This window comes from Taudactylus pleione, unplaced genomic scaffold (genome assembly GCF_031769625.1).
Source record: "Taudactylus pleione unplaced genomic scaffold, aTauple2 ptg000182l, whole genome shotgun sequence".
NCBI lineage: Eukaryota > Metazoa > Chordata > Amphibia > Anura > Myobatrachidae > Taudactylus > Taudactylus pleione.
The window spans coordinates 1,570,734-1,714,912 of NW_028284584.1; the positions used below are offsets into that span (position 1 = coordinate 1,570,734).

Here is a 144,179-nt window from a genome sequence, read left to right on the forward strand (position 1 = left end):
TATGACGATGACGTGTGTTCCTTATCCCTGACCGGGAATGTATGCAATCGAAAAATCCCGCTGTCTCTTATGGAGAAGGATCTTTTGATAGTCCCAAGGAATACGTGGCACCCAAAGAATTATAGTCCGTGATGTCTGTAGGATGGGTGTTCTTATATGTACTTGATATTACCATAAGTCTCCTTGCTCACATTCCACCTCAAATAAAATATATTGGCACAGTATCAGGGATCATGGTGAACACCATGGTGCAGGTAGGTAAGAAATGGTTTGTACTTACCAATATGATGTATCAATCCTGCTGGTTCTCCTTATCTCTGGTGCTCTTGTTGCTGCTTATGAGGGTACTGAATGTGTGGAATGTGCTGTTGAACTCTTAGTAATGAAGTATGGAATATACTACAGACTCCAGTCTGGTTAAAACTAATTTATTTTAATATGACTTATGACTCAGGGGAGTCTGGAATCAGCACACTGTACACAGGAGTCATAGACTGTGAGAAAAGTCTCTAAATTGCATAAAATATAACAAAAGTTCTCTCATGAAAAAAATCTTTGTAAGTAGGGGGTGATGCCCAACGCGTTTCATCCGTTAAACGGACTTTTTAAAGGTACCCACCCTTCTCTTTACTGACTATATAGAGTGTATGATTAATTCGTCTGAAGCTCCGGTGATTGCTTCTCGCACTTCCGGGTTGCGTGCACAAGTGCGTCATAGCGCATCACAACCAATGAATGTGGACGATGTTTCTAATACTAGAGTGTGCTCCGGAGTCCCCGTTTTGGTTCTGCGCATGCGCTGCCTATAGCGGCCATTTTGTAATAGGTTTTTATAGCAATAATGTTCCAGCCTGCTCTAGCTGTTGTTAATGCTTGCACTAGAGTGTATGTTAGATGCCACCCTCCTCCGGTGGCCATTTTGTCTCTGATCGATTGTGTTATTTGACTGTATTCATCATAGGGGGCCATTTTGTTGATTATTACCAAACCCTTTCTGTCAATATATTCATACTGCGACTGTCATCATGGGGCTCAACCCTGCTCCAACCTCACCGCATCACAGGGCTCAACCCTGCTCCGACCTCATCGCATCACAGGGCTCAACCCTGCTCCGACCTCATTGCATCACAGGGCTCAACCCTGCTCTGACCTCATCGCATCACAGGGCTCAACCTTGCTCCATCTTTCACTGCATCACAGGGCTCAACCCTGCTCCGACCTCAAGCTCCTCTATACCATCCTGAGGTGTTAGCCTCATACTGGACTCGGGGTTCCCCTACCTTATTACTTTTCTGTGTTAAAGACTATATGGGAGGTTTTCTCCTATACTCATTATTGCTTATGTGAACCTCAGTGTTGTTGAGACTTTATGTTAGACATTGCTATTATATTTCTCCTGTGAATAAATTCTATTTACTTTTACTCCGTGCTATCGAGATTTCATGAAAAGGTCATTCCTAAAGCCACCCCAGTTTATTGTGCCTAGTAGGCTGCCTTCTCCCAGGAGTCTCAAGTGTCAGCAGCCGTGGCACTATCACAGTGAGGCGGATGCTGCAACTCCTCGGTGATCTTAAGAAAGATATCACAGTTGAATTATCTTCTACTGTTGGGGAGCTGACACATGAAGTCACTGAATTAGGTGGTTGCACGGACCTTCTTGAGAATAAGAGGGAGAGGTGGTTGCTTCTCAAAGTGACCTAATATCCGCCCATGAAACTACCCAAGCAGAACTTTGTGCACTTCGGGATAAACTAGCTGATCTTGAAGACAGGGCACACAGGAACAACCTTAAAATCCGTGGAATTCCAGAATCGGTACAGTGTTCTGAACTTTCTGAGTTTCCTATGGCTCTATTTCAGAAATTACTTCCGGACTTGCCTCCCACAGACACAATTCCTTTTAGACCGCATTCACCATCTTCCTAAAGCTTGCAATGCCCCTGAAGCCTCTCCGAGAGACAGTATCATGAGGATGCACTACTTCCATGTGAAGGAGCACCTACTTCCAGCATCTAGAGATGCTGGACCCTCCTCCACTGCACTGGGCAACTTACAAATATTTGGAGATCTTTCCCCAGCCACATTAAACAAAAGAAGATCCTTCTTCAGCATCACATCAGTTTTACGTTAAGCTCAATTCCATATAGATGGGGGTTCCCGAAGAAACTTATTGTTACTCATGATGGTTCTACAAAAATGCTAAGCTCCTTGGAAGTCAGCATGAAAGCACTGGACCTTTGGCGGATCCCGTATGCTACCAAATCTGCTGAACATATTCCTACAATTAGTTCAGATTGGTCCACAGTGGGCAATAACGGTTGACTGTTCTACTGCCTGTACTTCCTAACTTCAACCTACTTTTTGTTTATATATTTGCGGTGTTTCACCTTTAGTGGTCATTGGACTTTTCTTTGAATCCTTATAGATCTTATAGTACCTCACAGTTCCAATTGTTTTTCATACAAGTCGCGAAGATCTGGATTGTCATAACTATATTTATAATTATATTCATTTTCAATGTTGAAATTGCCGCAATGTATTTTCATATTGCCATTTACTTATGCTCATTTTTTATGATATTTCCTCAATATTTTTTTTTTATGTTCACTAGTGCCATAAAAGGCTTCATTTTTTTTCATTTCAAGTGATATACGCCATTTTAGCTACATATGGTGTGCCTTATACTATTGTTAAGTGTTATTTGTTATTTTGTTCCCAGGTGGTGGGAACCGTGTCACTACCCCCATTATTCTACCATTCTCACCACTGTGTTTCGTGGCCCCTCTAACTCCCACCGTGGAGCCATTTATGTTTATGTCCCCTTTCATCCTTTTTTCCCACCCCCCATTATGTCTACAGCCTATATGATGTTTATCTTTTTTGCATTTCTCTATGTCAGTGTTGATCGACCCAGTATAGATTGGTTATTTTTGTTTTGCCTTCTAGATTTATTTAGATGGTGAATTTCATGTCTATTAATGCTAAGGGTCTAAACTCTCCTCAGAAATGTAGGATTGCTCTCCGTTATTTTAGAACCCACAAAATGGATGTCATAGCGATTCAAGAAACCCATTTTGCTAAAGATGCCTCTCCTACCTTCTCTGACCCTTATTACCCATCTGGTTATTTTGCTTCTGGCCATACTAAAAAAAGAGAAGTAGCAATCCTTTTTCATCGCCACTGTAACTTTGTTTTAAAATCCCAAGTAGCCAATCCCCTAGGTAGATATCTTATTTTGATAGGGGAGTTAGAAGGGAAAGCTGTTACTATAGCATTGGTATATGCCCCAAATACTGGTCAATGTCTTTTATTAGAAAATTCTTCAGGGTTACCCAGAAAGTGTGCTCCGGTCAGATTATTCTACTTGGTGATTTTAATCTAGTCAGATCCTCGGTTGGATAAATCTAATAGTGCAGGTGGTGGTGCTTTTGCTGATCCTACTGGCGCTTCGGGTGTCCTTAGTCAGTTGGTCCTGGAGTATGGTCTGTATGATGTATGGCGGGCTACGCACCCCACGACCCATGATTACACTTTTCTCTCTCATGCGCATGGATCATATTCCAGGATCGATCTTGCCCTTATGGATAAATGGACACTGCAACAGGTCCGAGGTTCAAGCATCCTCCCTATCACATGATCTGACCATGCCCCTTTGACACTTCAATGGGACTGTAGTAGGTCTTTCCTCTCCACCAGACCATGGAGATTCAATAACTTTCTTCTATCCTCTGTAGAGGCAAAACAGGCCATCCAGTCCGCTCATTCAGATTATCTCCAATATAATAAGTCCATAGATACTACACCCTTTAATTTTTGGTGTGCCCTTAAGGCGGTTCTTAGAGGATCGGTAATTCAGGTAGCATCTAGAATCAACATAAATCAGACCCTTCCAATTCCATTCTCTTACAAGAAATTTTAAAGTTAGGGAAGAGCTAGAGGTCTATACTTTGAAAAAGATCAAGTCCACTATTGATAGGCTGAACCAAAAATTTTATGTGGATGGCAATAGGGCATCCCGCCTCTTAGCCCGAAAGCTGAGATAAAAAGTGGCACGCGCTTCAGTTCAGGCCTTGTACAATTGTTCTGGAGCCAAACTGACCAATCCACTAGACATTTCTAACGCTTTTGTAGAATATTATTCTCGCCTTTACAATTTGAAAGATGATGTAAACATAGCTCAAACCACATCAGAGACTATATCTGCTTTTCTTTCAGACCTTTCCCTTACCAACCAGTCTTTAGACTCCTTAAACACTCCCTGGACAGAGGGAGAAGTGAGAGATGCCATCAAATCCTTGAAATGTGATAAAGCGCCTGGACCTGATGGCTTCTCTAACAACTTTTATATGGAGTTTCAGTCAGACCTCATTTCAGCGCTGGTGCAGGTGTTTGAAGCGAGGACCAACTCAGGCTCATTCCCACCTGAGATCCTTGAGGCTCGTATTATTACCGTCCTCAAACCAGGCAAGGACCCCACACGCCCAAAATTATAGGCCCATAGCCCTACTGAACACTGATATTAAATTATATGCAAAAATGGTAGCCAATAGATTGAATCCGTTGCTCCCTAATTTAATCAACCCGGATCAGGTGGGCTTCGTTTTGGGCCGACAAGCTCCAGACAACACATGAAGAGCCCTGAATATTATTGAGCATTTCACACAGGTAAGGGATTAGCTCCTTGTACTTTCATTAGATGCCGAGAAGACCTTCGATAGGTTACATTGGGGATATATGAAGGCTGTACTCTCCAAATTTGTTTTTTCAGGACGGTTCCTAGATGATATTCTATACACTCTATAGTTCCCCTGGAGCACGTGTATGTTGTATTGGTTTCCTGTCTTCTTTGTTCCCTATAAGCAATGGCACCAGACGGGGATGCCCCATATCTCCCTTAATTTTAATTTTAGCAATAGAACCTTTAGCAGAACATATCCATATCAGCCCCTCCTTAATGGTCCTCTCATAAATGGGTCACAACATAGAATTTGCCTTTCTGCGGACGAAGTCCTTCTGTTTGTTGCGCTTCTGGAAACCTCTCTCCCAAATTTACAACAGTTGCTTCATGATTATTCTGCGGCCTCATATTATAAATTAAACACATCTAAAACGGAAGTATTAGCATTAAATGTTCCATCCCAGCTCCTGTATTCCCTTAAATATTATATGCACACATACATATGAATACATAAATATGCCCTCCAAACCCCACATATTGTAATTATAAGCACATGACTAGAATTCAGATTATCTACCTCACTCTCAACTCTCTTAGGTGACGGGTCTCTGTCAGTCACAAGGAGGCCAGCTGCTCTGTAGTGCCGGATTAACGGCAGGCGAAGTGGGTGTTTATCTCGGAGCCCATACACATTACACATGGAGGGCCCCTACACATAGGGCCTGATTCAGACCCAATCGCTAAGCAACGGCATCTCACTTGCAAACGGGGCCGGGTATGCAAATCCCGCGATCGCACTGTGTGGTGTAAGGACGCTCTCTATAGAGAGCGATGACAGTGAGCGTATGCAGGACTATAAATTTCCCACCTGTCACTTGCTGCACACGTCATCTCCAGGAAGTGTGTGTTTAATTGGGATCATCGAGGAACATCGGTGCTGCTCGCAGCGCGTGTGGTAGACCTTAATCTCCCGCAAGCACTGTGATCGGTTCAGGCTAAAATACAACCAAGTAACGTGTTCAATGACGCTACTTTGCTAATTATGCACACCCATTAAACTCCGTTTTGACGGCCTGACACGCCTGCGTTCGCACATCCTCCGTTCACAAGCACCTTCCCGTTACCACCCACAAACGGTGAAATCTGTCACTCAAAATAGCGCTCAGTCTGTGTACAGCGAGCGCACGATTCCCGATCGCTAAGACTGGCTTGCGCAGGCGCACTGCAAACCATACGTATGCGCAAACATGTGATTATTGGCAAGAGCGTGCGAGCGCAGCTTAGCGACCGGGTCTGAATCAGGCCCATAGCCCTTACATCGCGACTGTGCAGTGCAGCTGGAACTTGGAGGCGCAGCATTTCTGTGCTGTGACACCTGTACAGGATGCAGCAAAGGGGATGGAGAGCACGGGGGGGATCATAGAGGGCCCCTAATAACCTTAATCAAGACTCTGCCTGTGTGTGTTGACACTGTCCCTTTGGGAGTGGTGGGGTGGTACTCAATACCAATACCGGGTCCAGGCACTCTCCGTTCGTGCGGCCACCCAAGGGCTTCAGGGTCCAGGTATGAAAAAAAAAACGCCCTCCATCCGCTCGCTGGCGTTATTAGTATAAGCTCGGGGAGGGAAGGGGCGGAGGGGGAGCACGGGACAGCGCTGGGTGCGAGTAACCTAGTGCCGGCCCCGCTCTATACAATGCGGGGAGGGCTTGTGAAGTCTTCCATATTATGCGTCCCCTCTTACACTCCCAGCTGTGGTGCCCTCAATGAAAATAATTGGTCCCTTATGTGCGCCTCAAGCTCCTAGACCCTCCCCATCTCCCCATTTACCACAGTGTGTGGTATATATACACACACACATACATACGCATACATATTAACACATATATATATATTCACATTAGGGGTGAGCGGGTTCGGATTTCTGAAATCCGAACCCCCCCGAGCCCCCCCGATCCGAGTCCGATCCGAGTCAGGCTCGACTTTTCCCGCCTGACTCGGATCTGAAATCGAGGCAAAACGTCATCATCCCGCCTTCCGAGTCTCGCGGGTTTTGGATCCTATATAAGGTACCCGCGTCGGCGCCATTTTCTCACTCGGCTGTGGACAGTGAAGAGGGAGGGTGGGAGTTAGGGCTGTGTAGTGTAGTGTAGTGTAGTGCTGCTGTTGTCCACTACTTCAAAGTCCATAGGGGCTGGCTGTGTTGTGCTGTGCTGCTGTTGTTAATAGGGGCTGTGTCCACTACCTCAAAGTCCATAGGGGCTGGCTGGACTGTGTTGTGCAGTCAGTTCTCCATAGGGGCTGTGTCCACTCCAAAGTCCTGTGCAGTGTCCCAGTCCTAAAGGGGTGCTGTAGTGTTGTCCAGGGGGTGCTCTGTCCATCAGGGGTGCTCCCCCAAGTGCTAAAAAAATTATATATTTTCTGTGTTTGTGAATTGTGTGCGCAGTAGCCGCACGTGCATCAACAAAGTAGTGCCAAGCGTGCGCCTGTGTCATAAGTAAAGGGCCGGCTGGCTTGACCGTTAAAGGGTGCTGTAACCCCCAAAGTACACTCCAGTCCAAACTAAAAAAAAAAATATTTTCTGTGTTTGTGAATTGTGTGCGCAGTAGCCGCACGTGCATCAACAAAGTAGTGCCAAGCGTGCGCCTGTGTCATAAGTAAAGGGCCGGCTGGCATGACCGTTAAGGGTGCTGTAACCCCCGAAAGTACACTCCAGTCCAAATCAAAAAAAAATAATTTTCTGTGTTTGTGAATTGTGTGCGCAGTAGCCGCACGTGCATCAACAAAGTAGTGCCAAGCGTGCGCCTGTGTCATAAGTAAAGGGCCGGCTGGCTTGACCGTTAAAGGGTGCTGTAACCCCCGAAAGTACACTCCAGTCCAAACAAAAAAAAAAATTATTTTCTGTGTTTGTGAATTGTATGCGCAGTAGCCGCACGTGCATCAAGAAAGTAGTGCCAAGCGTGCGCCTGTGTCATAAGTAAAGGGCCGGCTGGCTTGACCGTTAAAGGGTGCTTTAACCCCCAAAGTACACTCCAGTCCAAACCAAAAAAAAAATTATTTTCTGTGTTTGTGAATTGTGTGCGCAGTAGCCGCACGTGCATCAACAAAGTAGTGCCAAGCGTGCGCCTGTGTCATAAGTAAAGGGCCAGATGGCTTGACCGTTAAAGGGTGCTGTAACCCCCAAAGTACACTCCAGTCCAAACCCAAAAAAAAAATATTTTCTGTATTTGTGAATTGTGTGCGCAGTAGCCGCACGTGCATCAACAAAGTAGTGCCAAGCGTGCGCCTGTGTCATAAGTAAAGGGCCGGCTGGCTTGACCATTAAAGGGTGCTGTAACCCCCAAAGTACACTCCAGTTCAAACCAAAAAAATTATATTTTTTGTGTGTTTGTGAATTGTGTGCGCAGTAGCCGCACATGCATCAACAAAGTAGTGCCAAGCGTGCGCCTGTGTCATAAGTAAAGGGCCGGCTGGCTTGACCGTTAAAGGGTGCTGTAACCCCCAAAGTACACTCCAGTCCAAACCAAAAAAAAAATAATTTTCTGTGTTTGTGAATTGTGTGCGCAGTAGCCGCACGTGCATCAACAAAGTAGTGCCAAGCGTGCGCCTGTGTCATAAGCAAAGGGCCGGCTGGCTTGACCGTTAAAGGGTGCTGTAACCCCCAAAGTACACTCCAGTCCAAACCCAAAAAAAAATAATTTTCTGTGTTTGTGAATTGTGTGCGCAGTAGCCGCATGTGCATCAACAAAGTAGTGCCAAGCGTGCGCCTGTGTCATAAGTAAAGGGCCGGCTGGCTTGACCGTTAAAGGGTGCTGTAACCCCCAAAGTACACTCCAGTTCAAACCAAAAAAATTATATTTTTTGTGTGTTTGTGAATTGTGTGCGCAGTAGCCGCACGTGCATCAACAAAGTAGTGCCAAGCGTGCGCCTGTGTCATAAGTAAAGGGCCGGCTGGCTTGACCGTTAAAGGGTGCTGTAAACCCCAAAGTACACTCCAGTCCAAACCAAAAAAATATATATTTTCTGTGTTTGTGAATTGTGTGCGCAGTAGCCGCACGTGCATCAACAAAGTAGTGCCAAGCGTGCGCCTGTGTCATAAGTAAAGGGCCGGCTGGCTTGACCGTTAAAGGGTGCTGTAACCCCCAAAGTACACTCCAGTTCAAACCAAAAAAATTATATTTTTTGTGTGTTTGTGAATTGTGTGCGCAGTAGCCGCACGTGCATCAACAAAGTAGTGCCAAGCGTGCGCCTGTGTCATAAGTAAAGGGCCGGCTGGCTTGACCGTTAAAGGGTGCTGTAAACCCCAAAGTACACTCCAGTCCAAACCAAAAAAATATATATTTTCTGTGTTTGTGAATTGTGTGCGCAGTAGCCGCACGTGCATCAACAAAGGAGCAGCGCCAAGCGTGCGCCTGTGTCCCATAAGTAAAGAGCCGGCTGGCTCATTTCTTAAAGGCTGGTGTAACCCACAAAGTGCACTACTCTCCAGCAAAAATAAAGAAATATTTTCTGTGTTTAGCCGCACGTATATATCAAATCGATATAACATAAATGGAGGACCAAACTTTCTCCGATAAAAATAAAATAGAGAAAGATCAAGAACCACTTCCTCCTAGTGCTGAAGCTGCTGCCACTAGTCATGACATAGACGATAACATGCCATCAACGTCGTCTGCCAAGGCCGATGCCCAATGTCATAATAGAGGGCACATACAATCCCAAATGACAAAGTTCAGGAAAATTACCTTGAAAAAAACATTTAAATCAGCTGAAGAGAAACGTAAACTTGCCAATATGCCATTTACGACTCGGAGTGGCAAGGAACGGCTAAGGTCGATCCCTAGTATGTTCATGACTAGTGGTTCAGCTTCACATGACGATGGAAGCCCTCCTCCCACTAAAAAAATCAAAAGAGTTAAGCTGGCAAAAGCACAGCGAAGAACTGTGCTTTCTAAGAAGATATCACAAATCCCCAAGGAGAGTCCAAGTGTGGTGGTGGTTGCGATGCCTGACCTTCCCAGCACTGGACGGGAAGAGGTGGCTCTTTCCACCATTTGCATGCCCCCTGCAAGTGCTGAAAGGAGCACCCACAGTCCACTTGCTGATATGCAAATTGAAGATGTCACTGTTGAAGTACAACAGGATGAGGATACTGGTGCAGCTGGCGCTGAGGAGGAAGTTGGCGAGGAGGATTCTGATGGTGATGTGGTTTGTTTAAATCAGGCTCCGGGGGAGACAGTTGTTGTCCGTGGGATGAAAAAGCCCATCACGGTCATGCCTGGGCAGAAGACCAAACATTCCACCTCTTTGGTCTGGCAATATTTCTATCCAAATCCGGACAACAACTGTCTTGCCATATGTACCATATGTAAAGGTGAAATAAGTAGGGGAAGGGACGTCAACCACATAGGAACATCCTCCCTTATACGGCACCTGCAGCGCGTTCATAAAAAGTTACTGTCAAGTTCAGAAACTTTGGCTAAGACCGTAAGCAGTCCAGGGACACCTAAATCCCGTTGTCCTGTTGTATCCAAGCGCCTGCAAACCACACCGTCAACTCCCTCCTCGTCAATTTCCTCCTTAGTCAGGATCGGAAGTAGTCCTGCAGGCCATGTCACTGGCATGATTGACTCTCCTATCTGGGATTCCTCCGGAGGATCCTGCATTGCTACACCTACTGCTGCCACTGCTGCTGTTGCTGCTGCTGGGAGTCGTTCATCATCCCAGAGAGGAAGTAGGAACACCACTACTTTTACTAAACAATTAACCCTCCAACAGTCCTTAGCGAGGAGGATGAAGTACGACAGCAGTCATCCTGAAGGAAAACGTATAACTGAGGCCTTGACTGCTATGTTGGTGTTAGACGTGCATCCGGTATCCGCCATTAGTGCAGTGGGATTTAGACAATTGATGGAGGTAGTGTGTCCCCGGTTCCAAATCCCGTCTAGATTCCACTTCACTAGGCAGGCGATACCGAGACTGTACAGAAACGTCAGAAAAAGTGTCCTCAGTGTCCTGAAAAATGCCGTTGTACCCAATGTCCACTTAACCACGGACATGTGGACAAGTGGAACAGGGCAGACTAAGGACTATATGACTGTGACAGCCCACTGGGTAGATGTATCACCTTACGCAGCAACAGCAGCAGCGTCACCAGTAGCAGCATCTCAGAAACGCCAGCTCATTACAAGGCAGGCTACGCTGTGTATCACCGGTTTCAGTAAGCGGCACACCAACGACAACCTCTTAGAGAAACTGAGGGAAATCATCGCCCAGTGGCTTACCCCACTTAGACTCTCCTGGGGATTTGTGATATCTGACAACGCCACCAATATTGTGCGGGCATTACATCTGGGCAAATTCCAGCACGTCCCATGTTTTGCTCACACAATAAACTTGGTGGTGCAGAATTTTCTGAAAAGTGACAGGGGCGTGCAGGAGACGCTTTGGGTGGCCCGAAAAATTTCTGGCCACTTTCGCCATTCAGCGACTGCGTGCCGAAGACTGGAGCGCCAGCAAACACTCTTGAACCTGCCCCGCCATCACCTGAAGCAAGAGGTTGTGACGCGGTGGAACTCAACCCTCTATATGCTTCAGAGGATGGAGGAGCAGCAAAAGGCCATACAAGCCTATACATCCACCTATGACATAGGCAAAGGAGGGGGTATGCACCTGACTCAAGCGCAGTGGAGAATGATTTCCGTGTTGTGCAAGGTTCTCCAGCCCTTCGAACTTGCCACACGTGAAGTCAGTTCAGACACTGCCAGCTTGAGTCAGGTCATTCCCCTCATCAGGCTTTTGCAGAAGCAGCTGGAGAAAGTGAAGGAGGAGCTAAGACGGAGCGATTCCGCTCGGCATGTGGGACTTGTGGATGAAGCCCTTCATTCGCTTTGCCAGGATTCCAGGGTGGTCAATCTGTTGAAATCAGACCACTACATTTTGGCCACCGTGCTCGATCCTAGGTTTAAAGCCTATGTGGTGTCTCTCTTTCCGGCCGACACAAGCCTGCAGAGGTGCAAAGACCTGCTGGTGAACACACTGTCAGCTGAAGCGGAACGTGACACGTCAACGGCTCCTTCTTCATTTTCTCCCGCAACTGGGGCTGCCAGGAAAAAACTTAGGTATCCTAAGCAACCCGCTGGCGGTGATGAAGGGAGGCAGGACCAAGTTTGGACATCTGGTCCGGACTGAAGGACCTGGCAACAATTTCTGACATGTCTACTGTCACTGCATATGATACTGTCACCATTGACAGAATGGTGGAGGATTACATCGGTGACAGCATCCAAGTAGGCATGTCAGACAGTCCATACCTGTACTGGCAGGAAAAAGAGGCAATTTGGAGGCCCCTGTACAAACTGGCTCTATTTTACCTGAGTTGCCCCCCCTCCAGTGTGTACTCCGAAAGAGTGTTTAGTGCAGCCGGGAACCTTGTCAGCGAAAGGCGTAGGAGGTTGCTTCCACAGAATGTGGAGAAGATGATGTTCATCAAAATGAATTATCAGCTCTTCCAGGGAGACCAGCCTCCAGAAGGTACAGAGGGACCTGTGGTGATGGATTCAAGTGGGGACGAGTTAATACTTTGTGAGGATGAGGATGTACACACTGAAGAGGGTGAGGAATCGGTGGATGAGGAGGATGAGGATGACATCTTGCCTCCGTAGAGCCAGTTTGTGCAGGGACACATTAATTGCCAGCTTGTTTTGTGGGGGCCCAAACGAACCAATCATTTCAGCCACAGTTGTGTGGCAGACCCTGGCGCTGAAATGATTGGTTTGTTAAAGTGTGCATGTCCTGTTTATACAACATAAGGGTGGGTGGGAGGGCCCAAGGACAATTCCATCTTGCACCTCTTTTTTTTCTTTGCATTATGTACAGTTTGGGGCCTAGTTTTTCTAACTGCCATCCTGTCTGCCACTGCAGTGTCACTCCTAGATGGGCCACGTGTTTGTGCCGCCCACTCGTGTCGCTTAGCATAGTCATCCAGCTACCTCGGTGCAACCTTTTGGACATAAAAACACTATTGTGAGGTGAGAGGTGTTCAGAATAGACTGGAAATTAGTGGAAATTAAGGTTATTGAGGTTAATAATAGCATAGGAGCAGAAAAACCTACAAATTCTGTGATTTTAGCTGTTTTTATGCTTTGTTTAAAAAAAATACAGATCCAAAACACAAAACCCAGAACCCAAAACACGGAAGGGTGGTTTTGGCAAAACCAATCCAGATCCAAAACACGAAGAAAGATCCAGATCCAAAACCAAAACACAAAACACGAAAAGTGGCCGGTGCACACCCCTAATTCACATACATATATACACATTCCCAAGTTACAAACTTATTAAACTTAATTTCCATAGAGGTTTAAATTAACTTATTACACACACATAAAGGCTTAAAGCAGTTTAATAGCAGTATTATATATATAATCTCTATATCAAACTGTTTTAAACCTTTGTGTGTTTTATATATATATTTATGCTGCTGTTAAACCTTACTGTGATCAGATATTATATATAATATACTACACACACACAATGTATATACTGGTGCCAGACATCACACCCACCTGAGTTTTCTGTCACAGCTAGTGCCCGGCTGCAGTTGCCTAGGGAGGAGGGGGAGGGGTCAATGGGCGGAGCCTCAGAAGACACAGGGGCGGAGCCTCGGAATACACGGGGCAGAGCTACGGGCAACTCAGAGTATGCAGTACACAGCTGCAGTTGCCTAGGGAGGAAGGGGAGGGGTCAATGGGCGGAGCCTCGGAAGACATGGGGCGGAGCCTCAGAAGACACGGGGTGGAGCTATGGGCAACTCAGAGTATGCAGTACACAGCTGCAGTTGCCTAGGGAGGAGGGGGAGGGGTCAATGGGCAGAGCCTCGGAAGACATGGGGCGGAGCCTCAGAAGACACAGGGTGGAGCTATGGGCAACTCAGAGTATGCAGTACACAGCTGCAGTTGCCTAGGGAGGAGGGGGAGGGGTCAATGGGCGGAGCCTCGGAAGACATGGGGCGGAGCCTCAGAAGACACGGGTGGAGCTATGGGCAACTCAGAGTATGCAGTACACAGCTGCAGAGAGTTTAGCATGAATCAGAGGCGGAGTTTAGCGCAACTCACAGTTGGCCTGGGGACTGAGTTTCGGACAGCCCAGGGCAAAGCTTCACGCAAGCCCGAGGGTAGGAGGGGGTGGAATAGGCAAGAATTCTGGCTGCCAGTATAATGGATAGGCTTCAGAATGCTGTGGTGGTGACAGGAAAATAGTTTTTTCCTGTCTGCATTGCAGCAGTGAGTCTTGTGGGCCTATTTTCATGGGGAGGCCTGGAGCTGTAGCTCCACCCGCCCCATTGTTAATCCGGCCCTACCCCCCTGACCTGCCTACCAAATGGGGCGAGCTGTCGATCAACATCGACAGCCGCCCCTTTTGGATGCGAGTGCCGGAGCGAGTGATTTCTTGCTCGCTCCGGGGCTCGCGCTCGCACAGTGTGCATGCCGTGCACACTGCCCGGCCATCGACCCACTTGCGAGCGCTATGCTCTTGTGAGCGGGTCTGAATCAAGCCCAAAATTTGGCCTTTCCAATCTAATTTGTGTTGGCGTGCATGTGGTCAAATTGGTGAGATTTTTCCTATTTTCTGGAATTGCCCAACTATACGCCCCCTTTGCTGGAGGTAGAGGATTTGATGCTAAAGGTTACCGGTCTGCGGCTGTCTCTGCCCCCACCACTGCTCTCTAACATATATTCCAGGATGATGTCCCAGTTCACCACAGATATTTTATGTCATGTACTTATTGCTACCAGGGCAGCTATTGCACAGTTCTGGAAGCAGGATAAACCTCCCCCCTTTCTTTCATTAAGTCCAAAATAAATGATAGTTTCCGCATGGAAACTTTGCACTGCCCCTATTCGTCTTCCGCTAACTCACCAATGATAAAGTGGTTCAGCTGGCATGAATTTATCATGGTAGGTCCATGCCTTCCAATAACCACACATTGATACTTCAAGGTTTTGATATGTTCTGTATTTTGGTTTGTCTATTGCAGTTGTGGAGTGTTCTCTACTATGTGTGTATGTCATACACTGATTTTGATTTGTTTTCTGGTTTAATGTGATATTTTGTTTTTGGCGACTGATATTTGCCTGTATCCCCCCCATGTTTTTTCTTTCCATTCTCTTTTTTCTGTACCCCTTCTTTTTGTTTGAAAAAAAAGGGTATCTCCTGTTTTGCACCAAGCCAATGAGTGCCTTCAAAATAAAGAGTACTCAGATCAGGACAACAAGGCACATCAGCTTTTGGTGATGTATTGTAGGGACTCAGAGGAAAATGCAGACATGACTGGTTAATGTGGAAAATACAACGAGTCCGGCGTGCACATGCGCAAGCCCCGCCAAGTGACTGACTTTCAGTCGCTACGGGTCTGCCTACAAGACGGGGCAGCTGTCGATGGTGAGTGAAAGCTCACCCCGTTTTGTAGGTGGGTAGGAGGGGTGGTTGGCCAAACGCAGGTGTTCCCTTAGGAAAGCCTGGCATTTGAGGGAGGACCTACGGGCATCACAACTGATGTCAGTAGTGGACTTCCTGCTCTATTAGAGCAGGAAGTCCACTCAGCCTTGCGGAAGCTGAGACCCTACCACAGGGTCCCGTCACAAGGCCGATGGTCGCGATTATCGCGAATGGCTCATTGCCGCTCGCACAAGCTGTGGGTGGGAGAGGCAGGAGATGAAAATAAAAATGCCCACATTACCTGCGAGTGGCTGCCCCTTATGAGCGGGTTTCAATAAGGCCCAGTGTCTGCGGAAGTCACAACAAATATGGAATGCCAAACATTCAAAAACAGGGGCAATTGAGGTGGAGAAAGTCCAATGTTTATGGTACTAATAACAACTGAATCTCATCCTAAAGAAAGAGCAGGAGAAATCGGACAGAAACTATTTTAAAACATGCTAAAAATAAAAGAAATCTAAAAAAATTAACTAATTAAATTAACAGAGTGGACAGTGCACTCCGCCAAGCTGTGTGCACGCCACTTGAGGAATGCCCAGGGAGGTTGGTTGGTGCCACAGGGGTTCCCGACGCATAATGGAGATAATACTGATGAGGAGGATTTTGGGCATATGACGGTAGGGGATGACAAGCACCCAATTCCGTGGGAACTGTTTGCTTGGAGTGCGCATAGTGGTATCGTCGAATTCATTGACCATAACACGACACACCACCTCATACATGAGCCTCCTGCAAATATACTGGGTTTGGGGCTTCATTTTCCGCCATGTTGATGCCAAAAACTGTCAAATCATCCGAATTTGTCTGCAGGGCCTCCTCGGCACATTTTAAAAAGGTATCTGCCCAAACTGGTCCAGAACTTGAGGCTGGAGATGCTTTGGCTGCCAACCTTTGCTTCTTGGCGGCAGGTTGGGAAGGTGGTGGTGGTGCCTCTACGATGGTCTCCTCAAGTTCCAATAGCTCACTGGCCGGAGTGCCAGGATCCACTTCCTCCATAGGAAAGAAATAGGAGAGAAACAAATGTTAATTATCCAATAAAATACAGAGCTAAAATGGTCACAATGTACAACAAAACAATATTCAGTATGTGATTCCGCAACACCTAAGGCCGGAGGATGAAAAACCAATGCTGGAAGGGCACCAGCAGAAGATCCAGACAGAGGTGAGTAAGGCCCCTAGGCCTTACAACTCCACCATCTAACTACCCTACTTAGGGGTACCTGACATTAACCCCCCTTTCCCTAGTCCCCACGGGAGACGCTAATTCAAACACACCACCCTCCTAATAAGTCCAAACCGCTGGCTTACATACGTTTGGTATGCTGGCGTCTGTATTTCCACGTGTGGCTGATGATAGGAGCTGGTATTTAGACGCCAATCATTAGTCCCATGCTAGATTTTCACCATTGAGAAGCCAATGATTGTCATTTCAACTGGTGGCTTCATGACTACATACCATGAGGAAATTCAAAAACTACAAAAAAAGCAGTTTTTTACCAAATGGTTGATGTACTTACGGTATCCTGGATCTCCGGTACAACCACAGGACAGTCCTCCTCCACGTCCTCATCCAGTGAGCTAGTTGACTGTTTCTCTGGGAAGAAGGACAGTATGTCATAGTACCATAACATTGGTTTCTTCACCGCATCTACACCCTTATGCACATCACCTTTATGCTGTGCCCCAATTTATGCAGATCCCCCATATATGCTGTGCCCCCTTATGCAGAGCCCCCAATTATGCAGATCCCCCAGATATGCTGTGCCCCCTTATGCAGAGAGGTAAGCAGGAGATATCTGTGATACTAGTGTATGGGGACAATGGCCATTCCGGGACAGGAAGGTAAGCAGGAGATATCTGTGATTCTAGTGTATGGGGACAGCTGGCCATTCCGGGAGAGGAAGGTAAGCAAGAGATATCTGTGATACTAGTGTATGGGGACAGCTGGCCATTCCGGGAGAGTAAGGTAAGTAGGAGATATCTGTGATACTAGTGTATGTGGACAGAGGGCCATTCCAGGAGAGGAAGGTAAGTAGGAGATATCTGTGATACTAGTGTATGGGGACAGCGGGCCATTCCGGGAGAGAGAGATAAGCAGGAGATATCTGTGATACTAGTGTATGGGGACAGCGGGCCATTCAGGGAGATGAAGGTAAGTAGGAGATATCTGTGATACTAGTGTATGGGGACAGCGGGCCATTCAGGGAGAGAGAGGTAAGTAGGAGATATCTGTGATACTAGTGTATGGGGACAGCTGGCCATTCCAGGAGAGGAAGGTAAGTAGGAGATATCTGTGATTCTAGTGTATGGCGACAGCTGGCCATTCCGGGAAAGGAAGGTAAGCAGGAGATATCTGTGATACTAGTGTATGGGGACAGCTGGCCATTCCGGAAGAGGAAGGTAAGCAGGAGATATCTGTGATACTAGTGTATGGGGAGGTATCTGTGATACTAGTGTATGGGGACAGCGGCCATTTTGGGAGAGGAAGGTAAGCAAGAGATATCTGTGATACTAGTGTATGGGGACAGCTGGCCATTCCAGGAGAGGAAGATAAGCAGGAGTTATCTGTGATACTAGTGTATGGAGACAGTGGGCTATTCCAGGAGAGAAGGGTAAGTAGGAGATATCTGTGATACTAGTGTATGGGGACAGCGGCCATTCCGGGAGAGGAAGGTAAGCCGGAGATATCTGTGATACTAGTGTATGGGGACAGTGGCCATTCCGGGAGAGAAAGGTAAGCAGGAGATATCTGTGATACTAGTGTATGGGGACAGCAGCCATTCCGGGAGAGGAAGGTAAGCAGGAGATATCTGTGATACTAGTGTATGGGGACAGCTGGCCATTCCGGGAGAGAAAGGTAAGCAGGAGTTATCTGTGATACTAGTGTCTGGGGACAGCGGGACATTCCAGGAGAGGAAGGTAATTAGGAGATATCTGTGATACTAGTGTATGGGGACAGCTGGCCATTCCGGGAGAGGAAGGTAAGCAGGAGATATCTGTGAAACTAGTGTATGAGGATAGCGGGACATTCCGGGAGAGGAAGGTAAGTAGGAGATACCTGTGGTACTAGTGTATGGGGACAGCTGGCTATTCCGGGAGAGAAAGGAAAGCAGGAGATATCTGTGATATTAGTGTATGGGGACAGCTGGCTATTCCGGGAGAGAAAGGTAAGCAGGAGATATCTGTGATATTAGTGTATGGGGACAGCGGCCATTTTGGGAGAGGAAGGTAAGCAGGAGATATCTGTGATACTAGTGTATGGGGACAGCTGGCCATTCCAGGAGAGGAAGATAAGCAGGAGTTATCTATGATACTAGTGTATGGAGACAGTGGGCTATTCCAGGAGAGAAGGGTAAGTAGGAGATATCTGTGATACTAGTGTATGGGGACAGTGGCCATTCCAGGAGAGAAAGGTAAGCAGGAGATATCTGTGATACTAGTGTATGGGTACAGCAGCCATTCCGGGAGAGGAAGGTAAGCAGGAGATATCTGTGATACTAGTGTATGAGGACAGTGAGCCATTCCGGGAGAGAAAGGTAAGCAGGAGATATCTGTGATACTAGTGTATGAGGACAGCGGGCTATTCCGGGAGAGAAAGGTAAGCAGGAGATATCTGTGATACTAGTGTATGGGGACAGCTGGTCATTCTGGGAGAGGAAGGTAAGCAGGAGATATCTGTGATACTAGTGTATGGGGACAGCGGGCCATTCCGGGAGAGGAAGGTAAGCAGGAGATATCTGTGATACTAGTGTATGGGGACAGCGGCCATTCCGGGAGAGAAAGGTAAGCAGGAGATATCTGTGATACTAGTGTATGGGGACAGCGGGCCATTCCGGGAGAGGAAGGTAAGCAGGAGATATCTGTGATACTAGAGTAAGGGGACAGTGGCCATTCCGGGAGAGAAAGGTAAGCAGGAGAGATATGTGATACTAGTGTATGGGGACAGCGGGCCATTCCGGGAGAGAAAGGTAAGCAGGAGAGATATGTGATACTAGTGTATGGGGACAGCGGGCCATTCCGGGAGAGAAAGGTAAGCAAGAGATATCTGTGATAATAGTGTATGGGGACTGCAGCCATTCCGGGAGAGGAAGGTAAGCAGGAGATATCTGTGATACTAGTGTATGGGGACTGCAGCCATTCCGGGAGAGGAAGGTAAGCAGGAGATATCTGTGATACTAGTGTATGGGGACAGCGGGCATTCCGGGAGAGAAAGGTAAGCAGGAGAGATATGTGATACTAGTGTATGGGGACAGCGGGCAATTCCGGGAGAGAAAGGTAAGCAGGAGATATCTGTGATACTAGTGTATGGGGACAGCGGCCATTCCGGGAGAGAAAGGTAAGCAGGAGATATCTGTGATACTAGTGTATGGGGACAGCGGGCCATTCCCGGAGAGGAAGGTAAGCAGGAGATATCTGTGATACTAGTGTATGGGGACAGTGGCCATTCCGGGAGAGAAAGGTAAGCAGGAGAGATATGTGATACTAGTGTATGGGGACAGCGGGCCATTCCGGGAGAGAAAGGTAAGCAGGAGATATCTGTGATACTAGTGTATGGGGACTGCAGCCATTCCGGGAGAGGAAGGTAAGCAGGAGATATCTGTGATACTAGTGTATGGGGACTGCAGCCTTTCCGGGAGAGGAAGGTAAGCAGGAGATATCTGTGATACTAGTGTATGGGGACAGCGGGCCATTCAGCAGGAGAGATATGTGATACTAGTGTATGGGGACAGCGGGCCATTCCGGGAGAGAAAGGTAAGCAGGAGATATCTGTGATACTAGTGTATGGGGACAGCGGGCCATTCCGGGAGAGGAAGGTAAGCAGGAGATATCTGTGATACTAGTGTATGGGGACAGTGGCCATTCCAGGAGAGAAAGGTAAGTAGGAGAGATATGTGATACTAGTGTATGAGGACAGCGGCCATTCCGGGAGAGGAAGGTAAGCAGGAGATATCTGTGATACTAGTGTATGGGGACAGCGGGATATTCCGAGGGAGAGGAAGGTAAGCAGGAGATATCTGTGATACTAGTGTATGAGGACAGCAGCCATTCCGGGAGAGGAAGGTAAGCAGGAGATATCTGTGATACTAGTGTATGGGGACAGCGGGCCATTCCGGGAGAGGATGGTAAGCAGGAGATATCTGTGATACTAGTGTATGAGGACAGCGGCCATTACGGGAGAGAAAGGTAAGCAGGAGAGATATGTGATACTAGTGTATGGGGACAGCGGCCATTCCGGGAGAGGAAGGTAAGCTGGAGATATCTGTGATACTAGTGTATGAGGACAGCGGCCATTCCTGGAGAGAAAGGTAAGCAGGAGAGATATGTGATACTAGTGTATGGGGTCAGCGGGCCATTCCGGGAGAGAAAGGTAAGCAGGAGATATCTGTGATACTAGTGTATGGGGACTGCAGCCATTCCGGGAGAGGAAGGTAAGCAGGAGATATCTGTGATACAAATGTATGGGGACAGCGGGCCATCCCGGGAGAGAAAGGTAAGCAGGAGAGATATGTGATACTAGTGTATGGGGACAGCGGGCCATTCCGGGAGAGAAAGGTAAGCAGGAGATATCTGTGATACTAGTGTATGGGGACAGCGGCCATTTCGGGAGAGAAAGGTAAGCAGGAGATATCTGTGATACTAGTGTATGGGGACAGCGGGCCATTCCGGGAGAGGAAGGTAAGCAGGAGATATCTGTGATACTAGTGTATCGGGACAGTGGCCATTCCGGGAGAGAAAGGTAAGCAGGAGATATCTGTGATACTAGTGTATGGGGACAGCGGGACATTCCGGGAGAGGAAGGTAAGAAGGAGATATCTGTGATACTAGTGTATGGGGACAGCGGCCATTCCGGGAGAGGAAGGTAAGTAGGAGATATCTGTGATACTAGTGTATGGGGACAGTGAGCCATTCCAGGAGAGGAAGGTAAGCAGGAGATATCTGTGATACTAGTGTATGAGGACAGCGGCCATTCCAGGAGAGGAAGGTAAGCAGGAGATATCTGTGATACTAATGTATGGGGACAGCGGGCCATTCCGGGAGAGGATGGTAAGCAGGAGATATCTGTGATACTAGTGTATGGGGACAGCGGGCCATTCCCGGAGAGGAAGGTAAGCAGGAGATATCTGTGATACTAGTGTAAGAGGACAGCGGTCATTCCGGGAGAGAAAGGTAAGCAGGAGAGATATGTGATACTAGTGTATGGGGACAGCGGGCCATTCCGGGAGAGGAAGGTAAGCTGGAGATATCTGTGATACTAGTGTATGAGGACAGCGGCCATTCCTGGAGAGAAAGGTAAGCAGGAGAGATATGTGATACTAGTGTATGGGGACAGCGGGCCATTCCGGGAGAGAAAGGTAAGCAGGAGAGATATGTGATACTAGTGTATGGGGACAGCGGGCCATTCCGGGAGAGAAAGGTAAGCAGGAGATATCTGTGATACTAGTGTATGGGGACTGCAGCCATTCCGGGAGAAGAAGGTAAGTAGGAGATATCTGTGATACTAGTGTATGGGGACTGCAGCCATTCCGGGAGAGGAAGGTAAGCAGGAGATATCAGTGATACTAGTGTATGGGGACAGCGGGCCATTCCGGGAGAGAAAGGTAAGCAGGAGATATCTGTGATACTAGTGTATGGGGACAGCGGCCATTCCGGGAGAGAAAGGTAAGCAGGAGATATCTGTGATACTAATGTATGGGGACAGCGGGCCATTCCGGGAGAGGAAGGTAAGCAGGAGATATCTGTGATACTAGTGTATGGGGACCGTGGCCATTCCGGGACAGAAAGGTAAGTAGGAGAGATATGTGATACTAGTGTATGAGGACAGCGGCCATTCCGGGAGAGGAAGGTAAGCAGGAGATATCTGTGATACTAGTGTATGGGGACAGCGGGCTATTCCGGGAGAGGAAGGTAAGCAGGAGATATCTGTGATACTAGTGTATGAGGACAGCAGCCATTCCGGGAGAGGAAGGTAAGCAGGAGATATCTTTGATACTAGTGTATGGGGACAGCGGGCCTTTCCGGGAGAGGATGGTAAGCAGGAGATATCTGTGATACTAGTGTATGAGGACAGCGGCCATTCCGGGAGAGAAAGGTAAGCAGGAGAGATATGTGATACTAGTGTATGGGGACAGCGGCCATTCCTCGAGAGAAAGGTAAGCAGGAGAGATATGTGATACTAGTGTATGGGGACAGCGGGCCATTCCGGGAGAGGAAGGTAAGCAGGAGATATCTGTGATACTAGTGTATCGGGACAGCGGCCATTCCTGGAGAGAAAGGTAAGCAGGAGAGATATGTGATACTAGTATATGGGGACAGCGGGCCATTCCGGGAGAGAAAGGAAAGCAGGAGATATCTGTGATACTAGTGTATCGGGACAGCGGCCATTCCTGGAGAGAAAGGTAAGCAGGAGAGATATGTGATACTAGTATATGGGGACAGCGGGCCATTCCGGGAGAGAAAGGAAAGCAGGAGATATCTGTGATACTAGTGTATGAGGACTGCAGCCATTCCGGGAGAGGAAGGTAAGCAGGAGATATCTGTGATACTAGTGTATGGGGACTGCAGCCATTCCGGGAGAGGAAGGTAAGCAGGAGATATCTGTGATACTAGTGTATGGGGACAGCGGGCCATTCCGGGAGAGAAAGGAAAGCAGGAGAGATATGTGATACTAGTGTATGGGGACAGCGGGCCATTCCGGGAGAGAAAGGTAAGCAGGAGATATCTGTGATATTTAGTGTATGGGGACAGCGGGCCATTCCAGGAGAGAAAGGTATCCAGGAGATATCTGTGATACTAGTGTATGGGGACAGCGGGCCATTCCGGGAGAGGAAGGTAAGCAGGAGATATCTGTGATACTAGTGTATGGGGACAGTGGCCATTCCGGGAGAGAAAGGTAAGCAGGAGAGATATGTGATACTAGTGTATGAGGACAGCGGCCATTCCGGGAGAGGAAGGTAAGCAGGAGATATCTATGATACTAGTGTATGGGGACAGTGGGCTATTCCGGGAGAGGAAGGTAAGCAGGAGATATCTGTGATACTAGTGTATGGGGACAGCGGGCCATTCCGGGAGAGAAAGGTAAGCAGGAGATATCTGTGATACTAGTGTATGGGGACTGCAGCCATTCCGGGAGAGGAAGGTAAGTAGGAGACATCTGTGTTACTAGTGTATGAGGACAGCGGCCATTCCGGGAGAGGAAGGTAAGCAGGAGTTATCTGTGATACTAGTGTATGGGGACAATGGCCATTCCGGGAGAGTAAGGTAAGCAGGAGATATCTGTGATACTAGTGTATGGGGACAGTGGCCATTCCAGGAGAGAAAGGTAAGTAGGAGAGATATGTGATACTAGTGTATGAGGACAGCGGCCATTCCGGGAGAGGAAGGTAAGCAGGAGATATCTGTGATACTAGTGTATGGGGACAGCGGGCTATTCCGGGAGAGGAAGGTAAGCAGGAGATATCTGTGATACTAGTGTATGAGGACAGCAGCCATTCCGGGAGAGGAAGGTAAGCAGGAGATATCTGTGATACTAGTGTATGGGGACAGCGGGCCATTCCGGGAGAGGATGGTAAGCAGGAGATATCTGTGATACTAGTGTATGAGGACAGCGGCCATTACGGGAGAGAAAGGTAAGCAGGAGAGATATGTGATACTAGTGTATGGGGACAGCGGCCATTCCGGGAGAGGAAGGTAAGCTGGAGATATCTGTGATACTAGTGTATGAGGACAGCGGCCATTCCTGGAGAGAAAGGTAAGCAGGAGAGATATGTGATACTAGTGTATGGGGTCAGCGGGCCATTCCGGGAGAGAAAGGTAAGCAGGAGATATCTGTGATACTAGTGTATGGGGACTGCAGCCATTCCGGGAGAGGAAGGTAAGCAGGAGATATCTGTGATACAAATGTATGGGGACAGCGGGCCATTCCGGGAGAGAAAGGTAAGCAGGAGAGATATGTGATACTAGTGTATGGGGACAGCGGGCCATTCCGGGAGAGAAAGGTAAGCAGGAGATATCTGTGATACTAGTGTATGGGGACAGCGGCCATTTCGGGAGAGAAAGGTAAGCAGTTGATATCTGTGATACTAGTGTATGGGGACAGCGGGCCATTCCGGGATAGGAAGGTAAGCAGGAGATATCTGTGATACTAGTGTATCGGGACAGTGGCCATTCCGGGAGAGAAAGGTAAGCAGGAGAGATATGTGATACTAGTGTATGAGGACAGCGGCCATTCCGGGAGAGGAAGGTAAGCAGGAGATATCTGTGATGCTAGTGTAAGGGGACAGCGGGCAATTCCGGGAGAGGAAGGTAAGCTGGAGATATCTGTGATACTAGTGTATGGGGACAGCGGGCCCTTCCGGGAGAGGAAGGTAAGCAGGAGATATCTGTGATACTAGTGTATGGGGACAGCGGGCCATTCCGGGAGAGGAAGGTAAGCAGGAGATATCTGTGATACTAGTGTATGGTGACAGCGGGACATTCCGGGAGAGGAAGGTAAGAAGGAGATATCTGTGATACTAGTGTATGGGGACAGCGGCCATTCCGGGAGAGGAAGGTAAGTAGGAGATATCTGTGATACTAGTGTATGGGGACAGTGAGCCATTCCAGGAGAGGAAGGTAAGCAGGAGATTTCTGTGATACTAGTGTATGAGGACAGCGGCCATTCCAGGAGAGGAAGGTAAGCAGGAGATATCTGTGATACTAATGTATGGGGACAGCGGGCCATTCCGGGAGAGGATGGTAAGCAGGAGATATCTGTGATACTAGTGTATGGGGACAGCGGGCCATTCCGGGAGAGGAAGGTAAGCAGGAGATATCTGTGATACTAGTGAAGAGGACAGCGGCCATTCCGGGAGAGAAAGGTAAGCAGGAGAGATATGTGATACTAGTGTATGGGGACAGCGGGCCATTCCAGGAGAGGAAGGTAAGCTGGAGATATCTGTGATACTAGTGTATGGGGACAGTGAGCAATTCCAGGAGAGGAAGGTAAGCAGGAGATATCTGTGATACTAGTGTATGAGGACAGCGGCCATTCCAGGAGAGGAAGGTAAGCAGGAGATATCTGTGATACTAATGTATGGGGACAGCGGGCCATTCCGGGAGAGGATGGTAAGCAGGAGATATCTGTGATACTAGTGTATGGGGACAGCGGGCCACTCCGGGAGAGGAAGGTAAGCAGGAGATATCTGTGATACTAGTGAAGAGGACAGCGGCCATTCCGGGAGAGAAAGGTAAGCAGGAGAGATATGTGATACTAGTGTATGGGGACAGCGGGCCATTCCAGGAGAGGAAGGTAAGCTGGAGATATCTGTGATACTAGTGTATGAGGACAGCGGCCATTCCTGGAGAGAAAGGTAAGCCGGAGAGATATGTGATACTAGTGTATGGGGACAGCGGGCCATTCCGGGAGAGAAAGGTAAGCAGGAGAGATATGTGATACTAGTGTATGGGGACAGCGGGCCATTCCGGGAGAGAAAGGTAAGCAGGAGATATCTGTGATACTAGTGTATGGGGACTGCAGCCATTCCGGGAGAAGAAGGTAAGTAGGAGATATCTGTGATACTAGTGTATGGGGACTGCAGCCATTCTGGGAGAGGAAGGTAAGCAGGAGATATCAGTGATACTAGTGTATGGGGACAGCGGCCATTCCGGGAGAGAAAGGTAAGCAGGAGATATCTGTGATACTAATGTATGGGAACAGCGGGCCATTCCGGGAGAGGAAGGTAAGCAGGAGATATCTGTGATACTAGTGTATGGGGACCGTGGCCATTCCGGGACAGAAAGGTAAGTAGGAGAGATATGTGATACTAGTGTATGAGGACAGCGGCCATTCCGGGAGAGGAAGGTAAGCAGGAGATATCTGTGATACTAGTGTAAGAGGACAGCGGCCATTCCGGTAGAGAAAGGTAAGCAGGAGAGATATGTGATACTAGTGTATGGGGACAGCGGGCCATTCCAGGAGAGGAAGGTAAGCTGGAGATATCTGTGATACTAGTGTATGAGGACAGCGGCCATTCCTGGAGAGAAAGGTAAGCAGGAGAGATATGTGATACTAGTGTATGGGGACAGCGGGCCATTCCGGGAGAGAAAGGTAAGCAGGAGAGATATGTGATACTAGTGTATGGGGACAGCGGGCCATTCCGGGAGAGAAAGGTAAGCAGGAGATATCTGTGATACTAGTGTATGGGGACTGCAGCCATTCCGGGAGAAGAAGGTAAGTAGGAGATATCTGTGATACTAGTGTATGGGGACTGCAGCCATTCCGGGAGAGGAAGGTAAGCAGGAAATATCAGTGATACTAGTGTATGGGGACAGCGGCCATTCCGGGAGAGAAAGGTAAGCAGGAGATATCTGTGATACTAATGTATGGGGACAGCGGGCCATTCCGGGAGAGGAAGGTAAGCAGGAGATATCTGTGATACTAGTGTATGGGGACCGTGGCCATTCCGGGACAGAAAGGTAAGTAGGAGAGATATGTGATACTAGTGTATGAGGACAGCGGCCATTCCGGGAGAGGAAGGTAAGCAGGAGATATCTGTGATACTAGTGTATGGGGACAGCGGGCTATTCCGGGAGAGGAAGGTAAGCAGGAGATATCTGTGATACTAGTGTATGAGGACAGCAGCCATTCCGGGAGAGGAAGTTAAGCAGGAGATATCTTTGATACTAGTGTATGGGGACAGCGGGCCATTCCGGGAGAGGATGGTAAGCAGGAGATATCTGTGATACTAGTGTATGAGGACAGCGGCCATTCCGGGAGAGAAAGGTAAGCAGGAGAGATATGTGATACTAGTGTATGGGGACAGCGGCCATTCCTGGAGAGAAAGGTAAGCAGGAGAGATATGTGATACTAGTGTATGGGGACAGCGGGCCATTCCGGGAGAGGAAGGTAAGCAGGAGATATCTGTGATACTAGTGTATCGGGACAGCGGCCATTCCTGGAGAGAAAGGTAAGCAGGAGAGATATGTGATACTAGTATATGGGGACAGCGGGCCATTCCGGGAGAGAAAGGAAAGCAGGAGATATCTGTGATACTAGTGTATCGGGACAGCGGCCATTCCTGGAGAGAAAGGTAAGCAGGAGAGATATGTGATACTAGTATATGGGGACAGCGGGCCATTCCGGGAGAGAAAGGAAAGCAGGAGATATCTGTGATACTAGTGTATGCGGACTGCAGCCATTCGGGGAGAGGAAGGTAAGCAGGAGATATCTGTGATACTAGTGTATGGGGACTGCAGCCATTCCGGGAGAGGAAGGTAAGCAGGAGATATCTGTGATACTAGTGTATGGGGACAGCGGCCATTCCGGGAGAGAAAGGTAAGCAGGAGATATCTGTGATACTAATGTATGGGGACAGCGGGCCATTCCGGGAGAGGAAGGTAAGCAGGAGATATCTGTGATACTAGTGTATGGGGACCGTGGCCATTCCGGGACAGAAAGGTAAGTAGGAGAGATATGTGATACTAGTGTATGAGGACAGCGGCCATTCCGGGAGAGGAAGGTAAGCAGGAGATATCTGTGATACTAGTGTATGGGGACAGCGGGCTATTCCGGGAGAGGAAGGTAAGCAGGAGATATCTGTGATACTAGTGTATGAGGACAGCAGCCATTCCGGGAGAGGAAGGTAAGCAGGAGATATCTTTGATACTAGTGTATGGGGACAGCGGGCCATTCCGGGAGAGGATGGTAAGCAGGAGATATCTGTGATACTAGTGTATGAGGACAGCGGCCATTCTGGGAGAGAAAGGTAAGCAGGAGAGATATGTGATACTAGTGTATGGGGACAGCGGCCATTCCTGGAGAGAAAGGTAAGCAGGAGAGATATGTGATACTAGTGTATGGGGACAGCGGGCCATTCCGGGAGAGGAAGGTAAGCAGGAGATATCTGTGATACTAGTGTATCGGGACAGCGGCCATTCCTGGAGAGAAAGGTAAGCAGGAGAGATATGTGATACTAGTATATGGGGACAGCGGGCCATTCCGGGAGAGAAAGGAAAGCAGGAGATATCTGTGATACTAGTGTATCGGGACAGCGGCCATTCCTGGAGAGAAAGGTAAGCAGGAGAGATATGTGATACTAGTATATGGGGACAGCGGGCCATTCCGGGAGAGAAAGGAAAGCAGGAGATATCTGTGATACTAGTGTATGAGGACTGCAGCCATTCCGGGAGAGGAAGGTAAGCAGGAGATATCTGTGATACTAGTGTATGGGGACTGCAGCCATTCCGGGAGAGGAAGGTAAGCAGGAGATATCTGTGATACTAGTGTATGGGGACAGCGGGCCATTCCGGGAGAGAAAGGAAAGCAGGAGAGATATGTGATACTAGTGTATGGGGACAGCGGGACATTCCGGGAGAGAAAGGTAAGCAGGAGATATCTGTGATATTTAGTGTATGGGGACAGCGGGCCATTCCGGGAGAGAAAGGTAACCAGGAGATATCTGTGATACTAGTGTATGGGGACAGCGGGCCATTCCGGGAGAGGAAGGTAAGCAGGAGATTTCTGTGATACTAGTGTATGGGGACAGTGGCCATTCCGGGAGAGAAAGGTTAGCAGGAGAGATATGTGATACTAGTGTATGAGGACAGCGGCCATTCCGGGAGAGGAAGGTAAGCAGGAGATATCTGTGATACTAGTGTATGGGGACAGTGGGCTATTCCGGGAGAGGAAGGTAAGCAGGAGATATCTGTGATACTAGTGTATGGGGACAGCGGGCCATTCCGGGAGAGAAAGGTAAGCAGGAGATATCTGTGATACTAGTGTATGGGGACTGCAGCCATTCCGGGAGAGGAAGGTAAGTAGGAGACATCTGTGTTACTAGTGTATGAGGACAGCGGCCATTCCGGGAGAGGAAGGTAAGCAGGAGTTATCTGTGATACTAGTGTATGGGGACAATGGCCATTCCGGGAGAGGAAGGTAAGCAGGAGTTATCTGTGATACTAGTGTATGAGGACAGCGGGCCATTCCGGGAGAGAAAGGTAAGCGGGACATATCTGTGATACTAGTGTATGGGGACAATGGCCATTCCGGGAGAGGAAGGTTAGTAGGAGTTATCTGTGATTCTAGTGTATGGGGACAGCAGGCCACTCCGGGAGAGGAAGGTAAGCAGGAGATATCTGTGATACTAGTGTATGGGGACAGTGGCCATTCCGGGAGAGAAAGGTAAGCAGGAGAGATATGTGATACTAGTGTATGAGGACAGCGGCCTTTCCGGGAGAGGAAGGTAAGCAGGAGATATCTGTGATACTAGTGTATGGGGACAGCGGGCCATTCTGGCAGAGAAAGGTAAGCAGGAGATATCTGTGATACTAGTGTATGGGGACAGCGGGCTATTCCGGGAGAGGAAGGTAAGCAGGAGATATCTGTGATACTAGTGTATGGGGACAGCGGGCCATTCTGGCAGAGAAAGGTAAGCAGGAGATATCTGTGATACTAGTGTATGGGGACAGCGGGCCATTCCGGGAGAGGAAGGTAAGCAGGAGATATCTGTGATACTAGTGTATGGGGACAGTGGCCATTCCAGGAGAGAAAGGTAAGTAGGAGAGATATGTGATACTAGTGTATGGGGACAGCGGGCCATTCCGGGAGAGAAAGGTAAGCAGGAGATATCTGTGATACTAGTGTATGGGGACTGCAGCCATTCCGGGAGAGGAAGGTAAGCAGGAGATATCTGTGATACTAGTGTATGGGGACTGCAGCCTTTCCGGGAGAGGAAGGTAAGCAGGAGATATCTGTGATACTAGTGTATGGGGACAGCGGGCCATTCAGCAGGAGAGATATGTGATACTAGTGTATGGGGACAGCGGGCCATTCCGGGAGAGAAAGGTAAGCAGGAGATATCTGTGATACTAGTGTATGGGGACAGCGGGCCATTCCGGGAGAGAAAGGTAAGCAGGAGATATCTGTGATACTAGTGTATGGGGACTGCAGCCATTCCGGGAGAAGAAGGTAAGTAGGAGATATCTGTGATACTAGTGTATGGGGACTGCAGCCATTCCGGGAGAGGAAGGTAAGCAGGAGATATCAGTGATACTAGTGTATGGGGACAGCGGCCATTCCGGGAGAGAAAGGTAAGCAGGAGATATCTGTGATACTAATGTATGGGGACAGCGGGCCATTCCGGGAGAGGAATGTAAGCAGGAGATATCTGTGATACTAGTGTATGGGGACCGTGGCCATTCCGGGACAGAAAGGTAAGTAGGAGAGATATGTGATACTAGTGTATGAGGACAGCGGCCATTCCGGGAGAGGAAGGTAAGCAGGAGATATCTGTGATACTAGTGTAAGAGGACAGCGGCCATTCCGGGAGAGAAAGGTAAGCAGGAGAGATATGTGATACTAGTGTATGGGGACAGCGGGCCATTCCAGGAGAGGAAGGTAAGCTGGAGATATCTGTGATACTAGTGTATGAGGACAGCGGCCATTCCTGGAGAGAAAGGTAAGCAGGAGAGATATGTGATACTAGTGTATGGGGACAGCGGGCCATTCCGGGAGAGAAAGGTAAGCAGGAGAGATATGTGATACTAGTGTATGGGGACAGCGGGCCATTCCGGGAGAGAAAGGTAAGCAGGAGATATCTGTGATACTAGTGTATGGGGACTGCAGCCATTCCGGGAGAAGAAGTTAAGTAGGAGATATCTGTGATACTAGTGTATGGGGACTGCAGCCATTCCGGGAGAGGAAGGTAAGCAGGAGATATCAGTGATACTAGTGTATGGGGACAGCGGCCATTCCGGGAGAGAAAGGTAAGCAGGAGATATCTGTGATACTAATGTATGGGGACAGCGGGCCATTCCGGGAGAGGAAGGTAAGCAGGAGATATCTGTGATACTAGTGTATGGGGACCGTGGCCATTCCGGGACAGAAAGGTAAGTAGGAGAGATATGTGATACTAGTGTATGAGGACAGCGGCCATTCCGGGAGAGGAAGGTAAGCAGGAGATATCTGTGATACTAGTGTATGGGGACAGCGGGCTATTCCGGGAGAGGAAGGTAAGCAGGAGATATCTGTGATACTAGTGTATGAGGACAGCAGCCATTCCGGGAGAGGAAGGTAAGCAGGAGATATCTTTGATACTAGTGTATGGGGACAGCGGGCCATTCCGGGAGAGGATGGTAAGCAGGAGATATCTGTGATACTAGTGTATGAGGACAGCGGCCATTCCGGGAGAGAAAGGTAAGCAGGAGAGATATGTGATACTAGTGTATGGGGACAGCGGCCATTCCTGGAGAGAAAGGTAAGCAGGAGAGATATGTGATACTAGTGTATGGGGACAGCGGGCCATTCCGGGAGAGGAAGGTAAGCAGGAGATATCTGTGATACTAGTGTATCGGGACAGCGGCCATTCCTGGAGAGAAAGGTAAGCAGGAGAGATATGTGATACTAGTATATGGGGACAGCGGGCCATTCCGGGAGAGAAAGGAAAGCAGGAGATATCTGTGATACTAGTGTATCGGGACAGCGGCCATTCCTGGAGAGAAAGGTAAGCAGGAGAGATATGTGATACTAGTATATGGGGACAGCGGGCCATTCCGGGAGAGAAAGGAAAGAAGGAGATATCTGTGATACTAGTGTATGAGGACTGCAGCCATTCCGGGAGAGGAAGGTAAGCAGGAGATATCTGTGATACTAGTGTATGGGGACTGCAGCCATTCCGGGAGAGGAAGGTAAGCAGGAGATACCTGTGATACTAGTGTATGGGGACAGCGGCCATTCCGGGAGAGAAAGGTAAGCAGGAGATATCTGTGATACTAATGTATGGGGACAGCGGGCCATTCCGGGAGAGGAAGGTAAGCAGGAGATATCTGTGATACTAGTGTATGGGGACCGTGGCCATTCCGGGACAGAAAGGTAAGTAGGAGAGATATGTGATACTAGTGTATGAGGACAGCGGCCATTCCGGGAGAGGAAGGTAAGCAGGAGATATCTGTGATACTAGTGTATGGGGACAGCGGGCTATTCTGGGAGAGGAAGGTAAGCAGGAGATATCTGTGATACTAGTGTATGAGGACAGCAGCCATTCCGGGAGAGGAAGGTAAGCAGGAGATATCTTTGATACTAGTGTATGGGGACAGCGGGCCATTCCGGGAGAGGATGGTAAGCAGGAGATATCTGTGATACTAGTGTATGAGGACAGCGGCCATTCCGGGAGAGAAAGGTAAGCAGGAGAGATATGTGATACTAGTGTATGGGGACAGTGGCCATTCCTGGAGAGAAAGGTAAGCAGGAGAGATATGTGATACTAGTGTATGGGGACAGCGGGCCATTCCGGGAGAGGAAGGTAAGCAGGAGATATCTGTGATACTAGTGTATCGGGACAGCGGCCATTCCTGGAGAGAAAGGTAAGCAGGAGAGATATGTGATACTAGTATATGGGGACAGCGGGCCATTCCGGGAGAGAAAGGAAAGCAGGAGATATCTGTGATACTAGTGTATCGGGACAGCGGCCATTCCTGGAGAGAAAGGTAAGCAGGAGAGATATGTGATACTAGTATATGGGGACAGCGGGCCATTCCGGGAGAGAAAGGAAAGCAGGAGATATCTGTGATACTAGTGTATGAGGACTGCAGCCATTCCGGGAGAGGAAGGTAAGCAGGAGATATCTGTGATACTAGTGTATGGGGACTGCAGCCATTCCGGGAGAGGAAGGTAAGCAGGAGATATCTGTGATACTAGTGTATGGGGACAGCGGGCCATTCCGGGAGAGAAAGGAAAGCAGGAGAGATATGTGATACTAGTGTATGGGGACAGCGGGCCATTCCGGGAGAGAAAGGTAAGCAGGAGATATCTGTGATATTTAGTGTATGGGGACAGCGGGCCATTCCGGGAGAGAAAGGTAACCAGGAGATATCTGTGATACTAGTGTATGGGGACAGCGGGCCATTCCGGGAGAGGAAGGTAAGCAGGAGATATCTGTGATACTAGTGTATGGGGACAGTGGCCATTCCGGGAGAGAAAGGTTAGCAGGAGAGATATGTGATACTAGTGTATGAGGACAGCGGCCATTCCGGGAGAGGAAGGTAAGCAGGAGATATCTGTGATACTAGTGTATGGGGACAGTGGGCTATTCCGGGAGAGGAAGGTAAGCAGGAGATATCTGTGATACTAGTGTATGGGGACAGCGGGCCATTCCGGGAGAGAAAGGTAAGCAGGAGATATCTGTGATACTAGTGTATGGGGACTGCAGCCATTCCGGGAGAGGAAGGTAAGTAGGAGACATCTGTGTTACTAGTGTATGAGGACAGCGGCCATTCCGGGAGAGGAAGGTAAGCAGGAGTTATCTGTGATACTAGTGTATGGGGACAATGGCCATTCCGGGAGAGGAAGGTAAGCAGGAGTTATCTGTGATACTAGTGTATGAGGACAGCGGGCCATTCCGGGAGAGGAAGGTAAGCAGGAGATATCTGTGATACTAGTGTATGGGGACAGTGGCCATTCCGGGAGAGAAAGGTAAGCAGGAGAGATATGTGATACTAGTGTATGAGGACAGCGGCCTTTCCGGGAGAGGAAGGTAAGCAGGAGATATCTGTGATACTAGTGTATGGGGACAGCGGGCCATTCTGGCAGAGAAAGGTAAGCAGGAGATATCTGTGATACTAGTGAATGGGGACAGCGGGCTATTCCGGGAGAGGAAGGTAAGCAGGAGATATCTGTGATACTAGTGTATGGGGACAGCGGGCCATTCTGGCAGAGAAAGGTAAGCAGGAGATATCTGTGATACTAGTGTATGGGGACAGCGGGCCATTCCGGGAGAGGAAGGTAAGCAGGAGATATCTGTGATACTAGTGTATGGGGACAGTGGCCATTCCAGGAGAGAAAGGTAAGTAGGAGAGATATGTGATACTAGTGTATGGGGACAGCGGGCCATTCCGGGAGAGAAAGGTAAGCAGGAGATATCTGTGATACTAGTGTATGGGGACTGCAGCCATTCCGGGAGAGGAAGGTAAGCAGGAGATATCTGTGATACTAGTGTATGGGGACTGCAGCCTTTCCGAGAGAGGAAGGTAAGCAGGAGATATCTGTGATACTAGTGTATGGGGACAGCGGGCCATTCAGCAGGAGAGATATGTGATACTAGTGTATGGGGACAGCGGGCCATTCCGGGAGAGAAAGGTAAGCAGGAGATATCTGTGATACTAGTGTATGGGGACAGCGGGCCATTCCGGGAGAGGAAGGTAAGCAGGAGATATCTGTGATACTAGTGTATGGGGACAGTGGCCATTCCAGGAGAGAAAGGTAAGTAGGAGAGATATGTGGTACTAGTGTATGAGGACAGCGGCCATTCCGGGAGAGGAAGGTAAGCAGGAGATATCTGTGATACTAGTGTATGGGGACAGCGGGCTATTCCGGGAGAGGAAGGTAAGCAGGAGATATCTGTGATACTAGTGTATGAGGACAGCAGCCATTCCGGGAGAGGAAGGTAAGCAGGAGATATCTGTGATACTAGTGTATGGGGACAGCGGGCCATTCCGGGAGAGGATGGTAAGCAGGAGATATCTGTGATACTAGTGTATGAGGACAGCGGCCATTCCTGGAGAGAAAGGTAAGCAGGAGAGATATGTGATACTAGTGTATGGGGACAGCGGCCATTCCGGGAGAGGAAGGTAAGCTGGAGATATCTGTGATACTAGTGTATGAGGACAGCGGCCATTCCTGGAGAGAAAGGTAAGCAGGAGAGAAATGTGATACTAGTGTATGGGGTCAGCGGGCCATTCCGGGAGAGAAAGGTAAGCAGGAGATATCTGTGATACTAGTGTATGGGGACTGCAGCCATTCCGGGAGAGGAAGGTAAGCAGGAGATATCTGTGATACAAATGTATGGGGACAGCGGGCCATTCCGGGAGAGAAAGGTAAGCAGGAGAGATATGTGATACTAGTGTATGGGGACAGCGGGCCCTTCCGGGAGAGAAAGGTAAGCAGGAGATATCTGTGATACTAGTGTATGGGGACAGCGGCCATTTCGGGAGAGAAAGGTAAGCTGGAGATATCTGTGATACTAGTGTATGGGGACAGCGGGCCATTCCGGGAGAGGAAGGTAAGCAGGAGATATCTGTGATACTAGTGTATCGGGACAGTGGCCATTCCGGGAGAGAAAGGTAAGCAGGAGAGATATGTGATACTAGTGTATGAGGACAGCGGCCATTCCAGGAGAGGAAGGTAAGCAGGAGATATCTGTGATACTAGTGTAAGGGGACAGCGGGCAATTCCGGGAGAGGAAGGTAAGCAGGAGATATCTGTGATACTAGTGTATGGGGACAGCGGGCCCTTCCGGGAGAGGAAGGTAAGCAGGAGATATCTGTGATACTAGTGTATGGGGACAGCGGGCCATTCCGGGAGAGGAAGGTAAGCAGGAGATATCTGTGATACTAGTGTATGGGGACAGCGGGACATTCCGGGAGAGGAAGGTAAGAAGGAGATATCTGTGATACTAGTGTATGGGGACAGCGGCCATTCCGGGAGAGGAAGGTAAGTAGGAGATATCTGTGATACTAGTGTATGGGGACAGTGAGCCATTCCAGGAGAGGAAGGTAAGCAGGAGATATCTGTGATACTAGTGTATGAGGACAGCGGCCATTCCAGGAGAGGAAGGTAAGCAGGAGATATCTGTGATACTAATGTATGGGGACAGCGGGCCATTCCGGGAGAGGATGGTAAGCAGGAGATATCTGTGATACTAGTGTATGGGGACAGCGGGCCATTCCGGGAGAGGAAGGTAAGCAGGAGATATCTGTGATACTAGTGTAAGAGGACAGCGGCCATTCCGGGAGAGAAAGGTAAGCAGGAGAGATATGTGATACTAGTGTATGGGGACAGCGGGCCATTCCGGGAGAGGAAGGTAAGCTGGAGATATCTGTGATACTAGTGTATGAGGACAGCGGCCATTCCTGGAGAGAAAGGTAAGCAGGAGAGATATGTGATACTAGTGTATGGGGACAGCGGGCCATTCCGGGAGAGAAAGGTAAGCAGGAGAGATATGTGATACTAGTGTATGGGGACAGCGGGCCATTCCGGGAGAGAAAGGTAAGCAGGAGATATCTGTGATACTAGTGTATGGGGACTGCAGCCATTCCGGGAGAAGAAGGTAAGTAGGAGATATCTGTGATACTAGTGTATGGGGACTGCAGCCATTCCGGGAGAGGAAGGTAAGCAGGAGATATCAGTGATACTAGTGTATGGGGACAGCGGGCCATTCCGGGAGAGAAAGGTAAGCAGGAGATATCTGTGATACTAGTGTATGGGGACAGCGGCCATTCCGGGAGAGAAAGGTAAGCAGGAGATATCTGTGATACTAATGTATGGGGACAGCGGGCCATTCCGGGAGAGAAAGGTAAGCAGGAGATATCTGTGATACTAGTGTATGGGGACAGCGGGCCATTCCGGCAGAGGAAGGTAAGCAGGAGATATCTGTGATACTAGTGTATGGGGACAGTGGCCATTCCAGGAGAGAAAGGTAAGTAGGAGAGATATGTGGTACTAGTGTATGAGGACAGCGGCCATTCCGGGAGAGGAAGGTAAGCAGGAGATATCTGTGATACTAGTGTATGGGGACAGCGGGCTATTCCGGGAGAGGAAGGTAAGCAGGAGATATCTGTGATACTAGTGTATGAGGACAGCAGCCATTCCGGGAGAGGAAGGTAAGCAGGAGATATCTGTGATACTAGTGTATGGGGACAGCGGGCCATTCCGGGAGAGGATGGTAAGCAGGAGATATCTGTGATACTAGTGTATGAGGACAGCGGCCATTCCGGGAGAGAAAGGTAAGCAGGAGAGATATGTGATACTAGTGTATGGGGACAGCGGCCATTCCGGGAGAGGAAGGTAAGCTGGAGATATCTGTGATACTAGTGTATGAGGACAGCGGCCATTCCTGGAGAGAAAGGTAAGCAGGAGAGATATGTGATACTAGTGTATGGGGTCAGCGGGCCATTCCGGGAGAGAAAGGTAAGCAGGAGATATCTGTGATACTAGTGTATGGGGACTGCAGACATTCCGGGAGAGGAAGGTAAGCAGGAGATATCTGTGATACAAATGTATGGGGACAGCGGGCCATTCCGGGAGAGAAAGGTAAGCAGGAGAGATATGTGATACTAGTGTATGGGGACAGCGGGCCCTTCCGGGAGAGAAAGGTAAGCAGGAGATATCTGTGATACTAGTGTATGGGGACAGCGGCCATTTCGGGAGAGAAAGGTAAGCTGGAGATATCTGTGATACTAGTGTATGGGGACAGCGGGCCATTCCGGGAGAGGAAGGTAAGCAGGAGATATCTGTGATACTAGTGTATCGGGACAGTGGCCATTCCGGGAGAGAAAGGTAAGCAGGAGAGATATGTGATACTAGTGTATGAGGACAGCGGCCATTCCAGGAGAGGAAGGTAAGCAGGAGATATCTGTGATACTAGTGTAAGGGGACAGCGGGCAATTCCGGGAGAGGAAGGTAAGCAGGAGATATCTGTGATACTAGTGTATGGGGACAGCGGGCCCTTCCGGGAGAGGAAGGTAAGCAGGAGATATCTGTGATACTAGTGTATGGGGACAGCGGGCCATTCCGGGAGAGGAAGGTAAGCAGGAGATATCTGTGATACTAGTGTATGGGGACAGCGGGACATTCCGGGAGAGGAAGGTAAGAAGGAGATATCTGTGATACTAGTGTATGGGCACAGCGGCCATTCCGGGAGAGGAAGGTAAGTAGGAGATATCTGTGATACTAGTGTATGGGGACAGTGAGCCATTCCAGGAGAGGAAGGTAAGCAGGAGATATCTGTGATACTAGTGTATGAGGACAGCGGCCATTCCAGGAGAGGAAGGTAAGCAGGAGATATCTGTGATACTAATGTATGGGGACAGCGGGCCATTCCGGGAGAGGATGGTAAGCAGGAGATATCTGTGATACTAGTGTATGGGGACAGCGGGCCATTCCGGGAGAGGAAGGTAAGCAGGAGATATCTGTGATACTAGTGTAAGAGGACAGCGGCCATTCCGGGAGAGAAAGGTAAGCAGGAGAGATATGTGATACTAGTGTATGGGGACAGCGGGCCATTCCGGGAGAGGAAGGTAAGCTGGAGATATCTGTGATACTAGTGTATGAGGACAGCGGCCATTCCTGGAGAGAAAGGTAAGCAGGAGAGATATGTGATACTAGTGTATGGGGACAGCGGGCCATTCCGGGAGAGAAAGGTAAGCAGGAGAGATATGTGATACTAGTGTATGGGGACAGCGGGCCATTCCGGGAGAGAAAGGTAAGCAGGAGATATCTGTGATACTAGTGTATGGGGACTGCAGCCATTCCGGGAGAAGAAGGTAAGTAGGAGATATCTGTGATACTAGTGTATGGGGACTGCAGCCATTCCGGGAGAGGAAGGTAAGCAGGAGATATCAGTGATACTAGTGTATGGGGACAGCGGGCCATTCCGGGAGAGAAAGGTAAGCAGGAGATATCTGTGATACTAGTGTATGGGGACAGCGGCCATTCCGGGAGAGAAAGGTAAGCAGGAGATATCTGTGATACTAATGTATGGGGACAGCGGGCCATTCTGGGAGAGGAAGGTAAGCAGGAGATATCTGTGATACTAGTGTATGGGGACCGTGGCCGTTCCGGGACAGAAAGGTAAGTAGGAGAGATATGTGATACTAGTGTATGAGGACAGCGGCCATTCCGGGAGAGGAAGGTAAGCAGGAGATATCTGTGATACTAGTGTATGGGGACAGCGGGCTATTCCGGGAGAGGAAGGTAAGCAGGAGATATCTGTGATACTAGTGTATGAGGACAGCAGCCATTCCGGGAGAGGAAGGTAAGCAGGAGATATCTTTGATACTAGTGTATGGGGACAGCGGGCCATTCCGGGAGAGGATGGTAAGCAGGAGATATCTGTGATACTAGTGTATGAGGACAGCGGCCATTCCGGGAGAGAAAGGTAAGCAGGAGAGATATGTGATACTAGTGTATGGGGACAGCGGCCATTCCTGGAGAGAAAGGTAAGCAGGAGAGATATGTGATACTAGTGTATGGGGACAGCGGGCCATTCCGGGAGAGGAAGGTAAGCAGGAGATATCTGTGATACTAGTGTATCGGGACAGCGGCCATTCCTGGAGAGAAAGGTAAGCAGGAGAGATATGTGATACTAGTATATGGGGACAGCGGGCCATTCCGGGAGAGAAAGGTAAGCAGGAGATATCTGTAATACTAGTGTATGAGGACTGCAGCCATTCCGGGAGAGGAAGGTAAGCAGGAGATATCTGTGATACTAGTGTATGGGGACTGCAGCCATTCCGGGAGAGGAAGGTAAGCAGGAGATATCTGTGATACTAGTGTATGGGGACAGCGGGCCATTCCGGGAGAGAAAGGAAAGCAGGAGAGATATGTGATACTAGTGTATGGGGACAGCGGGCCATTCCGGGAGAGAAAGGTAAGCAGGAGATATCTGTGATATTTCGTGTATGGGGACGGCGGCCATTCCGGGAGAGAAAGGTAACCAGGAGATATCTGTGATACTAGTGTATGGGGACAGCGGGCCATTCCGGGAGAGGAAGGTAAGCAGGAGATATCTGTGATACTAGTGTATGGGGACAGTGGCCATTCCGGGAGAGAAAGGTAAGCAGGAGAGATATGTGATACTAGTGTATGAGGACAGCGGCCATTCCGGGAGAGGAAGGTAAGCAGGAGATATCTGTGATACTAGTGTATGGGGACAGTGGGCTATTCCGGGAGAGGAAGGTAAGCAGGAGATATCTGTGATACTAGTGTATGGGGACAGCGGGCCATTCCGGGAGAGAAAGGTAAGCAGGAGATATCTGTGATACTAGTGTATGGGGACTGCAGCCATTCCGGGAGAGGAAGGTAAGTAGGAGACATCTGTGTTACTAGTGTATGAGGACAGCGGCCATTCCGGGAGAGGAAGGTAAGCAGGAGTTATCTGTGATACTAGTGTATGGGGACAATGGCCATTCCGGGAGAGGAAGGTAAGCAGGAGTTATCTGTGATACTAGTGTATGAGGACAGCGGGCCATTCCGGGAGAGAAAGGTAAGCGGGACATATCTGTGATACTAGTGTATGGGGACAATGGCCATTCCGGGAGAGGAAGGTTAGTAGGAGTTATCTGTGATACTAGTGTATGCGGACAGCAGGCCACTCCGGGAGAGGAAGGTAAGCAGGAGATATCTGTGATACTAGTGTATGGGGACAGTGGCCATTCCGGGAGAGAAAGGTAAGCAGGAGAGATATGTGATACTAGTGTATGAGGACAGCGGCCTTTCCGGGAGAGGAAGGTAAGCAGGAGATATCTGTGATACTAGTGTATGGGGACAGCGGGCCATTCTGGCAAAGAAAGGTAAGCAGGAGATATCTGTGATACTAGTGTATGGGGACAGCGGGCTATTCCGGGAGAGGAAGGTAAGCAGGAGATATCTGTGATACTAGTGTATGGGGACAGCGGGCCATTCTGGCAGAGAAAGGTAAGCAGGAGATATCTGTGATACTAGTGTATGGGGACAGCGGGCCATTCCGGGAGAGGAAGGTAAGCAGGAGATATCTGTGATACTAGTGTATGGGGACAGTGGCCATTCCAGGAGAGAAAGGTAAGTAGGAGAGATATGTGATACTAGTGAATGGGGACAGCGGGCCATTTCGGGAGAGAAAGGTAAGCAGGAGATATCTGTGATACTAGTGTATGGGGACTGCAGCCATTCCGGGAGAGGAAGGTAAGCAGGAGATATCTGTGATACTAGTGTATGGGGACTGCAGCCTTTCCGGGAGAGGAAGGTAAGCAGGAGATATCTGTGATACTAGTGTATGGGGACAGCGGGCCATTCAGCAGGAGAGATATGTGATACTAGTGTATGGGGACAGCGGGCCATTCCGGGAGAGAAAGGTAAGCAGGAGATATCTGTGATACTAGTGTATGGGGACAGCGGGCCATTCCGGGAGAGGAAGGTAAGCAGGAGATATCTGTGATACTAGTGTATGGGGACAGTGGCCATTCCAGGAGAGAAAGGAAAGTAGGAGAGATATGTGATACTAGTGTATGAGGACAGCGGCCATTCCGGGAGAGGAAGGTAAGCAGGAGATATCTGTGATACTAGTGTATGGGGACAGCGGGCTATTCCCGGAGAGGAAGGTAAGCAGGAGATATCTGTGATACTAGTGTATGAGGACAGCAGCCATTCCGGGAGAGGAAGGTAAGCAGGAGATATCTGTGATACTAGTGTATGGGGACAGCGGGCCATTCCGGGAGAGGATGGTAAGCAGGAGATATCTGTGATACTAGTGTATGAGGACAGCGGCCATTCCGGGAGAGAAAGGTAAGCAGGAGAGATATGTGATACTAGTGTATGGGGACAGCGGCCATTCCGGGAGAGGAAGGTAAGCTGGAGATATCTGTGATACTAGTGTATGAGGACAGCGGCCATTCCTGGAGAGAAAGGTAAGCAGGAGAGATATGTGATACTAGTGTATGGGGTCAGCGGGCCATTCCGGGAGAGAAAGGTAAGCAGGAGATATCTGTGATACTAGTGTATGGGGACTGCAGCCATTCCGGGAGAGGAAGGTAAGCAGGAGATATCTGTGATACAAATGTATGGGGACAGCGGGCCATTCCGGGAGAGAAAGGTAAGCAGGAGAGATATGTGATACTAGTGTATGGGGACAGCGGGCCCTTCCGGGAGAGAAAGGTAAGCAGGAGATATCTGTGATACTAGTGTATGGGGACAGCGGCCATTTCGGGAGAGAAAGGTAAGCTGGAGATATCTGTGATACTAGTGTATGGGGACAGCGGGCCATTCCGGGAGAGGAAGATAAGCAGGAGATATCTGTGATACTAGTGTATCGGGACAGTGGCCATTCCGGGAGAGAAAGGTAAGCAGGAGAGATATGTGATACTAGTGTATGAGGACAGCGGACATTCCAGGAGAGGAAGGTAAGCAGGAGATATCTGTGATACTAGTGTAAGGGGACAGCGGGCAATTCCGGGAGAGGAAGGTAAGCAGGAGATATCTGTGATACTAGTGTATGGGGACAGCGGGCCCTTCCAGGAGAGGAAGGTAAGCAGGAGATATCTGTGATACTAGTGTATGGGGACAGCGGGCCATTCCGGGAGAGGAAGGTAAGCAGGAGATATCTGTGATACTAGTGTATGGGGACAGCGGGACATTCCGGGAGAGGAAGGTAAGAAGGAGATATCTGTGATACTAGTGTATGGGGACAGCGGCCATTCCGGGAGAGGAAGGTAAGTAGGAGATATCTGTGATACTAGTGTATGGGGACAGTGAGCCATTCCAGGAGAGGAAGGTAAGCAGGAGATATCTGTGATACTAGTGTATGAGGACAGCGGCCATTCCAGGAGAGGAAGGTAAGCAGGAGATATCTGTGATACTAATGTATGGGGACAGCGGGCCATTCCGGGAGAGGATGGTAAGCAGGAGATATCTGTGATACTAGTGTATGGGGACAGCGGGCCATTCCGGGAGAGGAAGGTAAGCAGGAGATATCTGTGATACTAGTGTAAGAGGACAGCGGCCATTCCGGGAGAGAAAGGTAAGCAGGAGAGATATGTGATACTAGTGTATGGGGACAGCGGGCCATTCCGGGAGAGGAAGGTAAGCTGGAGATATCTGTGATACTAGTGTATGAGGACAGCGGCCATTCCTGGAGAGAAAGGTAAGCAGGAGAGATATGTGATACTAGTGTATGGGAACAGCGGGCCATTCCGGGAGAGAAAGGTAAGCAGGAGAGATATGTGATACTAGTGTATGGGGACAGCGGGCCATTCCGGGAGAGAAAGGTAAGCAGGAGATATCTGTGATACTAGTGTATGGGGACTGCAGCCATTCCGGGAGAAGAAGGTAAGTAGGAGATATCTGTGATACTAGTGTATGGGGACTGCAGCCATTCCGGGAGAGGAAGGTAAGCAGGAGATATCAGTGATACTAGTGTATGGGGACAGCGGGCCATTCCGGGAGAGAAAGGTAAGCAGGAGATATCTGTGATACTAGTGTATGGGGACAGCGGCCATTCCGGGAGAGAAAGGTAAGCAGGAGATATCTGTGATACTAATGTATGGGGACAGCGGGCCATTCCGGGAGAGGAAGGTAAGCAGGAGATATCTGTGATACTAGTGTATGGGGACCGTGGCCATTCCGGGACAGAAAGGTAAGTAGGAGAGATATGTGATACTAGTGTATGAGGACAGCGGCCATTCCGGGAGAGGAAGGTAAGCAGGAGATATCTGTGATACTAGTGTATGGGGACAGCGGGCTATTCCGGGAGAGGAAGGTAAGCAGGAGATATCTGTGATACTAGTGTATGAGGACAGCAGCCATTCCGGGAGAGGAAGGTAAGCAGGAGATATCTTTGATACTAGTGTATGGGGACAGCGGGCCATTCCGGGAGAGGATGGTAAGCAGGAGATATCTGTGATACTAGTGTATGAGGACAGCGGCCATTCCGGGAGAGAAAGGTAAGCAGGAGAGATATGTGATACTAGTGTATGGGGACAGCGGCCATTCCTGGAGAGAAAGGTAAGCAGGAGAGATATGTGATACTAGTGTATGGGGACAGCGGGCCATTCCGGGAGAGGAAGGTAAGCAGGAGATATCTGTGATACTAGTGTATCGGGACAGCGGCCATTCCTGGAGAGAAAGGTAAGCAGGAGAGATATGTGATACTAGTATATGGGGACAGCGGGCCATTCCGGGAGAGAAAGGTAAGCAGGAGATATCTGTAATACTAGTGTATGAGGACTGCAGCCATTCCGGGAGAGGAAGGTAAGCAGGAGATATCTGTGATACTAGTGTATGGGGACTGCAGCCATTCCGGGAGAGGAAGGTAAGCAGGAGATATCTGTGATACTAGTGTATGGGGACAGCGGGCCATTCCGGGAGAGAAAGGAAAGCAGGAGAGATATGTGATACTAGTGTATGGGGACAGCGGGCCATTCCGGGAGAGAAAGGTAAGCAGGAGATATCTGTGATATTTCGTGTATGGGGACGGCGGCCATTCCGGGAGAGAAAGGTAACCAGGAGATATCTGTGATACTAGTGTATGGGGACAGCGGGCCATTCCGGGAGAGGAAGGTAAGCAGGAGATATCTGTGATACTAGTGTATGGGGACAGTGGCCATTCCGGGAGAGAAAGGTAAGCAGGAGAGATATGTAATACTAGTGTATGAGGACAGCGGCCATTCCGGGAGAGGAAGGTAAGCAGGAGATATCTGTGATACTAGTGTATGGGGACAGTGGGCTATTCCGGGAGAGGAAGGTAAGCAGGAGATATCTGTGATACTAGTGTATGGGGACAGCGGGCCATTCCGGGAGAGAAAGGTAAGCAGGAGATATCTGTGATACTAGTGTATGGGGACTGCAGCCATTCCGGGAGAGGAAGGTAAGTAGGAGACATCTGTGTTACTAGTGTATGAGGACAGCGGCCATTCCGGGAGAGGAAGGTAAGCAGGAGTTATCTGTGATACTAGTGTATGGGGATAATGGCCATTCCGGGAGAGGAAGGTAAGCAGGAGTTATCTGTGATACTAGTGTATGAGGACAGCGGGCCATTCCGGGAGAGAAAGGTAAGCTGGACATATCTGTGATACTAGTGTATGGGGACAATGGCCATTCCGGGAGAGGAAGGTTAGTAGGAGTTATCTGTGATACTAGTGTATGGGGACAGCAGGCCATTCCGGGAGAGGAAGGTAAGCAGGAGATATCTGTGATACTAGTGTATGGGGACAGTGGCCATTCCGGGAGAGAAAGGTAAGCAGGAGAGATATGTGATACTAGTGTATGAGGACAGCGGCCTTTCCGGGAGAGGAAGGTAAGCAGGAGATATCTGTGATACTAGTGTATGGGGACAGCGGGCCATTCTGGCAGAGAAAGGTAAGCAGGAGATATCTGTGATACTAGTGTATGGGGACAGCGGGCTATTCCGGGAGAGGAAGGTAAGCAGGAGATATCTGTGATACTAGTGTATGGGGACAGCGGGCCATTCTGGCAGAGAAAGGTAAGCAGGGGATATCTGTGATACTAGTGTATGGGGACAGCGGGCCATTCCGGGAGAGGAAGGTAAGCAGGAGATATCTGTGATACTAGTGTATGGGGACAGTGGCCATTCCAGGAGAGAAAGGTAAGTAGGAGAGATATGTGATACTAGTGTATGGGGACAGCGGGCCATTCCGGGAGAGAAAGGTAAGCAGGAGATATCTGTGATACTAGTGTATGGGGACTGCAGCCATTCCGGGAGAGGAAGGTAAGCAGGAGATATCTGTGATACTAGTGTATGGGGACTGCAGCCTTTCCGGGAGAGGAAGGTAAGCAGGAGATATCTGTGATACTAGCTTATGGGGACAGCGGGCCATTCAGCAGGAGAGATATGTGATACTAGTGTATGGGGACAGCGGGCCATTCTGGGAGAGAAAGGTAAGCAGGAGATATCTGTGATACTAGTGTATGGGGACAGCGGGCCATTCCGGGAGAGGAAGGTAAGCAGGAGATATCTGTGATACTAGTGTATGGGGACAGTGGCCATTCCAGGAGAGAAAGGTAAGTAGGAGAGATATGTGATACTAGTGTATGGGGACAGCGGCCATTCTGGGAGAGAAAGGTAAGCAGGAGATATCTGTGATACTAGTGTATGGGGACAGCGGGACATTCCGGGAGAGGAAGGTAAGAAGGAGATATCTGTGATACTAGTGTATGGGGACAGCGGCCATTCCGGGAGAGGAAGGTAAGTAGGAGATATCTGTGATACTAGTGTATGGGGACAGTGAGCCATTCCAGGAGAGGAAGGTAAGCAGGAGATATCTGTGATACTAGTGTATGAGGACAGCGGCCATTCCAGGAGAGGAAGGTAAGCAGGAGATATCTGTGATACTAATGTATGGGGACCGCGGGCCATTCCGGGAGAGGATGGTAAGCAGGAGATATCTGTGATACTAGTGTATGGGGACAGCGGGCCATTCCGGGAGAGGAAGGTAAGCAGGAGATATCTGTGATACTAGTGTAAGAGGACAGCGGCCATTCCGGGAGAGAAAGGTAAGCAGGAGAGATATGTGATACTAGTGTATGGGGACAGCGGGCCATTCCGGGAGAGGAAGGTAAGCTGGAGATATCTGTGATACTAGTGTATGAGGACAGCGGCCATTCCTGGAGAGAAAGGTAAGCAGGAGAGATATGTGATACTAGTGTATGGGGACAGCGGGCCATTCCGGGAGAGAAAGGTAAGCAGGAGAGATATGTGATACTAGTGTATGGGGACAGCGGGCCATTCCGGGAGAGAAAGGTAAGCAGGAGATATCTGTGATACTAGTGTATGGGGACTGCAGCCATTCCGGGAGAAGAAGGTAAGTAGGAGATATCTGTGATACTAGTGTATGGGGACTGCAGCCATTCCGGGAGAGGAAGGTAAGCAGGAGATATCAGTGATACTAGTGTATGGGGACAGCGGGCCATTCCGGGAGAGAAAGGTAAGCAGGAGATATCTGTGATACTAGTGTATGGGGACAGCGGCCATTCCGGGAGAGAAAGGTAAGCAGGATATATCTGTGATACTAATGTATGGGGACAGCGGGCCATTCCGGGAGAGGAAGGTAAGCAGGAGATATCTGTGATACTAGTGTATGGGGACCGTGGCCATTCCGGGACAGAAAGGTAAGTAGGAGAGATATGTGATACTAGTGTATGAGGACAGCGGCCATTCCGGGAGAGGAAGGTAAGCAGGAGATATCTGTGATACTAGTGTATGGGGACAGCGGGCTATTCCGGGAGAGGAAGGTAAGCAGGAGATATCTGTGATACTAGTGTATGAGGACAGCAGCCATTCCGGGAGAGGAAGGTAAGCAGGAGATATCTTTGATACTAGTGTATGGGGACAGCGGGCCATTCCGGGAGAGGATGGTAAGCAGGAGATATCTGTGATACTAGTGTATGAGGACAGCGGCCATTCCGGGAGAGAAAGGTAAGCAGGAGAGATATGTGATACTAATGTATGGGGACAGCGGCCATTCCTGGAGAGAAAGGTAAGCAGGAGAGATATGTGATACTAGTGTATGGGGACAGCGGGCCATTCCGGGAGAGGAAGGTAAGCAGGAGATATCTGTGATACTAGTGTATCGGGACAGCGGCCATTCCTGGAGAGAAAGGTAAGCAGGAGAGATATGTGATACTAGTATATGGGGACAGCGGGCCATTCCGGGAGAGAAAGGTAAGCAGGAGATATCTGTAATACTAGTGTATGAGGACTGCAGCCATTCCGGGAGAGGAAGGCAAGCAGGAGATATCTGTGATACTAGTGTATGGGGACTGCAGCCATTCCGGGAGAGGAAGGTAAGCAGGAGATATCTGTGATACTAGTGTATGGGGACAGCGGGCCATTCCGGGAGAGAAAGGAAAGCAGGAGAGATATGTGATACTAGTGTATGGGGACAGCGGGCCATTCCGGGAGAGAAAGGTAAGCAGGAGATATCTGTGATATTTCGTGTATGGGGACGGCGGCCATTCCGGGAGAGAAAGGTAACCAGGAGATATCTGTGATACTAGTGTATGGGGACAGCGGGCCATTCCGGGAGAGGAAGGTAAGCAGGAGATATCTGTGATACTAGTGTATGGGGACAGTGGCCATTCCGGGAGAGAAAGGTAAGCAGGAGAGATATGTGATACTAGTGTATGAGGACAGCGGCCATTCCGGGAGAGGAAGGTAAGCAGGAGATATCTGTGATACTAGTGTATGGGGACAGTGGGCTATTCCGGGAGAGGAAGGTAAGCAGGAGATATCTGTGATACTAGTGTATGGGGACAGCGGGCCATTCCGGGAGAGAAAGGTAAGCAGGAGATATCTGTGATACTAGTGTATGGGGACTGCAGCCATTCCGGGAGAGGAAGGTAAGTAGGAGACATCTGTGTTACTAGTGTATGAGGACAGCGGCCATTCCGGGAGAGGAAGGTAAGCAGGAGTTATCTGTGATACTAGTGTATGGGGACAATGGCCATTCCGGGAGAGGAAGGTAAGCAGGAGTTATCTGTGATACTAGTGTATGAGGACAGCGGGCCATTCCGGGAGAGAAAGGTAAGCGGGACATATCTGTGATACTAGTGTATGGGGACAATGGCCATTCCGGGAGAGGAAGGTTAGTAGGAGTTATCTGTGATACTAGTGTATGGGGACAGCAGGCCATTCCGGGAGAGGAAGGTAAGCAGGAGATATCTGTGATACTAGTGTATGGGGACAGTGGCCATTCCGGGAGAGAAAGGTAAGCAGGAGAGATATGTGATACTAGTGTATGAGGACAGCGGCCTTTCCGGGAGAGGAAGGTAAGCAGGAGATATCTGTGATACTAGTGTATGGGGACAGCGGGCCATTCTGGCAGAGAAAGGTAAGCAGGAGATATCTGTGATACTAGTGTATGGGGACAGCGGGCTATTCCGGGAGTGGAAGGTAAGCAGGAGATATCTGTGATACTAGTGTATGGGGACAGCGGGCCATTCTGGCAGAGAAAGGTAAGCAGGAGATATCTGTGATACTAGTGTATGGGGACAGCGGGCCATTCCGGGAGAGGAAGGTAAGCAGGAGATATCTGTGATACTAGTGTATGGGGACAGTGGCCATTCCAGGAGAGAAAGGTAAGTAGTAGAGATATGTGATACTAGTGTATGGGGACAGCGGGCCATTCCGGGAGAGAAAGGTAAGCAGGAGATATCTGTGATACTAGTGTATGGGGACTGCAGCCATTCCGGGAGAGGAAGGTAAGCAGGAGATATCTGTGATACTAGTGTATGGGGACTGCAGCCTTTCCGGGAGAGGAAGGTAAGCAGGAGATATCTGTGATACTAGCTTATGGTGACAGCGGGCCATTCAGCAGGAGAGATATGTGATACTAGTGTATGGGGACAGCGGGCCATTCTGGGAGAGAAAGGTAAGCAGGTGATATCTGTGATACTAGTGTATGGGGACAGCGGGCCATTCCGGGAGAGGAAGGTAAGCAGGAGATATCTGTGATACTAGTGTATGGGGACAGTGGCCATTCCAGGAGAGAAAGGTAAGTAGGAGAGATATGTGATACTAGTGTATGGGGACAGCGGCCATTCTGGGAGAGAAAGGTAAGCAGGAGATATCTGTGATACTAGTGTATGGGGACAGCGGGCCATTCCGGGAGAGGAAGGTAAGCAGAAGATATCTGTGATACTAGTGTATGGGGACAGCGGGCCATTCCGGGAGAGGAAGGTAAGCAGGAGATATCTGTGATACTAATGTATGGGGACAGCGGGCCATTCCGGGAGAGGATGGTAAGCAGGAGATATCTGTGATACTAGTGTATGGGGACAGCGGGCCATTCTGGGAGAGGAAGGTAAGCAGGAGATATCTGTGATACTAGTGTATGGGGACAGCGGGCCATTCCGGGAGAGGAAGGTAAGCTGGAAATATCTGTGATACTAGTGTATGAGGACAGCGGCCATTCCTGGAGAGAAAGGTAAGCAGGAGAGATATGTGATACTAGTGTATGGGGACAGCGGGCCATTCCGGGAGAGAAAGGTAAGCAGGAGAGATATGTGATACTAGTGTATGGGGACAGCGGGCCATTCCGGGAGAGAAAGGTAAGCAGGAGATATCTGTGACACTAGTGTATGGGGACTGCCGCCATTCCGGGAGAAGAAGGTAAGTAGGAGATATCTGTGATACTAGTGTATGGGGACTGCAGCCATTTCGGGAGAGGAAGGTAAGCAGGAGATATCAGTGATACTAGTGTATGGGGACAGCGGGCCATTCCGGGAGAGAAAGGTAAGCAGGAGATATCTGTGATACTAGTGTATGGGGACAGCGGCCATTCCGGGAGAGAAAGGTAAGCAGGAGATATCTGTGATACTAATGTATGGGGACAGCAGGCCATTCCGAGAGAGGAAGGTAAGCAGGAGATATCTGTGATACTAGTGTATGGGGACCGTGGCCATTCCGGGACAGAAAGGTAAGTAGGAGAGATATGTGATACTAGTGTATGAGGACAGCGGCCATTCCGGGAGAGGAAGGTAAGCAGGAGATATCTGTGATACTAGTGTATGGGGACAGCGGGCTATTCCGGGAGAGGAAGGTAAGCAGGAGATATCTGTGATACTAGTGTATGAGGACAGCAGCCATTCCGGGAGAGGAAGGTAAGCAGGAGATATCTTTGATACTAGTGTATGGGGACAGCGGGCCATTCTGGGAGAGGATGGTAAGCAGGAGATATCTGTGATACTAGTGTATGAGGACAGCGGCCATTCCGGGAGAGAAAGGTAAGCAGGAGAGATATGTGATACTAGTGTATGGGGACAGCGGCCATTCCTGGAGAGAAAGGTAAGCAGGAGAGATATGTGATACTAGTGTATGGGGACAGCGGGCCATTCCGGGAGAGGAAGGTAAGCAGGAGATATCTGTGATACTAGTGTATCGGGACAGCGGCCATTCCTGGAGAGAAAGTTAAACAGGAGAGATATGTGATACTAGTATATGGGGACAGCGGGCCATTCCGGGAGAGAAAGGTAAGCAGGAGATATCTGTGATACTAGTGTATGAGGACTGCAGCCATTCCGGGAGAGGAAGGTAAGCAGGAGATATCTGTGATACTAGTGTATGGGGACTGCAGCCATTCCGGGAGAGGAAGGTAAGCAGGAGATATCTGTGATACTAGTGTATGGGGACAGCGGGCCATTCCGGGAGAGAAAGGAAAGCAGGAGAGATATGTGATACAAGTGTATGGGGACAGCGGGCCATTCCGGGAGAGAAAGGTAAGCAGGAGATATCTGTGATATTTAGTGTATGGGGACGGCGGCCATTCCGGGAGAGAAAGGTAACCAGGAGATATCTGTGATACTAGTGTATGGAGACAGCGGGCCATTCCGGGAGAGGAAGGTAAGCAGGAGATATCTGTGATACTAGTGTATGGGGACAGTGGCCATTCCGGGAGAGAAAGGTAAGCAGGAGAGATATGTGATACTAGTGTATGAGGACAGCGGCCATTCCGGGAGAGGAAGGTAAGCAGGAGATATCTGTGATACTAGTGTATGGGGACAGTGGGCTATTCCGGGAGAGGAAGGTAAGCAGGAGATATCTGTGATACTAGTGTATGGGGACAGCGGGCCATTCCGGGAGAGAAAGGTAAGCAGGAGATATCTGTGATACTAGTGTATGGGGACTGCAGCCATTCCGGGAGAGGAAGGTAAGTAGGAGACATCTGTGTTACTAGTGTATGAGGACAGCGGCCATTCCGGGAGAGGAAGGTAAGCAGGAGTTATCTGTGATACTATTGTATGGGGACAATGGCCATTCCGGGAGAGGAAGGTAAGCAGGAGTTATCTGTGATACTAGTGTATGAGGACAGCGGGCCATTCAGGGAGAGAAAGGTAAGCGGGACATATCTGTGATACTAGTGTATGGGGACAATGGCCATTCCGGGAGAGGAAGGTTAGTAGGAGTTATCTGTGATACTAGTGTATGGGGACAGCGGGCCATTCCGGGAGAGGAAGGTAAGCAGGAGATATCTGTGATACTAGTGTATGGGGACAGTGGCCATTCCGGGAGAGAAAGGTAAGCAGGAGAGATATGTGATACTAGAGTATGAGGACAGCGGCCTTTCCGGGAGAGGAAGGTAAGCAGGAGATATCTGTGATACTAGTGTATGGGGACAGCGGGCCATTCTGGCAGAGAAAGGTAAGCAGGTGATATCCGTGATACTAGTGTATGGGGACAGCGGGCTATTCCGGGAGAGGAAGGTAAGCAGGAGATATCTGTGATACTAGTGTATGGGGACAGCGGGCCATTCTGGCAGAGAAAGGTAAGCAGGAGATATCTGTGATACTAGTGTATGGGGACAGCGGGCCATTCCGGGAGAGGAAGGTAAGCAGGAGATATCTGTGATACTAGTGTATCGGGACAGCGGCCATTCCTGGAGAGAAAGGTAAGCAGGAGAGATATGTGATACTAGTATATGGGGACAGCGGGCCATTCCGGGAGAGAAAGGTAAGCAGGAGATATCTGTAATACTAGTGTATGAGGACTGCAGCCATTCCGGGAGAGGAAGGTAAGCAGGAGATATCTGTGATACTAGTGTATGGGGACTGCAGCCATTCCGGGAGAGGAAGGTAAGCAGGAGATATTTGTGATACTAGTGTATGGGGACAGCGGGCCATTCCGGGAGAGAAAGGAAAGCAGGAGAGATATGTGATACTAGTGTATGGGGACAGCGGGCCATTCCGGGAGAGAAAGGTAAGCAGGAGATATCTGTGATATTTCGTGTATGGGGACGGCGGCCATTCCGGGAGAGAAAGGTAACCAGGAGATATCTGTGATACTAGTGTATGGGGACAGCGGGCCATTCCGGGAGAGGAAGGTAAGCAGGAGATATCTGTGATACTAGTGTATGGGGACAGTGGCCATTCCGGGAGAGAAAGGTAAGCAGGAGAGATATGTGATACTAGTGTATGAGGACAGCGGCCATTCCGGGAGAGGAAGGTAAGCAGGAGATATCTGTGATACTAGTGTATGGGGACAGTGGGCTATTCCGGGAGAGGAAGGTAAGCAGGAGATATCTGTGATACTAGTGTATGGGGACAGCGGGCTATTCCGGGAGAGAAAGGTAAGCAGGAGATATCTGTGATACTAGTGTATGGGGACTGCAGCCATTCCGGGAGAGGAAGGTAAGTAGGAGACATCTGTGTTACTAGTGTATGAGGACAGCGGCCATTCCGGGAGAGGAAGGTAAGCAGGAGTTATCTGTGATACTAGTGTATGGGGACAATGGCCATTCCGGGAGAGGAAGGTAAGCAGGAGATATCTGTGATACTAGTGTATGAGGACAGCGGGCCATTCCGGGAGAGAAAGGTAAGCGGGACATATCTGTGATACTAGTGTATGGGGACAATGGCCATTCCGGGAGAGGAAGGTTAGTAGGAGTTATCTGTGATACTAGTGTATGGGGACAGCAGGCCACTCCGGGAGAGGAAGGTAAGCAGGAGATATCTGTGATACTAGTGTATGGGGACAGTGGCCATTCCGGGAGAGAAAGGTAAGCAGGAGAGATATGTGATACTAGTGTATGAGGACAGCGGCCTTTCCGGGAGAGGAAGGTAAGCAGGAGATATCTGTGATACTAGTGTATGGGGACAGCGGGCCATTCTGGCAGAGAAAGGTAAGCAGGAGATATCTGTGATACTAGTGTATGGGGACAGCGGGCTATTCCGGGAGAGGAAGGTAAGCAGGAGATATCTGTGATACTAGTGTATGGGGACAGCGGGCCATTCTGGCAGAGAAAGGTAAGCAGGAGATATCTGTGATACTAGTGTATGGGGACAGCGGGCCATTCCGGGAGAGGAAGGTAAGCAGGAGATATCTGTGATACTGGTGTATGGGGACAGTGGCCATTCCAGGAGAGAAAGGTAAGTAGGAGAGATATGTGATACTAGTGTATGGGGACAGCGGGCCATTCCGGGAGAGAAAGGTAAGCAGGAGATATCTGTGATACTAGTGTATGGGGACTGCAGCCATTCCGGGAGAGGAAGGTAAGCAGGAGATATCTGTGATACTAGTGTATGGGGACTGCAGCCTTTCCGGGAGAGGAAGGTAATCAGGAGATATCTGTGATACTAGTGTATGGGGACAGCGGGCCATTCAGCAGGAGAGATATGTGATACTAGTGTATGGGGACAGCGGGCCATTCCGGGAGAGAAAGGTAAGCAGGAGATATCTGTGATACTAGTGTATGGGGACAGCGGGCCATTCCGGGAGAGGAAGGTAAGCAGGAGATATCTGTGATACTAGTGTATGGGGACAGTGGCCATTCCAGGAGAGAAAGGTAAGTAGGAGAGATATGTGATACTAGTGTATGAGGACAGCGGCCATTCCGGGAGAGGAAGGTAAGCAGGAGATATCTGTGATACTAGTGTATGGGGACAGCGGGCTATTCCGGGAGAGGAAGGTAAGCAGGAGATATCTGTGATACTAGTGTATGAGGACAGCAGCCATTCCGGGAGAGGAAGGTAAGCAGGAGATATCTTTGATACTAGTGTATGGGGACAGCGGGCCATTCCGGGAGAGGATGGTAAGCAGGAGATATCTGTGATACTAGTGTATGAGGACAGCGGCCATTCCGGGAGAGAAAGGTAAGCAGGAGAGATATGTGATACTAATGTATGGGGACAGCGGCCATTCCTGGAGAGAAAGGTAAGCAGGAGAGATATGTGATACTAGTGTATGGGGACAGCGGGCCATTCCGGGAGAGGAAGGTAAGCAGGAGATATCTGTGATACTAGTGTATCGGGACAGCGGCCATTCCTGGAGAGAAAGGTAAGCAGGAGAGATATGTGATACTAGTATATGGGGACAGCGGGCCATTCCGGGAGAGAAAGGTAAGCAGGAGATATCTGTAATACTAGTGTATGAGGACTGCAGCCATTCCGGGAGAGGAAGGCAAGCAGGAGATATCTGTGATACTAGTGTATGGGGACTGCAGCCATTCCGGGAGAGGAAGGTAAGCAGGAGATATCTGTGATACTAGTGTATGGGGACAGCGGGCCATTCCGGGAGAGAAAGGAAAGCAGGAGAGATATGTGATACTAGTGTATGGGGACAGCGGGCCATTCCGGGAGAGAAAGGTAAGCAGGAGATATCTGTGATATTTCGTGTATGGGGACGGCGGCCATTCCGGGAGAGAAAGGTAACCAGGAGATATCTGTGATACTAGTGTATGGGGACAGCGGGCCATTCCGGGAGAGGAAGGTAAGCAGGAGATATCTGTGATACTAGTGTATGGGGACAGTGGCCATTCCGGGAGAGAAAGGTAAGCAGGAGAGATATGTGATACTAGTGTATGAGGACAGCGGCCATTCCGGGAGAGGAAGGTAAGCAGGAGATATCTGTGATACTAGTGTATGGGGACAGTGGGCTATTCCGGGAGAGGAAGGTAAGCAGGAGATATCTGTGATACTAGTGTATGGGGACAGCGGGCCATTCCGGGAGAGAAAGGTAAGCAGGAGATATCTGTGATACTAGTGTATGGGGACTGCAGCCATTCCGGGAGAGGAAGGTAAGTAGGAGACATCTGTGTTACTAGTGTATGAGGACAGCGGCCATTCCGGGAGAGGAAGGTAAGCAGGAGTTATCTGTGATACTAGTGTATGGGGACAATGGCCATTCCGGGAGAGGAAGGTAAGCAGGAGTTATCTGTGATACTAGTGTATGAGGACAGCGGGCCATTCCGGGAGAGAAAGGTAAGCGGGACATATCTGTGATACTAGTGTATGGGGACAATGGCCATTCCGGGAGAGGAAGGTTAGTAGGAGTTATCTGTGATACTAGTGTATGGGGACAGCAGGCCATTCCGGGAGAGGAAGGTAAGCAGGAGATATCTGTGATACTAGTGTATGGGGACAGTGGCCATTCCGGGAGAGAAAGGTAAGCAGGAGAGATATGTGATACTAGTGTATGAGGACAGCGGCCTTTCCGGGAGAGGAAGGTAAGCAGGAGATATCTGTGATACTAGTGTATGGGGACAGCGGGCCATTCTGGCAGAGAAAGGTAAGCAGGAGATATCTGTGATACTAGTGTATGGGGACAGCGGGCTATTCCGGGAGTGGAAGGTAAGCAGGAGATATCTGTGATACTAGTGTATGGGGACAGCGGGCCATTCTGGCAGAGAAAGGTAAGCAGGAGATATCTGTGATACTAGTGTATGGGGACAGCGGGCCATTCCGGGAGAGGAAGGTAAGCAGGAGATATCTGTGATACTAGTGTATGGGGACAGTGGCCATTCCAGGAGAGAAAGGTAAGTAGTAGAGATATGTGATACTAGTGTATGGGGACAGCGGGCCATTCCGGGAGAGAAAGGTAAGCAGGAGATATCTGTGATACTAGTGTATGGGGACTGCAGCCATTCCGGGAGAGGAAGGTAAGCAGGAGATATCTGTGATACTAGTGTATGGGGACTGCAGCCTTTCCGGGAGAGGAAGGTAAGCAGGAGATATCTGTGATACTAGCTTATGGGGACAGCGGGCCATTCAGCAGGAGAGATATGTGATACTAGTGTATGGGGACAGCGGGCCATTCTGGGAGAGAAAGGTAAGCAGGTGATATCTGTGATACTAGTGTATGGGGACAGCGGGCCATTCCGGGAGAGGAAGGTAAGCAGGAGATATCTGTGATACTAGTGTATGGGGACAGTGGCCATTCCAGGAGAGAAAGGTAAGTAGGAGAGATATGTGATACTAGTGTATGGGGACAGCGGCCATTCTGGGAGAGAAAGGTAAGCAGGAGATATCTGTGATACTAGTGTATGGGGACAGCGGGCCATTCCGGGAGAGGAAGGTAAGCAGGAGATATCTGTGATACTAGTGTATGGGGACAGCGGGCCATTCCGGGAGAGGAAGGTAAGCAGGAGATATCTGTGATACTAATGTATGGGGACAGCGGGCCATTCCGGGAGAGGATGGTAAGCAGGAGATATCTGTGATACTAGTGTATGGGGACAGCGGGCCATTCTGGGAGAGGAAGGTAAGCAGGAGATATCTGTGATACTAGTGTATGGGGACAGCGGGCCATTCCGGGAGAGGAAGGTAAGCTGGAAATATCTGTGATACTAGTGTATGAGGACAGCGGCCATTCCTGGAGAGAAAGGTAAGCAGGAGAGATATGTGATACTAGTGTATGGGGACAGCGGGCCATTCCGGGAGAGAAAGGTAAGCAGGAGAGATATGTGATACTAGTGTATGGGGACAGCGGGCCATTCCGGGAGAGAAAGGTAAGCAGGAGATATCTGTGACACTAGTGTATGGGGACTGCCGCCATTCCGGGAGAAGAAGGTAAGTAGGAGATATCTGTGATACTAGTGTATGGGGACTGCAGCCATTTCGGGAGAGGAAGGTAAGCAGGAGATATCAGTGATACTAGTGTATGGGGACAGCGGGCCATTCCGGGAGAGAAAGGTAAGCAGGAGATATCTGTGATACTAGTGTATGGGGACAGCGGCCATTCCGGGAGAGAAAGGTAAGCAGGAGATATCTGTGATACTAATGTATGGGGACAGCAGGCCATTCCGGGAGAGGAAGGTAAGCAGGAGATATCTGTGATACTAGTGTATGGGGACCGTGGCCATTCCGGGACAGAAAGGTAAGTAGGAGAGATATGTGATACTAGTGTATGAGGACAGCGGCCATTCCGGGAGAGGAAGGTAAGCAGGAGATATCTGTGATACTAGTGTATGGGGACAGCGGGCTATTCCGGGAGAGGAAGGTAAGCAGGAGATATCTGTGATACTAGTGTATGAGGACAGCAGCCATTCCGGGAGAGGAAGGTAAGCAGGAGATATCTTTGATACTAGTGTATGGGGACAGCGGGCCATTCTGGGAGAGGATGGTAAGCAGGAGATATCTGTGATACTAGTGTATGAGGACAGCGGCCATTCCGGGAGAGAAAGGTAAGCAGGAGAGATATGTGATACTAGTGTATGGGGACAGCGGCCATTCCTGGAGAGAAAGGTAAGCAGGAGAGATATGTGATACTAGTGTATGGGGACAGCGGGCCATTCCGGGAGAGGAAGGTAAGCAGGAGATATCTGTGATACTAGTGTATCGGGACAGCGGCCATTCCTGGAGAGAAAGTTAAACAGGAGAGATATGTGATACTAGTATATGGGGACAGCGGGCCATTCCGGGAGAGAAAGGTAAGCAGGAGATATCTGTGATACTAGTGTATGAGGACTGCAGCCATTCCGGGAGAGGAAGGTAAGCAGGAGATATCTGTGATACTAGTGTATGGGGACTGCAGCCATTCCGGGAGAGGAAGGTAAGCAGGAGATATCTGTGATACTAGTGTATGGGGACAGCGGGCCATTCCGGGAGAGAAAGGAAAGCAGGAGAGATATGTGATACAAGTGTATGGGGACAGCGGGCCATTCCGGGAGAGAAAGGTAAGCAGGAGATATCTGTGATATTTAGTGTATGGGGACGGCGGCCATTCCGGGAGAGAAAGGTAACCAGGAGATATCTGTGATACTAGTGTATGGAGACAGCGGGCCATTCCGGGAGAGGAAGGTAAGCAGGAGATATCTGTGATACTAGTGTATGGGGACAGTGGCCATTCCGGGAGAGAAAGGTAAGCAGGAGAGATATGTGATACTAGTGTATGAGGACAGCGGCCATTCCGGGAGAGGAAGGTAAGCAGGAGATATCTGTGATACTAGTGTATGGGGACAGTGGGCTATTCCGGGAGAGGAAGGTAAGCAGTAGATATCTGTGATACTAGTGTATGGGGACAGCGGGCCATTCCGGGAGAGAAAGGTAAGCAGGAGATATCTGTGATACTAGTGTATGGGGACTGCAGCCATTCCGGGAGAGGAAGGTAAGTAGGAGACATCTGTGTTACTAGTGTATGAGGACAGCGGCCATTCCGGGAGAGGAAGGTAAGCAGGAGTTATCTGTGATACTATTGTATGGGGACAATGGCCATTCCGGGAGAGGAAGGTAAGCAGGAGTTATCTGTGATACTAGTGTATGAGGACAGCGGGCCATTCAGGGAGAGAAAGGTAAGCGGGACATATCTGTGATACTAGTGTATGGGGACAATGGCCATTCCGGGAGAGGAAGGTTAGTAGGAGTTATCTGTGATACTAGTGTATGGGGACAGCGGGCCATTCCGGGAGAGGAAGGTAAGCAGGAGATATCTGTGATACTAGTGTATGGGGACAGTGGCCATTCCGGGAGAGAAAGGTAAGCAGGAGAGATATGTGATACTAGTGTATGAGGACAGCGGCCTTTCCGGGAGAGGAAGGTAAGCAGGAGATATCTGTGATACTAGTGTATGGGGACAGCGGGCCATTCTGGCAGAGAAAGGTAAGCAGGTGATATCCGTGATACTAGTGTATGGGGACAGCGGGCTATTCCGGGAGAGGAAGGTAAGCAGGAGATATCTGTGATACTAGTGTATGGGGACAGCGGGCCATTCTGGCAGAGAAAGGTAAGCAGGAGATATCCGTGATACTAGTGTATGGGGACAGCGGGCCATTCCGGGAGAGGAAGGTAAGCAGGAGATATCTGTGATACTAGTGTATCGGGACAGCGGCCATTCCTGGAGAGAAAGGTAAGCAGGAGAGATATGTGATACTAGTATATGGGGACAGCGGGCCATTCCGGGAGAGAAAGGTAAGCAGGAGATATCTGTAATACTAGTGTATGAGGACTGCAGCCATTCCGGGAGAGGAAGGTAAGCAGGAGATATCTGTGATACTAGTGTATGGGGACTGCAGCCATTCCGGGAGAGGAAGGTAAGCAGGAGATATTTGTGATACTAGTGTATGGGGACAGCGGGCCATTCCGGGAGAGAAAGGAAAGCAGGAGAGATATGTGATACTAGTGTATGGGGACAGCGGGCCATTCCGGGAGAGAAAGGTAAGCAGGAGATATCTGTGATATTTCGTGTATGGGGACGGCGGCCATTCCGGGAGAGAAAGGTAACCAGGAGATATCTGTGATACTAGTGTATGGGGACAGCGGGCCATTCCGGGAGAGGAAGGTAAGCAGGAGATATCTGTGATACTAGTGTATGGGGACAGTGGCCATTCCGGGAGAGAAAGGTAAGCAGGAGAGATATGTGATACTAGTGTATGAGGACAGCGGCCATTCCGGGAGAGGAAGGTAAGCAGGAGATATCTGTGATACTAGTGTATGGGGACAGTGGGCTATTCCGGGAGAGGAAGGTAAGCAGGAGATATCTGTGATACTAGTGTATGGGGACAGCGGGCTATTCCGGGAGAGAAAGGTAAGCAGGAGATATCTGTGATACTAGTGTATGGGGACTGCAGCCATTCCGGGAGAGGAAGGTAAGTAGGAGACATCTGTGTTACTAGTGTATGAGGACAGCGGCCATTCCGGGAGAGGAAGGTAAGCAGGAGTTATCTGTGATACTAGTGTATGGGGACAATGGCCATTCCGGGAGAGGAAGGTAAGCAGGAGATATCTGTGATACTAGTGTATGAGGACAGCGGGCCATTCCGGGAGAGAAAGGTAAGCGGGACATATCTGTGATACTAGTGTATGGGGACAATGGCCATTCCGGGAGAGGAAGGTTAGTAGGAGTTATCTGTGATACTAGTGTATGGGGACAGCAGGCCACTCCGGGAGAGGAAGGTAAGCAGGAGATATCTGTGATACTAGTGTATGGGGACAGTGGCCATTCCGGGAGAGAAAGGTAAGCAGGAGAGATATGTGATACTAGTGTATGAGGACAGCGGCCTTTCCGGGAGAGGAAGGTAAGCAGGAGATATCTGTGATACTAGTGTATGGGGACAGCGGGCCATTCTGGCAGAGAAAGGTAAGCAGGAGATATCTGTGATACTAGTGTATGGGGACAGCGGGCTATTCCGGGAGAGGAAGGTAAGCAGGAGATATCTGTGATACTAGTGTATGGGGACAGCGGGCCATTCTGGCAGAGAAAGGTAAGCAGGAGATATCTGTGATACTAGTGTATGGGGACAGCGGGCCATTCCGGGAGAGGAAGGTAAGCAGGAGATATCTGTGATACTGGTGTATGGGGACAGTGGCCATTCCAGGAGAGAAAGGTAAGTAGGAGAGATATGTGATACTAGTGTATGGGGACAGCGGGCCATTCCGGGAGAGAAAGGTAAGCAGGAGATATCTGTGATACTAGTGTATGGGGACTGCAGCCATTCCGGGAGAGGAAGGTAAGCAGGAGATATCTGTGATACTAGTGTATGGGGACTGCAGCCTTTCCGGGAGAGGAAGGTAATCAGGAGATATCTGTGATACTAGTGTATGGGGACAGCGGGCCATTCAGCAGGAGAGATATGTGATACTAGTGTATGGGGACAGCGGGCCATTCCGGGAGAGAAAGGTAAGCAGGAGATATCTGTGATACTAGTGTATGGGGACAGCGGGCCATTCCGGGAGAGGAAGGTAAGCAGGAGATATCTGTGATACTAGTGTATGGGGACAGTGGCCATTCCAGGAGAGAAAGGTAAGTAGGAGAGATATGTGATACTAGTGTATGAGGACAGCGGCCATTCCGGGAGAGGAAGGTAAGCAGGAGATATCTGTGATACTAGTGTATGGGGACAGCGGGCTATTCCGGGAGAGGAAGGTAAGCAGGAGATATCTGTGATACTAGTGTATGAGGAAAGCAGCCATTCCGGGAGAGGAAGGTAAGCAGGAGATATCTGTGATACTAGTGTATGGGGACAGCGGGCCATTCCGGGAGAGGATGGTAAGCAGGAGATATCTGTGATACTAGTGTATGAGGACAGCGGCCATTCCGGGAGAGAAAGGTAAGCAGGAGAGATATGTGATACTAGTGTATGGGGACAGCGGCCATTCCGGGAGAGGAAGGTAAGCTGGAGATATCTGTGATACTAGTGTATGAGGACAGCGGCCATTCCTGGAGAGAAAGGTAAGCAGGAGAGATATGTGATACTAGTGTATGGGGTCAGCGGGCCATTCCGGGAGAGAAAGGTAAGCAGGAGATATCTGTGATACTAGTGTATGGGGACTGCAGCCATTCCGGGAGAGGAAGGTAAGCAGGAGATATCTGTGATACAAATGTATGGGGACAGCGGGCCATTCCGGGAGAGAAAGGTAAGCAGGAGAGATATGTGATACTAGTGTATGGGGACAGCGGGCCCTTCCAGGAGAGAAAGGTAAGCAGGAGATATCTGTGATACTAGTGTATGGGGACAGCGGCCATTTCGGGAGAGAAAGGTAAGCTGGAGATATCTGTGATACTAGTGTATGGGGACAGCGGGCCATTCCGGGAGAGGAAGGTAAGCAGGAGATATCTGTGATACTAGTGTATCGGTACAGTGGCCATTCCGGGAGAGAAAGGTAAGCAGGAGAGATATGTGATACTAGTGTATGAGGACAGCGGCCATTCCAGGAGAGGAAGGTAAGCAGGAGATATCTGTGATACTAGTGTAAGGGGACAGCGGGCAATTCCGGGAGAGGAAGGTAAGCAGGAGATATCTGTGATACTAGTGTATGGGGACAGCGGGCCCTTCCGGGAGAGGAAGGTAAGCAGGAGATATCTGTGATACTAGTGTATGGGGACAGCGGGCCATTCCGGGAGAGGAAGGTAAGCAGGAGATATCTGTGATACTAGTGTATGGGGACAGCGGGACATTCCGGGAGAGGAAGGTAAGAAGGAGATATCTGTGATACTAGTGTATGGGGACAGCGGCCATTCCGGGAGAGGAAGGTAAGTAGGAGATATCTGTGATACTAGTGTATGGGGACAGTGAGCCATTCCAGGAGAGGAAGGTAAGCAGGAGATATCTGTGATACTAGTGTATGAGGACAGCGGCCATTCCAGGAGAGGAAGGTAAGCAGGAGATATCTGTGATACTAATGTATGGGGACAGCGGGCCATTCCGGGAGAGGATGGTAAGCAGGAGATATCTGTGATACTAGTGTATGGGGACAGCGGGCCATTCCGGGAGAGGAAGGTAAGCAGGAGATATCTGTGATACTAGTGTAAGAGGACAGCGGCCATTCCGGGAGAGAAAGGTAAGCAGGAGAGATATGTGATACTAGTGTATGGGGACTGCAGCCATTCCGGGAGAGGAAGGTAAGCAGGAGATATCTGTGATACAAATGTATGGGGACAGCGGGCCATTCCGGGAGAGAAAGGTAAGCAGGAGAGATATGTGATACTAGTGTATGGGGACAGCGGGCCCTTCCAGGAGAGAAAGGTAAGCAGGAGATATCTGTGATACTAGAGTATGGGGACAGCGGCCATTTCGGGAGAGAAAGGTAAGCTGGAGATATCTGTGATACTAGTGTATGGGGACAGCGGGCCATTCCGGGAGAGGAAGGTAAGCAGGAGATATCTGTGATACTAGTGTATCGGTACAGTGGCCATTCCGGGAGAGAAAGGTAAGCAGGAGAGATATGTGATACTAGTGTTTGAGGACAGCGGCCATTCCAGGAGAGGAAGGTAAGCAGGAGATATCTGTGATACTAGTGTAAGGGGACAGCGGGCAATTCCGGGAGAGGAAGGTAAGCAGGAGATATCTGTGATACTAGTGTATGGGGACAGCGGGCCCTTCCGGGAGAGGAAGGTAAGCAGGAGATATCTGTGATACTAGTGTATGGGGACAGCGGGACATTCCGGGAGAGGAAGGTAAGAAGGAGATATCTGTGATACTAGTGTATGGGGACAGCGGCCATTCCGGGAGAGGAAGGTAAGTAGGAGATATCTGTGATACTAGTGTATGGGGACAGTGAGCCATTCCAGGAGAGGAAGGTAAGCAGGAGATATCTGTGATACTAGTGTATGAGGACAGCGGCCATTCCAGGAGAGGAAGGTAAGCAGGAGATATCTGTGATACTAATGTATGGGGACAGCGGGCCATTCCGGGAGAGGATGGTAAGCAGGAGATATCTGTGATACTAGTGTATGGGGACAGCGGGCCATTCCGGGAGAGGAAGGTAAGCAGGAGATATCTGTGATACTAGTGTAAGAGGACAGCGGCCATTCCGGGAGAGAAAGGTAAGCAGGAGAGATATGTGATACTAGTGTATGGGGACAGCGGGCCATTCCGGGAGAGGAAGGTAAGCTGGAGATATCTGTGATACTAGTGTATGAGGACAGCGGCCATTCCTGGAGAGAAAGGTAAGCAGGAGAGATATGTGATACTAGTGTATGGGGACAGCGGGCCATTCCGGGAGAGAAAGGTAAGCAGGAGAGATATGTGATACTAGTGTATGGGGACAGCGGGCCATTTCGGGAGAGAAAGGTAAGCAGGAGATATCTGTGATACTAGTGTATGGGGACTGCAGCCATTCCGGGAGAAGAAGGTAAGTAGGAGATATCTGTGATACTAGTGTATGGGGACTGCAGCCATTCCGGGAGAGGAAGGTAAGCAGGAGATATCAGTGATACTAGTGTATGGGGACAGCGGGCCATTCCGGGAGAGAAAGGTAAGCAGGAGATATCTGTGATACTAGTGTATGGGGACAGCGGCCATTCCGGGAGAGAAAGGTAAGCAGGAGATATCTGTGATACTAATGTATGGGGACAGCGGGCCATTCCGGGAGAGGAAGGTAAGCAGGAGATATCTGTGATACTAGTGTATGGGGACCGTGGCCATTCCGGGACAGAAAGGTAAGTAGGAGAGATATGTGATACTAGTGTATGAGGACAGCGGCCATTCCGGGAGAGGAAGGTAAGCAGGAGATATCTGTGATACTAGTTTATGGGGACAGCGGGCTATTCCGGGAGAGGAAGGTAAGCAGGAGATATCTGTGATACTAGTGTATGAGGACAGCAGCCATTCCGGGAGAGGAAGGTAAGCAGGAGATATCTTTGATACTAGTGTATGGGGACAGCGGGCCATTCCGGGAGAGGATGGTAAGCAGGAGATATCTGTGATACTAGTGTATGAGGACAGCGGCCATTCCGGGAGAGAAAGGTAAGCAGGAGAGATATGTGATACTAGTGTATGGGGACAGCGGCCATTCCTGGAGAGAAAGGTAAGCAGGAGAGATATGTGATACTAGTGTATGGGGACAGCGGGCCATTCCGGGAGAGGAAGGTAAGCAGGAGATATCTGTGATACTAGTGTATCGGGACAGCGGCCATTCCTGGAGAGAAAGGTAAGCAGGAGAGATATGTGATACTAGTATATGGGGACAGCGGGCCATTCCGGGAGAGAAAGGTAAGCAGGAGATATCTGTAATACTAGTGTATGAGGACTGCAGCCATTCCGGGAGAGGAAGGTAAGCAGGAGATATCTGTGATACTAGTGTATGGGGACTGCAGCCATTCCGGGAGAGGAAGGTAAGCAGGAGATATCTGTTATACTAGTGTATGGGGACAGCGGGCCATTCTGGGAGAGAAAGGAAAGCAGGAGAGATATGTGATACTAGTGTATGGGGACAGCGGGCCATTCCGGGAGAGAAAGGTAAGCAGGAGATATCTGTGATATTTCGTGTATGGGGACGGCGGCCATTCTGGGAGAGAAAGGTAACCAGGAGATATCTGTGATACTAGTGTATGGGGACAGCGGGCCATTCCGGGAGAGGAAGGTAAGCAGGAGATATCTGTGATACTAGTGTATGGGGACAGTGGCCATTCCGGGAGAGAAAGGTAAGCAGGAGAGATATGTGATACTAGTGTATGAGGACAGCGGCCATTCCGGGAGAGGAAGGTAAGCAGGAGATATCTGTGATACTAGTGTATGGGGACAGTGGGCTATTCCGGGAGAGGAAGGTAAGCAGGAGATATCTGTGATACTTGTGTATGGGGACAGCGGGCCATTCCGGGAGAGAAAGGTAAGCAGGAGATATCTGTGATACTAGTGTATGGGGACTGCAGCCATTCCGGGAGAGGAAGGTAAGTAGGAGACATCTGTGTTACTAGTGTATGAGGACAGCGGCCATTCCGGGAGAGGAAGGTAAGCAGGAGTTATCTGTGATACTAGTGTATGGGGACAATGGCCATTCCGGGAGAGGAAGGTAAGCAGGAGTTATCTGTGATACTAGTGTATGAGGACAGCGGGCCATTCCGGGAGAGAAAGGTAAGCGGGACATATCTGTGATACTAGTGTATGGGGACAATGGCCATTCCGGGAGAGGAAGGTTAGTAGGAGTTATCTGTGATACTAGTGTATGGGGACAGCAGGCCATTCCGGGAGAGGAAGGTAAGCAGGAGAGATATGTGATACTAGTGTATGAGGACAGCGGCCTTTCCGGGAGAGGAAGGTAAGCAGGAGATATCTGTGATACTAGTGTATGGGGACAGCGGGCCATTCTGGCAGAGAAAGGTAAGCAGGAGATATCTGTGATACTAGTGTATGGGGACAGCGGGCTATTCTGGGAGAGAAAGGTAAGCAGGAGATATCTGTGATACTAGTGTATGGGGACAGCGGGCTATTCCGGGAGAGGAAGGTAAGCAGGAGATATCTGTGATACTAGTGTATGGGGACAGCGGGCCATTCTGGCAGAGAAAGGTAAGCAGGAGATATCTGTGATACTAGTGTATGGGGACAGCGGGCCATTCCGGGAGAGGAAGGTAAGCAGGAGATATCTGTGATACTAGTGTATGGGGACAGTGGCCATTCCAGGAGAGAAAGGTAAGTAGGAGAGATATGTGATACTAGTGTATGGGGACTGCAGCCATTCCGGGAGAGGAAGGTAAGCAGGAGATATCTGTGATACTAGTGTATGGGGACTGCAGCCTTTCCGGGAGAGGAAGGTAAGCAGGAGATATCTGTGATACTAGCTTATGGGGACAGCGGGCCATTCAGCAGGAGAGATATGTGATACTAGTGTATGGGGACAGCGGGCCATTCTGGGAGAGAAAGGTAAGCAGGAGATATCTGTGATACTAGTGTATGGGGACAGCGGGCCATTCCGGGAGAGGAAGGTAAGCAGGAGATATCTGTGATACTAGTGTATGGGGACAGTGGCCATTCCAGGAGAGAAAGGTAAGTAGGAGAGATATGTGATACTAGTGTATGGGGACAGCGGCCATTCTGGGAGAGAAAGGTAAGCAGGAGATATCTGTGATACTAGTGTATGGGGACAGCGGGACATTCCGGGAGAGGAAGGTAAGAAGGAGATATCTGTGATACTAGTGTATGGGGACAGCGGCCATTCCGGGAGAGGAAGGTAAGTAGGAGATATCTGTGATACTAGTTTATGGGGACAGCGGGCTATTCCGGGAGAGGAAGGTAAGCAGGAGATATCTGTGATACTAGTGTATGAGGACAGCAGCCATTCCGGGAGAGGAAGGTAAGCAGGAGATATCTTTGATACTAGTGTATGGGGACAGCGGGCCATTCCGGGAGAGGATGGTAAGCAGGAGATATCTGTGATACTAGTGTATGAGGACAGCGGCCATTCCGGGAGAGAAAGGTAAGCAGGAGAGATATGTGATACTAGTGTATGGGGACAGCGGCCATTCCTGGAGAGAAAGGTAAGCAGGAGAGATATGTGATACTAGTGTATGGGGACAGCGGGCCATTCCGGGAGAGGAAGGTAAGCAGGAGATATCTGTGATACTAGTGTATCGGGACAGCGGCCATTCCTGGAGAGAAAGGTAAGCAGGAGAGATATGTGATACTAGTATATGGGGACAGCGGGCCATTCCGGGAGAGAAAGGTAAGCAGGAGATATCTGTAATACTAGTGTATGAGGACTGCAGCCATTCCGGGAGAGGAAGGTAAGCAGGAGATATCTGTGATACTAGTGTATGGGGACTGCAGCCATTCCGGGAGAGGAAGGTAAGCAGGAGATATCTGTTATACTAGTGTATGGGGACAGCGGGCCATTCCGGGAGAGAAAGGAAAGCAGGAGAGATATGTGATACTAGTGTATGGGGACAGCGGGCCATTCCGGGAGAGAAAGGTAAGCAGGAGATATCTGTGATATTTCGTGTATGGGGACGGCGGCCATTCTGGGAGAGAAAGGTAACCAGGAGATATCTGTGATACTAGTGTATGGGGACAGCGGGCCATTCCGGGAGAGGAAGGTAAGCAGGAGATATCTGTGATACTAGTGTATGGGGACAGTGGCCATTCCGGGAGAGAAAGGTAAGCAGGAGAGATATGTGATACTAGTGTATGAGGACAGCGGCCATTCCGGGAGAGGAAGGTAAGCAGGAGATATCTGTGATACTAGTGTATGGGGACAGTGGGCTATTCCGGGAGAGGAAGGTAAGCAGGAGATATCTGTGATACTTGTGTATGGGGACAGCGGGCCATTCCGGGAGAGAAAGGTAAGCAGGAGATATCTGTGATACTAGTGTATGGGGACTGCAGCCATTCCGGGAGAGGAAGGTAAGTAGGAGACATCTGTGTTACTAGTGTATGAGGACAGCGGCCATTCCGGGAGAGGAAGGTAAGCAGGAGTTATCTGTGATACTAGTGTATGGGGACAATGGCCATTCCGGGAGAGGAAGGTAAGCAGGAGTTATCTGTGATACTAGTGTATGAGGACAGCGGGCCATTCCGGGAGAGAAAGGTAAGCGGGACATATCTGTGATACTAGTGTATGGGGACAATGGCCATTCCGGGAGAGGAAGGTTAGTAGGAGTTATCTGTGATACTAGTGTATGGGGACAGCAGGCCATTCCGGGAGAGGAAGGTAAGCAGGAGATATCTGTGATACTAGTGTATGGGGACAGTGGCCATTCCGGGAGAGAAAGGTAAGCAGGAGAGATATGTGATACTAGTGTATGAGGACAGCGGCCTTTCCGGGAGAGGAAGGTAAGCAGGAGATATCTGTGATACTAGTGTATGGGGACAGCGGGCCATTCTGGCAGAGAAAGGTAAGCAGGAGATATCTGTGATACTAGTGTATGGGGACAGCGGGCTATTCCGGGAGAGGAAGGTAAGCAGGAGATATCTGTGATACTAGTGTATGGGGACAGCGGGCCATTCTGGCAGAGAAAGGTAAGCAGGAGATATCTGTGATACTAGTGTATGGGGACAGCGGGCCATTCCGGGAGAGGAAGGTAAGCAGGAGATATCTGTGATACTAGTGTATGGGGACAGTGGCCATTCCAGGAGAGAAAGGTAAGTAGGAGAGATATGTGATACTAGTGTATGGGGACAGCGGGCCATTCCGGGAGAGAAAGGTAAGCAGGAGATATCTGTGATACTAGTGTATGGGGACTGCAGCCATTCCGGGAGAGGAAGGTAAGCAGGAGATATCTGTGATACTAGTGTATGGGGACTGCAGCCTTTCCGGGAGAGGAAGGTAAGCAGGAGATATCTGTGATACTAGCTTATGGGGACAGCGGGCCATTCAGCAGGAGAGATATGTGATACTAGTGTATGGGGACAGCGGGCCATTCTGGGAGAGAAAGGTAAGCAGGAGATATCTGTGATACTAGTGTATGGGGACAGCGGGCCATTCCGGGAGAGGAAGGTAAGCAGGAGATATCTGTGATACTAGTGTATGGGGACAGTGGCCATTCCAGGAGAGAAAGGTAAGTAGGAGAGATATGTGATACTAGTGTATGGGGACAGCGGCCATTCTGGGAGAGAAAGGTAAGCAGGAGATATCTGTGATACTAGTGTATGGGGACAGCTGGACATTCCGGGAGAGGAAGGTAAGAAGGAGATATCTGTGATACTAGTGTATGGGGACAGCGGCCATTCCGGGAGAGGAAGGTAAGTAGGAGATATCTGTGATACTAGTGTATGGGGACAGTGAGCCATTCCAGGAGAGGAAGGTAAGCAGGAGATATCTGTGATACTAGTGTATGAGGACAGCGGCCATTCCAGGAGAGGAAGGTAAGCAGGAGATATCTGTGATACAAATGTATGGGGACAGCGGGCCATTCCGGGAGAGGATGGTAAGCAGGAGATATCTGTGATACTAGTGTATGGGGACAGCGGGCCATTCCGGGAGAGGAAGGTAAGCAGGAGATATCTGTGATACTAGTGTAAGAGGACAGCGGCCATTCCGGGAGAGAAAGGTAAGCAGGAGAGATATGTGATACTAGTGTATGGGGACAGCGGGCCATTCCGGGAGAGGAAGGTAAGCTGGAGATATCTGTGATACTAGTGTATGAGTACAGCGGCCATTCCTGGAGAGAAAGGTAAGCAGGAGAGATATGTGATACTAGTGTATGGGGACAGCGGGCCATTCCGGGAGAGAAAGGTAAGCAGGAGAGATATGTGATACTAGTGTATGGGGACAGCGGGCCATTCCGGGAGAGAAAGGTAAGCAGGAGATATCTGTGATACTAGTGTATGGGGACTGCAGCCATTCCGGGAGAAGAAGGTAAGTAGGAGATATCTGTGATACTAGTGTATGGGGACTGCAGCCATTCCGGGAGAGGAAGGTAAGCAGGAGATATCAATGATACTAGTGTATGGGGACAGCGGGCCATTCCGGGAGAGAAAGGTAAGCAGGAGATATCTGTGATACTAGTGTATGGGGACAGCGGCCATTCCGGGAGAGAAAGGTAAGCAGGAGATATCTGTGATACTAATGTATGGGGACAGCGGGCCATTCCGGGAGAGGAAGGTAAGCAGGAGATATCTGTGATACTAGTGTATGGGGACCGTGGCCATTCCGGGACAGAAAGGTAAGTAGGAGAGATATGTGATACTAGTGTATGAGGACAGCGGCCATTCCGGGAGAGGAAGGTAAGCAGGAGATATCTGTGATACTAGTGTATGGGGACAGCGGGCTTTTCCGAGAGAGGAAGGTAAGCAGGAGATATCTGTGATACTAGTGTATGAGGACAGCAGCCATTCCGGGAGAGGAAGGTAAGCAGGAGATATCTTTGATACTAGTGTATGGGGACAGCGGGCCATTCCGGGAGAGGATGGTAAGCAGGAGATATCTGTGATACTAGTGTATGAGGACAGCGGCCATTCCGGGAGAGAAAGGTAAGCAGGAGAGATATGTGATACTAGTGTATGGGGACAGCGGCCATTCCTGGAGAGAAAGGTAAGCAGGAGAGATATGTGATACTAGTGTACGGGGACAGCGGGCCATTCCGGGAGAGGAAGGTAAGCAGGAGATATCTGTGATACTAGTGTATCGGGACAGCGGCCATTCCTGGAGAGAAAGGTAAGCAGGAGAGATATGTGATACTAGTATATGGGGACAGCGGGCCATTCCGGGAGAGAAAGGTAAGCAGGAGATATCTGTAATACTAGTGTATGAGGACTGCAGCCATTCCGGGAGAGGAAGGTAAGCAGGAGATATCTGTGATACTAGTGTATGGGGACTGCAGCCATTCCGGGAGAGGAAGGTAAGCAGGAGATATCTGTGATACTAGTGTATGGGGACAGCGGGCCATTCCGGGAGAGAAAGGAAAGCAGGAGAGATATGTGATACTAGTGTATGGGGACAGCGGGCCATTCCGGGAGAGAAAGGTAAGCAGGAGATATCTGTGATATTTCGTGTATGGGGACGGCGGCCATTCCGGGAGAGAAAGGTAACCAGGAGATATCTGTGATACTAGTGTATGGGGACAGCGGGCCATTCCGGGAGAGGAAGGTAAGCAGGAGATATCTGTGATACTAGTGTATGGGGACAGTGGCCATTCCGGGAGAGAAAGGTAAGCAGGAGAGATATGTGATACTAGTGTATGAGGACAGCGGCCATTCCGGGAGAGGAAGGTAAGCAGGAGATATCTGTGATACTAGTGTATGGGGACAGTGGGCTATTCCGGGAGAGGAAGGTAAGCAGGAGATATCTGTGATACTAGTGTATGGGGACAGCGGGCCATTCCGGGAGAGAAAGGTAAGCAGGAGATATCTGTGATACTAGTGTATGGGGACTGCAGCCATTCCGGGAGAGGAAGGTAAGTAGGAGACATCTGTGTTACTAGTGTATGAGGACAGCGGCCATTCCGGGAGAGGAAGGTAAGCAGGAGTTATCTGTGATACTAGTGTATGGGGACAATGGCCATTCCGGGAGAGGAAGGTAAGCAGGAGTTATCTGTGATACTAGTGTATGAGGACAGCGGGCCATTCCGGGAGAGAAAGATAAGCGGGACATATCTGTGATACTAGTGTATGGGGACAATGGCCATTCCGGGAGAGGAAGGTTAGTAGGAGTTATCTGTGATACTAGTGTATGGGGACAGCAGGCCATTCCGGGAGAGGAAGGTAAGCAGGAGATATCTGTGATACTAGTGTATGGGGACAGTGGCCATTCCGGGAGAGAAAGGTAAGCAGGAGAGATATGTGATACTAGTGTATGAGGACAGCGGCCTTTCCGGGAGAGGAAGGTAAGCAGGAGATATCTGTGATACTAGTGTATGGGGACAGCGGGCCATTCTGGCAGAGAAAGGTAAGCAGGAGATATCTGTGATACTAGTGTATGGGGACAGCGGGCTATTCCGGGAGTGGAAGGTAAGCAGGAGATATCTGTGATACTAGTGTATGGGGACAGCGGGCCATTCTGGCAGAGAAAGGTAAGCAGGAGATATCTGTGATACTAGTGTATGGGGACAGCGGGCCATTCCGGGAGAGGAAGGTAAGCAGGAGATATCTGTGATACTAGTGTATGGGGACAGTGGCCATTCCAGGAGAGAAAGGTAAGTAGGAGAGATATGTGATACTAGTGTATGGGGACAGCGGGCCATTCCGGGAGAGAAAGGTAAGCAGGAGATATCTGTGATACTAGTGTATGGGGACTGCAGCCATTCCGGGAGAGGAAGGTAAGCAGGAGTTATCTGTGATACTAGTGTATGGGGACAATGGCCATTCCGGGAGAGGAAGGTAAGCAGGAGTTATCTGTGATACTAGTGTATGAGGACAGCGGGCCATTCCGGGAGAGAAAGATAAGCGGGACATATCTGTGATACTAGTGTATGGGGACAATGGCCATTCCGGGAGAGGAAGGTTAGTAGGAGTTATCTGTGATACTAGTGTATGGGGACAGCAGGCCATTCCGGGAGAGGAAGGTAAGCAGGAGATATCTGTGATACTAGTGTATGGGGACAGTGGCCATTCCGGGAGAGAAAGGTAAGCAGGAGAGATATGTGATACTAGTGTATGAGGACAGCGGCCTTTCCGGGAGAGGAAGGTAAGCAGGAGATATCTGTGATACTAGTGTATGGGGACAGCGGGCCATTCTGGCAGAGAAAGGTAAGCAGGAGATATCTGTGATACTAGTGTATGGGGACAGCGGGCTATTCCGGGAGTGGAAGGTAAGCAGGAGATATCTGTGATACTAGTGTATGGGGACAGCGGGCCATTCTGGCAGAGAAAGGTAAGCAGGAGATATCTGTGATACTAGTGTATGGGGACAGCGGGCCATTCCGGGAGAGGAAGGTAAGCAGGAGATATCTGTGATACTAGTGTATGGGGACAGTGGCCATTCCAGGAGAGAAAGGTAAGTAGGAGAGATATGTGATACTAGTGTATGGGGACAGCGGGCCATTCCGGGAGAGAAAGGTAAGCAGGAGATATCTGTGATACTAGTGTATGGGGACTGCAGCCATTCCGGGAGAGGAAGGTAAGCAGGAGATATCTGTGATACTAGTGTATGGGGACTGCAGCCTTTCCGGGAGAGGAAGGTAAGCAGGAGATATCTGTGATACTAGCTTATGGGGACAGCGGGCCATTCAGCAGGAGAGATATGTGATACTAGTGTATGGGGACAGCGGGCCATTCTGGGAGAGAAAGGTAAGCAGGTGATATCTGTGATACTAGTGTATGGGGACAGCGGGCCATTCCGGGAGAGGAAGGTAAGCAGGAGATATCTGTGATACTAGTGTATGGGGACAGTGGCCATTCCAGGAGAGAAAGGTAAGTAGGAGAGATATGTGATACTAGTGTATGGGGACAGCGGCCATTCTGGGAGAGAAAGGTAAGCAGGAGATATCTGTGATACTAGTGTATGGGGACAGCGGGCCATTCCGGGAGAGGAAGGTAAGCAGGAGATATCTGTGATACTAGTGTATGGGGACAGCGGGCCATTCCGGGAGAGGAAGGTAAGCAGGAGATATCTGTGATACTAATGTATGGGGACAGCGGGCCATTCCGGGAGAGGATGGTAAGCAGGAGATATCTGTGATACTAGTGTATGGGGACAGCGGGCCATTCTGGGAGAGGAAGGTAAGCAGGAGATATCTGTGATACTAGTGTAAGAGGACAGCGGCCATTCCGGGAGAGAAAGGAAAGCAGGAGAGATATGTGATACTAGTGTATGGGGACAGTGGGCCATTCCGGGAGAGGAAGGTAAGCTGGAAATATCTGTGATACTAGTGTATGAGGACAGCGGCCATTCCTGGAGAGAAAGGTAAGCAGGAGAGATATGTGATACTAGTGTATGGGGACAGCGGGCCATTCCAGGAGAGAAAGGTAAGCAGGAGACATATGTGATACTAGTGTATGGGGACAGCGGGCCATTCCGGGAGAGAAAGGTAAGCAGGAGATATCTGTGATACTAGTGTATGGGGACTGCCGCCATTCCGGGAGAAGAAGGTAAGTAGGAGATATCTGTGATACTAGTGTATGGGGACTGCAGCCATTTCGGGAGAGGAAGGTAAGCAGGAGATATCAGTGATACTAGTGTATGGGGACAGCGGGCCATTCCGGGAGAGAAAGGTAAGCAGGAGATATCTGTGATACTAGTGTATGGGGACAGCGGCCATTCCGGGAGAGAAAGGTAAGCAGGAGATATCTGTGATACTAATGTATGGGGACAGCAGGCCATTCCGGGAGAGGAAGGTAAGCAGGAGATATCTGTGATACTAGTGTATGGGGACCGTGGCCATTCCGGGACAGAAAGGTAAGTAGGAGAGATATGTGATACTAGTGTATGAGGACAGCGGCCATTCCGGGAGAGGAAGGTAAGCAGGAGATATCTGTGATACTAGTGTATGGGGACAGCGGGCTATTCCGGGAGAGGAAGGTAAGCAGGAGATATCTGTGATACTAGTGTATGAGGACAGCAGCCATTCCGGGAGAGGAAGGTAAGCAGGAGATATCTTTGATACTAGTGTATGGGGACAGCGGGCCATTCCGGGAGAGGATGGTAAGCAGGAGATATCTGTGATACTAGTGTATGAGGACAGCGGCCATTCCGGGAGAGAAAAGTAAGCAGGAGAGATATGTGATACTAGTGTATGGGGACAGCGGCCATTCCTGGAGAGAAAGGTAAGCAGGAGAGATATGTGATACTAGTGTATGGGGACAGCGGGCCATTCCGAGAGAGGAAGGTAAGCAGGAGATATCTGTGATACTAGTGTATCGGGACAGCGGCCATTCCTGGAGAGAAAGTTAAACAGGAGAGATATGTGATACTAGTATATGGGGACAGCGGGCCATTCCGGGAGAGAAAGGTAAGCAGGATATATCTGTGATACTAGTGTATGAGGACTGCAGCCATTCCGGGAGAGGAAGGTAAGCAGGAGATATCTGTGATACTAGTGTATGGGGACTGCAGCCATTCCGGGAGAGGAAGGTAAGCAGGAGATATCTGTGATACTAGTGTATGGGGACAGCGGGCCATTCCGGGAGAGAAAGGAAAGCAGGAGAGATATGTGATACAAGTGTATGAGGACAGCGGGCCATTCCGGGAGAGAAAGGTAAGCAGGAGATATCTGTGATATTTAGTGTATGGGGACGGCGGCCATTCCGGGAGAGAAAGGTAACCAGGAGATATCTGCGATACTAGTGTATGGAGACAGCGGGCCATTCCGGGAGAGGAAGGTAAGCAGGAGATATCTGTGATACTAGTGTATGGGGACAGTGGCCATTCCGGGAGAGAAAGGTAAGCAGGAGAGATATGTGATACTAGTGTATGAGGACAGCGGCCATTCCGGGAGAGGAAGGTAAGCAGGAGATATCTGTGATACTAGTGTATGGGGACAGTGGGCTATTCCGGGAGAGGAAGGTAAGCAGGAGATATCTGTGATACTAGTGTATGGGGACAGCGGGCCATTCCGGGAGAGAAAGGTAAGCAGGAGATATCTGTGATACTAGTGTATGGGGACTGCAGCCATTCCGGGAGAGGAAGGTAAGTAGGAGACATCTGTGTTACTAGTGTATGAGGACAGCGGCCATTCCGGGAGAGGAAGGTAAGCAGGAGTTATCTGTGATACTAGTGTATGGGGACAATGGCCATTCCGGGAGAGGAAGGTAAGCAGGAGTTATCTGTGATACTAGTGTATGAGGACAGCGGGCCATTCAGGGAGAGAAAGGTAAGCGGGACATATCTGTGATACTAGTGTATGGGGACAATGGCCATTCCGGGAGAGGAAGGTTAGTAGGAGTTATCTGTGATACTAGTGTATGGGGACAGCGGGCCATTCCGGGAGAGGAAGGTAAGCAGGAGATATCTGTGATACTAGTGTATGGGGACAGTGGCCATTCCGGGAGAGAAAGGTAAGCAGGAGAGATATGTGATACTAGTGTATGAGGACAGCGGCCTTTCCGGGAGAGGAAGGTAAGCAGGAGATATCTGTGATACTAGTGTATGGGGACAGCGGGCCATTCTGGCAGAGAAAGGTAAGCAGGTGATATCTGTGATACTAGTGTATGGGGACAGCGGGCTATTCCGGGAGAGGAAGGTAAGCAGGAGATATCTGTGATACTAGTGTATGGGGACAGCGGGCCATTCTGGCAGAGAAAGGTAAGCAGGAGATATCTGTGATACTAGTGTATGGGGACAGCGGGCCATTCCGGGAGAGGAAGGTAAGCAGGAGATATCTGTGATACTAGTGTATGGGGACAGTGGCCATTCCGGGAGAGAAAGGTAAGTAGGAGAGATATGTGATACTAGTGTATGAGGACAGCGGCCATTCCGGGAGAGGAAGGTAAGCAGGAGATATCTGTGATACTAGTGTATGGGGACAGCGGGCTATTCCGGGAGAGGAAGGTAAGCAGGAGATATCTGTGATACTAGTGTATGAGGACAGCAGCCATTCCGGGAGAGGAAGGTAAGCAGGAGATATCTGTGATACTAGTGTATGGGGACAGCGGGCCATTCCGGGAGTGGATGGTAAGCAGGAGATATCTGTGATACTAGTGTATGAGGACAGCGGCCATTCCGGGAGAGAAAGGTAAGCAGGAGAGATATGTGATACTAGTGTATGGGGACAGCGGCCATTCCGGGAGAGGAAGGTAAGCTGGAGATATCTGTGATACTAGTGTATGAGGACAGCGGCCATTCCAGGAGAGAAAGGTAAGCAGGAGATATATGTGATACTAGTGTATGGGGTCAGCGGGCCATTCCGGGAGAGAAAGGTAAGCAGGAGATATCTGTGATACTAGTGTATGGGGACTGCAGCCATTCCGGGAGAGGAAGGTAAGCAGGAGATATCTGTGATACTAGTGTATGGGGACTGCAGCCATTCCGGGAGAGGAAGGTAAGCAGGAGATATCTGTGATACAAGTGTATGGGGACAGCGGGCCATTCCGGGAGAGAAAGGTAAGCAGGAGAGATATGGGATACTAGAGTATGGGGACAGCGGGCCATTCCGGGAGAGAAAGGTAAGCAGGAGATATCTGTGATACTAGTGTATGGGGACAGCGGCCATTTCGGGAGAGAAAGGTAAGCAGGAGATATCTGTGATACTATTGTATGGGGACAGCGAGCCATTCCGGGAGAGGAAGGTAAGCAGGAGATATCTGTGATACTAGTGTATGGGGACAGTGGCCATTCCGGGAGAGAAAGGTAAGCAGGAGAGATATGTGATACTAGTGTATGAGGACTGCGGCCATTCCGGGAGAGGAAGGTAAGTAGGAGATATCTGTGATACTAGTGTATGGGGACAGTGAGCCATTCCGGGAGAGGAAGGTAAGCAGGAGATATTTGTGATACTAGTGTATGGGGACAGCGGGCCATTCCGGGAGAGGAAGGTAAGCAGGAGATATCTGTGATACTAGTGTATGGGGACAGCGGGCCATTCCGGGAGAGGAAGGTAAGCAGGAGATATCTGTGATACTAGTGTATGGGGACAGCGGGACATTCCGGGAGAGGAAGGTAAGAAGGAGATATCTGTGATACTAGTGTATGGGGACAGCGGCCATTCCGGGAGAGGAAGGTAAGTAGGAGATATCTGTGATACTAGTGTATGGGGACAGTGAGCCATTCCGGGAGAGGAAGGTAAGCAGGAGATATCTGTGATACTAGTGTATGAGGACAGCGGCCATTCCAGGAGAGGAAGGTAAGCAGGAGATATCTGTGATACTAATGTATGGGGACAGCGGGCCATTCCGGGAGAGGATGGTAAGCAGGAGATATCTGTGATACTAGTATATGGGGACAGCGGGCCATTCCGGGAGAGGAAGGTAAGCAGGAGATATCTGTGATACTAGTGTATGAGGACAGCGGCCATTCCGGGAGAGAAAGGTAAGCAGGAGAGATATGTGATACTAGTGTATGGGGATAGCGGGCCATTCCGGGAGAGGAAGGTAAGCTGGAGATATCTGTGATACTAGTGTATGAGGACAGCGGCCATTCCTGGAGAGAAAGGTAAGCAGGAGAGATATGTGATACTAGTGTATGGGGACAGCGGGCCATTCCGGGAGAGAAAGGTAAGCAGGAGAGATATGTGATACTAGTGTATGGGGACAGCGGGCCATTCCGGGAGAGAAAGGTAACAGGAGATATCTGTGATACTAGTGTATGGGGACTGCAGCCATTCCGGGAGAGGAAGGTAAGTAGGAGATATCTGTGATACTAGTGTATGGGGACTGCAGCCATTCCGGGAAAGGAAGGTAAGTAGGAGATATCAGTAATACTAGTGTATGGGGACAGCGGGCCATTCCGGGAGAGAAAGGTAAGCAGGAGAGATATGTGACACTAGTGTATGGGGACAGCGGGCCATTCCGGGAGAGAAAGGTAAGCAGGAGATATCTGTGATACTAGTGTATGGGGACAGCGGCCATTCCGGGAGAGAAAGGTAAGCAGGAGATATCTGTGATACTAGTGTATGGGGACAGCGGGCCATTCCGGGAGAGGAAGGTAAGCAGGAGATATCTGTGATACTAGTGTATGGGGACCGTGGCCATTCCGGGACAGAAAGGTAAGTAGGAGAGATATGTGATACTAGTGTATGAGGACAGCGGCCATTCCGGGAGAGGAAGGTAAGCAGGAGATATCTGTGATACTAGTGTATGGGGACAGCGGGCTATTCCGGGAGAGGAAGGTAAGCAGGAGATATCTGTGATACTAGTGTATGAGGACAGCAGCCATTCCGGGAGAGGAAGGTAAGCAGGAGATATCTTTGATACTAGTGTATGGGTACAGCGGGCCATTCCGGGAGAGGATGGTAAGCAGGAGATATCTGTGATACTAGTGTATGAGGACAGCGGCCATTCCGGGAGAGAAAGGTAAGCAGGAGAGATATGTGATACTAGTGTATGGGGACAGCGGCCATTCCTGGAGAGAAAGGTAAGCAGGAGAGATATGTGATACTAGTGTATGGGGACAGCGGTCCATTCCGGGAGAGGAAGGTAAGCAGGAGATATCTGTGATACTAGTGTATCGGGACAGCGGCCATTCCTGGAGAGAAAGGTAAGCAGGAGAGATATGTGATACTAGTGTATGGGGACAGCGGGCCATTCTGGGAGAGAAAGGTAAGCAGGAGATATCTGTGATACTAGTGTATGGGGACAGCGGGCCATTCCGGGAGAGGAAGGTAAGCAGGAGATATCTGTGATACTAGTGTATGGGGACTGCAGCCATTCCGGGAAAGGAAGGTAAGTAGGAGATATCAGTAATACTAGTGTATGGGGACAGCGGGCCATTCCGGGAGAGAAAGGTAAGCAGGAGAGATATGTGACACTAGTGTATGGGGACAGCGGGCCATTCCGGGAGAGAAAGGTAAGCAGGAGATATCTGTGATACTAGTGTATGGGGACAGCGGCCATTCCGGGAGAGAAAGGTAAGCAGGAGATATCTGTGATACTAGTGTATGGGGACAGCGGGCCATTCCGGGAGAGGAAGGTAAGCAGGAGATATCTGTGATACTAGTGAATGGGGACCGTGGCCATTCCGGGACAGAAAGGTAAGTAGGAGAGATATGTGATACTAGTGTATGAGGACAGCGGCCATTCCGGGAGAGGAAGGTAAGCAGGAGATATCTGTGATACTAGTGTATGGGGACAGCGGGCTATTCCGGGAGAGGAAGGTAAGCAGGAGATATCTGTGATACTAGTGTATGAGGACAGCAGCCATTCCGGGAGAGGAAGGTAAGCAGGAGATATCTTTGATACTAGTGTATGGGGACTGCAGCCATTCCGGGAGAGGAAGGTAAGCAGGAGATATCTGTGATACTAGTGTATGGGGACAGCGGGCCATTCCGGGAGAGAAAGGAAAGCAGGAGAGATATGTGATACTAGTGTACGGGGACAGCGGGCCATTCCGGGAGAGAAAGGTAAGCAGGAGATATCTGTGATATTTAGTGTATGGGGACGGCGGCCATTCCGGGAGAGAAAGGTAACCAGGAGATATCTGTGATACTAGTGTATGGGGACAGCGGGCCATTCCGGGAGAGGAAGGTAAGCAGGAGATATCTGTGATACTAGTGTATGGGGACAGTGGCCATTCCGGGAGAGAAAGGTAAGCAGGAGAGATATGTGATACTAGTGTATGAGGACAGCGGCCATTCCGGGAGAGGAAGGTAAGCAGGAGATATCTGTGATACTAGTGTATGGGGACAGTGGGCTATTCCGGGAGAGGAAGGTAAGCAGGAGATATCTGTGATACTAGTGTATGGGGACAGCGGGCCATTCCGGGAGAGAAAGGTAAGCAGGAGATATCTGTGATACTAGTGTATGGGGACTGCAGCCATTCCGGGAGAGGAAGGTAAGTAGGAGACATCTGTGTTACTAGTGTATGAGGACAGCGGCCATTCCGGGAGAGGAAGGTAAGCAGGAGTTATCTGTGATACTAGTGTATGGGGACAATGGCCATTCCGGGAGAGGAAGGTAAGCAGGAGTTATCTGTGATACTAGTGTATGAGGACAGCGGGCCATTCAGGGAGAGAAAGGTAAGCGGGACATATCTGTGATACTAGTGTATGGGGACAATGGTCATTCCGGGAGAGGAAGGTTAGTAGGAGTTATCTGTGATACTAGTGTATGGGGACAGCGGGCCATTCCGGGAGAGGAAGGTAAGCAGGAGATATCTGTGATACTAGTGTATGGGGACAGCGGGCCATTCCAGGAGAGAAAGGTAAGCAGGAGAGATATGTGATACTAGTGTATGAGGACAGCGGCCTTTCCGGGAGAGGAAGGTAAGCAGGAGATATCTGTGATACTAGTGTATGGGGACAGCGGGCCATTCTGGCAGAGAAAGGTAAGCAGGAGATATCTGTGATACTAGTGTATGGGGACAGCGGGCTATTCCGGGAGAGGAAGGTAAGCAGGAGATATCTGTGATACTAGTGTATGGGGACAGCGGGCCATTCTGGCAGAGAAAGGTAAGCAGGAGATATCTGTGATACTAGTGTATGGGGACAGCGGGCCATTCCGGGAGAGGAAGGTAAGCAGGAGATATCTGTGATACTAGTGTATGGGGACAGTGGCCATTCCGGGAGAGAAAGGTAAGTAGGAGAGATATGTGATACTAGTGTATGAGGACAGCGGCCATTCCGGGAGAGGAAGGTAAGCAGGAGATATCTGTGATACTAGTGTATGGGGACAGCGGGCTATTCCGGGAGAGGAAGGTAAGCAGGAGATATCTGTGATACTAGTGTATGAGGACAGCAGCCATTCCGGGAGAGGAAGGTAAGCAGGAGATATCTGTGATACTAGTGTATGGGGACAGCGGGCCATTCCGGGAGTGGATGGTAAGCAGGAGATATCTGTGATACTAGTGTATGAGGACAGCGGCCATTCCGGGAGAGAAAGGTAAGCAGGAGAGATATGTGATACTAGTGTATGGGGACAGCGGCCATTCCGGGAGAGGAAGGTAAGCTGGAGATATCTGTGATACTAGTGTATGAGGACAGTGGCCATTCCTGGAGAGAAAGGTAAGCAGGAGAGATATGCGATACTAGTGTATGGGGTCAGCGGGCCATTCCGGGAGAGAAAGGTAAGCAGGAGATATCTGTGATACTAGTGTATGGGGACTGCAGCCATTCCAGGAGAGGAAGGTAAGCAGGAGATATCTGTGATACTAGTGTATGGGGACTGCAGCCATTCCGGGAGAGGAAGGTAAGCAGGAGATATCTGTGATACAAGTGAATGGGGACAGCGGGCCATTCCGGGAGAGAAAGGTAAGCAGGAGAGATATGGGATACTAGAGTATGGGGACAGCGGGCCATTCCGGGAGAGAAAGGTAAGCAGGAGATATCTGTGATACTAGTGTATGGGGACAGCGGCCATTTCGGGAGAGAAAGGTAAGCAGAAGATATCTGTGATACTATTGTATGGGGACAGCGGGCCATTCCGGGAGAGGAAGGTAAGCAGGAGATATCTGTGATACTAGTGTATGGGGACAGTGGCCATTCTGGGAGAGAAAGGTAAGCAGGAGAGATATGTGATACTAGTGTATGAGGACAGCGGCCATTCCGGGAGAGGAAGGTAAGCAGGAGATATCTGTGATACTAGTGTAAGGGGACAGCGGGCAATTCCGGTAGAGGAAGGTAAGCAGGAGATATCTGTGATACTAGTGTATGGGGACAGCGGGCCATTCCGGGAGAGGAAGGTAAGCAGGAGATATCTGTGATACTAGTGTATGGGGACAGCGGGCCATTCCGGGAGAGGAAGGTAAGCAGGAGATATCTGTGATACTAGTGTATGGGGACAGCGGGACATTCCGGGAGAGGAAGGTAAGAAGGAGATATCTGTGATACTAGTGTATGGGGACAGCGGCCATTCCGGGAGAGGAAGGTAAGTAGGAGATATCTGTGATACTAGTGTATGGGGACAGTGAGCCATTCCGGGAGAGGAAGGTAAGCAGGAGATATCTGTGATACTAGTGTATGAGGACAGCGGCCATTCCAGGAGAGGAAGGTAAGCAGGAGATATCTGTGCTACTAATGTATGGGGACAGCGGGCCATTCCGGGAGAGGATGGTAAGCAGGAGATATCTGTGATACTAGTATATGGGGACAGCGGGCCATTCCGGGAGAGGAAGGTAAGCAGGAGATATCTGTGATACTAGTGTATGAGGACAGCGGCCATTCCGGGAGAGAAAGGTAAGCAGGAGAGATATGTGATACTAGTGTATGGGGACAGCGGGCCATTCCGGGAGAGGAAGGTAAGCTGGAGATATCTGTGATACTAGTGTATGAGGACAGCGGCCATTCCTGGAGAGAAAGGTAAGCAGGAGAGATATGTGATACTAGTGTATGGGGACAGCGGGCCATTCCGGGAGAGAAAGGTAAGCAGGAGAGATATGTGATACTAGTGTATGGGGACAGCGGGCCATTCCGGGAGAGAAAGGTAAGCAGGAGATATCTGTGATACTAGTGTATGGGGACTGCAGCCATTCCGGGAGAGGAAGGTAAGTAGGAGATATCTGTGATACTAGTGTATGGGGACTGCAGCCATTCCGGGAAAGGAAGGTAAGTAGGAGATATCAGTAATACTAGTGTATGGGGACAGCGGGCCATTCGGGGGGAGAAAGGTAAGCAGGAGAGATATGTGACACTAGTGTATGGGGACAGCGGGCCATTCCGGGAGAGAAAGGTAAGCAGGAGATATCTGTGATACTAGTGTATGGGGACAGCGGCCATTCCGGGAGAGAAAGGTAAGCAGGAGATATCTGTGATACTAGTGTATGGGGACAGCGGGCCATTCCGGGAGAGGAAGGTAAGCAGGAGATATCTGTGATACTAGTGTATGGGGACCGTGGCCATTCCGGGACAGAAAGGTAAGTAGGAGAGATATGTGATACTAGTGTATGAGGACAGCGGCCATTCCGGGAGAGGAAGGTAAGCAGGAGATATCTGTGATACTAGTGTATGGGGACAGCGGGCTATTCCGGGAGAGGAAGGTAAGCAGGAGATATCTGTGATACTAGTGTATGAGGACAGCAGCCATTCCGGGAGAGGAAGGTAAGCAGGAGATATCTTTGATACTAGTGTATGGGGACAGCGGGCCATTCCGGGAGAGGATGGTAAGCAGGAGATATCTGTGATACTAGTGTATGAGGACAGCGGCCATTCCGGGAGAGAAAGGTAAGCAGGAGAGATATGTGATACTAGTGTATGGGGACAGCGGCCATTCCTGGAGAGAAAGGTAAGCAGTAGAGATATGTGATACTAGTGTATGGGGTCAGCGTGCCATTCCGGGAGAGGAAGGTAAGCAGGAGATATCTGTGATACTAGTGTATCGGGACAGCGGCCATTCCTGGAGAGAAAGGTAAGCAGGAGAGATATGTAATACTAGTGTATGGGGACAGCGGGCCATTCCGGGAGAGAAAGGTAAGCAGGAGATATCTGTGATACTAGTGTATGGGGACAGCGGGCCATTCCGGGAGAGGAAGGTAAGCAGGAGATATCTGTGATACTAGTGTATGGGGACTGCAGCCATTCCGGGAAAGGAAGGTAAGTAGGAGATATCAGTAATACTAGTGTATGGGGACAGCGGGCCATTCCGGGAGAGAAAGGTAAGCAGGAGAGATATGTGACACTAGTGTATGGGGACAGCGGGCCATTCCGGGAGAGAAAGGTAAGCAGGAGATATCTGTGATACTAGTGTATGGGGACAGCGACCATTCCGGGAGAGAAAGGTAAGCAGGAGATATCTGTGATACTAGTGTATGGGGACAGCGGGCCATTCCGGGAGAGGAAGGTAAGTAGGAGACATATGTGATACTAGTGTATGGGGACAGCGGGCCATTCCGGGAGAGAAAGGTAAGCAGGAGAGATATGTGACACTAGTGTATGGGGACAGCGGGCCATTCCGGGAGAGAAAGGTAAGCAGGAGATATCTGTGATATTAGTGTATGGGGACAGCGGCCATTCCAGGAGAGAAAGGTAAGCAGGAGATATCTGTGATACTAGTGAATGGGGACCGTGGCCATTCCGGGACAGAAAGGTAAGTAGGAGACATATGTGATACTAGTGTATGAGGACAGCGGCCATTCCGGGAGAGGAAGGTAAGCAGGAGATATCTGTGATACTAGTGTATGGGGACAGCGGGCTATTCCGGGAGAGGAAGGTAAGCAGGAGATATCTGTGATACTAGTGTATGAGGACAGCAGCCATTCCGGGAGAGGAAGGTAAGCAGGAGATATCTTTGATACTAGTGTATGGGGACTGCAGCCATTCCGGGAGAGGAAGGTAAGCAGGAGATATCTGTGATACTAGTGTATGGGGACAGCGGGCCATTCCGGGAGAGAAAGGAAAGCAGGAGAGATATGTGATACTAGTGTATGGGGACAGCGGGCCATTCCAGGAGAGAAAGGTAAGCAGGAGATATCTGTGATATTTAGTGTATGGGGACGGCGGCCATTCCGGGAGAGAAAGGTAACCAGGAGATATCTGTGATACTAGTGTATGGGGACAGCGGGCCATTCTGGGAGAGGAAGGTAAGCAGGAGATATCTGTGATACTAGTGTATGGGGACAGTGGCCATTCCGGGAGAGAAAGGTAAGCAGGAGAGATATGTGATACTAGTGTATGAGGACAGCGGCCATTCCGGGAGAGGAAGGTAAGCAGGAGATATCTGTGATACTAGTGTATGGGGACAGTGGGCTATTCCGGGAGAGGAAGGTAAGCAGGAGATATCTGTGATACTAGTGTATAGGGACAGCGGGCCATTCCGGGTGAGAAAGGTAAGCAGGAGATATCTGTGATACTAGTGTATGGGGACTGCAGCCATTCCGGGAGAGGAAGGTAAGTAGGAGACATCTGTGTTACTAGTGTATGAGGACAGCGGCCATTCCGGGAGAGGAAGGTAAGCAGGAGTTATCTGTGATACTAGTGTATGGGGAGAATGGCCATTCCGGGAGAGGAAGGTAAGCAGGAGTTATCTGTGATACTAGTGTATGAGGACAGCGGGCCATTCAGGGAGAGAAAGGTAAGCGGGACATATCTGTGATACTAGTGTATGGGGACAATGGCCATTCCGGGAGAGGAAGGTTAGTAGGAGTTATCTGTGATACTAGTGTATGGGGACAGCGGGCCATTCCGGGAGAGGAAGGTAAGCAGGAGATATCTGTGATACTAGTGTATGGGGACAGTGGCCATTCCGGGAGAGAAAGGTAAGCAGGAGAGATATGTGATACTAGTGTATGAGGACAGCGGTCTTTCCGGGAGAGGAAGGTAAGCAGGAGATATCTGTGATACTAGTGTATGGGGACAGCGGGCCATTCAGGCAGAGAAAGGTAAGCAGGAGATATCTGTGATACTAGTGTATGGGGACAGCGGGCTATTCCGGGAGAGGAAGGTAAGCAGGAGATATCTGTGATACTAGTGTATGGGGACAGCGGGCCATTCTGGCAGAGAAAGGTAAGCAGGAGATATCTGTGATACTAGTGTATGGGGACAGCGGGCCATTCCGGGAGAGGAAGGTAAGCAGGAGATATCTGTGATACTAGTGTATGGGGACAGTGGCCATTCCGGGAGAGAAAGGTAAGTAGGAGAGATATGTGATACTAGTGTATGAGGACAGCGGCCATTCCGGGAGAGGAAGGTAAGCAGGAGATATCTGTGATACTAGTGTATGGGGACAGCGGGCTATTCCGGGAGAGGAAGGTAAGCAGGAGATATCTGTGATACTAGTGTATGAGGACAGCAGCCATTCCGGGAGAGGAAGGTAAGCAGGAGATATCTGTGATACTAGTGTATGGGGACAGCGGGCCATTCCGGGAGTGGATGGTAAGCAGGAGAGATATGTGATACTAGTGTATGGGGACAGCGGCCATTCAGGGAGAGGAAGGTAAGCAGGAGAGATATGTGATACTAGTGTATGGGGACAGCGGCCATTCCGGGAGAGGAAGGTAAGCTGGAGATATCTGTGATACTAGTGTATGAGGACAGCGGCCATTCCTGGAGAGAAAGGTAAGCAGGAGAGATATGTGATACTAGTGTATGGGGTCAGCGGGCCATTCCGGGAGAGAAAGGTAAGCAGGAGATATCTGTGATACTAGTGTATGGGGACTGCAGCCATTCCGGGAGAGGAAGGTAAGCAGGAGATATCTGTGATACTAGTGTATGGGGACTGCAGCCATTCCGGGAGAGGAAGGTAAGCAGGAGATATCTGTGATACAAGTGTATGGGGACAGCGGGCCATTCCGGGAGAGAAAGGTAAGCAGGAGAGATATGGGATACTAGAGTATGGGGACAGCGGGCCATTCCGGGAGAGAAAGGTAAGCAGGAGATATCTGTGATACTAGTGTATGGGGACAGCGGCCATTTCGGGAGAGAAAGGTAAGCAGGAGATATCTGTGATACTAGTGTATGGGGACAGCGGGCCATTCCGGGAGAGGAAGGTAAGCAGGAGATATCTGTGATACTAGTGTATGGGGACAGTGGCCATTCCGGGAGAGAAAGGTAAGCAGGAGAGATATGTGATACTAGTGTATGAGGACAGCGGCCATTCCGGGAGAGGAAGGTAAGTAGGAGATATCTGTGATACTAGTGTATGGGGACAGTGAGCCATTCCGGGAGAGGAAGGTAAGCAGGAGATATCTGTGATACTAGTGTAATGGGACAGTGGCCATTCCTTGAGAGAAAGGTAAGCAGGAGAGATATGTGATACTAGTGTATGAGGACAGCGGCCATTCCGGGAGAGGAAGGTAAGCAGGAGATATCTGTGATACTAGTGTAAGGGGACAGCGGGCAATTCCGGGAGAGGAAGGTAAGCAGGAGATATCTGTGATACTAGTGTATGGGGACAGCGGGCCATTCCGGGAGAGGAAGGTAAGCAGGAGATATCTGTGATACTAGTGTATGGGGACAGCGGGCCATTCCGGGAGAGGAAGGTAAGCAGGAGATATCTGTGATACTAGTGTATGGGGACAGCGGGACATTCCGGGAGAGGAAGGTAAGAAGGAGATATCTGTGATACTAGTGTATGGGGACAGCGGCCATTCCGGGAGAGGAAGGTAAGTAGGAGATATCTGTGATACTAGTGTATGGGGACAGTGAGCCATTCCGGGAGAGGAAGGTAAGCAGGAGATATCTGTGATACTAGTGTATGAGGACAGCGGCCATTCCAGGAGATTAAGGTAAGCAGGAGATATCTGTGATACTAATGTATGGGGACAGCGGGCCATTCCGGGAGAGGATGGTAAGCAGGAGATATCTGTGATACTAGTATATGGGGACAGCGGGCCATTCCGGGAGAGGAAGGTAAGCAGGAGATATCTGTGATACTAGTGTATGAGAACAGCGGCCATTCCTGGAGAGAAAGGTAAGCAGGAGAGATATGTGATACTAGTGTATGGGGACAGCGGGCCATTCCGGGAGAGGAAGGTAAGCTGGAGATATCTGTGATACTAGTGTATGAGGACAGCGGCCATTCCTGGAGAGAAAGGTAAGCAGGAGAGATATGTGATACTAGTGTATGGGGACAGCGGGCCATTCCGGGAGAGAAAGGTAAGCAGGAGAGATATGTGATACTAGTGTATGGGGACAGCGGGCCATTCCGGGAGAGAAAGGTAAGCAGGAGATATCTGTGATACTAGTGTATGGGGACTGCAGCCATTCCGGGAGAGGAAGGTAAGTAGGAGATATCTGTGATACTAGTGTATGGGGACTGCAGCCATTCCGGGAAAGGAAGGTAAGTAGGAGATATCAGTAATACTAGTGTATGGGGACAGCGGGCCATTCCGGGAGAGAAAGGTAAGCAGGAGAGATATGTGACACTAGTGTATGGGGACAGCGGGCCATTCCGGGAGAGAAAGGTAAGCAGGAGATATCTGTGATACTAGTGTATGGGGACAGCGGCCATTCCGGGAGAGAAAGGTAAGCAGAAGATATCTGTGATACTAGTGTATGGGGACAGCGGGCCATTCCCGGAGAGGAAGGTAAGCAGGAGATATCTGTGATACTAGTATATGGGGACCGTGGCCATTCCGGGACAGAAAGGTAAGTAGGAGAGATATGTGATACTAGTGTATGAGGACAGCGGCCATTCCGGGAGAGGAAGGTAAGCAGGAGATATCTGTGATACTAGTGTATGGGGACAGCGGGCTATTCCGGGAGAGGAAGGTAAGCAGGAGATATCTGTGATACTAGTGTATGAGGACAGCAGCCATTCCGGGAGAGGAAGGTAAGCAGGAGATATCTTTGATACTAGTGTATGGGGACAGCGGGCCATTCCGGGAGAGGATGGTAAGCAGGAGATATCTGTGATACTAGTGTATGAGGACAGCGGCCATTCCGGGAGAGAAAGGTAAGCAGGAGAGATATGTGATACTAGTGTATGGGGACAGCGGCCATTCCTGGAGAGAAAGGTAAGCAGGAGAGATATGTGATACTAGTGTATGGGGAAAGCGGGCCATTCCGGGAGAGAAAGGTAAGCAGGAGATATCTGTGATACTAGTGTAATGGGACAGCGGGCCATTCCGGGAGAGGAAGGTAAGCAGGAGATATCTGTGATACTAGTGTATGGGGACTGCAGCCATTCCGGGAAAGGAAGGTAAGTAGGAGATATCAGTAATACTAGTGTATGGGGACAGCGGGCCATTCCGGGAGAGAAAGGTAAGCAGGAGAGATATGTGACACTAGTGTATGGGGACAGCGGGCCATTCCGGGAGAGAAAGGTAAGCAGGAGATATCTGTGATACTAGTGTATGGGAACAGCGGCCATTCCGGGAGAGAAAGGTAAGCAGGAGATATCTGTAATACTAGTGTATGGGGACAGCGGGCCATTCCGGGAGAGGAAGGTAAGCAGGAGATATCTGTGATACTAGTGAATGGGGACCGTGGCCATTCCGGGACAGAAAGGTAAGTAGGAGAGATATGTGATACTAGTGTATGAGGACAGCGGCCATTCCGGGAGAGGAAGGTAAGCAGGAGATATCTGTGATACTAGTGTATGGGGACAGCGGGCTATTCCGGGAGAGGAAGGTAAGCAGGAGATATCTGTGATACTAGTGTATGAGGACAGCAGCCATTCCGGGAGAGGAAGGTAAGCAGGAGATATCTTTGATACTAGTGTATGGGGACAGCGGGCCATTCCGGGAGAGGATGGTAAGCAGGAGATATTTTTGATACTAGTGTATGAGGACAGCGGCCATTCCGGGAGAGAAAGGTAAGCAGGAGAGATATGTGATACTAGTGTATGGGGACAGCGGCCATTCCTGGAGAGAAAGGTAAGCAGGAGAGATATGTGATACTAGTGTATGGGGACAGCGGGCCATTCCGGGAGAGGAAGGTAAGCAGGAGATATATGTGATACTAGTGTATCGGGACAGCGGCCATTCCTGGAGAGAAAGGTAAGCAGGAGAGATATGTGATACTAGTGTATGGGGACAGCGGGCCATTCCGGGAGAGAAAGGTAAGCAGGAGATATCTGTGATACTAGTGTATGGGGACTGCAGCCATTCCGGGAGAGGAAGGTAAGCAGGAGATATCTGTGATACTAGTGTATGGGGACTGCAGCCATTCCGGGAGAGGAAGGTAAGCAGGAGATATCTGTGATACTAGTGTATGGGGACAGCGGGCCATTCCGGGAGAGAAAGGAAAGCAGGAGAGATATGTGATACTAGTGTATGGGGACAGCGGGCCATTCCGGGAGAGAAAGGTAAGCAGGAGATATCTGTGATACTATACTAGTGTATGGGGACAGTGGGCCATTCCGGGAGAGGAAGGTAAGCAGGAGATATCTGTGATACTAGTGTATGGGGACAGTGGCCATTCCGGGAGAGAAAGGTAAGCAGGAGAGATATGTGATACTAGTGTATGAGGACAGCGGCCATTCCGGGAGAGGAAAGTAAGCAGGAGATATCTGTGATACTATACTAGTGTATGGGGACAGTGGGCCATTCCGGGAGAGGAAGGTAAGCAGGAGATATCTGTGATACTAGTGTATGGGGACAGTGGCCATTCCGGGAGAGAAAGGTAAGCAGGAGAGATATGTGATACTAGTGTATGAGGACAGCGGCCATTCCGGGAGAGGAAAGTAAGCCGGAGATATCTGTGATACTAGTGTATGGGGACAGTGGGCTATTCCGGGAGAGGAAGGTAAGCAGGAGATATCTGTGATACTAGTGTATGGGGACAGCGGGCCATTCCGGGAGAGAAAGGTAAGCAGGAGATATCTGTGATACTAGTGTATGGGGACTGCAGTCATTCCGGGAGAGGAAGGAAAGTAGGAGACATCTGTGATACTAGTGTATGAGGACAGCGGCCATTCCGGGAGAGGAAGGTAAGCAGGAGTTATCTGTGATACTAGTGTATGGGGACAATGGCCATTCCGGGAGAGGAAGGTAAGCAGGAGTTATCTGTGATACTAGTGTATGAGGACAGGGGGCCATTCCGGGAGAGAAAGGTAAGCGGAAGATATCTGTGATACTAGTGTATGGGGACAATGGCCATTCCGGGAGAGGAAGGTTAGTAGGAGTTATCTGTGATACTAGTGTATGGGGACAGCGGGCCATTCTGGGAGAGGAGGGTAAGCAGGAGATATCTGTGATACTAGTGTATGGGGACAGTGGCCATTCCGGGAGAGAAAGGTAAGCAGGAGAGATATGTGCTACTAGTGTATGAGGACAGCGGCCTTTCCGGGAGAGGAAGGTAAGCAGGAGATATCTGTGATACTAGTGTATGGGGACAGCGGGCCATTCTGGCAGAGAAAGGTAAGCAGGAGATATCTGTGATACTAGTGTATGGGGACAGCGGGCTATTCCGGGAGAGGAAGATAAGCAGGAGATATCTGTGATACTAGTGTATGGGGACAGCGGGCCATTCTGGCAGAGAAAGGTAAGCAGGAGATATCTGTGATACTAGTGTATGGGGATAGCGGGCTATTCCGGGAGAGGAAGGTAAGCAGGAGATATCTGTGATACTAGTGTATGAGGACAGCAGCCATTCCGGGAGAGGAAGGTAAGCAGGAGATATCTGTGATACTAGTGTATGGGGACAGCGGGCCATTCCTGGAGAGGATGGTAAGCAGGAGATATCTGTGATACTAGTGTATGAGGACAGCGGCCATTCTGGGAGAGAAAGGTAAGCAGGAGAGATATGTGATACTAGTGTATGGGGACAGCGGGCCATTCCGGGAGTGGAAGGTAAGCTGGAGATATCTGTGATACTAGTGTATGAGGACAGCAGCCATTCCTGGAGAGAAAGGTAAGCAGGAGTTATCTGTGATAGTAGTGTATGGGGACAATGGCCTTTCAGGGAGAGGAAGGTAAGCAGGAGATATCTGTGATACTAGTGTATGAGGACAGCGGGCCATTCCGGGAGAGAAAGGTAAGCAGGAGATATCTGTGATACTAGTGTATGGGGACAGCGGGCCATTCCGGGAGAGAAAGGTAAGCAGGAGATATCTGTGATACTAGTGTATGAGGACAGCGGCCATTCCGGGAGAGTAAGGCAAGCAGGAGATATCTGTGATACTAGTGTATGGGGACAGCGGGCCATTCCGGGAGAGAAAGGTAAGCAGGAGAGATATGTGATACTAGTTTATGGGGACAGCGGGCCATTCCGGGAGAGAAAGGTAAGCAGGAGATATCTGTGATACTAGTGTATGGGGACAGCGGCCATTCCGGGAGAGAAAGGTAAGCAGGAGATATCTGTGATACTAGTGTATGGGGACAGCGGCCATTCCGGGAGAGAAAGGTAAGTAGGAGACATCTGTGATACTAGTGTATGAGGACAGCGGCCATACCGGGAGAGGAAGGTAAGCATGAGTTATCTGTGATACTAGTGTATGGGGACAATGGCCATTCCGGGAGAGGAAGGTAAGCAGGAGATATCTGTGATACTAGTGTATGGGGACAGTGGGCCATTCCGGGAGAGAAAGGTAAGCAGGAGATATCTGTGATACTAGTGTATGGGGACTGCAGCCATTCCGGGAGAGGAAGGTAAGTAGGAGCCATCTGTGATACTAGTGTATGAGGACAGCGGCCATTCCGGGAGAGGAAGGTAAGCAGGAGTTATCTGTGATACTAGTGTATGGGGACAATGGCCATTCCGGGAGAGGAAGGTATGCAGGAGTTATCTGTGATACTAGTGTATGAGGACAGCGGGCCATTCCGGGAGAGAAAGGTAATTAGGAGATATCTGTGATACTAGTGTATGGGAACAGTGGCCATTTCGGGAGAGGAAGGTAAGCGGGAGATATCTGTGATACTAGTGTATGGGGACAATGGCCATTCCGGGAGAGGCAGGTAAGTAGGAGTTATCTGTGATACTAGTGTATGGGGACAGCGGGCCATTCCGGGAGAGGAAGGTAAGCAGGAGATATCTGTGATACTAGTGTATGGGGACAGTGGCCATTCCGGGAGAGAAAGGTAAGCAGGAGAGATATGTGATACTAGTGTATGAGGACAGCAGCCATTCCGGGAGATGAAGTTAAGCAGGAGATATCTGTGATACTAGTGTATGGGGACAGCGGGCTATTCCGGGAGAGGAAGGTAAGCAGGAGATATCTGTGATACTAGTGTATGAGGACAGCAGCCATTCCGGGAGAGGAAGGTAAGCAGGAGATATCTGTGATACTAGTGTATGGGGACAACGGGCCATTCCGGGAGAGGATGGTAAGCAGGAGATATCTGTGAAACTAGTGTATGAGGACAGCGGCCATTCCGGGAGAGAAAGGTAAGCAGGAGAGATATGTGATACTAGTGTATGGGGACAGCGGGCCATTCCGGGAGAGGAAGGTAAGCAGGAGATATCTGTGATACTAGTGTACGGGGACTGCAGCCATTCCGGGAGAGGAAGGTAAGCTGGAGATATCTGTGATACTAGTGTATGAGGACAGCGGCCATTCCTGGAGAGAAAGGTAAGCAGGAGATATCTGTGATACTAGTGTATGGGGACTGCAGCCATTCCGGGAGAGGAAGGTAAGCAGGAGATATCTGTGATACTAGTGTATGGGGACAGCGGGCTATTCCGGGAGAGAAGGGTAAGTAGGAGATATCTGTGATACTAGTGTATGAGGACAGCGGGCCATTCCGGGAGAGGAAGGTAAGTAGGAGATATCTGTGATACTAGTGTATGAGGACAGTGGCCATTCCGGGAGAGAAAGGTAAGCAGGAGATATCTGTGATACTAGTGTATGGGGACAGCGGCCATTCCGGGAGAGAAAGGTAAGCAGGAGATATCTGTGATACTAGTGTATGGGGACAGTGGGTCATTCCGGGAGAGAAAGGTAAGCAGGAGATATCTGTGTTACTAGTGTATGAGGACAGCGGCCATTCCGGGAGAGAAAGGTAAGCAGGAGATATCTGTGATACTAGTTTATGGGGACAGCGGCCATTCCGGGAGAGAAAGGTAAGCAGGAGATATCTGTGATACTAGTGTATGGGGACAGCGGGCCATTCCGGGAGAGAAATTTAAGCAGGAGAGATATGTGATACTAGTGTATGGGGACAGCGGGCCATTCCGGGAGAGAAAGGTAAGCAGGAGATATCTGTGATACTAGTGTATGGGGACAGCGGCCATTCCGGGAGAGAAAGGTAAGCAGGAGATATCTGTGATACTAGTGTATGGGGACAGCGGGCCATTCCGGTAGAGGAAGGTAAGCAGGAGATATCTGTGATACTAGTGTATGGGGACAGTGGCCATTCCGGGAGAGAAAGGTAAGCAGGAGAGATATGTGATACTAGTGTATGAGGACAGCGGCCATTCCGGGAGAGGAAGGTAAGCAGGAGATATCTGTGTTACTAGTGTATGGGGACAGCGGGCTATTCCGGGAGAGGAAGGTAAGCAGGAGATATCTGTGATACTAGTGTATGGGGACAGCAGGCCATTCCGGGAGAGAAAGGTAAGTAGGAGATATCTGTGATACTAGTATATGGGGACTGCAGCCATTCCGGGAGAGGAAGGTAAGTAGGAGACATCTGTGATACTAGTGTATGAGGACAGCGGCCATACCGGGAGAGGAAGGTAAGCAGGAGTTATCTGTGATACTAGTGTATGGGGACAATGGCCATTCCGGGAGAGGAAGGTAAGCTGGAGATATCTGTGATACTAGTGTATGAGGACAGCGTGCCATTCCGGGAGAGGAAGGTAAGCAGGAGATATCTGTGATACTAGTGTATGAGGACAGCGGGCCATTCCGGGAGAGAAAGGTAAGCAGGAGATATCTGTGATACTAGTGTATGGGGACAGTGGCCATTCCGGGAGAGGAAGGTAAGCAGGAGATATCTGTGATACTAGTGTATGGGGACAATGGCCATTCCGGGAGAGGAAGGTAAGTAGGAGTTATCTGTGATACTAGTGCTCTGCTCCTTCCTCTGGCTCCGATGACTGGTCTGACAACTGTTGACCCAGTAGAACACAAGAAAATTTAGAAAAAAACTACTGTGGTCAGCTGGTAGAACACGTGTCAGACCAGTCACCGGTGCTGGTGGCGCTGCAGCGGGCAGGTAAGTGCGGGGATGGGGGTAGGTGAGAGGAAGGGGAGGGGGAGTTGGTGGGGGACACAAAATTACCGCAGCTGTAGGCAGTGCTGCACATGCGCTGGTTTTACGAATGTAACAGCGCATGCGCAGCACGGATTCCAGCTGCGGTAAGTTAGTGTAGACAGGGATAACTATCTATTTCCCGAAAAGCTGTCATCGCAAATATGACAGCTTTTCGGAATAGATAGTTATGGGGAGGAGGAATGATGGATTCCCCCGGTAATTAGGTAGAACTCCATGCACGTTCTAACCCTAATTACCTCCAGAGAAAGTTTAGGTATGATGAATAGGCCCCTCAGTTATATAATGCTCCTAATGATTCTTGTCATTGTATATGTTCCTGTTCCCAGTGATCTGGGGGTGTTGCTCCAATACAAAATGAAAATACCTTTCATCAGCTTCAGTTTGGGTATCAGAACACTTTAGGCCTCACATAATGTCACGTTCTGTCCAAACCACCACAGCCACCAATGATGGAGCCTCCCCCCTAAATCACACAAAATCCCTTTTCAGTCGCAGACTATTGCACCAAATTCAGGTCTATTAAGGTTCATACACTAAGGGGTGTTGAAAGTAAAGCTTATTGAAAATCATAGACAAAACCTTAATAATAAAGCTTTCAATGCAGCATAGTGCAGTATGTAAGTAATGACAGCGCTAATAAAACTCCATTATATTGTACCATGTATTCGTAAACACTGCAGACAACACTAAAATAATTTGGATAACATACAAAATTCTTCTTCACTTAGCCACCGAGAAGCCATTCATATTCTCTGGCCACTGCCAGCAGCCAGGCTCCATTCAGCAGCTCCTATTGCTGTCTGGGAGGCAGCTTGTCTGGCTGTCTCGGAGGGAAGTTGGGGAGAGGGAAGAGGACGTGCAGGGTGTCACTGCGCTCCCTGTACCTGACATGTCATCAGTACTCAGCAGTCAGCCAGGCACCAGAGCAGGTGAGAAGAGAGAAGTGCAGGGCGCCACCACCAGTATACAGGCCCTGATTCAGAGCCGGACGCTCTGACAGAGCGCTCGCTCTGAATCAGGGCTGTCCCTCTTAGTGTTTGGAGTGGCCTCCTGGCCGCTCGCATAGCTGTGGGTAACCACCCACAGCTATAGCGATCGGTCAAAATGATGGTCGTGATGGTCAAGACCATCGCGACCATCGGGCTTGCAATGAGACCCTTGCGGTAGGGTCTCATTGCCGCAAGCCCTGGAGTGCTTTTGGCTCTATCAGAGCCAAAAGCACTCCCACTGACATCACTAGTGATGTCAGTGGGGCCGGCCCCAGACGGTAGGCGTTCCCATGGGAACGCCTCCGTGTGGACAGCCACGTCCCCGGAACGCCCACCAAAGGGGGCGTGCTGTCAATCACCATCGGCAACACGCCCCCTTTGGTGCGAGACCCATAACGACGGCTTGGCCATCGTTATTCGGGTCTCGCGCATGCACATGACGAAGCCGCCTCCTTCGTGTGCATGTGCACTTGGGCAACATCGACCCGCTTGCGAGCGCTCAGCGTTCGCGAGCAGGTCTGAATCAGGCCCACAGTACGATGTCTGGAACATTCTTTCTTATGTCTTAGATGTCCTCAGTGGCTCTATGGTGCAAACCACGGTAAGGGGCACACCGCTTGTGCAGACCACACCCCAACAGCACGGGTCACACTCCTCACATCAATAGTCACACCCCCGTGGCACTGGTCACACCGCCTACGAGGCCCAGGGGCCTATTTATAGGGTGCAGGGTGGCCTGTGCCACACACCCTGAACCCTTATTTTTTATATATATATACATACCTCTCCGATGTCCCACGGAGTAGCACTACAGAAAACACCTGGAAAATGGCTGCTGCGGCCATTCTCCCGGCGTTTTGCGCATGCGCAGTAAAAAATCACAAGGAAAATGACTGCTGCGCCATTTCCCCGGTGATCTGCACATGCAATGTAGACTCCGGGCACACTCTAGTGCACTGAGCCTAACGCTGCTGTCTGTTCCCTGATGGCAGCCGGGGAAAGAGGTGGGGGCCCCGGACGGTGAGTGAACATGGGCCCCCTCCTCTCCTGACGAGGAGAGACGTAGGGGGATGACCTTGTAGAGCTGCAGAGGGGTGGTGCTGGAGAGATGCATGGGGGGATTATGCTGGTGAGACACAGGGGGTGATGCTGGTGATACATGGGGGGGTGACACCGGTGAGATGTAGGGGGATGACCTTGTAGAGATGCAGGGGGGTGGTGCTTGAGAGACGCATGGGGGGATTATGTTGGTGAGACACAAGGGGGTGATGCTGGTGATACACGGGGGGGTGACACCGGTGAGATGTAGGGGGATGACCTTGTAGAGATGCAGGGGGGTGGTGCTGGAGAGACACAGGGGGTGATGTTGGTGATACATGGGGGGTGACACCGGTGAGATGTAGGGGGATGACCTTGTAGAGATGCAGGGGGGTAGTGCTGGAAAGACGTAAGAGGACAGTGTCTCTCCAGGATGTGTCATCACGGAAGCTCACATTTTCTTCTGCCCCAAAACTTCTATTACTGGTTAAATCTCTGTTGTATAAAGGTGACATATTATTCCTATGCCAGGTGGATTGTGTACCACGTGATCTCCTGTATGCATCCTGAATACCGGCTCAAGACACTGTCTGCCTAGGGAGGCTCAAATTCCTCATTGCAGGGAAAACACCATATAGAAAAGCCTCATGCACAGGGGATACATAGGGGTTGCAAAAAAAGCATGGGGCTTGCCAGTAACAAAGACTTGGGGACCCCATAAAACATTTCTGAGAGGTAGTAGAAAAAGAATTAAGAGCGACACTGACGGCATATAACATTTGTTTTATTTTTATGTGACCTAACATTGTAGTCTCAGGTGTCAGGAGTGATAAAAACCTACTCTCATAGCCCCGGGCCATTCACATTTTACTATACACAACAGTGTAAGCATTTGGTATTTGTCCCAGTCATATTGAGGAGTTACGTTGCTCTCGCACCTCCATAATATGTGTTTCCTATGTATATGTCAGTATCCAAAAAATATACAGGCAGAACAGTGTTCAAGGGACAATATTTTATTTATTTTCTCTGGACACAGTCATCCATAGTAGTGGCCCCATCTCAGAATAGCTGTGCTTAAACTGTGTGTGGGGGGGGCGGCGAATCCCATCACCCCTCCAGGACCACTTTAAGCCCTGATCTGTGGCACAATGTGATCGGTAACGACGCTGCTATGATTGGCTGAAACATTCATCAGCATTTACAGAGCAATTACAAGCTGAGCCACGGTATTTGCTGCTGCCCAGTAGTGGATAGCGCAATTTGAGGATAACGTAATGTGTTACCTACCAGCAGGGTCGTAGAGAGCCGGCCCAGGGGAAGGGGGAGTGGCAGGATGCGTGGCCACGCTCGCTGGGGAGGAGCTGCTGTTATCCCCGTATCCCAGCGCAAATCCAGGGGGGGGGGTGTTCAGTGTGATTGCTCCCCCCCACTAGCAGAGGAGACTGGTGCTGCTCAACAGCCACGAGCAGTCTCCCACAGCAGCGTATGCTGGGTTGCTGACAGGTAGGAGAGAGGGGGCATCAGACCCGAACACCCACCAGGCCCCTCCAGCAAGCCCGGGTAATTAGTACCCGCACCCCCCGCCTCCTTGGCGCCCCTGATTACCAATTCCATTGCCTCCTCCTGTCACCTTTGCACCATCGTACTAGGCTGATGCGTTACGGCACTTGCCAGGACCACCAGAGAGGAGTTTTCTCTCCCCCACCCTGGCAGCTACAGGTTAATACATCTCTGTGTTATTGCTACTCTCTCACCTCAATAAGTGGCAAAGCAGGAGCAGCTTTAGTGTCAGGGTATGCGCCTTATTAGTACATCTCACTCCGGTGAGACTGACCTGAGGATCTGACAACTAAACATCTGTATTAATCATTAAAAAAAGACATTAAAAATATTATAAAAATAACAGTGAAAAGACACAAAACAGTAATACATGATGAGTACCAGCAGGGGGCAGCAGTGTATCAATTCTCAGTATTCTTATTGTATTGTACAACACACAAGTGATGTTACCATAGTTATAAACTTCTGCAAATAATAATAAAACTGGTATATTCACTACCGTCATTTTTTACAGAGATTAGAAGTCGTCTGAGATGAAATGTAAATATCGTCACAAGCCTAACCGGTAACTTCTAATAATTACAATAGGGTGACCATTATTCCATAAGTATTACATATAACCTGCGCCATTCAGAGGTGTAAATGAAGCTAATTTGTGTCGTTGTTCTGGCTTGTGTTTGGGTAGCCTGACATCTGGTGTATAAGATGGCTATAGCCAGTTATACGGGTTCCAGAAAGCTAAATCTCTCACTTCAGGGCTGTTGTAATAACAATATGTGGCACAATAGTTAGGTGCTTGCTGCCTCACAGCACTGTGGTTCAATTCCCATATATGTGTGGAGTTTGTATGTTCTCCAAATGGTCCATGTGCTCTGGTTCCCTCCTACACTCCAAAAATATACAGGTCTGTTAATTTGGCTTCTAGACCATATTTTATATGTGTGCCCTGGTGATAGCGTATATAGTATACCGGGCTGGGACTTATGTGAATGACTGAAATATGCTGTATAAAGTGCTGTGGAATATGTGCAATATATAATTAAATGTTTTCCCAATTATAGTTCTGGATCTAGGTTATATACAAGTTGTGACAAGCTGTGGTGACAACCTTTGGTTACCGAAAGTTGCAATAGCCAAAACCTTATACACTATTCAAAAGCATGAGGCTACAGTCATTAAACATGACAATCATTGCACCAGGAGTTAAGATTGACTTAAAGCTCTATAGAATTCCAGAAGCCCAACGAGAATCAGTGACTAAAGAGATTAAAACATTTTGGCATTAGAAATAATTTAAGAGTCACATAGTGAGCAATGAAACCCCCATTGCGCCCATCCCGAAACCCGAGCGTAAACTTCTGCAATGATCTCTGTAAATGGAATACTGTGTCTAAGTTTGGTGCCTACCCAATGCCTCGTGTGGAGGAAGAAATTGGAAGGCTGGGAATAGCACGGTACGTAACCACTCTAGACTTTACCAAAGGGTACTGGTAAGTGTCATTAACAGATGATGCCAACGAAAAGATAGCTTCTTCTGCCCTGGAGGGTCTGTTTCAATATAAAGGGTGTCGAAGCTGAATAATTGGCTGAGACAAGTTCAGTTTAAAATGTAATCCTGGCCGCAAGACGCCATCTTGAAAATGAGATCGCAAGATGCCATTTTGCGAATGGCGCCATTTTAGATAAACTCACATTTTAGTACATGTGGCGATAATTCACCATTTCTCATACACACATTAATACACACAATTGCGCTATTAACTAGTCGCATATTAGCGAATGCATAGGACTTTGTATGAAACCGCTGTTTTATTAGCTTTATGCGCACGCATCTGCCCCAAGTTAACTAGCGTCCTTATATCAAACCCCGAATACTCACACATTAAATATTCACACATAAGGTTTAATAAGCGTTAAAGTATATGATTTAAGTTGGTTCAGTTAGTTTAAATGCTGAGAAATAAAGATATTTGATAACTAAGGTATTATACATGCTAAACAAGTCGTGTTTGGTCTTGTACTGATGCGTACTCTTTTTACAGTATTCCGGTGTTATCGGTAGGGAGATCGCATCATGCAAACTCAAGTTATGGATCACAGAGCCTACAAGCAACAAAATGTATATTTCATGAACAACTGTTAGGATGTTGCAGGGGGCTGGAAGGGAAAGATCCCCAGCTGTTAGAGGCAGGGAGAGTCTGTTTGAACCAGCCTGTTAAATGCCCTGTAACAGATGCTTCTCCCCTGGGAACCAATGACATCAGCAACAAACTTCTCTATTGTCCTGTTTATTCTGGGGGGGTATAAATATGTGTGCTCAAACGCTGGTTTTTAGTCTTCTTGCTGAATGCTGTATGACTAGGGGTCTCTTGCTGATGCCTATCTTCGGGTCCGGAAGCGCTGCGTATGTATACTGTACTTGGGTCTGTATAATTTCCTTTTGCGCCTAAATTGTGTCTGGATCAATTGCGTGTAACTGTCTGAACTTTTACTTGAATAACACTTGTGCTTTGGAACCACAGATTCCAGGTCTAAGTCTTTATTTACTGTATGACTGCGTACGCAAATTAGCGTCATCCTTAGAGGTTTATAGGAAGGGTTTTAGAAGGTATAGGCAGAGGTATATTGAGGTTCTGATCCAGTATCGTTAGTTGGGGGCTTGTAGTGAAGTCACTTACCTACTCACACTGTACATACCACTATCGATATTTCAGCAAAGGGTGGAGTGGCCACATGCAGGGTTTGCCTGCAACCGCTTTGTGCTGAAAGATCACTATCCGTTTCCGTGTGAATCAAGGAAGCTGACTAGAATCCAGGGACAAGAGAGGAAAAAGTTTGTTTTCCTCTGTTAATAGAACCTTACGTTTAAAGGGGTGTCGCAGTACTGAGTATGCGGCTAAGTCGCAGGTTTGCGCATAGCAAAGACGCACTTTTGTGTACAGAGTTAAAAAACCATTATACGGTTGTGTGGTAGTCGCATTATTGTGTATGCGACTGGTCGCACAATAGCGTATACGTACTTCCGGTTGTGCTGCCACGTGTTTGAACAAAGCCATTGAGGTTTACATTTTTTTTCTATTACCAATATCTGGATTAACATGTATTTTTCTGAGCAGGAAAAAAGTGTGTAACAGTGAATATTTGTTGAACAAAGTTAAGGGTATCGTATGATCCTTAAGGGCTAGGTGCAAGGGTTAGTCTAGCCTCTCAGTAAGCAGCTTTACCGTTCTATACACAGTAGCAGGTGTACATGTTGTCTTTGTTGTAGAGAGGTGCGTGAGAGTAGCCGACATATAAACTCTCATAGGTGTGGAAGTCGCCTTACTAAATCTTATCCGGGGCTGAAGTTGCCTTTTTCAAATCTTATCCAGGTGTGGAAGTTGCCTTACTAAATCTTATCCAGGTGTGTGGGCGCCGCCGACTTAAATCGTCCACAGGTAAGTGAAAGTGTCTTGATTGTCTTTCACCAGTTTAAATCTCTATTGAAAAGCATAGGAGTTGTCTCAGAATGGGAGCCACGCAAACAGTATAAATGTTAGGCAATGATGTGCTGCTAATGGAGGCGCCCATCGAATCGGCCCGTCATATCATGCATACTAAGTACGGTACTTATGCAATAAGGTATTGTGATTTATGGTTTAATATGACGAGGAAGAGTGTTAGACCGTTGCCCAGAATTGGTAGTTTTGATAAAAATGTGTTAGATAATGTCCAGGATCACATCAGTATGGTGCGATCCCGAGAGAAAAAGATTAAGTATTTTGAATGTTTAAAACTGTGGCAGCATGAAGGGGATGCGTGGCTTAATGTGCAAATGACGCAAACTAGCGTCACGAGCACATTGTCAGAAAATACATCCGCGACGCTAAATTGCAATACGGGCGAGCCGCAAAATGGCGCCACGTGCGGCAAGGTAGCGTCGTGGAGAGTATTGCCAGCAGTTCACGCTCACCTCCCCCACCTTATGTGGATGGAGGTGCAAGTACAGTTACCAAAAATACCAATAAAAATGTAACAAGTAATTTGTATCCTCTCTTAAGTAACCATAAAGAAAATGTTTATGATGTGGATGATGAGCCTATTGTAATGTCTGCCATTTCCCATGCTGTACAAATGATAGATGCTGCATCACCGCAATCACGGGTGGTGCCGCCATCTCCATCGGTAACACCAAGGGAAGTGTTAACACCCTCTGCACCCGTATAGGAAATTGTTCATACCATACGTAGCAGCAGCAGACTAAACCCCCAGCCAGGTAATAGGTCAAAGGTAGCAGCGCTACCGGTCTGCATCCCATTCGCACAATAACTGTTCCAAGTGGAAATGCAGATGCGAACGGTGTAGTGCCCACGAGGGAAGTAGTAATGCATTGTCCTTGGACAAGAGCAGAACTAAATTCCATCATAAATGATTTCCCCGATCCCAAAAAGGAATTAGCCAAATGTGAAAGATTTTTGAGAAATTTGGGTAGTTCACATGAACCCACTAATAAAGATTGGCGTGTGGTGTTAAGGGCCTGTCTGCACACAATACCGACGTGACAAAATTTATCACGGACTGTGTATTGGATGGTGACGTTCTTAACAGACCAAGTAAACCAAGGTAACATTTCCAGCATTGTAACTCAATTGGGTATATATTTTCCAGTAGTAGTTAACTGGAACAAAATTTTCACCATTAAGCAGAAAGAGAGTGAAACTGCAGAAGACTATTGCGACCGGGCTCTGCAGGCTATCACCCAGTACACTGGGATAGAGGATATTAAAGATAGCACTCACCACAAGGGAATGATAGTTACGGTACTTGTGGATGGTCTGAAAGAGAGTTTAAAGACTCGGGTTCAGACCTCACAGCCTGGCTGGCGGGGACTCACAATAGATACCCTCATAGAAACCGCCATTGAACCTGATAAAAACATCTCCAAGAAGAGAGAAGCCCAGAGCGAAAAACTAATGGCTGTCAGTATCCAAGCTCTGGAGGGAATGACGGTAACACCACAGCCAACAGACACACTTGCACTTGCACACACACTCACATCTGAACAAGTATGTGCTCTCACTAACCCCACGCAACAACAAACACAACTCTATCCCACTAACCCGATGCAACCACAGGTCCCAGGCTACCCACCAACTTCTTATCCCCCACAATACCCTTACCCTCCCTATCCTTACCCATATCCACCACCTTTACCCTCTGCGCAAACCTCACAACACCACGTCTTCACCCGAAACACGAACATGTTTTAACTGTAAACAAACATAAGTAGAAACTGTACAGTAAAACGAGTAGGGATCTCACATCAGGGAAGACTTAGATATCCCCATAAGGGATATGCACAGAGGCCAGCAAATGTTCAGCAGGCACCAGCTCCAATTGTAGTCGTAAATGCTTTATTGGAGAATTGTAGCCAACGCTAGGGGTCAGGTCATAGTCTACAGATGGTCAGGTTAACGGGAAGTACTAGGGAAGAACCGGTCATGATGGTTGATGTAGCTGGTACTGAATATCCTTTTCTTGTAGACACAGGGGCGACCAGGTCAGTGATAAAATCTCCCGTTAATTTACAGGTGACCAACGAGACAGTACCAACAATGGGTGTAACAGGTAAAGTGGAACATTATCCTTTAGCAAAGTCCACAGAGGTTACTATTGGGCCGTTGCATACCAGACATTCTTTTCTCCTGGCTGCTGCGGCTCCTACTAACCTGCTGGGCAGAGACCTGTTATGTAAGATGGGATGTGTTATATATTGCACCCCTGATGGTGTATTTTTGGATTTCCCAGAGAGAGTTGCGCACGAGGTGCTGGATATGTTGGACACTCCCCAAAGGATAATGTATCACTCTACAAGTTTAAATGAAAATCCATCTCAGATAAATGAAATGTTGGTCCTAATTCCAGATTCCCTTTGGACTAAAGATGGACAGGACACTGGATTATTGGCAAACGTAAGCCCAGAAATGGTAGATTTAAAAAGCGGAAGGCAAGCTCTAAAAATTCCCCAGTACCCACTAAAACAGGAGGTAGAATTAGGGGTTTTTCCAATAATTGAGCGATTATTGCAACAGGGAATTTTAGTTCGTACAGCTAGTGTAGCCAACAGTCCCATCTTTCCGGTGAAGAAGAGTGGTGGGAGGGGTTATAAGCTGGTACAAGACATAAGAGGTGTTAATAAGGTAGTAGAGAGCCAATTCCCTGTAGTGCCGAATCCAGCTGTCATTTTGATGCAGATCCCACCAAATGCAACCCATTTCACTGTCATTGACTGTCAGTATCTATTCGCATTTACATTAGGGATGTGCAGGCTCGGTTTTACTCGGATTTACGCAGTTCTTATCACCACTTTACCGCAAATTCGGATTTATTATATTGGCTACCCAAAACACATGATAGGCGATAGCCAATAAAATGCCGTTTAAAGATCCGAGTAAATCCGAGTAAAACCGAACCCGCTCACCATTAATTTGCATACAGAGGTTTACAATACACATGGACATGATTACCCCAAGGTTTCATAGACAGCCCCAGTATCTTCTCCCAGGCATTGCACGACTGTTTACAATCTTTTCAACCTGCCAATGGATCTGTTCTTATTCAATATGTGGACAATTTATTGCTATGTTCTGACTCGTTTTTGTCATGTTTGAATGATACTAAACTTTTGTTACTTCATCTCTCACAAACAGGACACAAGGTGGCTAAGGACAAACTACAGCTGTGCCAATCCAGAGTAAAATATTTGGGACACTGCCTAACCCAGGGGTTATGACACCTTACAACAGATAGAATCCAGGCCATACAAAACATGACACTGCCGCAGAATCAACAGCAAATTCATACCTTCTTGGGAATGTGTGGATATTGCCAAATGTGGATACCAGGTTTTTCTATTTTGGCCTTACCTTTACAGGAATTAGTCTCTTCCTCAAAGCCCGATCATGTTATACACACTGAGGAATCAGAGCAGGCTTCCTTAATCTTAAGGATAGTCTGACAAAAGCTCCTGCATTGGGAATACCCGATTATGAAAAACCTTTTGATTTGTATTGTACGAAAGCCGATGGTTGTGCTGCAGGTGTCCTTACACAAAACATGGTGATGCCAGTAGGCCCGTAGCATACTACAGTGCCCAATTGGACACTGTGGCAAGATCCCCACCTGTTTGAGAAGTGTAGCAGCTACTGCTCTACTGGTGAGTAAAAGTGAGGACGTAGTATTGGGCCATGATATGATTGTCTACACTCCCCATGCTGTATCTGCTCTGTTGAACTCAGTTCAAACCAGACACGTCTCCTCAGCTAGGTTCACCAAATGGGAACTAGCTCTAATCGCTATTACTGTTAAACGTTGCAGTATGCTGAATCCAGCAACATACCTACCATATGTACAACATGATGTACAAAGGGTGGAAGGAGAGGAGTTGCTGGTGGGAGGTGAGTTCGGCAGACATAATGATACGCACGATTGTATGACATATCTGAATCAGACCTTTACTGCTAGACCTGACATACATGACACACCTTTAGAGAATGTGGATGTAACTTTTTATACGGATGGGAGTTGTCATAGACAAACAGACACGTGAATTATGTACAGGTTATGCTGTTGTAATGACACAGACACCATAGAAGCTAAACCTTTCGGTCCTCCTCACTCAGCCCAGGTGGCAGAGTTAGTAGCACTGACTAGAGCATGTGAACTGGCAGCAGGCAAATCTGCTAACATTTACATTGACTTGAGGTACGCGTTCGGGGTGGTGCACAATTTTGGGGTTCTATGGCGTCTGAGAAACTTTATGACAGCAGCAGGCACACCAGCCGCACATTCCCGACACATAAAACATTGTTTAGAAGCAATCCAACTGCCCAAAGCAGTGGCAGTAATTAAATGCAAAGCCCACACATGTGAGGATGACCCGCTGTGAATGGGCAACAACAGATATGATGAAGCTGCAAAATGGGCAGCAGGGTTAAAAATGTTTTCTCCAACTGACACAATTATGTCATTTTAAACTATTGATATGCTGAAATTAATTGAGATGCAAAATTTGTGTTCAATTCAGGAAAAATCCATCTGGAAGTCTACGGGATGTGGGCAAGAGTCCTCCGAGCTCTGGAGGGACGGACAAGGTAAACCAGTAGCCCCCAAGGCATATTACCCCAGCCTGGCTGACGCAGCACACGGTCTGACTCATCTGGGTAAACAGGGTATGTGCAAGTTGGTGAGGGCATACTGGTGCGCACCAGGTTTTTCTTCACAAGCAGAGAAGATAGCAATGTTCTGTCTGACCTGCTTGAGAAAGAACATAGGGAAAGCGATCCCTACCGAACCGTCCCACATTCCACCGACTGATGGACCTTTCCAGGTGATAGAAATTGATTTCATCCAATTACCACCCTGCAGGAACCTTAAGTATGTATTAGTGTGCACAGACGTATTTTCTAACTGGGTTGAGGCCTACCCAGCGGCCACTAATACTGCTGCATTTACTGCTAAGAAAATAGTTCAGGAATTTGTATGCAGGTACGGTATCCCTAAAATCATCGAGAGTGACAGGGGTTCTCATTTCAAAGGGGATGTTTTTCTAAATATGTGTAAGCTGATGGGTATTAATAGCCGACTTCACACCCCCTACCGACCGCAAGCCCGTGCCAAGGTAGAGAGGATGAACGGGACTATTAAAAATAAGTTAAGTAAAATCATGGCAGAGACTGGACTAGGATGGCCAGAAGCGTTACCTTTGGTCCTACATAGCATAAGGACCACTCCTAGACCTCCTCTGAATCTGTCCCCATTTGAAATATTGTTCGGTAGACAACCTCATTTGATTATAAGTCCACAGGAAGATCTAAAGGGTAACAACGAGGTAACTGTGAAGTATCTTATATCAATGAATAAGCAGTTAAAGCAACAGCAGCAGAAACTGAAATTGTTGTCTAATGATATGCCTGAAATAGGGGTGAGCGGGTTCGGATTTCTGAAATCCGAACCCCCCCCGAGCCCCCCCGATCCGAGTCCGATCCGAGTCAGGCTCGACTTTTCCCGCCTGACTCGGATTCTGAAATCGAGGCAAAACGTCATCTTCCCGCCTTCCGAGTCTCGCGGGTTTTGGATCCTATATAAGGTACCCGCGTCGGCGCCATTTTCTCCTCGGCTGTGGACAGTGAAGAGGGAGGGTGGGAGTTAGTGCTGTGTAGTGTAGTGTAGTGTAGTGCTGCTGTTGTCCAATACTTCAAAGTCCATAGGTGCTGGCTGGGTTGTGCTGTGCTGCTGTTGTTAATAGGGGCTGTGTCCACTACTTCAAAGTCCATAGGGGCTGGCTGGACTGTGTTGTGCAGTCAGTTCTCCATAGGGGCTGTGTCCACTACAAAGTCCTGTGCAGTGTCCCAGTCATAAAGGGGTGCTGTAGTGTTGTCCAGGGGGTGCTCTGTCCATCAGGGGTGCTCCCCCCAAGTGCTAAAAAAATAATAAATTTCTGTGTTTGTGAATTGTGTGCGCAGTAGCCGCACGTGCATCAACAAAGTAGTGCCAAGCGTGCGCCTGTGTCATAAGTAAAGGGCCGACTGGCTTGACCGTTAAAGGGTGCTGTAACCCCCAAAGTACACTCCAGTCCAAACCAAAAAAAAAATTATTTTTTGTGTTTGTGAATTGTGTGCGCAGTAGCCGCACGTGCATCAACAAAGTAGTGCCAAGCGTGCGCCTGTGTCATAAGTAAAGGGCCGGCTGGCTTGACCATTAAAGGGTGCTGTAACCCCCAAAGTACACTCCAGTCCAAACCAAAAAAAAAATTATTTTCTGTGTTTGTGAATTGTGTGCGCAGTAGCCGCACGTGCATCAACAAAGTAGTGCCAAGCGTGCGCCTGTGTCATAAGTAAAGGGCCGGCTGGCTTGACCGTTAAAGGGTGCTGTAACCCCCAAAGTACACTCCAGTCCAAACCAAAAAAATATATATTTTCTGTGTTTGTGAATTGTGTGCGCAGTAGCCGCACGTGCATCAACAAAGTAGTGCCAAGCGTGCGCCTGTGTCATAAGTAAAGGGCCGGCTGGCTTGACCGTTAAAGGGTGCTGTAACCCCCAAAGTACACTCCAGTCCAAACCAAAAAAAAAATAATTTTCTGTGTTTGTGAATTGTGTGCGCAGTAGCCGCACATGCATCAACAAAGTAGTGCCAAGCGTGCACCTGTGTCATAAGTAAAGGGCCGGCTGGCTTGACCGTTAAAGGGTGCTGTAACCCCCAAAGTACACTCCAGTCCAAACCCCAAAAAAAATAATTTTCTGTGTTTGTGAATTGTGTGCGCAGTAGCCGCACGTGCATCAACAAAGTAGTGCCAAGTGTGCGCCTGTGTCATAGGTAAAGGGCCGGCTGGCTTGACCGTTAAAGGGTGCTGTAACCCCCAAAGTACACTCCAGTCCAAACCAAAAAAAAAATTATTTTCTGTGTTTGTGAATTGTGTGCACAGTAGCCGCACGTGCATCAACAAAGTAGTGCCAAGCGTGCGCCTGTGTCATAAGTAAAGGGCCGGCTGGCTTGACCGTTAAAGGGTGCTGTAACCCCCAAAGTACACTCCAAACCAAATAAAAAAATATTTTCTGTGTTTGTGAATTGTGTGCACTGTGGCTGCACGTGCATCAACAAAGGAGCAGCGCCAAGCGTGCGCCTGTGTCCCATAAGTAAAAAGCCGGCTGGCTCATTTCTTAAAGGGTGGTGTAACCCACAAAGTGCACTACTCTCCAGCAAAAATAAAAAAATATTTTCTGTGTTTGTGTGCGCCTTAGCCGCACGTATATTTCAATATAACATAAATGGAGGACCAAACTTTCTCCGATAAAAATAAAATAGGGAAAGATCAAGAACCACTTCCTCCTAGTGCTGCTGCTGCTGCTGGGAGTTGTTCATCATCCCAGAGAGGAAGTAGGAACACCACTACTTTTACTAAACAATTGACCCTCCAACAGTCCCTAGCGATGAGGATGAAGTACGACAGCAGTCATCCTGAAGCAAAACGTATAACTGAGGCCTTGACTGCTATGTTGGTGTTAGAAATGCGTCCGGTATCCGCCATTAGTGCAGTGGGATTTAGACAATTGATGGAGGTAGTGTGTCCCCGGTTCCAAATCCCGTCTAGATTCCACCTGCATCCTCAAAGCAGCAGCGACAAGCGTGCGTCTGTCTGCTAAAGGGTGGTGTAACCCTCAAAGTGCGCTCCACAAACAATAAAATTCTTCTTTTTTTTTTCTCTTTGTGAAATGTGTGGGCTGTAGCCGCACCTGCATTTTTAAAGCAGCAGCGACAAGCGTGCGTCTGTCTGTTTAAAGGGTGGTGTAACCCTCAAAGTGCTCCAAAAAATAAAAAACAATTTTTTTTATGTGTTTGTGACTTGTGTGCGATGTAGCCGCACGTGCATCAACACAGTAGCAGCGCCAAGAGTGCATCTGTGTCATAAGTCAAGGGCCGGTTTGGACATCTGGTCCGGACTGAAGGACATGCCAACAATTTCTGACAAGTCTACTGTCACTGCATATGATACTGTCCTCAAGCAGCAGTGACAAGCGTGCGTCTGTCTGTTAAAGGGTGGTGTAACCCTCAATGTGCGCTCCACAAACAATAAAAATATTCTTCTTTTTTTTTCTGTCTTTGTGAAATGTGTGGGCTGTAGCCGCACCTGCATCCTTAAAGCAGCAGCGACAAGCGTGCGTCTGTCTGTTAAAGGGTGGTGACACCCTCAAAGTGTGCTCCACAAACAATAAAAATATTCTTTTTTTTTCTGTCTTTGTGAAATGTGTGGGCTGTAGCCGCACCTGCATCCTCAAAGCAGCAGCGACAAGTGTGCATCTGTCTGTTAAAGGGTGGTGTAACCCTCAAAGTGCGCTCCACAAACAATAAAAAAATTATTCTTTTTTTTTCTGTCTTTGTGGAATGTGTGGGCTGTAGTCGCACCTGCATCCTTAAAGCAGCAGCGACAAGCGTGCGTCTGTCTGTTAAAGGATTACATCGGTGACAGCATCCAAGTATGCATGTCAGACAGTCCGTACCTGTACTGGCAGGAAAAAGAAGCAATTTGGAGGTCCCTGTACAAACTGGCTCTATTTTACCTGAGTTGCCCCCCCTCCAGTGTGTACTCCGAAAGAGTGTTTAGTGCAGCCGGGAACCTTGTCAGCGAAAGGCGTAGGAGGTTGCTTCCCCAAAATGTGGAGAACATGATGTTCATAAAATGAATTGTCAACTCTTCCAGGGAGACCAGCCTCCAGAACGTACAGAGGGATCTGTGGTTGTGGATTCCAGTGGGGACGAATTAATACTCTGTGAGGATGAGGATGTACACAACACTGAAGAGGGTGAGGAATCGGTGGATGAGGAGGATGAGGACGACATCTTGCCTCCGTAGAGCCAGTTTGTGCAGGGACAGATTAATTGCCAGCTTGTTTTGTGGGGGCCCAAACGAACCAATCATTTCAGCCACAGTCGTGTGGCAGACCCTGGCGCTGAAATGTTTGGTTTGTTAAAGTGTGCATGTCCTGTTTATACAACATAAGGGTGGGTGGGAGGGCCCAAGGACAATTCCATCTTGCACCTCTTTTTTTTCTTTGCATTATGTACAGTTTGGGGCCTAGTTTTTCAAACTGCCATCCTGTCTGCCACTGCAGTGTCACTCCTAGATGGACCACGTGTTTGTGCCGCCCACTCGTATCTCTTAGCATAGTCATCCAGCTACCTCGGTGCAACCTTTTGGATATAAAAACAATATTGTGAGGTGTGAGGTGTTCAGAATAGACTGGAAATGAGTGGAAATTAAGGTTATTGAGGTTAATAATAGCATAGGAGCAGAAAAACCTACAAATTCTGTGATTTTAGCTGTTTTTATGCTTTTTAAAAAAAAAATACAGATCCAAAACACAAAACCCAGAACCCAAAACACGGAAGGGTGGTTTTGGCAAAACCAATCCAGATCCAAAACACGAAGAAAGATCCAGATCCAAAACCAAAACACAAAACACGAAAAGTGGCCGGTGCACACCCCTAATATATATATTAGGGGTGTGCACCAGCCACTTTTCCTGTTTTGGTTTTGGATCTGGATCTTTCTTCGTGTTTTGGATCTGGATTGGTTTTGCCAAAACCACCCTTCCGTGTTTTGGGTTCTGGGTTTTGTGTTTTGGATCTGTATTTTTTTTAAACAAAGCATAAAAACAGCTAAAATCACAGAATGTGTTGATTTTTCTGCTCCTATGCTATTATTAACCTCAATAACCTTAATTTCCATTCACTTCCAGTCTATTCTGAACACCTCACACCTCACAATAGTGTTTTTATGTCCAAAAGGTTGCACCGAGGTAGCTGGATGACTATGCTAAGCGACACGAGTGGGCGGCACAAACACGTGGCCCATCTAGGAGTGGCACTGCAGTGGTAGACAGGATGGCAGTTTGAAAAACTAGGCCCCAAACTGTACATAATGCAAAGAAAAAAAAGAGGTGCAAGATGGAATTGTCCTTGGGCCCTCCCACCCACCCTTATGTTGTATAAACAGGACATGCACACTTTAACAAAGCAATCATTTCAGCGCCAGGGTCTGCCACACGATTGTGGCTGAAATGATTGGTTCGTTTGGGCCCCCACAAAACAAGCTGGCAATTAATCTGTCCCTGCACAAACTGGCTCTACGGAGGCAAGATGTTGTCCTCATCCTCCTCATCCACCGATTCCTCACCCTCTTCAGTGTTGTGTACATCCTCATTCTCACAGAGTATTAACTCATCCCCGCTGGAATCCACCACCACAGGTCCCTCTGTACGTTCTGGAGGCTGGTCTCCCTGGAAGAGTTGATAATTCATTTTTATGAACATCATCTTCTCCACATTTTGTGGAAGCAACCTCCTACGCCTTTCGCTGACAAGGTTCCCGGCTGCACTAAACACTCTTTCGGAGTACACACTGAAGGTGAGGCAACTCAGGTAAAATAGAGCCAGTTTGTACAGGGGCCTCCAAATTGCCTCTTTTTCCTGCCAGTACAGGTATGGACTGTCTGACATGCCTACTTGGATGCTGTCACCGATGTAATCCTCCACCATTCTGTCAATGGTGACAGTATCATATGCAATGACAGTAGACATGTCAGAAATTGTTGCCAGGTCCTTCAGTCTGGACCAGATGTCCAGACTTGGTCCTGCCTACCCTGCATCACTGCCAGTGGGTTGCTTAGGATACCTAAGATTTTTCCTGGCAGCCCCAGTTGCGGGAGAAAATGAAGAAGGAGCTGTTGACGTGTCACGTTCCGTTGCAGCTGACAGTGTTTTCACCAGCAGGTCTTTGCACCTCTGCAGGCTTGTGTCAGCCGGAAAGAGAGACACCACATAGGCTTTAAACCTAGGATCGAGCACGGTGGCCAAAATGTAGTGGTCTGATTTCAACAGATTGACCACCCTGGAATCCTGGCAAAGCGAATGAAGGGCTTCATCCACAAGTCCCACATGCCGAGCGGAATCGCTCCGGCTTAGTTCCTCTTTCACTTTCTCCAGCTGCTTCTGCAACAGCCTGATGAGGGGAATGACCTGACTCAAGCTGGCAGTGTCTGAACTGACTTCACGTGTGGCAAGTTCGAAGGGCTGGAGAACCTTGCACAACAAGGAAATCATTCTCCACTGCACTTGACTCAGGTGCATACCCCCTCCTTTGCCTATGTCATAGGTGGATGTATAGGCTTGAATGGCCTTTTCCTGCTCCTCCATCCTCTGAAGCAAATAGAGGGTTGAGTTCCACCGCGTCACAACCTCTTGCTTCAGGTGATGGTGGGGCAGGTTCAAGAGTGTTTGCTGGCACTCCAGTCTTCGGCATGCAGTTGCTGAATGGCGAAAGTGGCCAGAAATTTTTCGGGCCACTCAAAGCATCTCCTGCATGCCCCTGTAGCTTTTCAGAAAATTCTGCACCACCAAGTTTATCGTGTGAGCAAAACAGGGGACGTGCTGGAATTTGCCCAGATGTAATGCCCGCACAATATTGGTGGCGTTGTCAGATATCACAAATCCCCAGGAGAGTCTAAGTGGGGTAAGCCACTGGGCGATGATTTCCCTCAGTTTCTCTAAGAGGTTGTCGGCGGTGTGCCTCTTACTGAAACCGGTGATACACAGCGTAACCTGCCTTGGAACGAGCTGGCGTTTCTGAGATGCTGCTACTGGTGACGCTGCTGTTGTTGCTGCGTAAGGTGATACATCTACCCAGTGGGCTGTAACAGTCATATAGTCCTTAGTCTGCCCTGTTCCACTTGTCCACATGTCCGTGGTTAAGTGGACATTGGGTACAACGGCATTTCAGGACACTGAGGACACTTTTTCTGACGTTTCTGTACAGTCTCGGTATCGCCTGCCTAGTGAAGTGGAATCTAGACGAGATTTGGAACCGGGGACATGCTACCTCCATCAATTGTCTAAATCCCACTGCACTAATGGCGGATACCAGACGCACTTCTAACACCAACATAGCAGTCAAGGCCTCAGTTATACGTTTTGCTTCAGGATGACTACTGTCGTACTTCATCCTCCTCGCTAAGGACTGTTGGAGGGTCAATTGTTTAGTAAAAGTAGTGGTGTTCCTACTTCCTCTCTGGGATGATGAACGACTCCCAGCAGCAGCAACAGCAGCAGCGGCAGCAGGAGGCGTAGCAATGCAGGATCCTCCGGAGGAATCCCGGATAGGAGAGTCAGTCATGCCAGAGACAAGGAGGAAATTGACGAGGAGGGAGTTGACGGTGTGGTTTGCAGGCGCATGGATACAACAGGACAGCGGGATTTAGGTGTCCCTGGACTGCTTACGGTCTTAGCCAAAGTTTCTGAACTTGACAGTAACTTTTTATGAACGCGCTGCAGGTGACGTATAAGGGAGGATGTTCCTAGGTGGTTAACGTCCCTACCCCTACTTATTTCACCTTTACATAAGGTACATATGGCAATACAGTTGTTGTCCGGATTTGGATAGAAATATTGCCAGACCAAAGAGGTGGAATGTTTGGTCTTCTGCCCAGGCATGACCGTGATGGGCTTTTTCATCCCACGGACAACAACTGTCTCCCCCAGAGCCTGATTTAAACAAACCACATCACCATCAGAATCCTCCTCGCCAACTTCCTCCTCAGCGCCAGCTACACCAGTATCCTCATCCTGTTGTACTTCAACAGTGACATCTTCAATTTGCATATCAGCAAGTGGACTGTGGGTGCTCCTTTCAGCACTTGCAGGGGGCGTGCAAATGGTGGAAAGAGCCACCTCTTCCCGTCCAGTGCTGGGAAGGTCAGGCATCGCAACCGCCACCACACTTGGACTCTCCTTGGGGATGTGTGATATCTTCTTAGAACGCACAGTTCTTCGCTGTGCTTTTGCCAACTTAACTCATTTGATTTTTTTAGTGGGAGGAGGGCTTCCATCGTCATGTGAAGCTGAACCACTAGTCATGAACATAGGGAAAGACCTTAGCCGTTCCTTGCCACTCCGTGTCGTAAATGGCATATTGGCAAGTTTACGTTTCTCCACAGATGATTTAAATGTTTTTTTAAGGTCATTTTCCTGAACTTTGTCATTTGGGATTGTATGTGCCCTCTACTATGACATTGGGCATCGGCCTTGGCAGACGACGTTGATGGCATGTTATCGTCTATGTCATGACTAGTGGCAGCAGCTTCAGCACTAGGAGGAAGTGGTTCCTGATCTTTCCCTATTTTATTTTTATCGTAGAAAGTTTGGTCCTCCATTTATGTTATATTGATATATACGTGCGGCTAAGGCGCACACAAACACAGAAAATATTTTTTTATTTTTGCTGGAGAGTAGTGCACTTTGTGGGTTACACCACCCTTTAAGAAATGAGCCAGCCGGCCCTTTACTTATGGGACACAGGCGCATGCTTGGCGCTGCTCCTTTGTTGATGCACGTGCAGCCACAGTGCCCACAATTCACAAACACAGAAAAAATATTTATTTTTTTTGCACTTGGGGGGAGCACCCCTGATGGACAGAGCACCCCCTGGACAACACTACAGCACCCCTTTATGACTGGGACACTGCACAGGACTTTGGAGTGGACACAGCCCCTATGGACAACTGACTGCACAACAAAGTCCAGCCAGCCCCTATGGACTTTGGAGGAGTGGACACAGCCCCTATGGACAACAGCAGCACAGCACAACACAGCCAGCCCCTATGGACTTTGGAGGAGTGGACACAGCCCCTATGGACAACAGCAGCACAGCACAACACAGCACAACACAACACTACAGTACACTACACAGCCCAGCCAGCCCTAACTCCCACCCTTCCTCTTCACTGTCCACAGAGTGAGAAAATGGCGCCGACGCGGGTACCTTATATGGAATCCAAAACCCGCGAGACCTGGAAGGCGGGATGATGACGTTTTGCCTCGATCTCAGATCCGAGTCAGACGGGAAAAGTCGAGCCTGACTCGGATCGGCCTTGGATCGGGGGGGTTCGGATTTCAGAAATCCGAACCCGCTCACCTCTAATATATATATGCACTCTGGGCGACTTTCAATGAAAACACGAGCCCGTATTTGAATACTTAACAACATTCCCAAACTCCATTTATCGGTTCTTCATCAGGTTACAAAATACATTCATCTTACCTTAAATAGGTAACACCCTGTGTGATTGGGCCCCAAATGCCATGCTGTGCGTCGCCTTAATGACGTCAAAATATATGTGAAAACCCATCAGCAATGATACAAGGCAGAATATAACTATGGTTCCTTGGGAGGATGAAAAGTCACATCCATAAATAACGCGTGCACGTCATTTTTATCTTACACCGTAATATATCATGTTACTGTGACAGAAATAAGTTACATAAATAGAGAGATAAGTGACACATTAGAAAAGGCATTCATCATTAAAGAAACAGAACACACAAGTTACGGATATGTACTACATGGTCCAGAAAAACAGAGATTGTACAAATAATCAGCATCACATAAAACAACCCATCACCGTATATAAGACTCATAGTCGTGGTCATTTTACAGAATATATGGTGTAATATCATAAAAACATTGAAAACTCTGATGTTTATAACAAGCCTTTTGGAGACATTGGGCCTGATTCAGACCCGGACGCAAGTGGCCGTTCGCTCGTTCGGCGTACGAGCGTAAAAATGTAAAATCAAGCGCTCGCTCGTATATTCGCTCGCAGCTAATCTTCCGCCCCATAGTCTCCCAAACCCTCCTCTAGCTAGCGAACGTTCTAAATAGCGACCGTCCGTCTCCTCTTTGGTTGCAGGGAACGCTCGCACAAGTCAATCCCGGAAGTGGCCCTGTCAGTTTTCGATTGCCTGCTCTTTCATTCAGCAAACATACTTGAATCGACTAATAGCAATCACTATATTAATTACCTTAATTGGTATTCACATGTTTGCAATCCTTTTTTTTTTTTTCAATGTCAATAAACTTTATTATTGTTAGTGTGTGTCATTGATTCCGCAGAATACGTACGTTTGTACCAAGGGGATGGTTGTTCAAAATTAAAAGTTTGTTTGAATGCTGGTATTGTTTTGCGTTTTTTTATATGCAGATTTTTCATCTTTTTTATTAATATTTAAATTAGCTTACGCATGTCGCTGCATCAAGCCTATCATAACTCACATTACATTTGTGAGGGTGTAGGTCACATGACTCATACAATAACCAATAGAATGCTTTCTGTTAATTCACAAAGTACATTAGCCAATCATATTTTTTCTAGGCCCTTTATTAAAACTGTTTTGTGTCAAAAAAATCATTGCCATCATGAGAGCCGCAGCTTTTTGCCGCAGAGAACTCCTGGTCCTCACTGATGTGATGGACCGGAGTTTAACGTACTCCACGGGCCCCATCACTAACCTCCGCAAGCGGCGTGCCTACGCGGAGGTGCGGCGCCATCTGCGTAGGATCGGATTCCGCCGAAATATTGGACAGTTGGAAAGGCGGTGGTCCGCTCTCCGGCGCCGATCCCCACGCCTGTTGGACATTTTGCATCAGCAAATCAGGGAAAGTAAGTGTTTGTTTTAATAATATTTAAAATGTAAGCATACCTGCGTGTGCATGTTTCCCGTATAGCCCTGTTTCTTTATTTTGGACATACCTGCGTGTGCATGTTTCCCGTATAGCCCTGTTTTGTTTTGTTTTTTTGAGTTTAAATTTTGGATTAAAAATTTAAAATATGTAATAATCTAAATTTTTCAACATCATTTAGGGGCTGAGCGCAGACTACGATGTCTCCAACGTCACCTACGTCGGGCTCGTCCCCTCTCCCCCACTCCCACCCAAACATCCTCTCCCCACTCTTCCCCAAATTCCCCCTCCACCCCAGACCTTGCAGACCGTGAGGCCCCTCCCTCTCCTCACATTCCCATCCCTCCAACTTCACCTTCCCCTCCACCCCCCCCTCTCTTTTCCTCACCCTCCCCTCCACCCCCCTCTCTTTTCCTCACCCTCAACGTCTTCCCAAATCACCCCTCCTCCCTCCGAGCAGCACTGGCCCACCTCTGAGTAGGAAGATTTCGGGGCACCTGGCCCAGGCAGCATTAGGCCCGGTATGTTTCCCTTTTAAACTATGGTTGCTTTTGCATTTTTTGGTTTTTGGGTGATGTTGTCCTTTTGCCTGTGCAGTTCAAAATTGTAAAGTATTTCTAATGTCTTGGATATATATATTTGTGAAACAATGTCTAGGATGTTTTCCCCTTACACATATCACACATGTGGCATTCATATTGTTTGGTTGTTTTTTGGTGTCACCTTTTTTTGTATAGTCTGTTTTTTTAGTTGTTTTTTCACATATAAATTAAGGTGTCATTTTAGTAATCCGCACATTTTTTTGACCCACAGAGGACCAGAGGCGTTATGAAGACATTTATGCAGGATTGCAGATTATGAGGGGCCATGTAGTTGGGCTGCTTGTGGCGTTGGATCACATTTTGGCACGCCTGCGCCACTAATTTTTTTTTTTACACCTCCAAAAATGTTGTAAAAAATAAATTTTATTTTGGTTTATTTAAGTCTCATTCCTTGTGTGTCAGTTTTAGATTGGTGAACCTTACATAAGTCTACTATTTGCCCATGTTTTTAAAATAAATGTAAATGTGTTTGTCGAAAGCTCAAGTAAGTATGTAAGCTTGTACATTAAACACATAACAATACCAATAGGTTTGGAGAAGTAACCTCAAAATGTGAAGATTGTTTGGTGTGGGTAATATTACATTGAAAGCTACCTGCTTAGGCCTACAATTGCAAACATACGGATTCACCAAAATACCTTTGGTGTTTGTTTTTAGCAACAAAGCAGGGTACTAAACTTTTCCAAATAAGAAATTACAGTATTAGGCATTAAGCAACTTTGCATTTTTAGAGACAGATTACACTTGGTTGTAATTTACGATGGAAATGGTTGGTGAACGTCAAATAAAATTTTAATGCACACAAATAACACCAAGTGAATACACACAATAATTTCGAAAAACCAAACCACACACACAAGTTAAAAATCACACCCAAAACCCCAAAAAAACACAATCAGGAACTGTTTGAAGAAGTAGCATGCCAACATGAATCCACAAATGAGGAGAAGAAATCATTGTTCCCGAAGTTATATCCAATGTGTCCACATAAAGTCATTTGTGTTGATCAGGTAGTAGGCATGGATTTTTATGGTCATTTTAGGGATTAAAAAGAAAGAAAAAAAAACTGTTAAAAGTGAACTTTAAAATATTACATGTCTACATTGTGTCATTTTTAAACATTATGAGGAAATAATTACCTAAAATATCTGGCCACAACTTCATCGCATACTGACCTCCGACCAACCTCGGGGGGGCCGTCCTCAGGCAAGGCATCCTCTGGCTGCATTGGGACTCCACTCCTTATGGTGATGTTGTGAAATATCCCACACAGGACCACAATTTTCGAAACCATATCCGGCAAATACATGAGGTCGCCACCAGAGCGATGGAGGCATCTGAATCGGCCTTTTAAGAGGCTGATACAGTGCTCCACCACCTGCCTGGTGGCTGTAAGTGCGGAATTATACTCACTTTGTGGCCCTGGTGTGGGAACCAAATAAGGAGTGAGCAGCTAGGGCGTGCAAGGGTAACCACTGTCTCCTGTGAAAAAATGAAAACAAACATCAGGACCATTGTGTAACAAGCTTTGCATTGGTTTCAACAGAAGGTTTCAACTTACCCAGAAGCCACGCATCACCAGCTTGTAGGTTGTTTAATTTGTGCCAAATCCCTGATTGCCGGATGACGAAGGAATCATGTGCACTGCCGGGGAATTTGGCATTCAGGGACAGGATCTGGAGGGAGGCATCACATACCACCATTACATTCATCGAATGAAAGTGCTTGCGGTTCCTAGAAATAGCCTCCAGCCTTGCTGGAGGCTGAAGTGGTATGTGAGTGCCATCCACAACCCCTATGATGTGTGGGAAGCCAGCTATTTGGTAAAAATTCACCTTCGCCACATTAAGGGTACCCATATCCAATTAAATTTTAATAAAATTATGGAGGTGTTTAAAAAGGGCCTCCATCACTGCCCTCAGGATCCTTAAAAGGAGGATTGGGATATTCCTGCAACTATTCCCACAGTGGTTTGAAAGGATCCTGAGGCACAAAAATGTAACACCGACATTAATTGAGTAAGTGGTGGTATTGCTGTAGGACTGTCAATTTGCCGTTCAAGATCACTCTCTATTAATGAGAGAGTGTATATGATGATTTGGGGCGGCAGACGGTATCGCTGTAACACCTCATCATCTGGCATTCCAAAAAGGGTGACACGTGTTCTATATATCTGGGGCCTTGCACGCCTACGAGGCCTATGCCTGGGACGAAGTTGAGGTTGGTTGGGTTCTGGAACCATGGCCAATATAATACGACCAACATCAACCTGAAATGGTAAGCCAGGTAGTTATTGTTTTAGAAAAATGTGTTAAGAAAAATATACTTATCTTTTCTCAGAAATCCAAAGATGCTTACAGGCCTGGGACGTGTCATGTGCAGAACACCCTACATTTCAAAAGTAGAAAATATGTTTAAGATTCATTAAATAAAATATGATTGTAAACAAATTGTTTTCGTGAAAAAATAAAGAAGGGAGCACACATTAGTGCAGAAAATAGTACACTACATTTAGAGGTAAGACATGATTTTACACTGAAAATGTAAAAAAAAATTAGTTTGTAAAATAGTACGCTACTTTTACAGTTAAATCAAGACACATTAGTTCGCAAAATAGTACGCTACTTTTACAGTTAAATCAAGACACATTAGTTTGCAAAATAGTACGCTACTTTTACAGTTAAATCAAGACACATTAGTTCGCAAAATAGTACGCTACTTTTACAGTTAAATCAAGACACATTAGTTCGCAACATAGCACGCTACTTTTACAGTTAAATCAAGACACATTAGTTCGCAAAATAGTACGCTACTTTTACAGTTAAAACCACTCAAACATTATTTCGCTAAATAGTACGCTACATTTAGTGGTAAGACATGATTGTTCCCCGAAGAAAAAAACCATTACTTTGCGAAACATATGCTAAGAACAACACATCTAATTTGTAAAATCATGAAAACAAAAACACTTACCAAAAACAGACAAATATCCCAAAGTTCAAAAACTTCACTGGGGCAATGCCAAACTAACTGTAAACCAAAAAAATATATATATTAAAAACATTTGAAAACTATTTACTTTTTTTTTTACGGTGGTTTTTTACAATACTTACTCCAAAAATCACCCAAAAATAGGCAAACAATAAAAAAAAAAAACAACGGAAAAGAAAGAAGCTAGAAAAAAAACAAAATATCGCTCCGAAAATGTCCTCCTTCTACTCACTAAGCCTCAAAACAACTCCAACGCCAAACCTCCAACAAACAACATGCCACATCGACTCCAGTCACACCAAGCCATAAATAGTCTTTATTTTCCCGCTCAAATTAAGGACGGACAATAGGAGCGCACAGTCAATGATGCGGCTGAATAATGCTGACGCATGTATAAAGACGTCACTGAAAAGCCAAATCGGTCTGCTGTAGTGAGACCTGAAAGTCCAAAATGACTACAGAGCAGCAAAGCAGTGGCCAAGAGGCGCCAGGTAAGTATTTCTCTTTTTTGGGCAAAAGGATTCTGTTTAACAATAATTTGGGGAACATTTTACATTAGAAATGTTAATCCCATTTTCAAAAAAGGTGTTGAGGATGCCATGGAAGAGGCTGCTAGGCCTAGTAGACCAACTAATCAAAAAAAAAAAGGAAGCCACAATTCACAAGAAAGGAGATGGAGGTTTTGGTGCAAATGTGCAATGACAACCTGCCACAGGCAGCAAGGAATATGGGTGCAAGCCAGAAATGGAAAATGTGGGATGACATAGCCAGTGGTGTCAATAGGGTGGGTGATTGTGAAAGTTCAACCCGGGAGGTCAAACGCCGGTACGTAAAAACTACATTTTAGCAAAAAGTGTTTACAGGTCCAAATACTGCCGGAATAATGCCAACTTTTTACCCCACAGATGGAGCGACTTCAAATATTGTCTTAACCAAAAACTGGCTGATAGGGCTAGGCATGCAGGGGGGACAGGTGGGGGTCCCACCCCTGTGTCACTGGAGCTCACAGATTTGGAGGAGATGGCCCAGGGGTGTGTGCAGGATGAGGAGGTGTTTGGCATGTCGAACATGGATACCGACATGCCCGACTTTGCAGCTCCTCATGTTGCCCCAGGTTAATGTTGTAATGTTACCAACTCAGAAATGTGTTTAGGACAATATCTAGATTATAATGTTACTCTTTTCTCTTTTTTCTCACAGAGACACAGGCGGATGAGTCTGCTCCAGAGGGGAGCTTTGGCCGCAGAATTTCTGCTGCCTCTGCAGGGGAGGAAGCAGTAGACCCGGCTGAGGACCCTGTGGCAGACAGTCCAGGGCATTCGGCCTCGCAGGCAGTGGGCCTCCTCACTGATCTCAATATAAAAACGGATCAGCAGACCGAGATCCTGCTGAGGATGGACGCCAGTCTGCTACGGGTGGCGGACGCCCTGGAGCAAAGTGCTGCGGCCAACGTGACCATTGCTAAGGCCCTGGCGGAAAATACTGGGGCCAACGTGCGAATAGCAAATGCCCTGGAGCAGCTCGTTTGCCAGCACATGTTGGAGCCGGCCTCCCTTCCTGCCGGAACATCAGGACCCTCCACCTCTGGCACAACAACAGCCATCCCTCCAAATGTGCCTAGCCCTATGCCTAGTCCAGACGCCACAACATCTGCCTCTGGCCAGGCCAGCAGAAGGCCATCCCGGACCTGTTCAGGCTCCCTCCCTACCCCGGCCAAAAGGCGATGACAGCACTGGCTAATTTTCCCACGATCCTTCTCAGTGTTTGCCCCATATTCCTTACTGCCCAAAACCTCCCTCTCCTTTCTTGCGAATTTTTTATTAAATTGTGTTTGTTTGTGGATTTCAAATGCCACTTATTTTGTTTGTGTGTTTCTAAAATCATTTGTTATTTGTTTTTACGTTATCAAGTTTTTATTATTTCCCCAAAAATTTTTTTTAAAAAAACAACAACAAAAAAAATTAATTTGAAAATCTGCACAATTCTATTGTTAATTTATTCCAAAACTGATTAAAATGTAATCCCGCAAACAACATTACAAACAATACAACGGAAATCTAAACATTATTTTTGAAAAAAAAAAACAAGGGTTAAAAACAATTTATAAGTTTTAATTAACACTTAGCAAAAAACAAAAGGACGATTGCTTTCTTGGCCCCTAAAAAATGAAGAAAAACAACAAACCTGCGTACAATATTGTTGCCCTAAAAAAAAAAGAAAAAAAATTTGGCAAAAACACGCAAATGTAAAATTAATTTGTAAGCTAATTGATTGTCTAACCCAGAAATTAGCAGCTGAGTAGTTCACCTGCGTATGGTTTTTTACTAGTAAAAAAAGGCTATTGGCTAAACACCTTACAAGCATTTTTGCAATTCAAAACTGATTGTTTTTGAGGCCTCAATTGATAAATCGGGAAACCATCGATGAGCCTCGGGAAGAACGAAGAGACCATCGTCATTGCGGTAGAGAATACCAGACCACAAGCTGAGCGAGCAGTTTTAATGGAAAGTTGATCAGACAGTGACGTAACACTTGTTCCGTTCACATTGGCCGTTCGCATCAGATAATTTATGTACGCCCAAAAAACGCCTCGCCACGCCTGCATTTTCCCATCTCCGCCCCCATCACCGCCCCGAAACGGACAGTTCTGTCAATCACATTTGACATGTCACTTCCTGTTCGCTATTCGACGAATGACTGAAAAAATTATCGCAATCAGCCGTATGCACATGCGCACTGTTACACCGACGCATGCGTGGTTTAACAACATCAGATGACTACGAGCGTACGACCGCTTACGAGCGGCTCTGAATGAGGGCCATTGTTTCTAATTTAAAAATCCACCTGGCCTCTAATGTAAGGAGGTGTTTTGAGAGATCACCCCCATAATGTTGTGCCAATGCTTATGTGGTGCCGGCTCAGTGATGTGCCAATGCTTATGTGGTGCCGACGCAGTGTTGTGCCAATGCTTATGTGGTGCCGGCTCAGTGTTGTGCCAATACTTATGTGGTGCCGGCTCAGTGTTGTGCCAATGCTTATGTGGTGCCGACTCAGTGTTGTGCCCATGCTTATGTGGTGCTGGCTTAGTGTTGTGCCCATGCTTATGGGGTGCCGGCTTTGTGTTGTGCCAATGTTTATGTGGTGCCGATGCAGTGTTGTGCCAATGCTTATCTGGTGCCGGCTCAGTGATGTGCCAATGCTTATGTGGTGCCGGCTCAGTGTTGTGCCAATGCTTATGTGGTGCCGACTCAGTGTTGTGCCAATGCTTATGTGGTGCCGGCTCAGTGTTGTGCCAATGCTTATGTGGTGCCGGCTCAGTGTTGTGCCAATGCTTATGTGGTGCCGACTCAGTGTTGTGCCCATGCTTATGTGGTGCCAGCTTAGTGTTGTGCCCATGCTTATGTGGTGCCGGCTTAGTGTTGTGCCAATGTTTATGTTGTGCCGACGCAGTGTTGTGCCAATGCTTATCTGGTGCCGGCTCAGTGATGTGCCAATGCTTATGTGGTGTCGGCTCAGTGTTGTGCCAATGCTTATGTGGTGCCGACTCAGTGTTGTGCCAATGCTTATGTGTCGTGCCGGCTTAGTGTTGTGCCAATGTTTATGTGGTGCCGACGCAGTGTTGTGCCAATGCTTATGTGGTGCCGGCTAAGTGTTGTACCAATGCTTATCTGGTGCCGGCTCAGTGTTGTGCCAATACTTATGTGGTACCTGCCCAGTGTTGTGCCAATGCTTATGTGGTGCCGGCTCAGTGTTGTGCCAATGCTTATCTGGTGCCGGCTCAGTGTTGTGCCAATGCTCATGTGGTGCCGGCGCAGTGTTGTGCCAATGCTTATGTGGTGCCGGCTCAGTGTTGTGCCAATGCTTATCTGGTGCCGCTTCAGTGTTGTGCCAATGCTCATGTGGTGCCGGCGCAGTGTTGTGCCAATGCTTATGTGGTGCCGGCTCAGTGTTGTGCCCATGCTTATCTGGTGCCGGCTCAGTGTTGTGCCAAAGCTTATGTGGTGCCGGCTCAGTGTTGTGCCAATGCTTATGTGGTGCCGGCTCAGTGTTGTGCCAAAGCTTATGGGTTGCCGGCTCAGTGATGTGCCAATGCTTATTTGGTGGCGGCTCGGTGTTGTGCCAAAGCTTATGTGGTGCCGGCTCGGTGTTGTGCCAAAGCTTATGTGGTGCCGGCTCAGTGTTGTGCCAATGCTTATGTGGTGCCGGCTCAGTATTGTGCCAATGCTTATGTGGTGCCGGCTCAGTGGTGTGCCAATGCTTATGTGGTGCTGGCTCAGTGTTGTTCCAATGCTTATGTGGTGCCGACTCAGTGTTGTGCCAATGCTTATGTGGTGCCGACTCAGTGTTGGGCCCATGCTTATGTGGTGCCGGCTTAGTGTTGTGCCAATGCTTATGTGGTGACTGCTCAGTGATGTGCCAATGCTTATATGGTGCCGGCTCAGTGTTGTGCCAATGCTTATGTGGTGCCGGCTCAGTGTTGTGCCAATGCTTATGTGGTGCCGGCTCAGTGTTGTGCCAATACTTATGTGGTGCCGGCTCAGTGTTGTGCCACTGCTTATGTGGTGCCGGCTCAGTGTTCTGCCAATACTTATGTGGTGCCGGCTCAGTGTTGTGCCAATGTTTATCTGGTGCCGGATCAGTGTTGTGCCAATGCTTATGTGGTGCCGGCTCAGTGTGGTGCAAATGCTTATGTGGTGCCGGCTCAGTGTTGTGCCAAAGTTTATGTGGTGCCGGCTCAGTGTTGTGCCAATGTTTATCTGGTGCCGGCTCAGTGTTGTGCCAATGTTTATCTGGTGCCGGCTCAGTGTTGTGCCAATGCTTATGTGGTGCCGGCTCAGTGTTGTGCCAATGTTTATGTGGTGGCGGCTCAGTGTTGTGCCAATGCTTATGTGGTGCCGGCTCAGTGATGTGCCAATGCATATGTGGTGCCGGCTCAGTGTTGTGCCAATGTTTATGTGGTGCCGGCTCAGTGTTGTGCCAATTCTTATGTGGTGCCGGCTCAGTGATGTGCCAATGCTTATGTGGTGCCGGCTCAGTGTTGTGCCCCTGCTTATGTGGTGCCGACGCAGTGTTGTGCCAATGCTTATGTGGTGCCGGCTCAGTGTTGTGCCAATGCTTATCTGGTGCCGGCTCAGTGTTGTGCCAATGCTTATGCGGTGCCGGCTCAGTGTTGTGCCAATGCTTATGCGGTGCCAGCGCAGTGTTGTGCCAATGTTTATGTGGTGCCAGCTCAGTGTTGTGCCAAAGCTTATGTGATGCCGGCTCAGTGTTGTGCCAATGCTTATGTGGTGCCGGCTCAGTGTTGTGCCAATGCTTATGTGGTGCCGGCTCAGTGTTGTGCCCCTGCTTATGTGGTGCCGGCTCAGTGTTGTGCCAATGCTTATGTGGTGCCGGCTCAGTGTTGTGCCAATGCTTATGTTGTGCCGGCTCAGTGTTGTGCCAATGCTTATGTGGTGCCGGCTCAGTGATGTGCCAATGCTTATCTGGTGCTGGCTCAGTGTTGTGCCAATGCTTATGTGGTGCCGGCTCAGTGTTGTGCCCATGCTTATGCGGTGCCGGCTCGGTGTTGTGCCAATGCTTATGTGGAGCCGGCTCGGTGTTGTGCCAATGCTTATGTGGTGCCGGCTCGGTGTAGTGCCCATGCTTATGTGGTGCCGGCTCAGTGTTGTGCCAATGCTTATGTTGTGCCGGCTCAGTGATGTGCCAATGCTTATGTGGTGCCGGCTTAGTGTTGTGCCAATGTTTATGTGGTGCCGGCTCAGTGTTGTGCCAATGCTTATCTGGTGCCGGCTCAGTGTTGTGCCAATGCTTATCTGGTGCCAGCTCGGTGTTGTGCCCATGCTTATGTGGTGCCGGCTCAGTGATGTGCCAATACTTATGTGGTGCCGGCTCAGTGTTGTGCCAATGCTTATGTGGTGCCGGCTCAGTGTTGTGCCAATGCTTATGTGGTGCCGACTCAGTGTTGTGCCAATGCTTATGTGTCGTGCCGGCTTAGTGTTGTGCCAATGTTTATGTGGTGCCGACGCAGTGTTGTGCCAATGCTTATGTGGTGCCGGCTAAGTGTTGTACCAATGCTTATCTGGTGCCGGCTCAGTGTTGTGCCAATACTTATGTGGTACCTGCCCAGTGTTGTGCCAATGCTTATGTGGTGCCGGCTCAGTGTTGTGCCAATGCTTATCTGGTGCCGGCTCAGTGTTGTGCCAATGCTCATGTGGTGCCGGCGCAGTGTTGTGCCAATGCTTATGTGGTGCCGGCTCAGTGTTGTGCCAATGCTTATCTGGTGCCGCTTCAGTGTTGTGCCAATGCTCATGTGGTGCCGGCGCAGTGTTGTGCCAATGCTTATGTGGTGCCGGCTCAGTGTTGTGCCCATGCTTATCTGGTGCCGGCTCAGTGTTGTGCCCATGCTTATGTGGTGCCGGCTCAGTGTTGTGCCAATGCTTATGTGGTGCCGGCTCAGTGTTGTGCCAAAGCTTATGGGTTGCCGGCTCAGTGATGTGCCAATGCTTATTTGGTGGCGGCTCGGTGTTGTGCCAAAGCTTATGTGGTGCCGGCTCGGTGTTGTGCCAAAGCTTATGTGGTGCCGGCTCAGTGTTGTGCCAATGCTTATGTGGTGCCGGCTCAGTATTGTGCCAATGCTTATGTGGTGCCGGCTCAGTGGTGTGCCAATGCTTATGTGGTGCTGGCTCAGTGTTGTTCCAATGCTTATGTGGTGCCGACTCAGTGTTGTGCCAATGCTTATGTGGTGCCGACTCAGTGTTGGGCCCATGCTTATGTGGTGCCGGCTTAGTGTTGTGCCAATGCTTATGTGGTGACTGCTCAGTGATGTGCCAATGCTTATATGGTGCCGGCTCAGTGTTGTGCCAATGCTTATGTGGTGCCGGCTCAGTGTTGTGCCAATGCTTATGTGGTGCCGGCTCAGTGTTGTGCCAATACTTATGTGGTGCCGGCTCAGTGTTGTGCCAATGCTTATGTGGTGCCGGCTCAGTGTTCTGCCAATACTTATGTGGTGCCGGCTCAGTGTTGTGCCAATGTTTATCTGGTGCCGGATCAGTGTTGTGCCAATGCTTATGTGGTGCCGGCTCAGTGTGGTGCAAATGCTTATGTGGTGCCGGCTCAGTGTTGTGCCAAAGTTTATGTGGTGCCGGCTCAGTGTTGTGCCAATGTTTATCTGGTGCCGGCTCAGTGTTGTGCCAATGTTTATCTGGTGCCGGCTCAGTGTTGTGCCAATGCTTATGTGGTGCCGGCTCAGTGTTGTGCCAATGTTTATGTGGTGCCGGCTCAGTGTTGTGCCAATGCTTATGTGGTGCCGGCTCAGTGATGTGCCAATGCATATGTGGTGCCGGCTCAGTGTTGTGCCAATGTTTATGTGGTGCCGGCTCAGTGTTGTGCCAATTCTTATGTGGTGCCGGCTCAGTGATGTGCCAATGCTTATGTGGTGCCGGCTCAGTGTTGTGCCCCTGCTTATGTGGTGCCGACGCAGTGTTGTGCCAATGCTTATGTGGTGCCGGCTCAGTGTTGTGCCAATGCTTATCTGGTGCCGGCTCAGTGTTGTGCCAATGCTTATGCGGTGCCGGCTCAGTGTTGTGCCAATGCTTATGCGGTGCCAGCGCAGTGTTGTGCCAATGTTTATGTGGTGCCAGCTCAGTGTTGTGCCAAAGCTTATGTGATGCCGGCTCAGTGTTGTGCCAATGCTTATGTGGTGCCGGCTCAGTGTTGTGCCAATGCTTATGTGGTGCCGGCTCAGTGTTGTGCCCCTGCTTATGTGGTGCCGGCTCAGTGTTGTGCCAATGCTTATGTGGTGCCGGCTCAGTGTTGTGCCAATGCTTATGTTGTGCCGGCTCAGTGTTGTGCCAATGCTTATGTGGTGCCGGCTCAGTGATGTGCCAATGCTTATCTGGTGCTGGCTCAGTGTTGTGCCAATGCTTATGTGGTGCCGGCTCAGTGTTGTGCCCATGCTTATGCGGTGCCGGCTCGGTGTTGTGCCAATGCTTATGTGGAGCCGGCTCGGTGTTGTGCCAATGCTTATGTGGTGCCGGCTCGGTGTAGTGCCCATGCTTATGTGGTGCCGGCTCAGTGTTGTGCCAATGCTTATGTTGTGCCGGCTCAGTGATGTGCCAATGCTTATGTGGTGCCGGCTTAGTGTTGTGCCAATGTTTATGTGGTGCCGGCTCAGTGTTGTGCCAATGCTTATCTGGTGCCGGCTCAGTGTTGTGCCAATGCTTATCTGGTGCCAGCTCGGTGTTGTGCCCATGCTTATGTGGTGCCGGCTCAGTGATGTGCCAATACTTATGTGGTGCCGGCTCAGTGTTGTGCCAATGCTTATGTGGTGCCGGCTCAGTGTTGTGCCAATGCATATGGGTTGCCGGCTCAGTACCGGCTCAGTGTTGTGCCAATGTTTATGTGGTGCCAGCTCAGTGTTGTGCCAAAGCGTATGGGTTGCCGGCTCAGTGTTGTGCCACTACTTATGTGGTGCCGGCTTACTGTTGTGCCAATGCTTATGTGGTGCCGCCTCAGTGTTGTCCCAATGCTTATGTGGTGCCGGCTCAGTGTTGTGCCAATGCTTATGTGGTGCCGGCTCAGTGTTGTGCCAATGCTTATGTGATGCCGACTCAGTGTTGTGCCAATACTTATGTGGTGCCGGCTCAGTGTTGTGCCAAAGCTTATGGGTTGCTGGCTCTGTGTTGTGCCAATGCTAATCTGGTGCCGGCTCAGTGATGTGCCAATGCTTATCTGGTGCCGGGTCAGTGATGTGCCAATACTTATGTGGTGCCAGCTCAGTGTTGTGCCAATGCTTATGTGGTGCCGGCTCAGTGTTGTGCCAATGTTTATGTGGTGCCGGTTCAGTGTTGTGCCAAAGCTTATGGGTTGCCGGCTCAGTGTTGTGCCAATGCTTATCTGGTGCCGGCTCAGTGTTGTGCCAATGCTTATGTGGTGCCGGCTCAGTGTTGTGCCAATGCTTATGTGGTGCTGGCTCAGTGTTGTGCCAATGCTTATGTGGTGCCGGCTAAGTGTTGTGCCAATGCTTATGTGGTGCCGGCTCAGTGTTGTGCCAATGCTTATGTGGTGCCGGCTTAGTGTTGTGCCAATGATTATATGGTGCCGACGCAGTGTTGTGTCAATGTTTATGTGGTGCCGGCTCAGTGTTGTGCCAATGCTTATGTGGAGCCGGTTCAGTGTTGTGCCAAAGCTTATGGGTTGCCGGCTCAGTGTTGTGCCAATGCTTATGTGGTGCCGGCTCAGTGTTGTGCCAATGCTTATGTGGTGCCGGCTCAGTGACGTGCCAATGCATATCTGGTGCCGGCTCAGTGATGTGCCAATGCTTATGTGGTGCCGGCTCAGTGTTGTGCCAATGCATATGTGGTGCCGGCTCAGTGTTGTGCCAATGCTTATGTGGTGCCGGCTCAGTGTTGTGCCAATGCTTATGTGGTGCCGGCTCAGTGTTGTGCCAATGTTTATGTGGTGCCAGCTCAGTGTTGTGCCAATGCATATCTGGTGCCGGCTCGGTGTTGTGCCCATGCTTATGTGGTGCCGGCTCAGTGATGTGCCAATACTTATGTGGTGCCGGCTCAGAGTTGTGCCAATGCTTATGTGTTGCCGGCTCAGTGTTGTGCCAATGCATATGGGTTGCCGGCTCAGTGCCGGCTCAGTGTTGTGCCAATGTTTATGTGGTGCCAGCTGAGTGTTTTGCCAAAGCGTATGGATTGCCGGCTCAGTGTTGTGCCAATGCTTATGTGGTGCCGGCTCAGTGATGTGCCAATGCTTATGTGGTGCCGGCTCAGTGTTGTGCCAATGCTTAAGTGGTGCCGACTCAGTGTTGTGCCAATACTTATGTGGTGCCGGCTCAGTGTTGTGCCAAAGCTTATGGGTTGCTGGCTCAGTGTTGTGCCAATGCTTATCTGGTGCCGGCTCAGTGTTGTGCCAATGCTTATCTGGTGCCGGCTCAGTGATGTGCCAATACTTATGTGGTGCCGGCTCAGTGTTGTGCCAATGCTTATGTGGTTCCGGCTCAGTGTTGTGCCAATGCTTATGTGGTGCCGGTTCAGTGTTGTGCCAAAGCTTATGGGTTGCCGGCTCAGTGTTGTGCCAATGCTTATCTCGTGCCGGCTCAGTGTTGTGCCAATGCTTATGTTGTGCCAGCTCAGTGTTGTGCCAATGCTTATGTGGTGCCGGCTCAGTGTTGTGCCAATGCTTATGTGGTGCCGGCTCAGTGTTGTGCCAATGCTTATGTGGTGCCGGCTAAGTGTTGTGCCAATGCTTATGTAGTGCCGGCTCAGTGTTGTGCCAATGCTTATGTGGTGCCGGCTTAGTGTTGTGCCAATGTTTATGTGGTGCCGACGCAGTGCTGTGTCAATGTTTATGTGGTGCCGGCTCAGTGTTGTGCCAATGCTTATGTGGTGCCGGCTCAGTGTTGTGCCAATGCTTATGTGGTGCCGGCTGAGTGTTGTGCCAATGTTTATGTGGTGCCGACGCAGTGTTGTGCCAATGTTTATGTGGTGCCGGCTCAGTGTTGTGCCAAAGCTTATGTGGTGCCGGCTCAGTGTTGTGCCAATGCTTATGTGATGCCGGCTCAGTGTTGTGCCAATGCTTATCTGGTGCCGGCTCAGTGTTGTGCCAATGTTTATGTGGTGCCGGCACAGTGATGTGCCAATGCTTATGTGGTGCCGGCTCAGTGTTGTGCCAATGCTTATGTGGTGCCGGCTCAGTGTTGTGCCCATGCTTATGCGGTGCCGGCTCGGTGTTGTGCCAATGCTTATGTGGAGCCGAATCGGTGTTGTGCCAATGCTTATGTGGTGCCGGCTCGGTGTAGTGCCCATGCTTATGTGGTGCCGGCTCAGTGTTGTGCCAATGCTTATGTGGTGCCGGCTCAGTGATGTGCCAATGCTTATGTGGTGCCGGCTTAGTGTTGTGCCAATGCTTATGTGGTGCCGCCTCAGTGTTGTGCCAATGCTTATGTGGTGCCGGCTCAGTGTTGTGCCAATGCTTATCTGGTGCTGGCTCAGTGTTGTGCCAATGCTTATCTGGTGCCGGCTCGGTGTTGTGCCCATGCTTATGTGGTGCCGGCTCAGTGATGTGCCAATACTTATGTGGTGCCGGCTCAGTGTTGTGCCAATGCTTATGTGGTGCCGGCTCAGTGTTGTGCCAATGCATATGGGTTGCCGGCTCAGTGCCGGCTCAGTGTTGTGCCAATGTTTATGTGGTGCCAGCTCAGTGTTGTGCCATAGCGTATGGGTTGCCGGCTCAGTGTTGTGCCAATACTTATGTGGTGCCGGCTTAGTGTTGTGCCAATGCTTATGTGGTGCCGCCTCAGTGTTGTGCCAATGCTTATGTGGTGCCGGCTCAGTGTTGTGCCAATGCTTATGTGGTGCCGGCTCAGTGTTGTGCCAATGCTTATGTGATGCCGACTCAGTGTTGTGCCAATACTTATGTGGTGCCGGCTCAGTGTTGTGCCAAAGCTTATGGGTTGCCGGCTCTGTGTTGTGCCAATGCTTATCTGGTGCCGGCTCAGTGTTGTGCCAATGCTTATCTGGTGCCGGGTCAGTGATGTGCCAATACTTATGTGGTGCCAGCTCAGTGTTGTGCCAATGCTTATGTGGTGCCTGCTCAGTGTTGTGCCAATGTTTATGTGGTGCCGGTTCAGTGTTGTGCCAAAGCTTATGGGTTGCCGGCTCAGTGTTGTGCCAATGCTTATCTGGTGCCGGCTCATTGTTGTGCCAATGCTTATGTGGTGCCGGCTCAGTGTTGTGCCAATGCTTATGTGGTGCCGGCTCAGTGTTGTGCCAATGCTTATGTGGTGCCGGCTCAGTGTTGTGCCAATGCTTTTGTGGTGCCGGCTAAGTGTTGTGCCAATGCTTATGTGGTGCCGGCTCAGTGTTGTGCCAATGCTTATGTGGTGCCGGCTTAGTGTTGTGACAATGTTTATGTGGTGCCGGCTTAGTGTTGTGCCAATGTTTATGTGGTGCCGACGCAGTGCTGTGGCAATGTTTATGTGGTGCCGGCTCAGTGCTGTGCCAATGTTTATGTGGTGCCGGCTCAGTGTTGTGCCAATGCTTATGTGGTGCCGGCTCAGTGTTGTGCCAATGCTTATGTGGTGCCGGCTTAGTGTTGTGCCAATGTTTATGTGGTGCCGGCTTAGTGTTGTGCCAATGTTTATGTGGTGCCGACGCAGTGTTGTGCCAATGTTTATGTGGTGCCGGCTCAGTGTTGTGCCAAAGCTTATGTGGTGCCGGCTCAGTGTTGTGCCAATGCTTATGTGGTGCCGGCTTAGTGTTGTGCCATTGTTTATGTGGTGCCGGCTCAGTGATGTGCCAATGCTTATCTGGTGCCGGCTCAGTGTTGTGCCAATGCTTATGCGGTGCCGGCTCAGTTTTGTGCCCATGCTTATGCGGTCCCGGCTCGGTGTTGTGCCAATGCTTATGCGGTGCCGGCTCTGTGTTGTGTCAATGCTTATGTGGTGCCGGCTCAGTGTTGTGCCAATGCTTATGTGGTGCCGGCTCAGTGATGTGCCAATGCTTATCTGGTGCCGGCTCAGTGATGTGCCAATGCTTATCTGGTGCCGGCTCAGTGTTGTGCCAATGCTTATGCGGTGCCGGCTCAGTGTTGTGCCCATGCTTATGCGGTGCCGGCTCGGTGTTGTGCCAATGCTTATGCGGTGCCGGCTCGGTGTTGTGCTAATGCTTATGTGGTGCCGGCTCGGTGTTGTGCCAATGCTTATGTGGTGCCGGCTCGGTGTTGTGCCAATGTTTATGTGGTGCCGGCTCGGTGTTGTGCCAATGCTTATGTGGTGCCGGCTCGGTGTTGTGCCAATGCTTATGTGGTGCCGGCTCAGTGTTGTGCCAATGCTTATGTGGTGCCGACTCAGTGTTCTGCCAATGCTTATGTGGTGCCGGCTCAGTGTTGTGCCCATGCTTATGTGGTGCCGGCTCGGTGTTGTGCCAATGCTTATGTGGAGCCGGCTCGGTGTTGTGCCAATGCTTATGTGGTGCCGGCTCGGTGTTGTGCCAATGCTTATGTGGCCAATGCTTATGTGGTGCCGGCTCAGTGATGTGCCAATGCTTATGTGGTGCCGGCTTAGTGTTGTGCCAATGCTTATGTGGTGCCGGCTTAGTGTTGTGCCAATGCTTATGTGGTGCCGGCTCAGTGTTGTGCCAATGCTTATGTGGTGCCGGCTCAGTGTTGTGCCAATGCTTATGTGGTGCCGGCTCAGTGTTGTGCCAATTCTTATGTGGTGCCGGCTCAGTGTTGTGCCAATTCTTATGTGGTGCCGGCTCAGTGTTGTGCCAAAGTTTATGGGTTGCCGGCTCAGTGTTGTGCCAATGCTTATCTGGTGCCGGCTCAGTGTTGTGCCAATGCTTATCTGGTGCCGGCTCAGTGATGTGCCAAAGCTTATGGGTTGCCGGCTCAGTGTTGTGCCAATGCTTATCTGGTGCCGGCTCAGTGTTGTGCCAATGCTTATGTGGTGCCGGCTCAGTGTTGTGCCAATGCTTATGTGGTGCTGGCTCAGTGTTGTGCCAATGCTTATGTGGTGCCGGCTCAGTGTTGTGCCAATGCTTATGTGGTGCCGGCTCAGTGTTGTGCCAATGCTTATGTGTTGCCGGCTCAGTGTTGTGCCAATGCTTATGTGGTGCCGGCTTAGTTTTGTGCCAATGTTTATGTGGTGCCGACGCAGTGTTGTGTCAATGTTTATGTGGTGCCGGCTCAGTGTTGTGCCAATGCTTATGTGGTGCCGGCTCAGTGTTGTGCCAATGCTTATGTGGTGCCAGCTTAGTGTTGTGCCAATGTTTATGTGGTGCCGGCTTAGTGTTGTGCCAATGTTTATGTGGTGCCGACGCAGAGTTGTGCCAATGTTTATGTGTTGCCGGCTCAGTGTTGTGCCAAAGCTTATGTCGTGCCGGCTCAGTGTTGTGCCAATGCTTATGCGGTGCCGGCTCAGTGTTGTGCCCATGCTTATGCGGTGCCGGCTCGGTGTTGTGCCAATGCTTATGTGGAGCCAGCTCGGTGTTGTGCCAATGCTTATGTGGAGCCGGCTCGGTGTTGTGCCAATGCTAATGTGGTGCCGGCTCGGTGTTGTGCCCATGCTTATGTGGTGCCGGCTCAGTGTTGTGCCAATGCTTATGCGTTGCCGGCTCAGTGTTGTGCCAATGCTTATGTGGTGCCGGCTCAGTGATGTGCCAATGCTTATGTGGTGCCGGCTCAGTGTTGTGCCAATGCTTATGTGGTGCCGGCTCAGTGTTGTGCCAATGCTTATCTGGTGCCGGCTCAGTGTTGTGCCAATGTTTATGTGGTGCCGGCACAGTGATGTGCTCGGTGTTGTGCCAATGCTTATGTGGTGCCGGCTCAGTGTTGTGCCCATGCTTATGTGGTGCCGGCTCAGTGTTGTGCCAATGCTTATGTGGTGCCGGCTTAGTGTTGTGCCAATGCTTATGTGGTGCCGGCTTAGTGTTGTGCCAATGTTTATGTGGTGCCAGCTCAGTGATGTGCCAATGTTTATGTGGTGCCGGCTCAGTGATGTGTCAATGCTCATCTGGTGCCGGCTCAGTGATGTGCCAATGCTTATGCGGTGCCGGCTCAGTGTTGTGCCAATGCTTAAGCGGTGCCGGCTCGGTGTTGTGCCAATGCTTATGCGGTGCCGGCTCGGTGTTTTTCCCATGCTTATGCGGTGCCGGCTCGGTGTTGTGCCAATGCTTATGCGGTGCCGGCTCGGTGTTGTGCCAATGCTTATGTGGTGCTGGCTCGGTGTTGTGCCAATGCTTATGTGGTGCCGGCTCGGTGTTGTGCCAATGCTTATGTGGTGCCGGCTCGGTGTTGTGCCAATGCTTATGTGGTGCCGGCTCGGTGTTGTGCCCATGCTTATGTGGTGCCGGCTCGGTGTTTTGCCAATGCTTATGTGGAGCCGGCTCGGTGTTGTGCCAATGCTTATGAGGTGCCGGCTCGGTGTTGTGCCAATGCTTATGTGGTGCCGGCTCGGTGTTGTGCCAATGCTTATGTGGTGCCGCCTCGGTGTTGTGCCCATGCTTATGTGGTGCCGGCTAGGTGTTGTGCCAATGCTTATGTGGAGCCGGCTCGGTGTTGTGCCAATGCTTTTGTGGTGCCAGCTCAGGGTTGTGCCCATGCTTATGTGGTGCCGGCTCAGTGTTGTGCCAATGCTTATGTGGTGCCGGCTCAGTGATGTGCCAATGCTTATGTGGTGCCGGCTTAGTGTTGTGCCAATGCTTATGTGGTGCCGGCTCAGTGTTGTGCCAATGCTTATGTGGTGCCGGCTCAGTGTTGTGAAAATGCTTATGTGGTGCCGGCTCAGTGTTGTGCCAATGCTTATGTGGTGCCGGCTCAGTGTTGTGCCAATTCTTATATGGTGCCGGCTCAGTGTTTTGCCAATTCTTATGTGGTGCCGGCTCAGTGTTTTGCCAATGCTTATGTGGTGCCGGCTCAGTGTTGTGCCAATGCTTATGTGGTGCCGGCTCAGTGTTGTGCCAATGCTTATGCGGTGCCGGCTCGGTGTTGTTCCAATGCTTATGTGGTGCCGGCTCGGTGTTGTGCCAATGCTTATGTGGTGCCGGCTCGGTGTTGTGCCAATGCTTATGTGGTGCCGGCTCGGTGTTGTGCCAATGCTTATGTGGTGCCGGCTCGGTGTTGTGCCAATGCTTATGTGGAGCCGGCTCGGTGTTGTGGCAATGCTTATGTGGTGCCGGCTCAGTGTTGTGCCAATGCTTATGTGGTGCCGGCTCAGTGTTGTGCCAATGCTTATGTGGTGCCGACTCAGTGTTGTGCCAATGCTTATGTGGTGCCGGCTCAGTGTTGTGCCAATGCTTATGTGGTGTCGGCTCAGTGTTGTGCCAATGCTTATGTGGTGCTGGCTCAGTGATGTGCCAATGCTTATGTGGTGCCGGCTTAGTGTTGTGCCAATGCTTATGTGGTGCCGGCTCAGTGTTGTGCCAATGCTTATGTGGTGCCGGCTCAGTGTTGTGCCAATGCTTATGTGGTGCCGGCTCAGTGTTGTGCCAATTCTTATGTGGTGCCGGCTCAGTGTTGTGCCAATGCTTATGTGGTGCCGGCTCAGTGTTGTGCCAATGCTTATGTGGTGCCGGCTCAGTGTTGTGCCAATGCTTATGTGGTGCCGGCTCAGTGTTGTGCCAATTCTTATGTGGTGCTGGCTCAGTGTTGTGCCAATGCTTATGTGGTGCCGGCGCAGTGTTGTGCCAATGCTTATGTGGAGCCGGGTCAGTGTTGTGCCAATGTTTATGTGGTGCTGGCTCAGTGTTGTGCCAATGCTTATGTGGTGCCGGCTCAGTGTTGTGCCCATGCGTATGTGATTCTGGCTGGTACCACATAAGCATTGGCACAACACTGAGCCGGCACCACATAAGCATTGGCACAACACTGTGACTTGGAAAGGGCTGTCTGACTTAATAGGACAAATACAACAGACAGTACTAAGAGATATGTAGGTGTGTATGTTGTGCTATTTATAGGAGCTAGTGCAGGGATTCCCAACCATCTGTGCTCAAGCATGGATATCACTAAAACCTGGACTGTAAAGCTGTCCATCCACTAGGCGATTAAACCTAGCGATCGTTATCGCTCCATCGCTTGGTAATCACCCGCAAATTAGGCTGTAAAAGGTTAAAAACTACCAGCGATGTGCGCACCCACTGGTCGTTTTTAACATCAATCATCGCCTGAACATGACGGTCAACCTGACGACCGCCATCAGGTTGCCATGTTCGGGGATGATTGATCTGCATTCACTGAACGTCTGAACGTTGAGTGCATGCAGTTCACCCCGCCGGAGACGACGGCATCGTAATCGTGCCATCATCCCCCGCATCGTTAAGTGGATGGGCAGCTGTAGTGTGCCTTGAGGACCGAGGTTGGGAATCACTCAGCTAGAGACATCAGTTTCAGAAGCTGGATGTTTTTGTCCTATCAGTTTGATTAGTTTTGAATGCAAAATAATATTTCACAGTTGCATTGTTTTACACCAGAGGCAGACAATCTATGTATTTCTCAAAAGTATGTGTAACTACAAATACCAGCATGCCTCTTACTGCAGTATATGCTGGGACCTTTAGCTGGAGACAGATTGCCTAAACCTGGTTTATGTATTCTGTAGTAGAAAAGCAGTTTACTACGTTCCTGCTAGAGGGCGCTCTACAGCAATAAATAGACAATTTATCACCCTAGATATACAGGCAGACGATAGATAGATAGATAGATAGATAGATAGATAGATAGATAGATAGATAGATAGATAGATAGATAGATAGATAGATAGATAGATAGATAGATAGATTGATTGATTGATTGATTGATTGATTGATATGAGATATATAGATAGATAGATAGATAGATAGATAGATAGATATGAGATAGATGTGAGATAGATAGATAGATAGATAGATAGACAGACAGACAGACAGACAGACAGATAGATAGATAGATAGATAGATAGATAGATTGATTGATTGATATGAGATAGATAGATAGATAGATAGATAGATATGAGATAGATGTGAGATAGATAGATAGATAGATAGACAGATAGATAGATAGATAGATAGATAGATAGATAGATAGATAGATAGATAGATAGATAGATATGAGATAGATAGATAGATAGATAGATGGTTAGATAGCTAGATAGATAGATAGATAGACAGACAGACAGACAGACAGACAGACAGACAGACAGACAGACAGACAGACAGACAGACAGATAGATAGATAGATAGATAGATAGATAGATAGATAGATAGATAGATAGATAGATAGATATGAGATAGATAAATAGATAGATAGATAGATAGATAAATAGATAGATTATAAGGCACCAACTAATCAATTGATTGTTATTAGACTTATGCCAGGTACACATTATGGACCTCATTTATCAAAGAGTTTTATCACTCGCAGCGAGTGATAATGGTGCTCCAGCCAATCAGCTCCCAACTGTCCTCTGTTAGAAAAGTGAGAGTTGGGAGCTGATTGGCTGGAGCACCATTATCACTCGCTGCGAGTGATAAAACTCTTTGATAAATGAGGTCCTATATGACATCGTGATATACCATATGATAAATTGTTCTGACGCAGATAGGGACGATTTATTGTACATATCGTGTTTACGTCTGATCCAGCATTTGCGATGGCCATTCATCAAACAATCCCATCTGCTGTTCTGCGCACAATGCAATGAACAACGCCTGTATATCGCACCGTCGTACACCGGTTTATGCAGTATGTAACTATATATCGCACCGTCGTACACCGGTTTATGCACTACGTAACTATATATTGCACCGTCGTACACCGGTTTATGCAGTATGTAACTATATATCGCACCATCGTACACCGGTTTATGCAGTATGTAACTATATATCGCACCGTCGTACACCGGTTTATGCAGTATGTAACTATATATTGCACCGTCGTACACCGGTTTATGCAGTATGTAACTATATATCGCACTGTCGTAGACCGGTTTATGCAGTGTGTAACTATATATTGCACCGTCGTACACCGGTTTATGCAGTATGTAACTATATATCGCACTGTCGTAGACCGGTTTATGCAGTATGTAACTATATATCGCACTGTCGTAGACCGGTTTATGCAGTATGTAACTATATATTGCACCGTCGTACACCGGTTTATGCAGTATGTAACTATATATTGCACCGTCGTACACCGGTTTATGCAGTATGTAACTATATATTGCACCGTCGTAGACTGGTTTATGCAGTATGTAACTATATATCGCACCGTCGTAGACCGGTTTATGCAGTATGTAACTATATATCGCACCGTCGTACACCGGTTTATGCAGTATGTAACTATATATCGCACCGTCGTAGACTGGTTTAAGCAGTATGTAACTATATATTGCACTGTTGTACACCGGTTTATGCAGTATGTAACTATATATCGCACCGTCGTAGACTGGTTTATGCAGTATGTAACTATATATCGCACCGTCGTACACCGGTTTATGCAGTATGTAACTATATATCGCACCGTCGTACACCGGTTTATGCAGTATGTAACTATATATCGCACCGTCGTACACCGGTTTATGCACTATGTAACTATATATTGCACCGTCGTAGACCGGTTTATGCAGTATGTAACTATATCGCACCGTCGTAGACCGGTTTATGCAGTATGTAACTATATATCGCACCGTTGTACACCGGTTTATGCAGTATGTAACTATATATCGCACCGTCGTACACCGGTTTATGCAGTATGTAACTATATATTGCACCGTTGTACACCGGTTTATGCAGTATGTAACTATATATCGCACCGTCGTACACCGGTTTATGCAGTATGTAACTATATATCGCACCGTCGTACACCGGTTTATGCAGTATGTAATTATATATTGCACCGTCGTACACCGGTTTATGCAGTATGTAACTATATATCGCACCGTCGTACACCGGTTTATGCAGTATGTAACTATATATCGCACCGTCGTACACCGGTTTATGCAGTATGTAACTATATATCGCACCGTCATACACCGGTTTATGCAGTATGTAACTATATATCGCACCGTCGTACACCGGTCTATGCAGTATGTAACTATATATCGCACCGTCGTACACCGGTTTATGCAGTATGTAACTATATCTCGCACCGTCGTACACCGGTTTATGCAGTATGTAACTATATATCGCACCGTCGTACACCGGTTTATGCAGTATGTAACTATATATCGCACCGTCGTACACCGGTTTATGCAGTATGTAACTATATATCGCACCGTCGTACACCGGTTTATGCAGTATGTAACTATATATCGCACCGTCGTACACCGGTTTATGCAGTATGTAGCTATATATTGCACCGTCGTACACCGGTTTATGCAGTATGTAACTATATATCGCACCGTCGTACACCGATTTATACAGTATGTAACTATATATCGCACCGTCGTACACCGGTTTATGCAGTATGTAACTATATATCGCACCGTCGTACACCGGTTTATGCAGTATGTAACTATATATTGCACCGTCGTAGACAGGTTTATGCAGTATGTAACTATATATTGCACCGTCGTAGACAGGTTTATGCAGTATGTAACTATATATTGCACCGTCGTACACCGTTTTATGCAGTATGTAACTATATATTGCACCGTCGCACACCGGTTTATGCAGAATGTAACTATATATCGCACCGTCGCACACCGGTTTATGCAGTATGTAACTATATATCGCACCGTCGTAGACCGGTTTATGCAGTATGTAACTATATATCGCACCGTCGTAGACCGGTTTATGCAGTATGTAACTATATATCGCACTGTCGTACACCGGTTTATGCAGTATGTAACTATATATTGCACCGTCGTAGACTGGTTTATGCAGTATGTAACTATATATCGCATAGTCGTACACCGGTTTATGCAGTATGTAGCTATATATCGCACCGTCGTACACCGGTTTATGCAGTATGTAACTATATATCGCACCGTCGTACACCGGTTTATGCAGTATGTAGCTATATATCGCACCGTCGTACACCGGTTTATGCAGTATGTAACTATATATCGCACCGTCGTAGACCGGTTTATGCAGTATGTAACTATATATCGCACCGTCGTACACCGGTTTATGCAGTATGTAACAATATATCGCACCGACGTACACCGGTTTATGCAGTATGTAACTATATATCGCACCGACGTACACCGGTTTATGCAGTATGTAACTATATATTGCACCGTCGTAGACTGGTTTATGCAGTATGTAACTATATATCGCACCGTCGTACACCGGTTTATGCAGTATGTAACTATATATTGCACCGTCGTAGACTGGTTTATGCAGTATGTAACTATATATCGCACCGTCGTAGACCAGTTTATGCAGTATGTAACTATATATTGCACCGTCGTACACCGGCTTATGCAGTATGTAACTATATATCGCACCGTCGTAGACAGATTTATGCAGTATGTAACTATATATCGCACCGTCGTACACCGGTTTATGCAGTATGTAACTATATATCGCACCGTCGTACACCGGTTTATGCAGTATGTAACTATATATCGCACCGTCGTAGACCGGTTTATGCAGTATGTAACTATATATCGCACCGTCGTAGACCGGTTTATGCAGTATGTAACTATATATCGCACCGTCGTACACCGGTTTATGCAGTATGTAACTATATATTGCACCGTCGTAGACTGGTTTATGCAGTATGTAACTATATATCGCACCGTCGTACACCGGTTTATGCAGTATGTAGCTATATATCGCACCGTCGTACACCGGTTTAAGCAGTATGTAACTATATATCGCACCGTCGTACACCGGTTTATGCAGTATGTAGCTATATATCGCACCGTCGTACACCGGTTTATGCAGTATGTAACTATATATTGCACCGTCGTACACCGGTTTATGCAGTATGTAACTATATATCGCACCGTCGTAGACCGGTTTATGCAGTATGTAACTATATATCGCACCGTCGTACACCGGTTTATGCAGTATGTAACTATATATCGCACCGTCGTACACCGGTTTATGCAGTATGTAACTATATATTGCACCGTCGTAGACTGGTTTATGCAGTATGTAACTATATATCGCACCGTCGTACACCGGTTTATGCAGTATGTAACTATATATCGCACCGTCGTACACCGGTTTATGCAGTATGTAGCTATATATCGCACCGTCGTACACCGGTTTATGCAGTATGTAACTATATATCGCACCGTCGTAGACCGGTTTATGCAGTATGTAACTATATATCGCACCGTCGTACACCGGTTTATGCAGTATGTAACTATATATCGCACCGACGTACACCGGTTTATGCAGTATGTAACTATATATCGCACCGTCGTACACCGGTTTATGCAGTATGTAACTATATATTGCACCGTCGTAGACTGGTTTATGCAGTATGTAACTATATATCGCACCGTCGTAGACTGGTTTATGCAGTATGTAACTATATATTGCACCGTCGTACACCGGTTTATGCAGAATGTAACTATATATCGCACCGTCGTAGACAGGTTTATGCAGTATGTAACTATATATCGCACCGTCGTACACCGGTTTATGCAGTAAGTAACTATATATCGCACCGTCGTAGACCGGTTTATGCAGTATGTAACTATATATTGCACCGTCGTAGACTGGTTTATGCAGTATGTAACTATATATCGCACCGTCGTACACCGGTTTATGCAGTATGTAACTATATATCGCACCGTCGTACACCGGCTTATGCAGTATGTAACTATATATCGCACCGTCGTACACCGGTTTATGCAGTATGTAACTATATATCGCACCATCGTAGACCGGTTTATGCAGTATGTAACTATATATCGCACCGTTGTACACCGGTTTATGCAGTATGTAACTATATATTGCACCGTCGTACACCGGTTTATGCAGTATGTAACTATATATTGCACCGTCGTAGACCGGTTTATGCAGTATGTAACTATATATTGCACCGTCGTACACCGGTTTATGCAGTATGTAACTATATATTGCACCGTCGTACACCGGTTTATGCAGTATGTAACTATATATTGCACCGTCGTAGACTGGTTTATGCAGTATGTAACTATATATTGCACCGTCGTAGACTGGTTTATGCAGTATGTAACTATATATTGCACCGTCGTACACCGGTTTATGCAGTATGTAACTATATATCGCACCGTCGTACACCGGTTTATGCAGTATGTAACTATATACTGCACCGTCGTACACCGGTTTATGCAGCATGTAACTATATATCGCACCGTCGTTGACCGGTTTATGCAGTATGTAACTATATATTGCACCGTCGTAGACCGGTTCAT

At 48.8% G+C, this 144,179-nt stretch overlaps 1 protein-coding gene across 1 annotated transcript; it reads right to left on the minus strand.

Moving 5' to 3' along the window:
- Window positions 1-15,598: 15,598 nt before the first annotated feature.
- Window positions 15,599-107,509, minus strand: LOC148519797 (uncharacterized). Its single transcript, XM_088476087.1, has 3 exons — window positions 107,437-107,509; window positions 16,693-16,769; window positions 15,599-16,165 (listed from the first exon to the last, which is right to left on the minus strand). Exons 1-3 carry the CDS (start codon window positions 107,453-107,455, stop codon window positions 15,890-15,892), a joined length of 372 nt encoding a protein of 123 aa, XP_088332213.1. The 5' UTR covers window positions 107,456-107,509; the 3' UTR covers window positions 15,599-15,889.
- Between the last annotated feature and the right edge of the window lie 36,670 nt (window positions 107,510-144,179).

Bases quoted from the DNA above. Each gene is read 5' to 3' on its own strand.
- LOC148519797 (XM_088476087.1), bottom strand. The intron at 16,166-16,692 runs GTAAGTACATCA...TTTCCTATGGAG, and splicing joins TACCGGAGATCCAGGATACC to GAAGTGGATCCTGGCACTCC.